This window comes from Protomyctophum parallelum, assembly GCF_964188405.1.
Source record: "Protomyctophum parallelum genome assembly, chromosome: 14".
NCBI lineage: Eukaryota > Metazoa > Chordata > Actinopteri > Myctophiformes > Myctophidae > Protomyctophum > Protomyctophum parallelum.
In genome coordinates, this window is record NC_139709.1 from 30,024,397 (window position 1) to 30,143,699 (window position 119,303).

Sequence of the window (119,303 nt, forward strand, 5' to 3'; positions counted from 1 at the left end):
ATAATTGCTATTAGGTGATTATTTAATTATTGTGACGGGCCTAATTGTGAAGCAGTGTGTGGATTCATTGTATGACAGTTTAATCAGTCCATATTACTGGAAACGACACAGGTATTGAATATCTATCTGTCCGCAACAGCTTTGTTTATCTATAGAGGTCATTCCTACGCAGTATGCATTGCCCGCAGGCCTATCTTTCTTTCTGATATTTTTGAGGATAGTACAGATAGACAGTAAACAGGGAGAGAGGCACGGAGTGCATTAGAGCCTACTTGTGGTACAGTATGTTGCACCTTAACCACTAGGCCATCAGCACCCCGGTTATTGATCCCGGAGAGCAACTAAATTCTCATTTGGGTCTGAGGCTGAAAACTCTTTATGGCTTTTGGTACACAGAAGGATGAGCATTGAGTGGATCAATGGAGGATGAGTGGGGAAGGAGGGAGAGAGAGAGAGAGAGAGAGAGAGAGAGAGAGAGAGAGAGAGAGAGAGAGAGAGAGAGAGAGAGAGATTGGAACTATAGAAAAGTATGTACGGTAATTGTTGACCGGTGTCCCCTATAGGGCAAAGGGGTCCTTGAGTGAGTTCCCGGGTGTCTGCACCTAAATGATAATTAGGATTTAGGAACCAAATGGACCCTTATGGGTCTGTAACTCAGAGGGTGTACAAATGGAACCAAACAGACCCTCTGTTTGGTTCCATGTGTACACTCTCAGAGTTAAATCAACATTAATTTTACAATATAAATTGGGATAAAATGCCATTAAATGAGGGGTCCGTAGCCTAATGCATGCAAAACTGGGGATGCTTGAAATGAAAATGGTTGAGAATCACTGCTACAACCGTAATAGAAATCTTCCCTGGCATATATTTTGGGGGTCCGCAGGCTAATAAATGTCGATTTAGGGGTCCTTGACATGAAAATGTTTGAGAACCACTGCCCTATAGGGCTCAGTACTTTCACCCGTCTATTTTCTGTGCGATATCATGAACCATCCAGACGGTGACCTCTCAGGTCATCTGAGAAAGGTCTTCTTAGAAGCCCTGTTCAGTTTTTATGTAGCATCTGGAACAATCTACCAGAAAACTGTAGGTCTGCTGCAACTCGCAGTTCTTTTATTTTATTTAAAATATTGTTCTTCACTGTGATCCACCTCTAGTGCGGAAAATGTCACATCACACTATCTATTCATTTGGTAAGGCTGCATTCATACAGGACGCTTAATCGCCACACAATATTTGCATTCTGTGTGGATGTGCTCCAGTCCTGACACAAACAACTTGCTCCTGGTATGTAAGGACCGTTAGTCATCATCATCATCATCATCATCATCATCATCATCATCATCATCATCATCATTCAAGTGCCCTTGAGATCTGCACCGGTTCAGTTATTTTTCCCGCCTAATATTGAACCAGTTCAGAGTGTTTCCACTAAAAATGAATTGGTTTAGAAACCTAAAAGTTGGTTTAGAACTGGAACAAACAAATGACTGCCGGTTCCGTGAAAGCGCCATGGTTCCAAGAACCTAAAATGGAACCATGCAGTTCTGGAACCAAGTTCTTTTGGTGGAAAAGGCGCCTCAGAGAGTTATAGAATAAAGTGAAATAACCTGTCTTCAGAACACCTTTTATTAAGGCAACGTTTCAGTTGCCTGAAGAAGGTCCATGAATGAAACAGTGTGCAGGTTATTTAATTTGATTCTACACATCTGATCCCTACATATGCACCTGTCATGCACACTGTTGACTGTCTCGACTGACACCTCTTCTTTGGGTGTTCTTTTTGGTTGTTTGAGGCTAAAATAAAAACGTGCCACTAATACACGAAGTGGTTTAGTCACGCTGCACAACAAGCATGCAGTGTCCACCTCCTCTTTAGCTAGGATGACCTTATAGCTAAAGGTCATTAATTGCACTAGTTTTGCATAAGGCATGGCAAGTTTATTTGTATCTTTAATCCTTTAATCTTTAAACCTTGAAATAGGGTAACACTATAACCCTTAAGATTATAGTAGGCTGGCTTTGTAATTTACTAATTACCACGGTTGTTGCAATACCTACACAGATATTTTAGATATCAGAGAGAGAGAGAGAGAGAGAGAGAGAGAGAGAGAGAGAGAGAGAGAGAGAGAGAGAGAGAGAGAGAGAGAGAGAGAGAGAGAGAGGAGAGACAAAGTTGACATACATGTAGAACAAACTGAAGGAAAAATATAACTTGTGGGATCTTTCCAAAAGGCCAGATACTCTCTGTTTTATACTGGGTATATTAATTAATTTGGGGTTCCAGGGGATGGCAATCGCCACCCATTGTTCCTTTTATTCATATTTTCTCCACTTCTGAATTTATTTTGCAGATTAATCAGATTTTGGCTTGATTCTTAGGCCTACAAACAAATGTTTTCTTCCTGCAACCATCACTTCAAAACTGGCCTCCCAATTTTGGGCATGGACATTACAAATGTAAAGGAAGTGTTTAGTTTTTTTATTGTATTTTTTATTTATTATTGAATGACAAACAGCAGAGCGAGGACTGTGGACTGTCACATTCTCATCTCGTCATTTGTGTATGTTCAGGTTCTGTACTGTTCTGTATTGGCCTTTTCACTCCAGCGCTACCACTGCGCCATCTAGCGGCGATGTAAAAAAGTAAGGACCGTCTCTTTCTTTTGGTTTCCATACTATTTGCTTGATTCCAGTCCACCGCAGGCAGTTTAATTTCAGACAAAACAATGGCGGAACAGGTAAAGCTACCGATTCCAGCACTGCCAGTGCCGAGCAGATACGCCAAGAAAATGAAGATGGTCCAAGAAAAGAAAGCTGCCAGTCAACAAAGGAAACGCGAGACATGCAAGACCCGAATTTATATCGGCGTGGCCTTCGATCGGTGGCAAACCCTGAAGCTTTCGAAGCGTTTGAAAAGTGATGCCGAGTTAGCCGTACTGCTTCTGGACTGGTAAGATATATTTATTTAATAGATTTAGTTCGTGACCTGTCCTGGTTTGTCGGTGTGGTTTTTGTTTTACTATGTTAGCTAACGTTAGTTTACGACTGCCTTTGGTGTTTGAATACTTGACATATTTATTTTTTGGTGGACCACGTCAGATTGGTGCAGTGGCGTAACAAATTAATCCAACAACAACACTGTCGTCCATCATGTCATAAAACATGTGGTGATGTCATGTCTGGCGAACGGTAGAAGTATTTTGAAATATCATGATCTGGTTGCAAGTCTGTCTGGCTGGTGGCAATGAAATGCACTGACTATGGGAGCTGGGAGGATCATACCGCTTTTCCAGGTTGATTTGCAGGTTGCTGATCCTGTCAGGGTCTAGCATAGAGAAAGGGAAAGTGTATGTTTCTAGCATAGTGTGTGTGTTAGCCTAAGATTTAGACTCTTGTAGATAAAATACACTACGAGAGTACTGGCTGTGTGCGTGCGTGTTAGCCGCAATTTGCAACTCTAGATTTTTTTACAATCTGTTGAATCTAGAGTTGCAATACCCTCCATCCACTTCCTATTCATGATTTTCGGTTTCTGATCTGCTGGTCTTAAATGACGTTAAACTCACCAACATTGCAGCTGTAGTCCAAGCTTGAATTATCCTCTTTCAATCTGCCGAGCTTGTTTTTCATAAAAATCCCCCGTAGACATGTTATGAGTTACTTTCTGTCCAAAATATTCCAAGAGTTCACAATCCGAGCCGCCATATTGTATTTTTGCAACGCCGTAAAACAAGATGTGAGGGGGAGCGCTTGTTTAATAGAATCTTACCTGCGCAGGTAAGACACCCAAAGAAGAGGCAGACGCAGTGTGACGCCCCATCACGCACAGCCTTCTATTAAACAAGCGCTCCCCCTCACATCTTGTTTTACGGCACGTTGCAAAAATACAATATGGCGGCTCGGATTGTGAACTCTTGGAATATTTTGGACAGAAAGTAACTCATAACATGTCTACGGGGGATTTTTATGAAAAACAAGCTCGGCAGATTGAAAGAGGATAATTCAAGCTTGGACTACAGCTGCAATGTTGGTGAGTTTAACGTCATTTAAGACCAGCAGATCAGAAACCGAAAATCATGAATAGGAAGTGGATGGAGGGTATTGCAACTCTAGATTCAACAGATTGTAAAAAAATCTAGAGTTGCAAATTGCGGCTACGTGCGTGTTAGCCTAAGGTCAAGCTTTCCACAGCCCACAGGTATCCAACCCAAATTTGAACATGTTGCACAAAATCATTGATGTGATATAAAAATAAATGCAACCTGTAATTTTACATTTTCACAGATAGTGATCTACAAGATCATGAAGATGATACGCATTGTGGCTATTTGGTCATGTCTGAAGTGTTTGTGTGTGTGTGTGTGTGTGTGTGTGCACTTGGAGACCAGACTATGACATCAGTAGATTAAAGATTTAAGACATTGTGCACTGTGCATGTTTGTCTATGTTCGGTATAAAGCGTTGCCCAAGTTATATCATTAACTGGCCTTGAACTACCACAATATAACCTAGTGGGCAACGCTTCGTATTATCTAACTGCAACATTCAGGCATGTGTGATTTGGACCCAATAATCCGGGCACACAAACAACACCCACAGACAGACAGACAACTTCAACTTTACATAAGTGACACATTAATAAGCTTGTGGAAATGTCTACTGTCTGTACCCATCGTGAGAGTACCTAGAAGCCAGTGTATGTATGGGGTCTTCTGTTGTCAGCATTTTGTGTGTATGTCTGTCGGCACCCAGCATTGCCCAAGTTTATTACGCAACAGTTAAGTCATTAATCATTAATCATTACTTAATCATTAAGTAATGATGTTCATCTGTTCTTTATAGTTATGAGAGGAATGACCTTCAGTCAACACCCTTAACAGCAAGTGCCACTACTTTGATAATGCAAGAGGTAAGCTGACCACTAAAGACATATAACGTAACTGTTTTTAACATGTTAGCTGATCTATTCTCTTATGACATGCATAGAACAGGGATGCTAGGATCCATGTGGTTTCTGGGGATTCTTATTCTGTTTATGTCTACTAGTTTCTAAAGTGCTGTAAAGGTTATTATTATTAAATATTTGTGCACATGAATGATATGATCTTCTCTATCTTTTACAGGTTGTTCCTTCAAGTGCCACTCGCAGCTGCACCAGTGATCCAGACACCTCTGCTCCCGATATTACTGAAGTTATTGGTTATACTGATGAAAGTGACTCCTCAGACGAAGAAGAAAATACTATGGTGTCTGATCATAGTTCAGACAGTGATTGGAAGGCTGGCCTAAAACTCCGCCAACTCTGTCCTGAATGTGGAAAACGTTTCAACATTCAGAAGACGCACACATGTGAATCCAAATTAAAGCCCTTTTCTTGTACTGTGTGTGGCAAGAGATTTGTCACTGAGCATCACCTAAAAATTCACAGCAAGATCCACAATGAAGGCTGTGAGCATGTGTGCAAGTTCTGCTTCTCAACCTTCAAAACAAAGCTTGACAAAATTGTGCACGAGCAGAGCCATCCCCGTGTAAAGAAGCCCTTTCAATGTCCTGACTGTCCAGAGGTGTTTGCCAAGCGCAAAGAGCGCAACAACCACATGATGGGTCACAGAGGCCCCAAAAAGTACATTTGTCACATATGTAACATGGAGTTTCCACATACCAGTGCTCTGGAGAGGCATGTTGTTGTGCACACAGGAGAAAAGCAGTTTGTATGTGAGGTGTGTCAGCGCTCATTCAGCCAGACAGGCCATCTCAAATCCCACATGCGTGTCCACACAGGAGAGAGACCCTATCAGTGTCCGCACTGTGATCAGAGCTTTAATCACAATGTTAGCCTGAAGAGTCACATCCAGCGTTATCATGGACAAGTCCCTGATCCTGGGATGAAAGTGCAGCTGGAGAAGCCAAGAAGGAATGAGTCTGAGGTGGATACGGATGAGACAAATGAAATGGAGAACAATGCTGCTTTGTTCATCTGCCACATATGTAACATGGAGTTTCCATATAGTGGCGTATTGGAGAGACACGTGGTTGTGCAGACCGGAGAAAAGCAGTTTGTATGTGAGGCATGCCAGTGTTCATTCAGCCAATCGGGCCACCTCGTATCCCACATGCAAGTCCCTCACTCAGGGACCAAAAGGAAAGAGGCTGAAGCTGAATTAGATGAGATGAATAACAGAACAGGAGTGGAGAACAATGCTGCTGATGCTGAACGGGCTGAGTCAAGAAAGAGGGACACGTGCATTCCTGAGGAGGAGGATGTTGACGATGAGGGGGAGAAGGAAGTAGATGAAAATGGGCAAACAAAGAAAGGGAATAAAAGGCACAAATGTAGACCCAAAGGAAGGCCAAAACGAAATGCAGTCATTAGTTGTTCAGATGTCACAGACAAATTGCAGAGGAAGTTCAAGTCATGTGTTGGTGATGACAATGACGAAGGTCAGGGCAACAGTGATTTAGCCTCAACGGTTGAAGAAGAGCAAGAGGAGAAGGTAGAAGATATGAAAACCCAACCCTAACTGCAAGCAGGACGCATGTCGGGAGCGACGGGTGATTTCAGCATGTTTGGTGTGTCGGATAAGCGTGTGCACCCCACAAGCCTATAGACGAGGGGTGTCAATCTCATTTTGGGATGGGGCCACATTGGTCAAAAGAGAAACATACTGAGTCTAGTATAAACCAGTGGTTCCCACACATTTTAGCCTGTGACCCAAAAGAGTAATTTGATGTCTCCCCCGGGACCCAAACTAGAACAGATCTACAAGCTCACAATGTGTCGCTTTGCGACACAAGGGGACCCATAACAATGTGTCCGTGACCCACAAATGGGTCCCGACCCTGTGTTTGGGAAGCAGTGGTATAGACAGTGAGTCCTATACAGGTCAAAATGAAGTGAACTGGAGAACAGTGCTCTTGATGCTGAGGAGGCTATGTGAAATGATAACGTATTGTGCAAGCTGGAGGAGACGGGTGGGGCCAAAATGATGTACTTAACTTATCCTATGTTTGTGGTAAATGGTAAATGGTGCATTTATATAGCGCCTTTATCCAAGGCGCTTTACAGAGATTGTGCATTACATTCACCGGAAACCATGCAAGGCACCAACTAGCACATCGGGAGCAATTAGGGGTTCAGTGTCTTGCTCAAGGACACTTCGACAGTAACTCTGGGGGAGCCCGGGTTCGAACTGGCAACCTTACGGTTACCATCCAGGCACTCTACCCCTGAGCCACCGCCGCCCCAATAATGTAAAATGTAAAACCATATTGAATGTTCAAAGAAGAAGGGCATGACTGTTGTACCTCTTACTCTATCCATAGCCTTCAGTCTCGCAGGAGAACATTGAAAAGAAGGTCACAAGTGCCAACTCTAGAGTAGTGGTTCTCAAAGTGGGGTGCCAGTGGGGAACCCTCTGGGTTCATTGATGGAGTTCCAAAGGGACCCTTACCGCTCATACTTCTTGAGTTCTTGAGTTTAAATCAAAACATTTGAGAACCACTATTCTAGAGAAACTACAGAAGATGAGACTAGACAGTTGTGTGATTCTGAAATTTATCAGAAATGGATGCCCAGTAATACCTGGTGCTTATAGACTATTATTTGTCTCTGAAACAAGAGTGCATACTAAAATATACTGTTGTGTTTAGTGTGGAATAGTCTCAAGTAAACGTATTGATGAGAAACTGTCTGCTTTCTTTAATTTTCAATGTAAGAATAAGCCAACATGTTATGTTTTCAATGCAAACAATTGAGAGAACAGGAAACGGGAGCAAGTTTTTTTTATTAGGCTCTAATAATTTTAATGTGCATACATTTCTCCCCGGGTTGTTATAGTTTAATATAGGCTATGCTGATTTGATTAATGTTATAAAAAGTACATAAAGTATGTTTTCATTATTCCCATTATACTGTAATAAGATAATTGCTGATCATTTGAACTGTATGCTTGGCTGGTGGTGATGGTATGTCTTCTCACCTTTGAGTGAACGTTATGCAATGTGTTTATTTTGTTAAACAGGAATAATTGTCTCATTTGTTTTAGCCGAATGCAAACGAAAATAAAAGCCTGGGTATTGAGGCTAAATGACAGTAGATAATGCAGGACAAGAGTTCTTTAAAAGTTCTATACTTTTGAATCAGTAAAGATCAATGTGGAAGGAGGTAAGAAGGTGGCAAACTTTAAAGAGGATCCAAGGCATCTCTGTGCAGTTGAGGTAGAAAAATCCTTTATTTAATTCTATAAAATGATTAAAATCTATAATATATGGGTCCCAAGCTTGTGCAATACCAAAAATGGACACGTGGGGGCAGTCATACAATTAGATAAGCCTACTCTGAAATTAAATAGAAGAGGACTTCCGTGAAAAGCTTCAATCACATCCATGGCAAGAACTCATCACCCGTGCCTTAACATTTTATCTGAGTTTTATACTCTAAGGTTTTAACGTGTCATTTTTAATAGTTGTAGGGGTAGAAATGGTGGCTTGGTGTGTAGTGCCAAACTGTAAGGGCGCTAAATCGGCGGCGAGTGGAGTAGTAAGTTTTCACCATTTCCCAACAAACGATGCTGACCGTTGCAGGGAATGGCTCAGGCGCATAAATCATCTCAAGTATGACGAGTACACTCCACCAAGTAGGCTGAAAAACCTGCGGGTCTGCGGCTTGCACTTCAGAGAGGAAGACTTCTGTAAAAGCATGAGGGCCAGGATAATGGGAACAGCAGAGAAAAAAACATTACAAACGGATGCAAATCCCTCAATATTCCCTCAATATAGGAGTGCTGGTGAATATGAAACGAGTGAAGTTCCTGGACCACTCGAAGAACCTAGCTGGACAGATGAGGTGAAGTAGACAAATATTCACCAAATGATAGTACAAAGATCATGTGATTTACTGTAACTAAGTGCTAATGGACTACTGTTTTCTTGATCAGAACGCTACTGCACCAGTCTCTGAAACTGTGTTAACAGCAAGTACAAGCACCACTGCATTCCTGCTAGAGACTGTTTCAGAGGTAAGTTGACCACTATGACATACAGAGCATAACATTGTTATTACCATATGGTAATAACAATGTTATGCTCTGATTAGTTTATATTAGATCTGCTACATATGTAGCAGATCTAATATAAACTAATCAATCCTGAGTGTTAATGTATCTCAGAGATAGGAGAATACAAGGTAAATAAAATGACCCATTTTATTATGTTTATCCCCATAGCCCACCAAATAAGGTGTTTTATAATGCAACATACATTACTGTTAAATTTACTTTCATCATTGCTTAAGTTGACATATGTGAAAGTAGAATCTCAATGGCCATATAAGTCATTAAAAGGTCGCTGTTATAGAATGTGTCATCCTATAATACATGCAACAGATCATCTTGCCATCTTGGTCCCCCATGGAGTGCACTGGGGGGGGGGGGGGGGGGTCATACATGAGGGGACAAGTGCTGATAAGAAACTTAAAATAGATGAAATCATATTTTCTCTATCTTTCACAGGTAGTGTCCTCGGGTGATACTCACAGCTGTAACAATGGTCCAGAGAGTCCTGCTGCTGCTGAAGTTGTTGGTTTTACTGATGAAAGTGATTTCTCAGATGAGGAAGAAAATAGTATGGCGTCTGAGAACAATTCAGACAGTGATTGGGATCCGGCAAAGGAACGCAGTGTAGAAAACGAGATTACAGACAGTGATTCGGGTACAAATGAGATTGATGAAGAGGATGGAACAGCAGTTGGCCTAAAACTCCGGCAACTCTGTCCTGAATGCGGAAAGCTTTTCAACATTCAGAAAACTCACACTTGTGAGTACAAATTCAAGCACCATTCTTGTAATGTTTGTGGCAAGAGATTTGTCACTGAGCACCATCTTACATCTCACAGCAAGATCCACAAGGACGGTTACAAACACAAGTGCATGTTCTGCCTCAAAACCTTCGAAACGAGGCCAGACAAACTTGAACACGAGCAGAGCCATCCCCGTGTAAAGAAGCCCTACGGATGTCCCGACTGTCCAGAGGTGTTTGCCAAAAGGAGAGACCGCAACAAGCACCTGCTGGCTCACAGAGACCCCCTAAAGTATATCTGTCACACATGCAACATGGAGTTTCCACATAACGCTGCATTGGAGAGACATGTGTTGGTGCACACAGGAGCAAAGCAGTTTGTATGTGAGGTATGTCAGCGGTCATTCAGCCAGGCAAGCCATCTCAAATCCCACATGCGCGTCCACACGGGAGAGAAACCCTATCAGTGTCCGCACTGTGATAAGAGCTTTAATCACAATGTTAGCCTGAAGAGTCACATCCAGCGTTACCATGGACAAGTCCCTGACCCTGGGATAAAAGTGCAGCTGGAGAAGCCAAGAAGGAATGAGTCTGAGGCTGAACTAGATGAGACAAATGAAATGGAGAACAATGCTGCTTTGTTCATCTGTCACATATGTAACATGGAGTTTCCATATAGCGGTGTACTGGAGAGACATGTGGTTGTGCAGACTGGAGAAAAGCAGTTTGTATGTGAGGCGTGCCAACATTCATTCAAATGGGATGATGATGATGAGCAAAAGAAGGATGAAGAGAAGAAGGGGCGTACAAAGAAAGGGCATAAATGGTACACTGGTAGGCCCAAAGGAAGGCCTAAAAGAAATGCAGTGATTCCCTCAGATGTCACGTACAAATTGAAGAGAAAGTCATGTGATGGCGATTCAGCCTCAGAATCGGCAGATGAGGAAAAGGAGAAGAGGGGAGGCAAAAAAATGAAAAAGACCACCAGGAGATCTAAAGGAAGAACACAGATCTATGGGGGTGAAGAGCAAAGCAGTGACTCTGATTTTGATCCAGCAGGTGGGAGAACCAAAAGAAATGTGCTCAAAACTGTAATGACAGAAGGTGATGATGAGGAAGGTAGCTGTTGCTGAAGAAGTCATAAACACATATTTGAATATGTGTGTCTCTGTTCCAGCAGTCTGAGATAGGAACAAAAAGAGTATTAAAACAAAACCGAAGAGAGAGAGAAAAAGCTTCAAAGAAGTGCATAAGATTGTTTGGGGGATTTACTTGGAATATACCAGATATGGTGTTCAATAATACCATGTAAGACTCATTTATTTTGTCTCCATATTAATGATAGCAAAATACTATATACTATTTTTTTTTGTGCAAACGATTTCTCTGTTAAACATGTTGATAACTGAGAAACTTGTATGTTTTCTTTTTGTTGAGATTGACTTTTAAAATAATAAGAATACAATCAAAATGTATTGATATATTTTCAATGTAATCAGCAAAGAAAACAGGAGCAAGTGCTAGAGAACCCGCTGTTTTTTATATATCCTACCGCATATAACTTTGACTATTTTTTATGTGCATGCACTTACATTTTAAATGATTACAATACAAATGTACATTGTATTATATGTTTTCATTAGTCCACAGCAAAACGAATGTGGCGCTTCAGACGTGTTATTGTATTTTGGCACAATAGTACTTGCCGTAGGCGGCTGGGGCTGCAGTGCATTGTGGGAATGGGAAACCCGGATGTAATTGAGTAAAGAGATTGTAGCATTTGCTTCAGCAATAAGAATAAACCACACTAAACTAAAGCTCCGTGTTCCGGGTATTTAAGGGTTATATACTTATACTGACGCAGTAAAAGTGTCATCGGTATATATAACACGACGTATTTCACATTGTGTATTATTGCGACGTTACTGTAGATCTGTACAGACTGCAAGAGGAAAGAACCAACGTGGGCTTTCCTTTGCCTTTCCAGTCAAGAATGCAGAGCGCTGCAAGAAGTGGATTTTGGCAATGTAGAATCTGAAATTGAACGAGAACACACCGCTGCCCTGCAGAAGCTACGAACGCAGATTGTGTACTGTTTGTGAAAACGGAGGAGATTCTACGCGGCCGCGGCAGCTCATGGGGGGAAAATTACCGCTGTTCTAGTCTCCAACTTGGACGAAGAAACCGAAGAGGCGTAAACCTTAAAATGTCCCGTTTCACTAGTTATGTCTAAAAGGTATTAAAACAATATTTTGAAAATAGCAGATATACCGGTACATCTACAATCAGAGAATTCGCGACATTACTGCAATCATGCCATTGCAAGTGTGCCGTTGTGCAGTACCACATTGTACAGTTTGGAAGAGGAGGAATCATCCTGGTGGTGTTAGTTCGTTCTGCTTTCCAGTCAAGGACCCAGAGCGTTGTAAAAAGTGGGTCAGAGCAATAAAGAACCCGAAGTACAATGAAAACACAGCGATCGGGGAGCTACAGAAGGAGCTACAGAATGAGAGGGTGTGTAGTTTGCACTTCAAACCGGATGAGTTTGAACGCGACGAGATGAAGCACCGTCTCATGGGAGGTAGAGGCAGAAAGCCTGCAGCATACCTGCAGAATACCTCCGTTCCTAATATCAACTTGGACGAAGCCGAGTCAGCGGAACCTCCGCCACCGCCAGCGAAAAGGAGTCGAACACAGGTAGGCTACTCATACATGTATGAGTAACAAAGAACTCTGTACTTGGACAGTCTTCACTGTTATATCATGGTCCTGGACATGGACTTATGACTTCTTACACTGATATGTTAAACCTAAAAGAAATTCGGTGCCAAGTGAGACTATGACTATCAGATGGCTATGCCTATGACTTCATCATTCTTATGATGAATACCGGTAGATTCATCTTTTTGAACATCAAGGTTCAAAATGACCCTTCACAGTCATTAGTACAGTCCCACAGCTGGAAATGGTATCAAATGGGAATATGTCTGAAAAAGTTGAATTACTGTTTAATAATGAAATTAAATACATTTCTCATGAATGCCTTCAAGTTCAGTTCAGCTCAGTTCAGTTCAGCTGTTATAGCTCTTCAAAAGCTCCTCGACTTCCCGGATTCCAAAGTACTCTCCCGTTGGGCCGTTGTAGATGGAAATCTGGATCTGATTTAGTTTATTACGCAGACCATATACAGTATAGGTTATAGTGACTTACTTGTGAAGTTGGCAGCAGCAATATTTATTTACTTAACTCATGAGTCAAGGCACCAAAAATCTGCCCCGATGCGTTGGTTGCTGCTCCTCATCTGCTCAAGAAGCTGCTGTTGCCCGCATGGCTTCCTCCTCGTCCCTGTGCTGGAGCTGTTCCTTGTGTATATTCAGTTTCAAATAAATAGACCTGCTGTATTTCTGACTCTTAACGTGCAAATAGTCGTCTTCCTCCATGGAATGCAGAGTGCAGACTGGTGTGATTGCAGATTGCCATGATACAAATCTGATGGCAGTGATGGGGTGGAGTCTGGTTCAAGGTTGAACAAAATCTTGGGGACACCCCTCTGAACTGTCTTTGGGGCTTATCTGACTGAGACAACATGTAGTTCGGAAAGAAAGTTAGACCAGTGCATTATGACGAGATTGTCGTCATCCGCAAGTTTCAAATGACTAAAATATGTAAAAATACAGATTGAAAAAACAACAAAAACATATCTTTTTGTGTTTCTTGATTTCAGTTATTTCCGTCGTTCCAGTGAAGGACGCAGATCGGTGAAGTGGATCACAGTTATATTTAAAAAACACTTTTGGATACCAATCCGTGCCTGCAAAGAATAAATCTAGTAGAGATAATAGTAGAGGTAATAAACTCGATCTAGTGATTAATTAGTTGATTAGCAAGCTAAAGCAAACCTAATGTAGAAGGGTTGCTAATGGCCCAGGCCGTAGCGTAACGGTCTGGGCACCGGACTGGTAATCCAGTCGCAGTGTGCCGCGGGTTCGACTCCCGGACCCGACACGGCCTTTACGGCATGTCATCCCCCCATCTCTCTCCCGTTTCCTGTCAGCCTACTGTCTGTCCCTTCAAAAATCAATAAAAAGGCGTAAGCCGCAAAAAATATCTTTAAAAAAAAAGAAGGGTTGCTAATTAAAGGACAAATGTTAGCCTGGCCTGTAACTAAACCTTTGTTTACATCTCACTAGGCTACGCTCCCAGAAGTGGATAGTATGAACATGACAGAGGTTTCATCCACAAGTCTGGAACCGGAGGTGAGCTGATTCATCCGTCACTAAAAAGCAAGGGGGAGTGTTTGAAGGCTACAGTGTTTATTGGTTGTCTGTGCCATGTGTTATATAGTTGCTCTCTAACAGCTAGTTGGCCATTGCCATGGCCTGCTATACACTAAAGTAGCTACTTTGCCTTGTGTGCTAGAAATCAGAGTAAATGGTTAGAAATAACACAATTTTTGTGTTGTTTCCAAGTTCTGGTTACATTAACATTTAATTTGTTTTGTTTTTACAGGTCGATGTTGTACCAGATTGCTCCCCCGATGTGCCTCGGACATTGACAGCAGCCCATGAAGCAAACAAGTATGAAGCAAACATTCTGTCCCTCTTCAAGAGGTGCCAAATCTGTGGCTGTCCTATTTACAGCACAGATGTTCACTACGTTCGTGGAAAGATGCATGTCAAGTGGGACTGCTTCGGTGGCCATGCAGGAACGTGGAAGTCCATGATGAGTTTCACATCAGTGTTGAAGGTCAGCCTGCCCTAAAAGCTGTGGTGGAACCATGGGCCATGACACTAAATTTGCTTTACAAATAAATACTATTATTGCACAATGCACATGTTGATACTGACAATATCTCCTTCAGTCTTAGGGCCGATTCATACTCCTATTTTAGAGCCGAATAAAAGTCGGTTCGGCTCTCTAGAGCCTACAATGTGACGTCATTTGAGGTTCGGGGGGGGGGGGGGGGGGGGGGGGGGTACCGTCCTAAAGTCGGCTCTTCGGTGCTACTGAAAATCTCTGACGAGCCTACAGCACTACAGCGCCGAAACAGCTGTAAAATAGGAGTATGAATCGGCCCTTAGTGTAGGGGAGAGAAGAGCATTTCACTGCTGGAATAATATACTGTCACTAAAAGTGAGCTCTATTTGTAGTGGGAAAGTGTATTAATTAAACTTGTAGAACTATGTTGTGCTTTCATTTTCTGCCTCCAATTGATGTCAATCACCTTGTTAGTTACCTTGTCAGGCTGTATCAAGTGGTCAGGGAAGAGAGAGATAGATATGTGTTTGGAGGGTTCTTTTTTGTCTTCAGTTCATTAAGCATTTGATTTAACCTGTATTATGCAAATAATAAATAGTCTTGTATTGGGTCTGTAAATATTACAGCATTTTCTGAAGTTATTGTGGGAGTGTCACTGTGAAGATGCTGGACTAGTAGAGGCTGAATTAAATGTCTCGAACTACAGGAAACAGAAATGTGCTATACTGTATATTATCTGGAGAGCGCACAGAAAATCCCCAGACACTAATGTCTATGAAATCTTCTCTTGCTCTGCGGAAAACCAGAGACCAGTGCTTGATGAGAGTCATGATGAGAAACCTGAACCCAATTTGAGATTAATCTATTTCTTCTATATTTTACAGGCAGAGAATCCTGAAGACTTACCAGATGAAGATGTGATGGTGCCTATGGACAGTTCAGACAGCAACTGGGATCCCCTGGAGAATGGTACAGACAGCATGTTTACAGACAGTGATTCAGGTACAGATGAGATTGATGCAGAGGATGATGCACCTCGCCAACTCTGTCCTCAATGTGGAAAGTTGATACAGAAAAACATGAAGAAAGCTCACACATGTGAAAACAAAATAAAGCACTATGCTTGTAATGTGTGTGGCAAGAGATTTGTCACTGAGCATCACCTAAAAGTTCATGGCAGGGTCCACACGGAAAGCTATAAGCATGTGTGCAAGTTCTGCCTCAAAACCTTCAAAACAAGGCCACGTAAACTTGCACACGAGAAGAGCCATCCTCGTGTAAAAAGGCCCTATCAATGTCCGGACTGCCCGGAGGTGTTTGCCAAGATCCAAGCCCGTCGTGACCACCTGCGGAATCACAGAGGACCCCAACAGTACATCTGTCACATCTGTGACATGGAGTTTGCATATAGCAATGCATTGGAGAGACATGTTGTTGTGCACACAGGAGAAAAGCAGTTTGTATGTGAGGTTTGTCAGCGATCATTCAGCCAGGCAGGCCACCTCAAATCCCACATGCGCACCCACACAGGAGAGAGACCCTATCAGTGTCTGCATTGTGATAAGAAGTTTAATCACAATAATAGTCTGAAGAATCACATCCAGTTGTATCATGAACAAGTCCCGGAGAAGACGACTATGAGTCAGTCGGCTGAAAAGAATGAGATGAATGAAATGGAGAACAATGCTGTTGATGTACAAGAGAAGCATGGTGTATCTCTGATGAAGAGGGGAAAGAAGAAAAGGAGATTGCATGCAACAGTGAACAGAAAGAAGAGGTTAACAGGTATACCTAAAGGAAGGCCGCAAATTAATGCATTGATTACCTCAGATGTCTCAGACAAATTGAAGATAAAGTCATGCGATGGTGATGAGAATGATGAAAGTTGGAGCAACAGAGATTTAGCCTCTGACTCAGCAGACTAAAGAAGATACCACTTGGAGATATAACAGAATACCAAAGAACTCTGCGGTGGTGTAGACTGTAGAGCATATCGGTGACAGATTTTGAGTTGACCCAACAGGGAAAAGGACAGCAAGTGGGGCTCAAACCTGTAAGGACAGAGGGAGACGTAGCAGAAAGCAAAACAACATAGCTGTCCTGCAAAGTGTACATTACTTTGAATGTTGCTGAATTAGTCGCATATGTTTGAACATTTTATTTGTCTTTTCCAGCAAAGGAGATTGGCACAACAAGGGTATAATACAAACAAAAGGTTAATAAAATCAAAAGAAGGGTCAAAGGAGGGACTGTTTGTCTGTCTGTCTACCTCCACAGCCTTAACCCATTTAGGACGCAAACCCCTTTTGGTGTTTTTACCCTTCAAGATAACCTTGTTATGTACAATATATAGTAGCATAACATTTTTGTATTTTTTTTGAATAAATGTTTTTCAGAAAACTTACGTCAGGATATAGAAGGCATTTTTAGAATCGGCCTCAGTCTTAAATGGAGTCCCAGGAGAACATTGAACAGGTGTCTCCTGGTGCCAACTCTAAAGACAAGACTAGAAAGTTCTGTGGTGCTGAAATATACGGATGACCAATAACAGCTGATGCATTGAGTATTTGTTTTCGTCTTTCTTTATAATCCTTGAAATAAGAGTAAATAATATACTTTTGTACAAAACATTTCTCATTAAATTGTCTGTTTCTTAAAGGTGCTGTAACTGATGTGTTTTGGTTAAAACAGAAAGCATTTTGTTAAACGAAAAAGTTAAAGCTCTATACTTTTAGTAAACATTGCTGTATATAGATTATTTTGTTCAGTAAAAGGTCTCCCCATCTCTCAAGCTCTTTAGTAAAATACACTTTTAGGTGGGTCACCAATAGAGGGTATGCACATGACATACCCTGAAGTTACACCTACTGACTACTGAGTGTCAAAAAACTACTTTCTGGCTTTGACAGCCCATAGATCCAAACAGAAAAGTCCCATCTGATTGCATTAAACGACGTTAAACTCATTTTGCCACTTGCACGTGCATACCCTCACTTTGATAGTGTTCTGTTGCAATTTTGTGTAGAGAAGATTAATATATCAAGTGTTTCAGGTGCACAATAATGGGAGTTGAAGTGATCACCTAAAATGATAATTAGTGCAGCAGAGGATGATGTGGGGAGAGGGCAGTCAGGGATCATCGCCATGTTGGCTTGTGGTGGACATTTTTGTCAACATTCCATTTTTGCCACAGACATACAAAATGGGTGGACAATAATATTACCAGAAACGAATAATATCCCTTAATAACCATAACAGGTCTGTAACTCTGAGAGTGTTCAAATCGAACCAAATGGACCCGTTCCATTCGAACACTCAGAGTTAAGGGGGTCTTTGCAATTAAAACATTTGAGAATCACTAGTACTAGCCTACTAGTAGAGTCCGACTCCTAATGTGCCATAGAGTCTGAAGAAAACCTGTAGAGTGCAGACTTGACATTCAGTAATTGGGTCTTATGGAAACTGGTTTGTGGGATAGATTGTAAGTAAAGATGCTGGCCTGGGATATACAGAAGGGGGTGGTAATGCAGCTATTATAGACAGGGCAAAAGCTATAACAATAACAACCTGAGGTGTGCCAAACTTTTCTCAGTTGTTCCTAATATGATTTTTGTCGAATCTAATTCTATTTGGACATTTTTGTATTGTGTAGGCTATAGTTAATGAGATAATTTGCATATTTGAAGAAATAGGAAGTAGAGGTCAGCCAACTTGTGTCTTGTTGGTTTTCTGCTAAGTGAATGAAAATGTTATCTCCTCACATCTACTTCATATTTGATCAAATATATCTGTTTGCTAATCCATTGTGCAAACAGGCATTATATTTAAGTGTAATGTGGTCACACAGGCTCCCTGGAGAACCACTGGTTTAAACAACATTACACAATGCAAGATTTCAGGCACTCACTGGAATTATTGAGATGTACAGTGGAACTTTATCTCTTAATGTCAAACACAGAATTTGAGAGATTATGTACTGATCTGATGTCCAGCAACAGTGGTACAGAATCCAAAAATGATCATTGAATATCTGATAAGATATATATCATGAATCCGTTCTGTACAAGACAAACGCATTGAGAAACACAAGCTACCTCAACGGTTTGCATTTGAACATATCAATTATGCAAGATACCTTACCTACCAACATGTGACACAAATTTGCACCAGACAAATCCTGCAGGATGGAACTTAGAGAATGGATTTCGAGGGAGTCGAGATCTTGGAGAGGGTGATCCATCTCCGCATCGGACGAGTAGTGGAGCCACAACTCCCACGGGAACAGGCTGGTTTCCGCTGCGGGCAGTCAACGGTTTGCTCACTCAAGATATTGAGGACAGATTTCAGCAAAAAGAAATAGCTATGGTCCTGGCTATAATAGTGTTTCTGTTTGTATCTCTACAGTTACAAAACTTACAAACATATGTTACCACTCAAATTAAAGCACAAATTTCTTACATGTGTGTGCAAAATACTGAATTAAAAGGCCATTTAAGCATTATATAGAAGTTTTGTGGAAGTAAAATAACTATTCCAATCAATTCCCCATATTTGAATTATGCAGAAAAGTGGTTTCATTGGTCTCTGCACAAAGTAAGGTTAAAAAGTTGATCATATACTTTTGTTGTCACAATGTGTGTGTGACAATATAGGGGTGCATGTATTCAATGCATGATAACTACCACAAAAATGTGAAGTAGAGATGTACAGCTAGTCAAAAATTCAAACAAGAATTTGCCCACCCATTTCGTAATTAACGCGCAAATTAGGGGCCATGGACTACAGGGGCCAGTTTCGAATTGCAGCTGCCTGTAAGTGCTCTTTGAGAGAGTGTGAATCTATGGATTCACATTTCTTAATGGCTGTTGGTAGGGCGTTCCACACAAAAATATATTGAACTAATGAGTAGGGCTTAGGACAAAACCTCAACTCCATTGGGCCCTCAAACTGTCTGCTATAAAGCAGCTAACTCCACATCTCTCCGGACTCCGGCTCTCCCGCTCTCATGCAAGTAATTACAATATACAGTATAAAGTCACAAACCAACTTTGATGAGGCAGTATTGCTTTGTTTTTTTTCTGAAAAATGAACATTTTGGAGTCAGCCTGGACTGGTGGTTTCTTCCCGACAGCATAGATATGGATATATAATTTGTGAATAAGTATTTTAAGTTTTCTGAGAATTTAGCCTTAGGCGCGATTCAAAAGTCGGTTGGGCTCTGTAGAGCCTACAATGTGACGTCATTTGAGGTTTGGGGGGGCCGGTCGACGAGCCGAAATTTCGGCACTATCTGAATAAACATCATGGAACTTCATCTCGTCTGTTTGCCGTGCACATTTCTCTCCTGTATGGTATAAAATATACTTCACAGTCACGGTGAAAAATGTTCTGGAGCATTCCTTTGAATTGACCGGCAGAAATGCATTGGATCCAGGCAACAGCCCAGCTTTAATGATCTTAAATCCCTTTATCTTAGATTGTTTTGTAGTAATCGTACAACATAAACATTACAGAGACTTTAGTTGTTACTGTACAATACTTTGAAACAGTTGGCATGTTGCACAGACTCATGCCTAAAATTGCTCTTATTTGTGCCGCCCGCCCTCGTTGAAAACAATTCAAACTCCTGCTTGTCCCCGTGTCCCGCTCCAGGCTGCATGGACAGCGTTCGAGCGCTCGGTTTCTGCCCCCTCAATGTCGTAACTTTATGGGAGTGTGTTCCCTTCCGGAAGCAGTCGTATGATCTCGCCGGTTGCCGGCGGAATGTTTTAGTGACGGACAACAACCAGAAATAATCAAAGAAACGAAACCTGAAACAAAAACCCGAGTCCGAGGCTACAGGCAACTTCTCATGTTACCGACATATTTACCCTTCACTGTTGTACTCATTTGATTCATTTTGAAGGGCGAGCCTTTGTGGTAAAGATGGGAGTGCCGAAATTTTACCGTTGGATTTCGGAGCGATACCCTTGTCTCAGTGAAGTTGTCAAGGAACACCAGGTAAGAAGACATGGATGCTAACTGTTTAGCCGTATTGCTATGCAGCTCTTTAGCCGGTTTAGCCTAGCTGCTAACCAAGCTAAATATAGCGGGCCGAGGACTTGTGTTCCACGTAACAGATACACAGCCTGGACTGGTCACTGGTCCCTTCAAAACATACAGAACTGAGCTCTGTTTTCATGCTGCATATTATTCACAGTTGCCTGTATTTAAATATGTAATGTTGTGTTGCTGTGGCAGTGACGCTGCGGTAACGTTAGTTTTATGTCAACATCTCAACAATAACGTGTTGTGTTCTGTACCAAAACAAATCCCCGGCAAGAACCTAAAAATAAAGTGTTTCGTGGTTCTCAGTTATCATTGTTTCTTCTTGGCATTGGTTTGTTTGAGCTTTGTTGGACAGGAACATTCTGAACAACAATCAATTCAAACCAATGCAGTTTGCCTGTTTAGTGCTCAGTCTGTTTTGAATAGATCATTGACATTCACATTCAACTGTTTAATGAGGATTTATACTTTAACTGACTTTTGATTGATTGACTGAAAAGGATCATACATCACCCGTGTGGTGAACTGCAGCGACCTGGAGGACAAGGTTGCAGTTAGAATTAAAGGAAGAGCAGTTGATGTTACATCAGTAGATGTCACTACATTCACTTGGTGTTGCATCAGTAGTCTCTGTTAGATCTGTAGATGTCACTCCATACAGCTGATGTTACATAGATGTCTCGACATTCAGTTACTGTTTGATTCAGATTGATTAAAATATGTATTAACAGTTTGCAGAATTACAGTACATTTCAAGCACAAACTCAATACAAAGACTGTTAACTGTGAGTGGACGACCCAATTAAGCATTACACTTGTTTACAAGAGGGTCCACCATGTTCAATTCATCAAAACATTTAGAGACGTACAAATAGACACTTCTATATAGTCAAAGAACAGAACAGGATTCCATCGTAAGTAGATGTCTCTACATTCAGTTGCTAGATCTGTACATGTCAGTCCATTCTGTTGTTTCAAAGATGTCACATCAGTAGATGTCACTAGGGCTGGAGCGGTATGGATTATTTTGTTAATAAATCACTGTTTACCGGCGGTATTGAGCGATACCTCAAAAAGGTTGTTTTGAATGAATACATAATTAAGTAATAAAATATAAGGGGCATGGTGGCACAGTAAGCGACCTGCTCACTCCTCATGCATTGGAGGAAACATGAGCTCAGTTCAGGGCTCTCCCCAGGTTTCCAGAGGGAGAGTAACGCCCAGGATTACAGTTTAGGCAGTTGGCACCGTTGGAAAATGGGTTACAATATCGTGGGATAAAAGATTAAATCATGTCACTCCACTCAGTAGACTTCGTATCAGATGTTGCTCGGTTGGTGATGCTTCCACGTTGCCTCTGTTATGTGATGATACTGTACAGTGTACATTGTAGCCCTGGTTTGTAAAGTCCCATGTTTTTATTTCTAATTACACCCCATTGTATCCGTTCAACTATCGACACTATTTTTCTCTTTGAGTCAATGAGAATGTTTTTTTTTTTCTAAGTCAAGTGTGACATTGCTTAAGATTTGTCATCCAAAGGGTAGATCGATTATTTGTTATGTAGTGGGCGGCGTGCATTTAGATCACAGTCTGTTACTTCATTTCTCATTGTCCTGACACTCTTTTTTTTTTTTTTAACTTAAAATTTTATTAATTTTACAGGACAGACAAAAAACACACAGTATACAACAACACCACAAACATACAAAGAAAGAAACAAAACAAAAAAGGACAAAAAAAAAGAAAAAGACATCGACATTGCATTTCAAAATGGTTACATAAGTGTATCTAGGCATTTACTATTGACTCTCATTCCCCCATACTCTTAAATACTGTCCATTTATACCATTTGTCCTCCATTTTTTCTTCCTGTAGTCTCAGACGGTGTGTCAGTTTCTCCATGAAATGTATCTCCTGAATCAAGTCCTCCCATTGTCCCTGTGTTGGAGGCTCCATCTGTCCCCATTTTCTTGTGATAGCTTTCTTTCCTGCCGCCAACAAAATGTTTACCAAGTATCTATCCTCTCCTCGAATCTTACCCCCCGTCAAGTTTCCTAAATACAGAACCTCACACTTCATAGGCACCTCATATTCCAATATTTTTTGTATCTGATCATGTATCATCTTCCAAAAATCATCCATTTTGGGACATTTCCAAAACACGTGTGAGTGATCCACATTTACATCCCCACAACCTCTCCAACATTGTATCTGTTGCTTCAACTGTTTACTCTTGATTTTTGGTGTTATAAAAAATCTGCATAGATTTTTCCAAGAGAATTCCCTCCATATCCGTGAATTGGTAGTTGATTGGTGCATACTCCACATATGTGTCCAATCTTTTTCTGTAATTTCTATGTTTAGTTCTGCTTCCCATTTCTTTTTAATGTATTCCGTTGAATGACTGCCACTCATCAGCGTTGTATATATTGCTGATATAATTCGAATCTTATTCCCCTTGTATATATTTTTTATGATTTGGACAATACCATTCACTTCTATGGAGGGCCTCCCTTTGACTTCCTTATTGTAATAATCCCTTAGTTGCAAATATCTGAAGAAATCATGTTTATCCAACATGTATTTAACACTCAAATCTGTGAAACTCTCCAATGTACCATTTTTCTCCAAAACACACCATGCTGTCATTCCTCTATTACTCCATATTTTAAATTCCTTATCATACCCTGCAGGTTTAAATAAACTATCAAATGCCATCCATTTTAAAATCTTTATATCCTCTTCTAACTTATAATTTTTTACTATTTTAAACCAGATCTCCAGTGTAAATAGGGTGATTGGATCTATACTGTGTTTTATTTTCTTAAACTTCTCCTTGTCTCCTATAATATTCTGAATGGGATGTTTGTTGAATTCTTTTTCCATATCTTTCCATTTTGCTATATAATCTGGTTTACACCAACATCCTACATACCGTAACTGGGCCGCATGATAGTACATTTTTAGATTGGGAAGACTCATACCCCCTCTTTCCTTTGGGAGTTGAAGGGTTTGAAATCTGACCCTTGGCCTCTGTCCGGCCCACACAAACCTAGAGATCATTCTGTCCCATGTAATAAATTGCCCTTGTGGGACCTCTACAGGCAAGGACTGGAATAGAAAGAGCAATCTGGATAATATATTTATTTTAACTGCCTCCAACCTTGAGTTCAGGTCTAGTGGCAAAGTAGCCCATCTATCAATGTCTTTTTTTATCTCCTGATTTAATTTTTCGTAATTGGCTTTATATAGTGTGGACAGATTTTTTGTTATGTTTATACCCAAATATTTAATACTTTTTTGTTCCCAATTAAAGTTGAAGGCTCCCCTTATAGCTGGATTTGGAGCATAGTTTAAAGCCAAAATCTGTGTTTTGGCTATGTTGATCTTGTATCCTGACAAACGACCAAATTCTTCTAATACATTGCTTAAAATGGGGAGTGAGTCGTTTGGTTTCTGGAGGAAGGCAATTACATCATCGGCAAAAAGTCCTATCTTGTGTTCGTTACCGTTTACTGTCACCCCTTGTATACCTTCATTATCTCTCACGGCTTGTGCTAAGGGTTCGATAAAAAACGCGAACAACGTAGGCGAAAGACAGCATCCTTGCCTAGTCGATCGTTGTAGGTTGAATTTCCCAGACAAGCTCCCATTCACTTTAATTCTAGCCGTAGGTTGTTGGTATAATGTTTTTACACATTGTAATGCTTTCTTATTGAACCCAAATCTTGTCAATACAGCGTAAAGGAACCTCCAATTGACCCTATCATAGGCAGCCTCTGCATCAACACTCACTAATAGAGTGCTTGTTTTAGTCCTCTGTGCTTGATCTACAACATGTATAGTTCTCCTTACATTGTCATGAGTTTGACGACTGATTATGAAGCCTGTCTGGTCCTCGTCCAAAAGCTCGTTGGCTATGTTCGCTAACCTTCTAGATATAATCTTGGTGTAAATTTTATAGTCCACATTCAAAATGGATATGGGTCTATAGCTCCCACATTGCTCTTTATCCCTTCCCGGCTTTGGTATCACTGAGATTATTGCTTCGGACCAAGATGGTGGTATTTTATGTTTGTTTAGGGTCCAATTAAAGGATGCTACCAGCATAGGTATCAACTCTTCTCTGAACATTTTGTACCACTCCACTGGGAACCCATCACTTCCTGGTGATTTATTATTTTTAAAGGAACTAATTGCCTCCATAATGTCGTCTGCCGTAATATTAGCTGTTATTTTGCGGTTCTGCATTGCCCCTATATTTGGCAGGTCCAGCTGATCTAAATATGTTTTCATTTCTTCTTCCTCTGCCTGTTCGGGCTGTGTATAGAGCTCCTCATAATATTGTTTAAAAACTCTCTCTATTTCCTCTGGTTCAGTTGCTAATTTCTTGGTTTTAGGATCTCTGATTTTGCTAATATTGCTCAATGTCTGTTGCTTACGCATACGTTTAGCCAATAATTTAGTGGCCCTTGCCCCGGCCTCATAATAGTTTTGTTTTACATATTTACTTTTCCTTTCAATTTCGTCTAATTGGGCCTCCTTTATTTTAATTTTCAAGTCTTTAATATTTTTATATATTTCCTCATTTTTTGTCATCTGGTATTCCTGTTCCAATGCCCTTAAATCTTCATTATTTTTCTTATAAGTTATTAGTTTAGCCTTCTTCATTAATGCAGTCTCCACTATCAATTTACCTCTCATGACAGCTTTCATAGCGTCCCATACTATAGTCGGATCCACTTCCCCATTGTTATTTTCCTCAAGATATGTACTCAAATCTGTCCTGACTTTCTCTTTTCTCACTTCACTGTTCAACATACCCATATTAAGTCTCCATGCTGTCTGCCTCTTCCTATTATTTAAACCAATTTTCAAAAACAGTGGATTGTGGTCCGATAGATCTGCCCCTCCTATCTCACATTCCTTAACTCTGTAACTATCACCCTTATTCACAAAAAATTGGTCGATCCTAGAGTGGACTCTATGTGCAGCAGAGTAATGGGTGAAGTCCATATCTGTCGGGTGGAGTCTTCTCCATATATCTACCAGTCCCATCTCACTCAGTGATGCGTTTACAAACTTAGCTAAATGTGTCTTGCTTCTTTTCTTACTTGTTGTATCTTTTTTATCCGATAAAACCACATTTGTGTCCCCTCCTGCAATCAAAATACCCTTTGTTTCCACAGCTATAACGTCAAACATGTCTTTAAAAAACTTCTTGTCACTTTCTGGCGGTGCATATATGTTTACTAAAGTTACCGGTTCGTTATCTATTCTCCCTTTCACAATAATGTACCTCCCTTCTTTATCTTTAATCTCCTTTTCAAAATCAAAGTTGACTGTATTAGCTATTAGTATTATAACTCCTCTTCTTTTCCCGTTTTTGTATGAACTATAATATGAGTTCCTATAACCAAACCTTTTTAGTTTATCATGCTCCGTTTTGTTTAGATGAGTTTCTTGTAGAAAAAAGACTTGCATTTTTTCTTTTTTCAATTTTGTCATGACCCTTTTTCTCTTAACTGGCGAATTCAACCCATTTACATTCAGCGACATTATCCCCAACTCATTAGACATTGTTATTCCTTATGGTTCCCTTCATATTTGATTCCTGCCTAGTTACATTACAGTATTTGCATCCGCTTGTCGATAAAACAAAAACATAGAACACTAAACACACACATAGCTTCCAAACACGATGTAAAACATCCGTGACCCTTAAACCCTCATAAAGGGGTGAGGGGACATTCCCCGTCTTGCACGAGGGCCCCTCCCTAGACATACTAGTACTAATCTCAACCTGTGAGTTTCCCCAGTGCCTAGCCATTCCCTACCTAATTAAGCAAACCCCTCCAGTTGGTACATTTAAATATTAATGAAGCCCAAGATAACATATTCCCTACAAAGCGTTGGTTATGTACAAATAAAACAATATATATGGGGTTTCAATCTTACTTAGAAATAAACCAAATTGTTATATATATGGTACCCTCTGTATATCCATTTATCTTTCTTTTCCTTCCTTTCTTTCTTTCTTAAAAAATAAAACCAAACAGAAAAAGTCCTTCGCCTATTTACCCCCCCTCGCTCATTCAACCCAACTCTATGTTACCTCTTTTCCCAGCCTATTTCCTCATAAACATTCGTAGGTTGTCCTTAGCTCTCCACGCCGCTCCTCGCCTCTTTTCCACCTTCCTCCACTCCGGCTCCCACCGTTGTCCCCCTTCAGCTCGTCGCCGCTCTCTCTCCACCCCCGCGACTCCCGAGCCCTCCGCCGATGCGCCGGGTCCCGCTGTCGAGTCGCGGTTGGGTTCTCCTTCCATATAGCCTCTCTCCTCCATGGCCTGGGCAACGTCCTCCGCACTTCTGTACGTCTTCTCACCGTCAGGCCACTGTATCCTCATCTTCGTGAACGGCGTCTGGAACCGGATTCCTTTTGCTTTCAACCTTCTTTTGAACGGAATATAGTCCTTTCTCTTCTTCACAACTTCGGGTGGGTAATCGTGATCGAAACCGAGCTGTTTGTCTCCTACTTGTATTTTCGCCTCCCAGGCTTTTCTCAGCACCAATTCCTTCGTCTCGAATTGAAGAAAGTTTGCCACAATGGATCGTGGTGTTGCAGACGGGTGAGTAGGTTTCTGAGACAGTGCACGGTGCGCCCTCTGTAGCTGGAACTGAGTCCCTGCTGGTAAATCAAGTTCTGTGTGAAACAGCTGTTCCAAATATTGAATTACAGTGGTCCCTTGTTCACTGTTTTCTGGACAATTGAATACACGGATATTATTCCGTCTTGCTCTGGCGTCGGCATTCAATTGTCTCTCTTGTAGTTGTTCAATCTGGTCCACCAGTGTCATCATGGCCTCGGTCGCTCCCGTCCTCCAGTCCTCCACCTCTGATATCCGCGTCTGCGCCTCGGCCATGTTCGTCTTCTGCTCCGTCACCTCCTCGTCTTGTCGTTGTAGCTCCCGGTCCACTATTACACGATAGTTTGTGAATTCTTCCTTCATTTCTCTCTTCATTTCTTCTTTAAACTTAGCCAGCTCCTGTTGTATGCCTTCTTTAAAAGTCTTTAGCTCTTTGGTGATTTCAGCGAGCCCGGCTCGTATGACTTCGGCGCAGTCCTCCGCCATGCTGTCGGTGTTTTCTTTCACTCCACTCCCGTCGTCGTTTTCTTTAGTTTGTTTATCTGCTCTATAACTTCGAGTTATCCTACGGCTTCCTTGTTGTTCAACACTCATTTCGTGTCATACCTTTTCCATTTTGAATCTGTTTTTCCGTGGTTATTTTAACTTATCATGCCCAACTTTGGGGAGCTCACTAATCAAGCAGCTCCTTCCTCCGCCATCCTACCGGAAGTCTGTCCTGACACTCTTGAATCCTGATGTAGTTGGCAAAAGAGCTTAAAGGATTTCTGCGTTTCCCTGCATGATTAATTACACTGTGACCACAAACAGAATTCAAGCCATTAATATGCATTTAATTTATTATAGTTTTTTTTAACCCTAATCCACCCCATCACTTATTGTTACTTTTCTTTTATATCCTCTCCTGTGTGTCTCCCTTTTCAGATTCCTGAGTTTGACAACCTATATCTGGACATGAATGGAATCATCCACCAGTGTTCCCACCCTAATGATGAGGATGTGCACTTCCGCATCTCTGAGGAGAAAATCTTTGCAGACATTTTCCACTACCTGGAAGTGCTCTTCAGGATTATTAAGCCCCGCAAGGTCTTCTTCATGGCTGTGGATGGGGTGGCACCAAGGGCAAAGATGAACCAGCAAAGAGGAAGGAGATTCAGGTATGGAGCGATGATGTCACATTTTGAATAATTCCTTTGATCTGTGATCATTGATAATAATAGTCATTAAAAGTAAATTCGTCCTATTTCCAGGTTTATGAACACGTTTCCTTTTCACCTTTAATCAAAGCGTATTAGACTACAATATCTACCTCAAAGTGAAAGCATAAACCAATATTTAATTATATGACTAATTTAAATTAAACAGCGTAACCAACCTGGCTTAGATAATTAATACATTTCCCTTCATTCTTTCAGTTTTCTTCATTTTAAAAACAGACTAAGCTTGAAGGACTTGGACCAATAATAGTGTAATAATCAATGAAAGACATTTTTGTCGGTGTGACCGGGGTTTATAAATATTGAAAAAGGTCAAAGTATTAACAAGAACTTGTGACCAAACAACCACAAGATTTGATGCATTTTCTAAAATGTAACAGTTTTGGACATAAAACGTTTCCACTCGATAGCGATGATAATGATAACGTAAATATTGTGATAATAATGGAAGGACCACAGCACTGTATGCTAGGAAATGCAATCTTAGTGAATTGGAAATGAGGGTGGAGAAAGGGACATTCTTCGTGACTGTGATTGCGAGATGTGAATGACGGCTCCCATAATATTTGTGTGTTTAGGTCGGCCAAAGAAGCGGAGGATAAAATCAAGGAAGCCCTAAAGAAAGGGGAGGTGCTCCCCACAGAGGCTCGCTTCGACTCCAATTGCATCACTCCTGGTATGGTCAAATCTGTTCCTTACACGTCCCTTTTGCATCACTCCTGGTATGGTCAGATATCTTCCATGCTTCCTTCACTCAGGAATGAGAGATACAAGTGTGATACAACTACAACGTTTCACCCCAGTATTATACAAATTAAGTTATTCTCCAGAAGTGTGCTGACGTTATAGTGGCTAGAAGTTATACAAAGTCTGACATGTCTCGACTTCAAAGGTACGGACTTCATGGCAAGACTCCAGGACCAGCTGAAATACTTTGTCCACAACAAGATCTCCACTGACAGAACATGGCAGGGAGTCAGAGTCTTCCTGTCTGGTCATGAGGTGTGTATCGCTCTGTGTTGTACATACAGTACATGTAGGCCATGTGGAATGCTATTCCCTAACAACGGATGTTTTTACAGTGAGGAACTTCATCGTGGCACCATTATGAAGGGTGACGCTGGATCTAGGGGCGCATCGAACTATTAATCACTATGAAAAGAAAGTTCAAGTTTTTATACATTTTCAGTAGCAAACGTTTTAAAGAAAATAGCAGATTTCTTGAAAACGTTTGCCCTCTGAATTTAAATTAGGGGGAAAAATATATAAAGCAGATTTACAAGCTCAGTGTTAGCTCACAATACATCATGTCACTCACCGTTGTGAACTTGTAGATCGGCTATATTCATGTGACATTGTTGTATAACAAAGTAGCCTATAACATAGGGCTTAAAGGACAACTTTAGTTTTTTTCAACCAAGGTTCATGTTTTAGGTTGTTATTAGAGAAAGTAAAAGATGATTGTTATTTTCATTTGCTGCTTTCTTTCGTTTTAGGGATTGTAGCTGTTTTTGACAGGGGGGCGGGGGAATTCGAGCATGGGGCTAAATATGTATTATTTTACAAAACTTTCTAGCAATTTTTTATTTTATTTAATATAGTCCTATATCCCAAGAAATTAGATCTGGCCACAAAAGATCACGAGATCTAGTACTGAATGTGTCAAACTGAAATATTGAGCCTATGACGCACAGTGCGGCTTCTCACCAGTAGGCTACCTTCACATTCAGTAGATCCAGTAGGACTATAGTAAATAATAAACAGCTAAAATCCCTAAATGAAAAAAAAAGAAGAACACTCATCTTTTACTTTCTCTAATAACAACCTAAAACATGAACCTTGGTTGAAAACCACTCGATAGTTGCACTTGTAGCCCTAATGGGTCCAGTGTTGGATGATGCATCATCTTAATGTGTTTTTGTTTCCCCCTGTAGACGCCCGGTGAGGGGGAACACAAGATCATGGAGTTTATTCGCTCAGAGAACGGCAAACCGAATCACGACCCCAACACACGCCACTGCCTCTATGGGCTGGATGCTGACCTGGTAGGAAATACTCCGTGTGGTGATGGCACGCTGTGCAGTATGTGTCTGCTGGTTGTGTGTACATGTCCACCTGTTTAACTTTAAGTATTTGTTTAAAACTGGCTTTGAAACATGTTCATGTCAAGGACCCCCAAATTGATATGTATTTTGCTGTGTACCCCTATTTGAAAAGATGATGTGCCATTGAGATAGATTTAAGAGTAGATTTGTCTAAATGTTTCTAAAATATACAAATAAAGAGTAGATTTGTCAAAATGTTTCTAAAATATACAAATAATAAAGTGTGAGTGTTTAAACATTCCCTCGTTTTTCGGTGGAGCCCCTGGAACTGCACACCTATTTTAATTCATTCTGTGCTATCTACGAATATAATCGTACCCCCTGGGCTAAGGTACGGCATCAGCCATCTACGAACATGTTAGTACTCCCTGTATACTCCATATAGCGGCGGCCGTCAATTTACCTTTTAGCATTGCTCCGGTTGCTATGCGCCTCCGTCCCCACCAGCTATGGGACTTTTTCCATCCAGCTCCATTGAGCCTCCATTATAACATGATTTTAAAAGCCCTGTATCTCTAAAGCTTCGAGCACTGTCCATGTTTAGCCGTCGTGCATCCCGACGATTGTAAATCATTTGTGACTTTGTCTCGCATCGTGCCGGCCATGCAACCGTTTCTTCTGACGAGAGCTAAGGGGTTTGAGCTAATATTACTGATCACTGTGCTCACAACAACAGCCCCCACCTCACTGATAACCCGGAAATGAAACAGAGGAGCATAGAGTGAGAGTGGACGGATGGCACAGGTTAGGTGTGCTTATGCTACCACCTAGCGGCCATCCAAATAATTAAGATCCTGTGGACCAAGGACTGTGCTACATTTCTCTTTTTGTAGATCATGTTAGGTCTGACCAGCCATGAGCCTCACTTCTCCCTGCTTAGAGAAGAGGTCCGCTTTGGAGGTGGAAAGAAATCACAGAAGAGGTCAGTGTTGTTGTTGTCAGTCATAGCTTTTATGCTTTTATTTTCTTAGTTTTCTCATGAGGATGTTCAACATCATTGTCTCTGCTCATATTCTCTTCTACATTGCTCTGGTTTCTTCTCCACGCTCTCCAATCTCTTGTAGGATAACAGCTCCAGAGGAGACTACCTTCCACTTGCTGCACCTGTCTCTGATGAGGGAATACATAGACTACGAGTTCTCAGACCTCAGGGTGAGAGTCATCCACATGCTACTCAAGTGGACTTCCCTGCGAACTGTACAGAAACATTGTTGAAGAAGAACCACGTGTGGACAGATTTCGTGTTTTGAATCTCTGTCCATGTATGCTTGACGAAGGCCTACGACCGAAAACACATTTTTGACCCTAAATCCCATTGTATCTCCTCAAAATGTGGAAATGTCCTTTGACTTCATTGTAATCTCAATATGCACAAGGTATCTTTCTGCCACAATTTATGATCTCCTCGTATCAGAACTAGGGATGGATCAGATTAATCGATTATCGTTAATAGGACCCGAAATCGATTATGAAAATCAATAATCGATCATTGTTTTTTTCTTTTTTTTTAAAATGAAAATCTGTTGGAAAGGCAATATTGTCATCCAAACAGGACAGGGCTATAGGCCTACCAAAGTGTGCCTGGGATGTGTCTGTGTAGCTCATAGAGTATTAAAAGGATAGAGACTGATCTGGCACAAAAAGTTGTTAATCATCTACATCAGGGGTTCCCAAACTTTTTTGACTTAGGTACCCCTTGGGGGAATTTTTATTTTATTTGTAGGGTTCATAAAAAAAAAAAAGATTAATCGATTAATCGTTAATATTGAATTATACAAATCGATTTTCATTTGATACATTTACACATCCCGATTTAGGCTCCAAATTAGCAAAGTGTTCCGTTCAAGTTTTTGAAAGTTATGGCACCCCCTGATTTCTGGCCAAACATACAGCACAAAATTTCTGTTTTATGGACAACAAAACCTGTTAAAATGTACTAAATTTCACACAACTTTCACACAATTTACAAGTTCTGGAATAGATTTGAAAATACATTTCCATGATTGCGTTTCAGGACATATTACTCAAATACCATTGCGCCACAATGCATAATGTTCTGATTGTATCTTCCTATGTTTTCCAGAATGAGATTAACTTTGAGTATGATCTGGAGAGGATCATAGACGACTGGATTCTGATGGGATTTCTGGTCGGAAACGACTTCATCCCCCACCTTCCTCACCTCCACATCAGCCACGACGCACTGCCTATGCTGTACAAGACCTACATCAGTGTACTGCCCTCAGTGGGGGGTGAGTTATACACATAGTACAGTAAAACATATTTGACTAAATCCATACCACATCTATATATCGCTGCATATCTACATTCCCTGCTCCGTCCAAACCTGACTGTGTGATCATGGAACCGTATAAGCTTCACCTACAAATGTTTTTCTTCCCCTGTTGTGATGCAGGCTACCTGAATGAAAATGGCCACCTGAACATGCGTAACTTTGAGAAGTACTTGGAGAAGTTGGCTGAGGTGAGGCTGGTGGTTACAATCCAATTACTTGAAACGGGAAGGGAAATTGATGTTAATTGGGGAGAGCGGCTAAATATATTAATAAAGGTATCTGTTTTTTTCTCCATTTCCTTTGGAGCTGAAAGGAAATGATACGTCATTTTCATTGCTCTTCCCTTTTTCCCAGTTTGATCGAGAACATTTCAACGAGGTGTTTGTCGACCTGAAGTGGTTTGAGAGCAAGGTTGGCAACAAGTACCTTAACGAGGCGGCTGGGCTGGCTGCTGAGGAGGAAGCCAGTGTCAAGAGCAACAAGAAGAGAGAGGTAGGCTACACACACGCACCGCCTATGGCACCGCACGCACGCACACAGTCCTGCCCTGCAGACATTTAGATACATTTACATTTAATTTAAGAACACTCACGGAAAAGCTCATTCTGCACCAGTGTTTCATTTATTTAGAATCAGAATCATCTTTCACTTCACAGTTTTAACATGCCAAAAAAGTGGGTGAAATTATCTTTTGTGCATAGTTCCCATCGTGTTATTTTTCCAAGAAACAACGAGAAGAAGCGAAGGCAAGAAAGAATATTTTAGAAGCTTTGTTCCACACACAGACTCGTAGGGTCTCTCGTTGCTATTTTACAAACGGCACAGCTCTAGGGTCTCTCTTATCTTATTTACAGTACAAACAAGTAAGGGTGTGTGTGTGTGTGTGTGTTGTGCAGGACACAGCCCTCTGTCTTGCAGCGCTGGCGGCGTCAGACGGGGAGGAGACGGCCGGAGGAGGCAAAAGGGGAAGAGGGGCTGTGATGGAGGAGGATGAGGGGGAAGACGATCTATTTGAGACGGAGTTCCGTCAGCACAAACGCACCTACTACATGACCAAGATGGAAGTGGATGTGGTTTCCGAGTGAGTCCGCACACACAAGCGTACACGCACGCTAAAGATAAAGTTTCCCCAAACACTGGGTCGGGACCACTTTTTTGAGTCCCTTTATTTTTTTGTTTCCTACATTTTTGTTTTTAATTATAATTTCCAAACATTTTCAAAAATCATTCCCAAAAAAAGCTAAATAATTCATGAATTAATAACAAAATCCAATGATTTCTTTCAGTAATGTCCTGAAGAAATGAAAGAAAAATCTAAGAAAATTCCATAAATTAGAGCAATTATTTGAGAAGTAGTGAAATTAGCCGATCTTCAAGCTCACAATGTGTCGCTTTGTGTCATGTTGTGAGCTTGTAGATCTGCTATTTTCACTAGTTGGGTCCCGGGCCAATATCTAATTTCTGTTTTTGGGTCACTGGCTGAAAGGTTTGCTAACCACTGCACTAAAGGAAAGTGTTCACTCATGTTAACTGAGGAAGTGTTTTACCTGCTGGCATACAAGTAGGTTGTCACTCCAACATCAATGTCCAACTGTTATGAATATGTTTACAATGACTCTCAAAACTGACTAGTGGTGTCACTGGATCTAAATATGTTTTCACTGTCCTGTGTGAAGCGAGTTCCTAGCCAACCAGGCCAAGTGTTACGTGGAAGGAATCCAGTGGATTCTCCACTACTATTACCATGGAGTTCAGTCCTGGAGCTGGTAAGAACAACAACTCTTCAGTCATTTTCACACTTTGCTCTTGGTGAATTTGTTTTCAACCCAACTGCGCATTATTATTGCTTCAAAGCGATTATTTGGTCAACTATTGCTAGGTAATATGCCTGTATGCTCGACCCACATAGACAATCAGTGCTAATTAACGGCAGCTGTAAACACTGTCTTTGATGTATTGTATGCGTTTGTCCCTCTCATTATTAACTCCTGGACCCAAGTTTCCCGACTTAATTGATTAAGACCTCTTTCCCTGCTGACCCAGAGTTTCCCGCGTTACGTTTTATTTGTTTTATTGGGCGATTTTGATAACTTTTGACATATGAGGTTTTCCGCGGGCACATTGTTATACATACTGTACGTCACACGTTTGGATCACGTGACCGGAAGAAAGCAACTGACGCTCGCTTCTGAGGGATGCTGGGTGACCGAGTCTCCAATGCAATGCTATGGACAATGATGGCAGCTTGCGAGCAGAGCTTCTTGTCACTGGCGATTGTGGAATATCTTCTGACATTAGGACAAGGGGTCGCACTATTTTAAGGCGTAAATTGTACCATCTTAGAGTTAAATTAACAATGAGGATTGATTTGACTGTGTAATGATCACGTAGTGATTACAGCATACATGCATCTATCTAAAATGTCCCCCTCCGTGTCTCCAGGTACTACCCCTTCCACTATGCTCCGTTCCTGTCTGACATCAGGAACATCTCTGGCTTAAAGCTGACCTTTGACCTGGCGAAACCCTTCATGCCCTTTGAACAGCTGCTGGGTGTCCTTCCTGCAGCTAGCAAGGACCTGCTACCAGAGAGCTACAGGGTAAGACGCATGTGTTTGGTCCGAGTCCTACAGTCATGAGTCCGACACCCTACCCAAAACCCAACCCTAAATCTAACCTAACCTCACAGGAAGCCACGAGTTAGTCTTAACCTGCCACTGGTTAGTTGTAAACAGCCACGCGTGTCGGGAGTCACAGGTTAGTTTTAACCTGCCACAGGTTAATTTTAACCCGCTGCACGGGTTAGTTGAAACCGGCAGCTCATGTCGGGAGTAAAGGTGTTGTTGAACTAATGCTTGTCGGACTGTTAGTAACACACACACACACACACACACACACACACACACACACACACACACACACACACACACACACACACACACACACACACACACACACTGTTTTCACTGTATATTGGCACATAATGTGATATTCCTGCTGCATTTACCCATCAAAACTAGCAGGAGCAGGGTGTGCAGCTGAGTGCTAAGTGTTTTGCTCATGGCCCCCATCCATCAATTACCCAATATCTGTGTAACTGATGGATGAGTGAACTTCTATGAATCTTTCATGCTTTCCACTGTATCTTTAGTGGTTTGATTTCATTATACGTTTAAAAAAATGACATGTTCTTTTCAGCACCTGATGACCAGTGAAAGCTCGCCCATTATTGAGAACTACCCTCTGGACTTTAAAACGGACCTCAATGGCAAACAGCAGGAATGGGAGGCTGTGGTGCTCATTCCCTTTATAGACGAGGTATGCACAAAATCAATCATCATTTATTTTACAAGGAAAGGACGAACAGAGCTTCAGACATGTTCCACTTAATGCCTGATTTATACTCAAAGATCCCAAAGTATCACACTGTGACACGGGGTGATACTTTTTGTCTGCTACTTTTGTTGTGCGACACTGGCCCGGAACTATTTAATTGTTGTTGTTTTTTTTCAAGATCTTATCTCTTAAGAAACTAATGCTGTGTTAGTAGTTCAGTAATAATGTAATTTGACCTCAAACTAATTGCAAAAGAGTTTGTTTCTTTTGCAATTAGTTTGAGGTTGATCCTGTGTTTTCCATATATTTCCTGTACTATAGAGACAGTTCATATGCAGGTCACACAACACAAAAGAATAGTAGCCTACAAAATAAAAGAAACACAAACAGGGAATTCTCCCTCTTCTCAATTGTTTTTTAATGATGTCATAGACTGCCACTGGTCACATGAAATCATAGATCAACATGTAGCTATGCCGTTACCAGACCCCATCTGGTCTAATGCTGTGTTCACACGGGCAGATGCAAAGCTACGGTCTACCATTCATTGTCAATGGAAGCCAGCGACGTGAAGATGCAAAGATGCATCCGACGTTTTGTAGCTTAAGCTACAACAGCTACAAATACACTGTGTAGCTTTGCATCTTTGTATCTTTTGCATCTGCCCGTGTGAACGCAGCATAAGACATCTCTCGATTGACGTCCCTTCATAGTTAGTAAGACAAACGACAATGTGTGCTGTGCGTGCGTATGTGTTCAGAGATGCCTGCTGGCAGCTATGGAGCCCTTCAATGACAAGATGACGAGAGCAGAAAAGGCCAGGAACCATCATACCGAGTGTGCCGTCTACACGCACGACCCCGATATGGACTTCACGTACACCTCCACCCTGCCCGAGCTGTTCCCCAACATCACACACTGTCATGTCAGGTACACACACAGGAATAAGGATACTTCCTACTTAACCCATTCTGACCTGAGATCAGATTCTAAAAATGTCTTCCACATCCTGACAGTTTTCTGAAAAAGCTATGTTTCTATGTCAGTCGTTCTTCGATTTTTCAAAAATAGCAGACCTACAAGCTCGTAGCGCGCCACTCGGTGGCGCGCTATGAGCTTGTAGATCTGCTATTTTTAAATAACTAAAGCATAACGTAATGCTAACACCAAAATGGGTTCCCGCCCAATGGTCAAACGGATTAGTGCCGATTTTGACAGCAAATTTAGATTTCAGTTTAGTCATGGACTTTGGAATTTGGATTTAGTAATATTTTAGTCATCTGAAAGGTTTTAGTGTCTAATTTTAGTCGACTAAAATGTATTTTGGTGGTCCTTGATGGCGTTGTAATGGCTGAAAATTGTCGGTCTACAAGCTCACAATGCGTTGCGCTGTGAGCATGTGATATGTTGTGAGCTTGTAGATTTATTTTCAGCTTTCAAACAAGCATAAAATGACTTGTCCTTTAGTTCTACTGGACCTCTTCTCCACTACTCCCTCCCTAACATTTTTAGTCTAGTTTTAATTTGTTGACGAAATTGTCAGTATATTTAGTTTTAGTCATCATAGCTTAGTTCTTATTTATTTTGTTTTGTTATTTAGTATTTAACTGCTGCATTGTGGATTATTTGTCTGTGTGCTAACAGGCAAACTCCTGTCCCCATGGACGCCTGGTACGTGTCATTAGACCACGTGGGTCGTCGCATTGACCGCTCTGCTCTGTACTTCTGTGGTTTCCCTACCCTGCAACACATCAAACACAAGGTACATGTGTGTGTGTTCTGTCTGCATGCGTGTGTGTTCTATCTGCATGCATGTGTGTGTGTTCTGTCTGCATGCGTGTGTGTTCTGTCTGCATGCGTGTGTGTTCTGTCTGCATGCGTGTGTGTTCTGTCTGCATGCGTGTGTGTTCTGTCTGCATGCGTGTGTGTGTTCTTTCTGCGTGCGTGTGTGTGTGTTCTTTCTGCGTGCGTGCGTGTGTGTGTGTGCACGTGCTAGCTAGAGCGCTGTTTCCCAAACAGTGGGTTGGGACCCATTTGTGGGTCGCAGACACATTCTTTTTTCTCGTTTCCTTTTATGAATTCAAAACAAATTTATTAGAAATTAGAAAACGAATGTTTAAGAAGTAGTGAAAATAGCCGATCTACAAGCTCACAATGCAGTGCGACGCGTTGTTGGGTCCCGGGAGAATGTATAATATCTCTTTTCGGGTCACAGGCTAAAACGTTTGGGAACCAGCGTGATAGAGGCAGCAGGTTGGCAATAGTGAGTTTCCTTTCCTTTCATTCTCGTCTTTGTGTCTCTATAGTGGTACAAAAAGAAGAATGGAGTGATGGTGTTCCAACACAGCAGCAGAGGAGAGAACATGATGCTCGAGATCCTCAACAGATTAGAGGCGGAGCCAGTGAGTGTGTGTGTGTGTGTGTGTGTGTGTGTGTGTGTGTGAGTTTGCACGAGCGTGCGTGTGCACGCAAGCATGCTCACTAGAGCTAGAGTTATGTTATAACTCTTATTGATCCTTTAATAAAAGCTGATCTATTATTTTATTCAAATTGGCCTGAAAAGAACAAACAACCGCACACTAAAGTTTTTTTCATTGCATTTGAAGACAGTGTGCGGGTATTTTTCATTACGTTGGGCACCTAACCCACTCCTATGCACCTGTCGCCTGTAGGTGTGTGCAAAAGCCTTGCTTTTTATTAAAATTGGCCTGAAAAATATATTAGAATTTTTAAAAGTTTGGGACATCGTGGAGGGCCATTCATTTCTAGAGGGACATTACTTGGAAACATTCTCATTGAACAAATAGTTGTTGATTGGATAGATTTTTAGCAAGAGTATGGACAAGATATTATGCACCCGCTCCATGCTAACAAGTAGGGCAGAAAAGACAACGGGCTTTGATCATCATCACCTTTATTTATACAGTTGAATACCGTTGAGGGCAAGCCCTCATTTTCAATGTAGCCGAGGTTACAATACACAAAATACAGTCAAAAACAATACACCCAACACAGCATTATAAATCAGGATAAATTACAAAGGAACTTTATGCAGAACAACCATCAGTAAAATAAATCAATTGAAGCAGGAGCAATCACGGTGAAAATACTGACCGAAGGATGACAGGGAGCTCAGTTTTAACAGTTTTGGAGTTCATTCCATGAAGTTGGGCCAATGACAGAAAAAGCTGTCTTGCCAAGTTGCCCAACTCTGTCTGAGTCTGAGGAACCTTGAGCCTTAAGAAATCACTAGAGCGGGTCTAATAGGTGCTATTGTTCAGTTCCAAAATGGAACAAATATAGTCAGGGAGAATCCCAACAATGGCTTTATATAAAAAGAGGTGCCAATGCTTAGGTGCCAATGCCTATGCAGGCTTTTGATGATGTGTTTTTCTTTCTATAATATCTCTCTCTTTCATTCTAATCTCACCTCTTCACTTTCTGATCCTCCTCCTTGTCTTCGTTCCCCCTCTCTCTCTAGGTGTGTGAAGATGTAGCAGAACTTGTATTGGGGAAGTCTGTGTTTGTCAACTGGCCCCACCTAGAGGAAGCTCGCATCATTGCAGTGTCTGATGGAGAGGCTAAGTAAGCACCGCATCCTGATATGGCACTGTTTCCCCAAACAGTGGGTCAGACTCTGAACCTGTTTGTGGCTCGCGGACACATTGACATTTTTTTTTCTTTTTGTCATGTCATGTCATGTGAAAGCAGGGAATCAAAATTCAAATTGACATATTGGTTGTTCAGTTTGACCCACCAGTTTTGGAGATATGGCTTATAGAGTAATGTCTTGCGGAGAAACAGCAAGTTGAGAAAACATGCTTGAAATGTTCACATCTGTGGACTCATTACACCTAGCTACATGTTTAAGCATTTATTTCATATCTATGTCTATATGTCTATTTCAGCTCTGACATTTTATTTCAGACATGCTCTAGTATGTGAAGAGTCTGCCTGACTGTGCTATTAACTCATTTTAACTCATTTTTCTCCTCTCCTGAACAGTTAGTCTTGCCTCTGTATCAAATCGAGTCACATTTGGTTTTAAATTATTGATTCAAAAGATTTTCAAAAAAACATTCCCCCAAAAAGCGAAACTTTTCATGAATTAATAACAAAATCCAATGTTGTTTTGTTCAGTAATGTCATGAAGAAATGAAAGAAATCTACAAACTTCCATAAATTAGAACAAATATTTAAGAAGTAGTGAAAATATTTGTTCAGATATTTTTACAAATATTATTTTGTACCGCTTCGTGCCACGTTGGGAGCTTGTAGATCTGCTATTTTCACTAGTTTGGGTCCTGGGCGAATATCTAATTTCTGTTTTGGGTCACGGGCTGAAAAGTGTAGGAACCACTGATATTGGCAACACAAGCCTCAACTATTAGAATAAGAGTGAGAACTAAAGGAGAACTAAATGGTGCGGACTCTTCCTATAATCCCCCCCCCCCCCCATCTATTTTTCCATACTGTACGTTTTCCCCTTTTCTACTTTAACTGTACATATGATTTCCTTTCATTTTTATAGAAGTGTGTAATTGTACATCTTTAAATGTTCTGATGAATTGAAGACGGAGGACCCTGTCTTAGCGCTTTTCTGGTTTCATCCTCGTAGCAGTTTTTGTATTGACTTGAGCTTTCGTTTGAAATGTATACCCATTCTACAAACTGAACACAATTTTCAATCAATGAATCTGAATGTTTTTGTTTTTTCCAGAATTTCCCTGAACGAGCCCCCCGGTGTCCAGAAGCTGTATCACAGGTCCTCCACTCCTCCCCCTACCAAGGTGTTCTACCTTTCTGACAAGGAGCAGAAGGACTGGCTCAAAGACGTCCAGGGAATCACAGAACAGTAAGGACGGGCAAGAGGGTCGCTCTTCTACTCCTCTACTCACTTGGATATGGCTTTATGCACACAGAATAACTCTTCCTACTGCCGGGCCACTTCCCTACTTCCTTCACCAATGGTATTAATTAAGGCTCTGTTCCATTTAGTGTACAGTGGTTTTCAAATATTTTAATTTCAAGGACCCCCATGAGTATACACACTCAAGGACACTTTGAGACCCACTGGTGTAGCAGAGTGTTTCCAGTGAGCCATCATGCACAGTAGAGAATACCGGCTGAGAAAGCAATATTATCTTTCCATAACCAAAAATTCACTGCAAAGGTTTGGTTCTCCAATCTGATGTTGTTGTCATTGCCCCTATTGCTACTAGAGAAAAAGCTATAAAGGAAACACTGGGTTATCATTTGAAGTTTGATAACAGAAGTATTTGTAGATTATCACTGCATATAATGTGCTCTTGTTATGTTCCATCGTAGTAAATTCATGTCATCTCGTCTCTTGTCAGCTACGGGAAAAGGAAAGGGATCATCGTCAACGAGACAGCTGTGGTTCTGTATGGTCAGCTGTTGACTGGACGGAAGTATGTGCCCCGAGCCAACGGAGTGGTGGAGCTAGAGAAGCAGTGGGCCAAACAGGTCCTGTGTTTCGCCTACCAGGTCGTGGTTAAGGTACGTGTGTGGGTTGACTTGGCAGTGATGGGGGGGGGGAGTACTCAAAACTTTTTTTTTTACTTGAGTAAAGGTATCAATACCGTAATATAGAACTATTCCGTTAGAAGTAAAAGTCTGGAATTCAAAATGTACTTGAGTAAAAGTACAAATGTATTGGTATCAAAATTTACTTTAAAGTGCTAAAAGTATTGTGAGATCAGCTAGATGAGCTATTTTCAAATGACCAAAATGTATATAGTGCTCAATAATAATAATAATAATAAAACTTTTATTTGTATAGCACCTTTCATGACATGAAATGCAGCTCAAAGTGCTTTACAGAGCAATGGAGAAAAAAAGAAGAAAAGCAAGGCAACGACATTAAAAAACAAGCAGTAATGCAATACAGTGAGGACAAAAATAAAAGATCAATTAAAAGCAATGTTGTAGAAGTGGGTCTTGAGCTGTGCTTTAAAAATGTCTACAGAGGCTGCCTGACGAAGGTACAGTGGGAGCTTGTTCCATGCCGACGGCCCGTATAAGCAAAAAGCTGCTTCCCCGTATTTTTTAGTTGCCATTTTTTTAGGCAAAGCGAGCAGGCCAGCAGTGGAAGACCTTAGGGGGGCGGTTTGGGACATATTTAGGCAGGCAGTCATGTAGGTAGGAAGGTGCGAGACCATTGAGAGCTTTATACACAAGTAAAATAATTTCAAAATCAATCCTAAAAACAACCGGAAGCCAGTGCAGTGAAGCCAAAACTGGAGTAATATGTTCTCTCATCTTAGTTCTAGTTAAAACTGGCTGTTGCATTTTGGACAAGTTGTAATCTGTCTGTTTTCTTAGGCAGTCCTGAAAAAAGTGCATTGCAGTAATCAAGCCGAGAAAAAACAAAGGCGTGGATTAGCGTTTTTGCATCGTCCAAAGACAAATAGGCTCTGATTCGTGCAATATTTCTAAGGTGAAAAAAGGCAATCTTGGTAACATGATTAATGTGTGAATTAAAATTCAATTCAGAATCAATAATGACCCCCAGGTTCTTTACTGTACTGTTACTTTCTACAGTCAGGTTGCCAAGTCTGCTTATTATTGATTCTTTCTGCTCACAAGAGGTTAATATGTTTTGTAATACCGGTAATCAAAATCTACAAAGTGACAAACTAGTGACTAAAAGTTTCAAATAAATGTAGTGGTCTAGTGGAGTACAATATTTGCCCTCTGAAATGTAGTGGAGTAGAAGTAAAAGTATTGAAAATTGGAAATACTCTAGTAAAGTAAAAAGTACCTCAAAATTGTACTTAAGTACAGTACTTAAGTAATGGGTAAAGTGGGATTGTCCAGTCCTTCCATATGCATACTACTGAAATCAAAGTAAATGGACATACACACCCCTTCTCTTGATTTCTTTTTGATGGGCTTAATACTCTAGTCCAACAGATAGATATGATTCAAACAGTGGCATTGAAATTAACCAAGGGATGGTCAGGGTTGGGTACCGAATAGTCTCGCGTAGCCAGACAACTATTCCACAATCTCCGAATGCTACATAGAGTCTGGAACGTCACCTCCCGCAATCCGAGTAATGAAGCTTCCATTTCCGTTCACAAAAATACATTTAAAAGAAATCTTTCCTTTTTTATTTTTTTATTTCCATTTCTGCTAAGCACCAAGCTATATTTGCTTAGATGATTTCTATTTATATTAAGATAAATGTACGCAACTGTAAGGACGAAACGGAAGTGGGGGACTAGTCTCCACTTCCTTTATTGCTTACTCATGATAGAGCTTCCGTTGCTCCAGACTGTATGACACATTGACGCATTTTATTATTTGATAATTACGAGAGGCAACAGTCTGGCAACACGAGTCTAGGTATCGAGCCCGGTGTCTGCCTCTGATGTATTTCAAGCTATTCATTTCCCTCATAATGCTACATTGTAATCAAGAAATATGTGCTTGTTTAAAGAAAATGTGGAGACATTTATATATATATACAGTATATACTAGACCTTGTCTTCTTGTTCTCACTAGCTTCCTCTGTCGCCATGACTTTTATATTTTGGCTTCTCCTCCTCTTTTAACCATATATCTATTCTCTCTGGCACTTCTCTCTCCGTGCATCATTCAGGACCTCAAGGCCTTTGACTCATCGTTGAGTCGCTTCAGGACCTTGGAAGAGCTGTTCCCCCCTACCACCACTGTCTTCATGGTGGGCAACCCCTACTACGGTGCCATAGGAGAGGTAACGTCTTCCTTTCCACTTCCATGTGTAACGGGACTAAGACGGATAGACGGCTGGTCCCAACCTTTGTTTATTTATTTAATGTTGCCTTTTTTTCTTCAAAAGAGACAATAAATGCTCAGTATAACACTGCAACTGCACTCAACTGCACAGCAGCATGCGTTTCATAATTGAACAAACTCTCACAGTTGAAATGACATGAGAGTTCAGTTTACATGAGACTTGATGCACTCACAAACTCTGTTCCCCTGGTGATACCTCGCCACCTACTGGTGATATACTGGTACTTTTACACTTCTGCAATAATTAACTTCATCACAAATAAAACATAGAAAACCTTCAGTCACACCCACAACATGTTTGCAAAATCACACTTTTAAATTGTCAGCAACGTATCTGGTTGCGCCACACATGCTCCTCAGTGTAATAATGATATTACAATTATTTTTGCCTTCATTCTTTTTTTTGGTGTTGTACAGAACTTATTGGCCCAAAAAGCATCATCAGCATCGTCAACAATGTAGGCTTGTTATTTGTACTACAACCGCACCTGCACCTAAATGGCTCATCACTCTGTGTGTTTGGTGGAAACAGGTCCAAGAGTCCAGTGATGTCATCAAAGAAGGCCGGGTACGGGTGGTCTTCAGCGCGCCGTACGAGCCACAGCTTGAAAGCTTGATGCAGAACCAGCATGTAAGAGACACGCTTCGTGTGTGTGTGCGTGTGTGTGTGTGTGTGTGTGTGTGTGTTTGTGTGAGAAACATTTTACTGACATCCACACTTAACTTTTAATCTCAATCAGAACACTGTTTAAATTGTAGGGATGCACTGATAGGAAAATCTTTGGCCGATTAAAATACAAAAACAAATGCGTCAAATAAGTAAATGTTCAGAATCTACAGCTTGGTAGGCTGCAGATAACCAGCACACCAACATAGCCAACACAAAATGTATGATCATCAATAACAGATAAACATCAGTTTTATTTGCGGATGCCGATCATCGGCAAATACCGATGTGTGACCGATACGTCGATGCTGATCCCTATTAAAATGTAATGTATACAGTATGTCTGTATCTAGTCTTTCCACCCATCTCTGTACAAGACCAGCTTGAAGTGCACCATTGTTATTTGTTCTACAGAAATGCAGTGTGAAGTAGTCCTGAACTGCAGTGTGCTAGCGGTGCTCGGGTGGCACAGTGGTAAAGTCCCTGCCCACCACAGCAGAGGTTGTGGGTTCGAATTTGCCGTGGAGCAACCAGCTTTGTCGGGCGTCAGTCTGCACAAAGACAATTCTCCCGTGCTCCCAAGGGGTCGGGCAGGGAGGGTGATAATTGGCATTGCATGTACTCCAGAGGGCTAGGGGGAGGCAGCTGTCAACGGGGAGGAGTAGCACGAAGGCTCTATATAATCTACAAAATAGAAAAGAAGTCTTAACCCATTTTGGGCAGGAACCCCTTTTGGTGTTAGCATTATGTCATGCTTTAGCTATTGAAAAATAGCAGATCTACAAGCTCATAGCGCGCCACCGAGTGGCGCGCTACGAGCTTGTAAAGCTTGAAAGATCGAAGAACCACTGACATAGAAACATAGCTTTTTCAGAAAACTGTCAGGATGTAGAAGACATTTTTAGAATCTGATCTCAGGTCAAAAAGTCTTAAGTGCAGTCCTCCGAGTCCTGACTGTGTTAGTGTGCGTCCTACAGAAATACAGTGTGAAGTACAGTCCTGGCTACGTCCTGGCGTCTCGTCTCGGCATCACCAGCTACCTCGTCTCCCGCTTCTCCGGGAGCATCTTCATTGGCCGGGGCTGCAAGAAGAAGTGAGTGTTCGATCGATCCGTCTGCAGGAAAAATGATTCCCGGTCAATGAGTTGTTTCTTCTCCCACATGTTTTACACACTGATAAAAAAAAGAACATAACATTTTCCTTTTTCCTTTCTGCACTCCCACACATTTATATGTTCATTGCCTCGGTGCTCGTCACTCATATCTGTAACTGCTGCTTCAAACGGTGCCCCTCCTCTAGTTTAATTGTTTGTCGCCGTCGCTCTCATTTTGTCTTCTTCCTCCCTGTTGTTTTGCAGTCCCTGCGGGGAGCAGAAGGTCAACGTCGGTTTGAATATGAAGTTTAATAAGAAGAACGAGGAGGTTCCTGGCTACACCAAGAGGACGGAGAAGGAGTGGCTATACTCTTCTGCTGTGGAAGAACTACTGGCTGAATACCTGGACAGGTGTGTGTGTGTGGTGTAAGACTTAACCACTTGAACCTGTTTGTTTAACCCATTTAGGCCTGACCTCAAACATTTCAAAAAATATTCTAAATCCTCCAGTTTTCTGAAATAAATATTTTCACGATTTAAAAAAAATAGCAGACCTACAAGCTCGTAGATGAGCTTGTAGATCGGATGTAGACCGGATTCATACAGTATTGGTTTTCCAGTATTTGGTATTATCAGGGAGTTCACCGCCAGGATCTCCACCATCATCATGTGTTGTGTTCCTGTCCTGCAGGTTCTCCGAGGTGTTTGATGCCGTGTCCAGAAACAGCCAGGACGACGTGTTTTATGAAGATGACATCTGGCCCGGCGAGGATCAGAACAGGTATCAGAAATGCATACTTTTCATTTTTGTCAAGTCTTTACATATCGTCACCTTCTTAACCTCATTTTTTGAGGATTATTTTGGGGCCACCTCCTAATTTTAAAGGATCATGTTGATCCCACCCCTTCTAGTAAAATGGGTGTGGCTTAGGCCAAAATAATTGGCCTAAGTCAATGGTTTTGTGACGTCATCAGGAGTAAATCAGTTAGTAAATTGGCCTAAGTCTAAGGTTTAATCCTATTTAATTCAATGTAATTTTATTATATGTTACATAACTGACAGACAGTGTTGTTTATTAATAGACATAAATTGTTATAAACGTTTTTATTTTATTTAATTATTGACTTTGGGCTTAGGCCATTAGTTTACGATATTATTTTTTCTATGCTTGGAAATAATTTGTTCAGTTGAAGACCATGGCCTCCTAGATTATGACGAGTACGCCACTCCTTTCCCCACGCAGTGCAGAGAAGGTTATGGAGGTCTCCTCCTGGTTGAAGAGTCTCCCAGCCAGCTCCATCAGCCGTGCGTCCTGTTCCCTCCAGGTGCTGGACTTTGCCATTGTGGAGAAAATAGAGGAAGAGGTGGAGAGAGTCAAGGTATAAGACACACCATGTTTGTTAACTCCTGTCTACTGTCACTGGAATCGTTCTGTTTATTAAGGTAGGGTACGTGATATCTTCTGGTTAAAACAAAAAGTTTTTTGTTAAAAGTTTAAATCACTATATTCTGATAGTAATCAATACTAATCATTGCTATCTAGTGTATTTGTTCAGTATCGGGGGTCTCCCTGTCTCTCCAGCTCTTTAATAAACAGAAAATACATTTTCAGGTCTGACAAAATGTCAGCCATTCAGGAGCCAGTAGCTATTTATGAGCTTAATTTTTATAGTGTTCCAGTTCCAATTTTGTCTGCTCATTTCCTTGTGTCACCACTTGTTTAGTCTGTATCCTGACTGCGTTCTCTATCCTCAGTTTCTGCATTTTCTGTTTAATAAAAAGCTGGAGAGACATGGCGACTCCTGTTACCGAACAAACACACTGACTATAGCAATGAGTACTATCACAATATACAGCTTTTTAAAACGTTTGTTAACCAACGAAAATCACTTACACTACCTTAATTGTTCTTTCAAGTCTGTTGACCATTCTGTAATTTCACTCATTTCTTTCTCTCTCTCTCTCAGGTGAAGAAGAGCTGTAAGAAAGTGCGGGTGACAGTCAAGCCTCATCTCCTGTTCAGGGTGAGTCTTACTATGCTAGTTTGAACTATTCTGTTTCCCATCGCACTATTTCTACAGTGGGACATTTGGAAGGGATGTGTTCAAATCCAATCTTGCTATTTGCTGCTGTGACCTTTTGGTTACACTTGAGTCGATGGTGCGATCATCACTAAAGTGAATTTATCTGGAGAACTGAGCCATTCAAAAAGGTATGCGGCATACGACTGATTTCAGTCATTTGGATTCCATAGAAGCCAAGCGTGTCTTCTGTGAAAGCATGCTGCTCTCTTCCAGAAACAAGAATTGTCTCGGAAATGTCACGATTTCTACAGCTGGTCGGCCTAAATCATCATCATTACATTCTCAGTCTTAACCCATTTATACGATTCTACAAATGTCTTCTAAATCCTGACAGTTTTTCTGAAAAACCTCATGTTTCTATGTTAGTGGTTCCTAAACATTTTCATGTCAAGGACCCCCAAAAAATATATGTAATTGGCCGCCGACCCCCATCTGAAAATATGTTGTTTCAGGGACCCCTCAGATTTGAGTTAAAACGTTTGCTCCGAAAGAATATATATTCAAAGATTTGCGATTTACGATTTTTCAAAAATCTAGTATAACATAATGCTTACAACACCAAAAGGGGTTCCCGCCCCAAAATGGGTTAAGAGATTTTATTTTAGCGTTATTCCGTGAGTATCTATCCGCGTGTGTGTGTGTGTGTAGCCCTTAGAGCAGCAGCACGGCGTGGTGGCCGATGCAGAGGCGGACTACCACCTGTTTGACCGTGTGGTGAACATCAGGGAGAGCTTCACCGTCCCACTGGGTCTCAGAGGAAGCGTCATCGGCATCCAAGGAGGTGAGACACCAGACAGTGGCCTTGTGGTTAGACTAGTGTCCGCCCTGAAACTGGGAGGTCGGGGGTTCGATCCCCCAGCCGGGGCATACCAAAGACACTCGGCACTCAGCAACTTAGGCATCAATGGGTTCGATTGGGGGGGGGGTCAACTCAACTAATCAAATGTCATGCAAACGTTGTGAGATTTTATTTTGCTTTAATCCGTGTAACTGTGTGTGTGTGTGTGTGTTCAGCGGAGCGTGAGGCAGAGATTCTCTATGAGGTGGTGTTTGATGAAGAGTTTGTAGGAGGTCTTACCATCAGGTACGGCTATGTTTATATATACAGTATTCAAAGATTTGTGCCACATTTTCACGATTTTTCAAAAATAGCAGACCTACAAGCTCGTAGCATGCCTGTCTGCTATTTTTCAATAGCTAAATTATAACAATGTTTAAAACACCAAAAGGGGTTCCCGCCCAAAATGGGTTCCAACACTCCATTCCAACACTGCTCATATAATACCAGTATTAAAGATCTACTTGTGTGTGTGTGTGTGTGTGTGTGTGTGTGTCTTCCCAAGGTGTACTCCAAGCCGTGGTTACCGGCTGCCTGCCTGCGCTCTCATCAACCTGTCGCACGGCACCCGGGTGGAGCAGGGCTCCCACAAGCTCACCGCCATCGTCAAGCCGCAGCCCGCCACCACCCCCACCTCACACCGACAGCTGGCCGGACTCAACCACTCGCCACGGTCGCCCTTCATACCCACACATGTAAGAGGAGAGAGAGGAGTGTTAGTTGACCCATTTAGACCCGAGACCAGATTCTACAAAATGTCTTTCAAATCCTTGATTCCTGGTTTTCTGAAAAAACGTATCGGTGGTGCCCACTGGTGCTCAAACCTTTTCATGTCAAGAACCCTCAGAATGATCTGTATTTGGCCCCCATCTGAAAATATGGAACAACATATTGTTGTTCCAGGGAACAACAATATGTTGGAAGCTAAAGTTTGAGTTACAAATGATCACTGTGAAAAAATATCAAAGATTAGCATCTATTTTTCAACCGCTAAAGATTAAAATAATCAAGCTATGAGGTGACACAGATGCGTCCTCAGGTCTAAATGGGTTAATACATGCATGCCCGAGGGCAGACATACACACAAACGCATGTGTACAGTGTACACGGACACACACACACACACACACACACACACACACACACACACACACACACACACACAGGATCCAATTGTTCCAGCTTCTTCCGTTTCGATGTTTACCATGAGTGACAATCAAAAAAGCCTTTTAGCCTTTTAACCCCCCACTTTCTTTCATTAATTTATCGTTTGCACTTTTGTGTCTTCAGCAGAACAGCAAGCAGGTGGTGATGAAATCGGACTCTCAGGCCAACAGAAGTTCTCCTCCTAAGGCTCTCAACCATAAACAACAGGGAAAGGTAGGGACACTTCCCACCTTGGCCAGCTGGCTCCACCAAGCACTCGTTATGCTTTCCCCCCCAACAGTTAAACCCTAACGTTCCTATCCCAAATTCGTCCTAAATTGCCTACAGTATGTACAAGGTAGATCGGCTACAAGGTAGAAATGGAATAATTAAAAACACCAACCTCTGCAGCCCAAATACCTTAATAATACTCGGTCATTCAATTGAGTGAATTGTTCATTCATGCTTTCACCTCAACTTTTCCTCATGATGTGATAATGATGCTTTTGTTTGTCTCCCTCCTGCCTCCCTCTCTCTCCAGCCCTCAGAAGAGGAGTATAGTAATGTGTGGCAGTCCCTGCAGAACTCTGGCCCTCCACACAAGCCTCCTACGCACTGGCACAACAATGTAAGTGTGCACTGACGCACAAAGACACCAGGCATTAGTGTTGTTTTTGACAGCAGATTTTGTTTTAGTCATAGTCTTTTTAGTCACATTTTAGTCACCTGGAATGTTTTAGTGTTAGTCCAGTTTTAGTCACCTAAATATCATAAGATTTTAGTCGACTAAATCAACTGTAGATTTAGATTAAAATGTATTCTGGCAAGCCTTGACAGTGTCGTAATGGCTGATTTTACACTTGCTGTATTTGCTTTCTGTATTTTATACACGCTGCGACGCGTTGTGGCCTTGTAGATCTGCTATTTTCAGCATGCAACCAAGCATAAAATGACTTGTTCTACTTGATCTCTTCTCCACTAGTCCCTCACTAACATTTTAGTCTACTTTTTATTTGTTGATGAAATTGTCAATATAGTTTAGTCATCATGGCTTAGTTTTTTTTGGGGGGGGGGGGGGGGGGGGGGGGGTTTCAGTGTAAAACGGTAGTCGACAAACATTTTTCGTCATAGTTTTAGTTAACGAAATCAACAGTATGGCAGGCATGTCTATTGTCTAATATCAGCCATGGTTGGATCGGCTCGCTTTCTGACCTTTTCTTATTGTTTTTTCTTTCCCAACAGGGCAAGAACCAACACGTAACCCCCAACAAATCTGTGAGTGTGAGTACACACACACACACACACACACACACACACACACACACACACACACACACACACACACACACACACACAGTTTTCCTCCCCAAGAGTGCAATTCCAAGGTTTCCAGCTTCTAATTAAATAGTTCACAGGTATATAGATGAAGTCACCTAAATGTGAAACGATTTACCCCTCAACATGAAGGTAGAGTGAGCTAAACAGCATGTGCTTTTAACATGCTGTGTTTCTGTTGACAAGCGCTTCTAACTCTGTGCTATTCAATGGTAGCAAACAATGTACATATAGTCTTGCTAAAAGCACAATTGAACCCTAAAACAAAGTTGCCAATATCATTAATCTTAGTTGGCTTGTTGTGAGCTGACGTAAAATGATTGTGGTAGTCGGGCACAAGAATATCATCTCGTATCAATATTGTATCACCCTGCATCAATTCATTTCTTTTAATGTTGGGTAACATTTAATATTTGAAGAATCGATATGATATGGTATTATTTTATTGAAGTTTTTGATTTGTTGTGTTTACAAAGTACAGGTCCTTGCAGACTGTATGCGTTTTTCAGAAAAACACAGCCAAAAATCCTAAAAACGCAGCAGTGTGCAGACAGCTTCAGTCCAGTATCTAGAGAACTTTGGTGAACACTAAATAGATTTTGTGAAATTAACTTGGGTACCGTACACACTTAATCATGATCACAATTATAGATCTGCTATCTTTGGTGTGCAACACCAGCGCACAACTAAGTATGAATCTGTAGGCTTATGTGTAAGTAGGTGTGTGTGTGTTTTTCTTTTTTTTTGCGTGTTATGTGTGTAGTTAGAAGCAAATCTGTGCTATCTTTCAGGTCCCATCCAGCGGCATCAGGCTGTTGAAAAGAAGCGATGACGTATCCTCCATTTTCCCTTCCCAAAACACACCCAACAAGGTAGGTACACGCGCACACATGCACACACACACACCACACTGCAAACTCTTTTGCTTCTGCATTTACCATCAGGCTCAACTTTATTGCTGCATCACAGGTTTACAGCTGCAAAATGTGTGTAATTATGTTTGGTGAAAGCTTGATTGTTCATAGTTTTCAGGAATGGAGGTGGTGGCGGGGTACAGAGAGAGAGGAAGAGCAAAGAGACAAAACACAAGAAAAAAACGGTTCAAAATAAACGGGAACCTCTTGAGCCCCATTGCCCCCGCCGGCAGGTGGCTGTCCACCTCTGAACAGCGCTCAGCGGGTCAATGGAGACCCAATTGGTCTCCGGTTCCAACTCTGATGTTGCGGATTTTCCCCCTGGACCCCCCTGGGGTTTAAGAAAAATCAATGATTATGAAATATCAGAACTGCAGTGCCAACGAGGCACTGCTCCATGATAGTGTTGCTGGGATTTTCCCAGCAGCGTATTTTATTGTGTATTACTATTATTAGATTTTTATTATATTGAATACTTTATTAACACAGGAAAGTACAGTTCAACACAAGGCTCTGATTAGAGGATTTAAAGGGCCACTTCACACCTTTTGCATCCATATCTTAATGTTTGGGAGACACTAAACACTTTCCTGGGGCTTTTATGTGGGTAATATGTGTTTTTAGATATTTTAGTATTTCAAAGTGCCTGTGATGTCATAGACACTGGTCTCACTTCCTTCCTGGACTACAGTAAGACAGCCCTCCCCCTATCCACAAGGTGGGGCGAGTGCAGCAAAGCATTATGGTCATTGTAGTAATCCAGCACTTAGACCAGTGTCCATGACACCACAGACACTTTTGAAATACTAAAATATCTAAAAACACATATTACCCCCAGGAAAGTGTTTCTTGTCTCCCAAACATCATTGAAATGAGCTCTGGCTGCAAAAGGGGTGAAGTGGCCCAAGAAAGTCTGACTTGTTTCCATTGGCGTCCTTCATATTCAATTCATGGGGATGGGTGGGGAAGAGGTTGGTGTGGCGGCTGGTGGCCAGCCAGCCTAATCCCATTTTGGGCGTGAACCCCTTTTGGTGTTTTAAACATTATGTTATAATTTAGCTATTGAAAAATAGCAGATCTACAAGCTCATAGCGCGCCACCGAGTGGCGCGCTACGAGCTTGTAGGTCTGCTATTTTTGAAAAATCGTGAAAATATTTATTTCAGAAAACTGGAGGATTTCGAATATCTTTTTTTTTTTAATTTTGAGGTCAGGCCTAAATGGGTTAACGCAGACATTCTGTGTGAACAGTGGAAGATCTGCTTTTTCCACTCTGCTTTTCCATCACCTTTTTTCTTCTTTCTTCTCATTCCCCCAGCCTTCTTCTTCTTCCTCTGAGTTTGACGTGCTCATCGCCAGTCTCAACATCTCCAAGGACAGCCAGCAGAGCCCAGCCCCTCCCCCTCCCCCTTCTCCACAGGAGTCAACTAGTCAAGATGGCCCGCTGTCTCCACAGTCCTTTGCAATGGTGAGCAGAGTGACCAAGTTAGCAGCCATGTTCCAGCGACCAGTGCACGAGTCAGCGATTTTAGTAGCCATTTTTGTTGTTTGAAAGTTTGTAATGATGCATGTTAAACGGGTATGACATAGTAGTGTAACTGTGAATTGTTGTTCCCCCCTGCCACAGAAAGGGACCATGGTGTTGAAGGAGATGTTAAAGATCGACAGCTCTGGGACGGGAAGTCCTTCCTTCCAGGACCCAGCCGTTGTCAGCGTCTCTGGAGGCCAACAGAACAGGAGAAGATCTGCTAAGAAATTAGGTAAGTAGTAATGCCTGATTTATTCTTGGAGCTCCAAAGCGTTGTACACTGAACAAATGGCAGATCTGCAAGCTTTCAGTTATTTTCGGTGTAGCAACACCAGTACACAACTGGTTCTTTTTTCCTTTTCCTGAAAAGTAAAGGTTTTGGGTCATGCAAGGTTTCCACCTGACGCGGGGATGATGGAGCTATTGGTTTCTATTTTCAGATGGGAAAACCAAAATGGCAGTAGAAACAACAGTACTACTAATGAATACTCCAGTGGTTTCATTGGCTGTCTTGTCTTCCAGCTTGTCACTTGTGTTCATTTGTATTCCCAGGTCTAGGTTGCTACTTGCTAGACCTCATTTATTTGATTGATTTGGGGTTTCTTGTCTGACTCTTGCGTCCTAAATAAAATCACACCCGTGTGAAGTGAGGGCTGCTCTTATCATCATACATTATCTCATTCCGGCCTGCTTGCCACTCACAAAAAATGGCCTTTCATTTTCAGTGGCATTTAATGTTTGTGTGTACACACCCTCAAAGCTGGACATAGGAGGGGCTAGTGCCGCACTTGCGGCCACTTTCTTGTTTTTTCAAGATTACCTCTTCACCCGTGGACCTAGCCTGGCTCCAGCCCTGAATCTCTAGCCACGCCCATTAAGAAAATATGTTCTGGCGATTCAGGTCTGGAGTCTCTCCCGACGACGGTGTCAGCGACATTCGGAAATCCGAACGTAGCCAAGTAGTAAGCTGATTTACACGAGAGGTTTTATAAACATCATCATCCGACATATTTTACCGCTTTTGTTTACATACTAGTAGCGCTCGTTGGCTGTGTTTGTTTGGTTAGCAAACAGGTTAGACTGCCGCTTTGACGACACCCATCCCATAGACTGCTGCCGTGGGGAGGGCTTTCAGTCTATAATGGAAGTGAAACGAAATTAAAATTCAGACTAGTGTCAGGCTTTTTCACTTAATTTGTATTGATGAAAAGACAGACAGACAACAAAAAAAGACAATACGAAAAAAGAAAAAGGAGAAAAACAAAAACAAGGCTGCATTATTCATATTACAAGACACATTCATTGAAATCCTCATACATTATCGCTTTTTATAGAACTTATCCTCTTGTAGTCTAAGTATGAATGTTAGTTTTTCCATAACGTACAGTTCCTCAGTAATGTCCATCCAATGTTCTTTCGTTGGTGGGTCCTGTTGGTACCAGGGTCGTGTGATCGCTTTCTTACTTGTTGCTAAGAGGATCTTGATTAAATATTTATCATGTATTAGAAACTCTTCAGGGATATATCCCAGCAATAAAAAGGAACAAGTCCGAGGTATCTTAAAACACAGAATGGTCTCCAAGGTGGAGTGGATATCCTGCCAGTATTTATGAACATTTCCAACATTTAGGCGCATGGTCCTTGATTTAAACCAGCGATATTCCCCCGACCCCCCCCCCCCACTACCGTAGCATAGAACTGCTTTCCCTTTTAAAGACTAATATACCGCTGCTATTTCTCGGTGTACTCAAAACACTTGATGTTTTGTTTGTTTTCCTCTGTGCAGCGGCGAAGATGAACTCTCCGCAGGGCGAGCAGGTGGTGTTGCCCCCTCCTCCGCAAGCGGTGGCCCCTGTGAACCCCCCCGTTAACCCCATGATGCCCAGTGTGTCGTCGGAGCTGGCGCGCATCTGTGTAGGGCTGGGCATGGCCCCGCCCGACTTCACCTACCTACACAACGGCAGACAGGTAAACACGCCAGTGGTGGAAAATGGACTCAACAGAGATGGTGGCACCTTTTGTTCAACTTTGAACCTTGTGCACAGGTGTTTCATTATTGCCCTAACACATTATCAAGGCATGCAGCATTCATTCATTATTGCAACTTTTTGTGTGTGTTTTCGAGGCATATCCAGCACTTCATGGCTTACATGGGGTGCTGGATTTCTCTCAGGGAAGGTCTTTGTTACTATCTCTCCCCAATGAAAGTTATGAGCCCAAGTTTAAAACTTGTCCTGCCTCTCTCTACAGGGACTGGTTATATGCCAGGTTAAGCTGTCCAGCGGTCTGATGGTCCATGGTCCACAGTGCCCATCAGAAAATGATGCCAAGGAGAAAGCTGCTCTCTTTGCCCTCCAAAGACTGGTACTGTGTGTGTGTGTGTGTGTGTGTGTGTGTGTGTGTGTGTGTGCGTGTGCGTCTGAGACAGTAACATAGTATACATGTATATTCCAGTACATATTTAGTGGTGGAGATTCCCTCCCACTGCTCTATTCTGTCCAACTGTTTGATGGTTCTAACCACATAACCTGCTGTGTGTGTAGAACTCGGTGGGGTCAGGCTTCTCCCTCCCTCCTCCTCTCTTCCCTGGCATGGGACAGATAAGGCCACCCCACATGGGGCCGATGCCCCCCGTCTTCAACCAATCAGGTGCGTTTGTCATGTATATAACGGGGCGCATACGTTTGTTAGACATACCAACAGTCCCAACAGTTCATGAGTCCGACAACACCGTCGCTCCCGACATGCACTGCCGGTTACAAATCACCCGTGGCCGGTTACAAATCACCCATGGCTTCAGCATGGAGTTAGGGTTAGGTTAGGGTTTGGGGTAGGGTGTCGGACTCGTGACTGTAGGACTGTTGGTATGTATAAAACTCTCACATGGGCCAATAGTACTGCAGGTATGCCTACCCTTATTCTGATGTCATGTCGTGCCCCCTCTCTTCCCCCCAGGAGGACTGTTGCTGCCTCCTCAGAGTTACGGCCCTGGCCCTCTGTGGGGCATGGCGCTGCCCCCTCACCACCAGGGCCAGCCATACTATGGAGGAGGGGTGGGCACCTTCCCTGGCGCTGCCCGCTCCCAAGCGCCGACGCCGACGTTGCCCATTGGCTCACACAACCAGTTTGTTCCCTTACAGGTAATGACGGGGCAGACATACATTTTAGTTAGATTTCCCACTAGAATTGCATTGGCGATACCTTTAGTGGAAAAAGTACTCAATTGTTTTACTTACATTAAAAGTATCAATACTGCAACGTAGAACTACTCCGGAATTCAAAATGTACTTAAAGTACCAAAAGTAGAAAGTACTCATTATGCAGAATGTCTCATTTCAAGTTTTCAAATGTATAAAAAAATCTTTTGAAAGTAGCAGATCTCCAAGATCACAATGCGAGGCGATGCGGCGCATTGTGAGCTTGTAGATGGGCTATTTTCAAATGGCCTAAATTATAGGGATGATGTGGTTACTGTAAGTATTCCAAATCTTCAAAGTAACTAGTAAATAAAGTTTTCAAATAAATGTAGTCGAGTAAAAGTACAATATTTGCCTCTGAGATGTAGTGGAGTAGAAGTAAAAGCACTGGAATTTGGTAATACTCAAGTAAAGTACGAATACCTCAAAATTGTACTTAAGGTGACCAAGAAGAGGGTGTCGGCAGCCAAGAAGACCCAGGAAACCAGAGAGTTCTACAGCGCTGCCCACACCGTGGCCAGGAACCAGTCGCACCAATACACCCAGAACCAGCACCCCGGCCAATCGCACGCTCAGAGTCAACAGCTTGGCCAACCACAGAGCAGCAATTTCGATCAGCCCCTTCCGTCCAAACCCAGTCCTTCTGAGCCCGTCGCCACGACAACTAATCCTCAAACCCCTCCCCCGCGACAGAACACCCCAGGAACAGGCCACACCCCTAGCTCCGCCTCCAAAAGGAAGCACAGAAAGTTGGCGGTCAACTTTGAGGCAGCTAAAGTCACCGAGTGACGAGCCATCTCGCGTTGAGGGAATATTTATATGCTCGTTTGGTAGTTTGGGAAGTTTTTAACGTGTGCCACTCCCGAGTTTCACACTCTGCGACTTTATCACTGTCAAACGGTATGCATCGTTGCTGTCTGTCTTTTTCTTTAAGAATGTCCCAGTATACATGGACGTTCATTATACAGCGTCGGAAGCATCAAAGTGCTTTTGACAGCCATAAACTTACTGATCTCTTCTTCTGGTAAGTTGCCTTCATGAGCCCATCTGCCTTCACTTGGTCATGACGATGCATTGTGAGCTTGTAGATCCGATATTTTCCGTGTGCGACACCAGCACGCAGCTAACCATATAAATCAGGATTTAGCAGCCTGTTCCGGACCTCATCCTCAGCATTTCTTTGCACCCTCTCGTTGCAGTGTGGTGGATGGATTCCCCCTAATTATTAGCTCTCATGAAGAACAGGATCTCTCGTTTATGCTTTAACATTTACACGATTACGCATGCTTACTACTTTGTTTCTAAAACAACGTTCATCCAGCTCCAATCTCCATAATGTCCAGTGACGAGGGGAAGTTAAAAATAAATGGTCAGCCGAGTAGATTTCCCACGGGGCAGTTATTTTCAAAGGTTGTCTTAAAGTGCATAAAGCCTTCTCCGTTCACTATGCATTTTAATGAGCATTATTTGTAATTTACCAAATGGCTGAAGAGAGGTTAACAACCATATTTATACAGGGACATGGATCTAAATGATTTGCATTCGGCTTCTTTTCATCGTCAGTCCTTCATGGAAAGTCTGATCTATTTTCTGTTCCTGTGTCAATGCAACATGTCCTTGGGCAAATGATTTATGTGGGCAATTTAGAAAGATGACCTGATCAAAGTTTTTCAATGAGCAGTTTTTTTTTTTTTTCCCCTTACAGCATTTATGACGGTCCCAACACTGCACATTTATTAGCTAGTTTTGAATTGTCCTGTTAATCAGCTCAGTGATAGACTGAGACCGCAGTTGTTCCTTACAGCGCCATGAAGGGTTGTCATGGCAACACAGACCCTGTCTGTTGATGGTCTTCCAATCTTGCATTAGCCAGGGATGTCATGAAGCAAAAATTAAACCCTTGCCTGGGGGGGGGGGAGGGGGGGGAAGAGATTGTATACTTTTTTTCTTTCTTTTGACAACCGCTCAAATATGGTTCTCAGGGATGTCTAGTAGTAGCTGTGGTAGAAATTGACCCATCATAGTATCGTAACACTGATACTGCATACTTGCACTGCATAGTGCATACGTAAACAAAAAGAGAGAGAGAGAGACAGAAAAACCTATTTAACAAATATTTGACAGAATTAATTAAGATTTTAACATCTTAACAGCTTAAACATTTGGTTGCCTTCATTTTGGAAGCCACAATATGTTTTTTATACTTTTTTTTTTAATGGGCATAGCAAGAAAATGTTTATTTTACACAAATCCAAAGTTTGGAAGCAGATCACAAAAATGATTGCACCAGGCAAGACACCCAAGGCAAGCACACAGCCGATGTCCACCAGTATGTGACCAGGATGCTATATTACGTTAACACAAGCCATAGCAGAAGGGTCAACTTCTGATTTTCTATTATCAGTTTGGGTTTGATCCAGATAAAAATGCTCATACTGCTAGAATGTGGACCCCCCCCCCCCTAAAAAAAAAGATGTACAGATCTTGCATTAGTTAATTATTTTATGTAAGCCAGGTGGATGAATTTGGTAATTGCAGCAGGTGTGCTCTATTGACTCAGTGGTAAAAGTTTCAACAATTCGGTACACGAAAAGTGATAAACGTATAAAGACACAAAGAAAAGGCCAGCCAATAATAAACCAACTAAAGGTATATGTAGAAAATCTGTTTCACTGGGCAACAAAACACAAAACATTCTGTACATCTAGACATTCTCTTGGCACGCATGCATTCAAGACCTGATTTAAATTGTAGAATATTTTAACCCCTGCCCCCCCATTCTTGCTGCTGGTGGTGGTGATAATCCAGTGATGTAAGCAGTTGTAGAGACCCAACTGCATCCACTGTGCCCTCAGATTGAGGGGGTTTTGTTTTATGTGTGGGGGGAGGGGGCATGGTGTCTCGGCCCACCACCGACCCTGGGACTGGAGTCTATAAGGGGTTCTGGTGCAATAAGGGGAAGTTTTAACTTGTGATTTAAAGCACACCTGTTGTACCTGTTGTATTTTTGAAACATTTAAGGCATTAAATCGAAACATCATGGCTGATTCCCTGTTTTGATGCAGCAATGGGCTGTACATATACATTTAATAAAATTAATCTTTTGTTATCACATGTTGACATTATGGATGTTTTGTTTTTGTCAACTCTCCAGTCGTGATATATGTCCCCACTAGAGCGAGAACTGTTTCCGTTTGCCAACTTTGCTTTAGTTTTTATTCTGACATTCTTGTATTTTTGCCATTTTAATGTGAAGCTCTTTGGGCTGCATTTTTATGTATGAAAGGTGCTATGCAAATAGTTATTCAAATGTATCCTGACTTGCCAAAATTAAAATGTGTTTCATAACTGTCTTACTGTAAATGTTCTTATGCATCCTAATAACTTTCTGAAATACAGGTGGACTAGTCTATACATGTATGGGTCTACTTTTCAAGCTAGACAACTGAACTGAATGCTACGTTAAATGTAGAATGTATGGCAGAAGCATTTGAAAGCTGTGAGCCAAGAGTGACTCCGAGCTGTACAGAAACAGACAGACAGGCTGGTAGTTCTACACCTGCCAAGATAATGATAAAAAGGTGAGTATGTGAATACCGATGATAGGCCTACAAATTATATTTCAGGACATTGTTTAGTAAATTACATTGTTTCGGTACTTTGGTGTTTACACTTAAGCTACTTCATCTAGTGTAAACTCTAAACAACTATCCTCTCTCTCTCAAGTCAATGCAATTTAAATAAAGGTGAAGTCAAACGAATGCGAGTCGGAAAACGGGAGAGTTCTCCGGTTAACCTGCCATGCTGCCAAACGGGTGTTTCAATTTGTCTGAACCATGGTCTGAAGTTGAACAGTCTGTGACTGTCATAGAACTAATTCATTTGTCTGCAACACCTGTTTGGTCCTATGTAGGACTACATTTGAAACTCATGTGGAAGGAGAAATGTGTTCTCCTCAACCAGTTATATGGCCACCAGATGGCAGCACAGCATCATTACTGATAAGCTTGGACTGACTTGACTTCTCCAACTTGTTTGTGGATGGAGGAGCATGTGAATGATCATGTGTGTCTTGGAGAGGAGCTTGAACTGAAAAGACCAACAGACATTCAAGTCCGGTATGTATTCATATACAATAAAACAAGGACACCGTTTTGCCCCTTTGAAAGCAAATTTTACCGAACTGTCTTTTAAACTAGTTCGCAAGTCGCTAACTTGAAAGAATTGCATGATGAAATCACGTGAAACTATTATTTTATTCCATCTATGGGCAATGTAAGTGAGTTCGTCGTGAGCTACTGAATTGATCTTGGCTATGAAGTGTAGCATTAATAATTGGACCAAGACCGATGTCTTTTATCGAGTCTAATGACATTTTGTAGGCTATCTCTTGTTAGAATCGATAAAGAAGTGTATCAATCTTGGTCCTTCTACTGTACCCTTTCTATTTGCACGCAGGAGCACTGCACTATCAGATAAGACTAATACACTATAGCCTTGGGATCAAGTCTGTATGACTGTATCATGGTCTATATTTTATAATCTGACTTTTACTTTCGTATATGTCATAGAATAGTCTGAGGGTGAGGGCAATATAAGAGTCAAAGTAACACAAAAAGCTGTTTAGATTTAATTTGATTATTTTAAAGCAGACTACGACTAATTTATATCATTCTGATCTTGATCTGATTTTCAATTAATTATTCATTTTGAATTTCAATACGTTTACATGTTGAAGAAAGTTTTGTACAGAATTATAGTGTCTTTGTTGTCAATGTTTCCATTACAGACTGTATATCTATTGTTTTCATCCATTGTCAATTCAAGGCTCAGTTATGTCCCTGGTGTTGTGTGTATTTCCTTTGATGTCATATACTGCACTGAGGGGGATGTGGGTGTGTGCTTTAGTTTTACAGTAAAACGTGGTTCTCATTTGTCTTTAACATCCAATGTGTCCTTAACAGATTTTTTCCCCTGTGTTTGTGTGTGTGTGTGTGTGTGTGTGTGTGTGTGTGTGTGTGTGACTGTGTCCTGTGATGCCTTCCCATGCTATGAACACCTCAACACTACCCATAATGCAGTGTGGGAAAGGAAACACCCTTTTGTTTACCTGAACAAGAACAGACGGAAACTGCTAGGCTGATGTCAGTCAGGAGGGAGGTGTAACTAGCAGCACAAGAGACTCTGGAAGGAAAGTGTTAATTTTTTGTTTATTTTATTTGTATTTTTGTCTAATTGTAGTGTTTAAATCTTGGTTATCGTTTCCGTTTCAACCAAGGTAGGGCTTTGATGAGTTCCTTCGTAGGTACACAGCAGTTTAACAAGGTTTGCTCCCTATACCTTTTGTGCATTTAGGTACTGTACACAAGGTAGGTGAAAGTGAGAAGGGCGGTCTTAGAGGAAGGAGTAGGAGGGGTTCCAGAGCACTCCTTTTTAGGGAAGCTCATTAGTCCTTATATGGTAGTTACAGGGTCACATGGAACAAGAGTTGTAGCAGGGCCCAGAGGTAGGCGAAAGTAGGGCGAGAGACACGATGAGACAAGAGACAGAGAGAGAGAGAACACAAGGCAAGGACAATATATACCCTGGACTTTGGACTGCCTTTTGAGTGGAAGGAGAGGAGTCGGTTCAACCTGCGTTTAGAGCCTTAAGAGAGAACTTTGGAGCACACCTTTTTTGTGCACACACAGATAGACACTGAATGGACTGAATATGTGTCATTTACCCATGTTTTCAAAGTGGCTGCGAGAGTGAGTCTGAGCACTGTGCTCACTCACTCGGGTCATAGGCGGCCGAGCCTGGCCCCCCATGTGACTGGACCCCTGTCTCTGGACACTCTTGTTTCCTGTGGAACTGAGGGCTCGACAGGGCTGGTCACATTTTGTCTCCAGGGAGCTCGTCAACAGTGACTTGCCATATAGCGGCTCTTGTGAGAAAAGAGACACACTTCAAGATGCCCACCAACTTCACTGTGGTGCCCGTGGAAGATGGCGCGGCCGCCGGCAGCTCCGGGAGGGCCAGTCTGGGTAGTGTCTTCAGGGACGTGGAAGAGGAGGAGCCATCACCTGTCTCTGGTAGGAATCCCTGCTGAATTAAATATCCCCTCTTTGTTTGTTGACATGTTTGCATGCTCCACTTGAATATATTACATTATACAAACATTTAGAGCAAGCATTGCTTCAGACAGACTGAGGCATGTTATAGCAGGTGCCTGCATAACAATGTGTGTCATTCCAACCAGCTACAACTTGCATGACCGCTTGAATTATTGTGTTGTGACTCCTCGGAGGAGGGACTGAGTGTGCCGTCTGTTGTCTTTCGCTTTTTCTCACATTAGTGAGTTCTGGAGAGAGTTTCTATCTGCCCTATATGGCTGATGGTTAGGTTATTGATTGATTGATTGATTGATAATTGTATTCACTTCACAGTTTGTAGAATGGGTAACGGTTCAAAAGAAAAGAACAGGGCAATACAGAAACTGCTACTGTGAGGATATAACCAGGAAAATACTTGTTTACATCAGGGTCCTTCATTTTCAATTCAGAACATTTAAAGACGTACAAATATACACTTCTATGAAAAAAAGGAAATCATCGTATATATAGTTAAAGACCCCCAGGAACGCATGCGCCCAGGGGGCCGGCCGGCCCGATTTCAGCGAGCCTTCCCGTGTCCCATATGGTCGAGAAGTGACAGAGTTACCGTGTTGCAGCTTTCCGTGCTCGGACAGACAGACACAGGGAAACCGGGACAGACATAGGGACACACATAGCTGTGTAATGGAGCAGAGGCACCGCTGAAAAAGGGGGGGAAAACGTGTACATTATGGAAAAATAGGGGGGGCTTTAACTTTTTTACAGGTGCCAGTTCCGAATTGCACCCGCCCGTAAGTGCCCGTAAGGGTTTTGAAGGAGTCTAGGAATTCACATGTCTTAATGGCTGTTGGTAGGGCGTTCCACATTTAGTAGCATAGGCAAAATAATTAATTTAACCCCTTGTTTGAGCCGAATCTGGGTTGCTCATGGTTTGTTGAACTCCCTCATATACAATCATAAGATACAAGTTGTGTTATCAACCTGGGTCAGCCTACTGCTGCTTAGAGTATTGTCATAGTTAAAAATGCACGCCTCTGGTTAAAAATATGTATTGATTTGTTTAAGAAAAGCAATTATTATAGGGGGCACGGTGGCACAGTCGGTAGTGCTGTCGCCTCACAGCTAGAAGGTCCTGGGGTGCTGGTGGCGTGTTCTCTCCTCCGTGTCATCAGGGCCCATAGCCCATACCCGAGGCGGGGTTGGCGAAAGGGCCTTTCTGTGTCGAGTTTGCATGTTCTCCCCGTGTCCCCTAGGGTAGGTACCCTGACCCTCACAAAAAACATGCAGTAATCCTGGTCTCTAAACTGCCTGATGGAGGGGAAAGGAACTGGTTGGAATAACGTGTTCCTTCCACGTGCTACGTCCAACCAGGGAAACTCCCCCCTGTCAGGTGTAAAGGAGCAACTTGGACTCCTCATGCATGAAGGAAACATTAGTTCAAGTCCGTTGCTCTCCCCTTGTCCCCCATATATGGGGACCAGGTTGGCGGAGGGTGTGTAGAGCCCAGGATCACATTCGATAATTTACACAGGGGTGACAAAAGGGTTACAAAATCGTGGGATAAAAAATGAAAGAAGAAAAACGATTATTTGTCATTATTTTGAAAGGGAAATTGATAAAGTGTGTAATGTATATGAAAAGAAAATACTTGAGAAAACAAGCCAGCTTCCTGTGTTCCTGAAAAGCGGATGAATGAGATAGACTTGAGGGGTTTCCACCAGGATGCTGTAATTCATCGGTTTTTTGCCTTAATGACAAATACATCTTTAAAAAAAGAAAGTGATTGATATGATATGATGTAGTACTTTATTGTCAGTTCACATTGAAATTTGTCTTGCGACCCAGCAGCCATGTATGGACAAACACATTTGACACGGCACAAAGAACAGAACAATATGACATACATTAAGACATTGAGACAAGAGCAATGTTCACCACTCAGCTGAGCTTACCCCTGGCTACAACTCCTGATTAAGCCTCAAAGTCGATTGGTGGGCAAAGGACCTCTTTAGTCGAAGACTAGAGTCACTGAAGTTGAAGAATGCCAAATATCCAACGTTGATATTTGAGGCATAAGGACAGTGAATACATCCTGCCTGTAATGAGTTATAGGCCTATAATTTGTGGTTGGTTGTCTTGGTCCGCGTTCATCTGCGTGTCCATGTGGCTGATGGGTATATGAGGCGGCAGGTGACACAATATGAGTGATCTTTTGGTTTCTGCCGATCTACGACAATGATGTAGAGACCACTGTTTCCCAAGCAGTGGGTCGGGACCCATTTGTGGGTCGCTGATATATATTTGTGGGTCCCTTAGTTTTTTCCCCCCTACCTTTTTAGTTTTTTAATTATTATTATTAGCAATGAGATTTTGTAAAAACTGTTGTGTTTATGCTAGTTGTTTTCCTTCTGGTCCCAGTCAGAAAAATCTACAAGCTTACAGAGCTTGTAGATCTGCTATTTTCACTAAGTTGGGTCCTGGGGGAATGTCTAATTTCTCTTTTGGGTCACGGGCTAAAAGGTTTGGGAAGCACTGATGTAGACAACACCACTTCCTGCCCCCACTACCACACACACCACACACCACGCACGCACACACACACCTCAGGACAGGAAGCATTTTATGTTGGGTTGTGTTCTTTTGTGCTCTGATTTGCACTCTGTTTGACCTGTTTCTATACAGGAGTAGCTGATTAAAAGGAATCTACCATTCTGATCAATGGACACCATTCTCTTCTCTTCTCTTCTCTTCTCTTCTCTTCTCTTCTCTTCTCTTCTCTTCTCTTCTCTTCGTCAAGTATTAACAGGCAGTAAATCAGTAGTAGATACTTATAATGTTTAGTGGTCTGTTGACACAGAAATGCATTTATAGCCTGTTGGAATGTTACAGGGCAGAATCCAGGCTCCAGCAAATGTGGAAGTATTTGCATTTAACTATTACAGCTATCTCTTGCGCCTCCCCTTATTACCCCTTATCAATAAACGTATTTGCCATTTTTGAGGGCCCCTCCTATGCCCATGCTTTCCGGGTTTGTGTAAACACAAAAGTGAGCACGGAAAAGGACGTCAGGATGTCAGACATTGCGCAATACAATACTTGGACCTCTTAAGCTACGCCGGTGGCTGTTGTATGATAATAAGACGATAAGACTGATTTTGGCTTTTTGACTCAAAGGCTTTCAGCTTTCAGGAAGATGCCGGGAATACAGCAGGAAGACATATTTGCAAATTATAATATATTATTATTATTTGCATATATAGGGCAGAAAAGTGAGGAGGCAAATTGTGATTGGCCAGAATGAGATAATGTATGATGATAAGACCCTCACTTCACACGGGTGTGATTTTCTTACTATTTTAAAACATTTGAAAAAAGTTCAAATAGCTCATCTACAAGCTCACAACGTGTCGATGTAGATTGGCTATTGGCTTTAAAATGTTTTTAAATGGTAAAAAATCACACCCGTGTGAAGTAAGTGGTGCAACTCCGTGTGGGGGTCCCCGGGGGGGGGAGTTCCAGACCCACATGAAAGCACCCAGGGTGCCGGCCCGATTCCGGCGAGCCACCCCGCGTCCGAAATGGTTGAGAAATGACAGAGTTACCGTGTGGGGGTCCCTCTACTGTACCCTCCACTGTACTGTACTGTACTGGCACACCCGAAATCACCTTATAAACAGTTAATATGTGTGTGTGTGTGTGTGTGTGTGTGTGTTTGTGTGTGTGTTAGGTTGCGCACAGGTGGTGAAAAACAACCATGCTGTTTTCGTGCTCATACCCAGCCACCCACACAGCCACCCACCCACACACACACACACATAGTCACTTAAGGAAGTGGTTGCACCACTTAAAAATGGCAATTAAGTTTAGAGATAAGGCAGAAAAGAGTGCTGACCAGAATGTAGTAGTGCTGCTGTGTCATTTTTAGTAATGTTACCACTTTAGAATGGTGACAAAACAGTAACACCATTGATGCCATAACTGGCTGTACGTTTGGCTACAACAAATAGCCTTTAATACGGTCTATGCTCATAGCCCATGGAAGAGTGATGCATTGCTGCCTTGAAGTCTCACTTGTGCTGCACCCAGTACCTATACCAAACTAATTTGGCATTACAGCTTACGGCTTACAGGTGCTTTTAAACTCCACTATACGCCTTCCCAAATGTGTGTGACCACACGCACATTTTTGGGGAAAGCGTGCCAACACGCCCATGACCACACCTCTAGGCGCAAATACTGGTGTCTGCATAATGGATAGCGGGTGAAAGAATCTGCCTAACGATGATATGAACAGGTTTCTGAACTGCCCAAGAAAATTGGTATTTTATCATCAACATTAGTGATTATATGAAGATGGGTTGAAAAGTGGTGAAGTGGTCCTTTAACTAGAATCTATTTGATAGTTACTGGGGGCTGTACAGAGTGCAAAAGTACAAGTATGTTGGACTTTCCTCAGTGCAAATTGACTGTAAAGTCTCCCTTCACACTACCACAGTGAAGAAAGACAAAAACAGTACAGTAGCTTAACAGAAACGGTCTTACTCTTATCAGTTCTTTAACTGCTGTGTGCGATTGTTACTTTAGTTGGGACCAACTCACTGCAGATAAGGTGGGGGAAGTTAGTTGCCAATGTCATTTGGGTAGTAGAACACATGCTGATATGGCAAGATGCACTGTACCAGTACAGCCGTTTTCCAAAACACCCTCTCGACTCGGGTTTCAACGTGTTTCCACCTCTACAGTTTTCTGAAAAAGCTATGTTTCTATGTCAGTCGTTCTTCGATTTTTCTAAAATAGCAGACCTACAAGCTCGTAGCGCGCCACCGAGTGGCGCGCTATGAGCTTGTAGATCTGCTATTTTTCAATGGCTAAAGCATTACATAATGCTAACACCAAAAGGGGTTCCCGCCCAGAATGGGTTTTAACTGCCCACTCATGCCGTGCTGCTTCGCACCACGTTGTGAGCTTCATGTAGATCGGCTATTTTCACGATTCCTTAAATATTTGTTCTAATTTATGGGATTTCTCAGATTTTTTATTTTTATTTCTTCATGAAATTACTAATAACTAGAAAAAGTGCCCTTCTGGGCACAGGTCTCCACCAGGATTTCTTCCTCAGCCTAGTGGGGATATGCGTGCACAGTTTCATCGCAATCGGACGCTGCGTTGAGGAGTTGTGGCGATTTGTACAAAGCGGGCTACTCCTGAAAACTGTAGGAGCCAATCGTGGCCAATCAGGATGGAATATGAGAAATCAAACAAACCTGTGTTGATCACATGACTATGGAGATCATGTGTACCGATTTGCGTGAAATTTGGATAAAATCTGAAGGAGTAATAATAGAAAATGTGTTTTACATAATGTGGGCCTCCTGGTGGCGCTATAAAGAGCAGATGTGAAAAATTCCAGACAAAGGTTTTTCCTTGGCCTCTAGGGAGTTGGCATACAAAGTGATCCACATATTCGTGCAGTTAGAGGTAAAAACACTTTTCGGCCAGTTATAGCGCCACCTTGAGGCTGAGTTGAAATTGTTCATGTGGCATTTCGTCCTCGGCCTAGTGGGAATGTGCGTGCACAATTTCAAGGAAATCACGCGATGTGTTCATGATTTGCAGCATTTTGTTTGAAACTGAGCACTCCTGTGAACTTTGGAAGCCAATGTTAACCAATCAGGATGGAGTCTGAGAAATCTGAAAGACCGGTTTCGTTGAATGGCTGTAGAGAGACTGTACCAATTTGCGTGATGTTTGGACAAAATCTGTAGGTGTACTGTGCAAAAAGTTGTTTTGCACAAAGCGGCCTCCTGGTGGCGCTATAACAGGCCGTTCTGGAAAGTTTGGGGCAGAGGTTCATCGTTGGCATCCAGGGAGTGTGTGTGCAAAATTTGGCATCGACCGGGTTAACGGTGGCCGAGATTAGCTGCTAACGGACGGACACACACACACACACACACACGGACGGACGGACGGACACACGGACGGACGGAGTGCAAAACATACTCTCCCCACATGCCTTCGGCCTGGTGGAGACAATAAAAATAAAAATAAAAATTGAAAAGAAATTGAAATGATAATTCAAAAACAAGTGGCCCCATAACAATGTAAAGACATATAATATTATATATATATATATATATATATATATATATATATATATATATATATATATATATATTAATATACTGATATTATCAGTCTTGGGGGGGGCACAGTGGAACCAGCATGATACTGGCCAAACCCTGTGTAGACACTCTCCGAGCCTCGCATCGTTGAACTGTTAACCCACACACGGCAAGCAAAACCTTGGGGAGCCACGCCAGTTTGACTATTATTCACACAGCGGCCATCTTTCTATCACGTCATCATATTTGCGGAAATTACGGGGGTGGCATTTCATTAAAGGGCAATTTCACGACTGGAAGAAACTGCAATCACTCAATGCTAATAGTATTTGTACTGTAGTAGATAACAGTAGCACAATTTTAAATTTGCATTTGAAAACGAATTAAGTCTGTGTGTTTGACTAGGGTTTGTTGAATTCCTACCTTGTGGTTGGGAGACAGACACCCCATGTGGGCTGTCTTACTGAGAAAACATGTAGTCTAGGAAGGAAGTGAGACAACATTTTCATGACAAATTTTGGTCATGAACATGGCGTCATGACTAAAATATCTAGAAACACATTATTACACACATACAAACTACTACAGCCTGGCTTAGCAGTCCAGGCACCTTAACAACACACAATCTTGTATTGGGTGACACTAAATATTTTCAGATGGGGTGGGGGTCTGCGGCCAAATGCATATTAACCCATTTTGACCTGAGATCAGATTCTAAAAATGTCTTCGAAAAATGATGATGATGATATAGGGCGTATGTGCTGGGTGAGCAACTTTGTAATTGGCCGATTATTTAAAGGATTAAAGGGACATTTCACGGCTGGAAGAAACTGCAGTCACTCAATGTTAATAGTATTTCTAAACTGGCTATCCGACGGACTTGACAGCGGGCGCTGCACTCCCTGTGGGGGTGTGGAACGCATGTGTCGAATTTGAAGTCAGTGTGGCGAACAGGTTATGTGGATTTCAGACGTACGTACACGTGTATGTAGTTGTACACACGTGCACACAGAGACTTGGTGCATTAATAGATAGATGCACAATTGAAGCTCCATCGTACAAAATACAAATACTGCAGTTAATACTTTTCTTTAACATGTTGAGGGTAAAATGGCCTCAGACTTTAGATGTTTTTTGGATACCATGTGTTTCTTCTGCATAGGGCGGCCGCCATCGTTATGTGTCATATTTTGCTTTGCAGTTGCTACTGTGCATGCCATGTGCAACTATGTGTAAGGGAAGAGAGATGCAGAGATGGCTCTATCCTCTTTAGCTTAGTTAATTTTAACACTGGAAACACTATGGTTAAGTAGAAAAACTGCCCTCTCCAGATATTGTGTAGCTCTCAGTGGTGGAAAGTAACTAAGTACTGTACTTAAGTTTGGAGGTATTTGTACCTTACTTGAGTATTTCCAATTTCCAATACTTTTACTTCTACCCAGAGGCAAATATTGTATTTTTACTCCACTACATTTATTTGAAAACTTTAGTTACTAGTTACTTTGTAGATTTGGATTATTATTACAACATATACCGTACATTAACCACTGGATGGTTTCGAACTGGGAAGCAAGGTTGCCAGTTCAAACCCGGGCTCCCCCAGAGTTAGTGTCGAAGTGTCCTTGAGCAAGACACTGAACGCCTAATTGCTCCTGATGTGCTGGTTGGTGCCTTGCATGGTTTCCGCCGCCATCGGTGTATGTGAATGGGTGAATTGATGCACAATCTATGTAAAACGCCTTGGATAAAGGCACTATATAAAAAAATGCACCAGATATACAAGCTGACGATGCGTTGCATCACGACACATAGTGAGCTTGTAGATTGGCTATTTTAATTTTATTTAAACTTGAAATGGGACATTCTGCACAATGGGTTCTTTCTACTTTTGGTACTTTGGGTACATTTTTGGTTGTAGATTTTTACTTGTAACGGAGTGTTTCTATATTGCAGTATTGATACTTTTACTTAAGTAAAACATTTGAGTACTTGTTCCACCACTGGTAGCTCCTATGGGACAAGGACCAAAGAGATATACCTGCCAGACGAGTAGGATACAAAGGCTGAAAGGCTTGCATTTACATTCCAATGGGTGATTGAGGGTCACGCTCTACCACAACGGCCAATCAGCTGTCCACTAATAGTTCTTAGGTCTTGTTTTTGTCCTCTCTCTTTTCTCATTTTATGGATTTTGGCCAGGCCAGAAATGGATTTGGGCAGGCGGACGGACGCCTGCCCTCGCCTTATTATTGTAGATACGCCTCTGGACCAATCTGCATTCTCTGTAATAGCCAAGCTGGGTAAATACAAGGTAAATGATGAATGGCTTGAGAAAAGCCTAAGTGGTCAAAACATGTACCATAACTCTGTAATGTCCTGAAGGTTGGGTCTTACATTTAATTAGGTGTAAAAAAAAGTCTTAAATTGAACTTACCTGCCGAGTGCACTAAGTGCAGACACACCCCCTAATCCTTTGCTGCCTTGCAGCAGAAATCCCACAAGGGTTTTGTCTATTGTCAAATGCTGCCTTCTCGTGGCCAACATTAGTATTGCATTAGAATGTGTCATAATAAGCTTAGCAATACCTTGAATCTCCCATACTTAACCCATTGAGACCCGGAGGTCAATTCTACAAGTGTCTTCTTAGATGTTTTCTTTGGTATTATTTAATGATGTATTTTACCAGGCTGCTTAGCTATAACAATGTTGTTTACATGATCATAGGTTTTGTCCGCTCAATAGTCCAATGTGAACCCAGGCATGTTGAGTACACCAACATTTTATGTTATAAATGTTGAGTATGGGTCCCCAGCATGTAGAAACTGATGTTATAAAATATAAATGTTTAGTATGGGTCCCCAGCATGTAGAAACTGCCGGATGCTAACTTGCATATGTTGAGCAATTTTTATAATTGGTTACGTTTTAAGCAGCATACACTACCTGTGCCAAGACTTAAAGTTGCGTTTTTTTATTTATTTTTTCAGATTAAAATAAATAAATCTGCCGGGATGCGCCCACGGTTTTTTATTCTTTCAATTGTCCCCATATCTCTGGCAACTGCACTGTGTTTCTGTTTAACAGGTGGGGGAAAAAGTTTCATCATGCTTTAAGTAGCATGTGATGTGTCAAACTAGGGGGTTTTCATGATGTGGGTTCACAATGGGGCTCTATGGCACGTAGACTACAATAGCTATAAGTGGAAACTAAACGTGAATTTGCGTATAACCGCTCAAGTGATGTTAAGTCAGAGATCAGTTGTTTCGCTATGTATCTTTTTGTATGTGTGTGCGTGTGTGCAACTTTGCATGCGTCTTTTTGGCCCTATCAGCAGTGCTGTGACATTGTCGTATATAGGGCTGAGCCTAGAGACTGGAGCTACTGTGGATTGTATTGCAGGAGAGAGAAAATATATGAGAGGGAGTGACAGTGTAAGGTAGAGACGAGGAGAGACAGACAGACAGACAGACAGGGTCAAGTGGCAGAGAGCAAACAGAGAGTCAGGTGTACTAACAGACAGACAGGCAGTCATTCAGTCAGGTAAATGGATCAGCAGAGATTTATTGTTGATGACACATCGCTCTGTTGAGTCATTCAGTCGGGGGAAGACGCGTGTCTCTGTGTGTGTGGGCGAGAAAGTTTTTGTTGCTACTGTCGACTGTCTTCATGTTGAATGAGGGTCCCACAAACCTGACCCTCCTTCCACCTGACGACATGGAGACCACCCAACCATGCTCTGGTGAGTTCAACTCTCTCACTCTCTCTCTCTCTCTCTCTCTCTCTCTCTCTCTCTCTCTCTCTCTCTCTCTCTCTCTCTCTCTCTCTCTCTCTCTCTCTCTCTCTCTCTCTCTCTCTCTCTCTCTCTCTCTCTCTCTCTCTCTCTCTCTCTCTCTCTCTCTCTCTCTCTCTCTCTCTCTCTCTCTCTCTCTCTCTCTCTCTCTCTCTCTCTCTCTCTCTCTCTCTCTCTCTCTCTGTTAAAGTTCACTGCATGCTTTGCATTCCAGAAATACATTGATGTATCTCCCATTCCCATTTTTGCAGATTTATATATGTGTGTGTGTGCCTGTGCGTGCACGCGAGCACAGCTGCACACGCACGCATCGATGGGTCAGTGTACAGTATGTAAGCTAGGTTATTATTCAGTTGTATTTTCATGCTTGTCATAGTGTGCGTGCATCCGTGCGTGCATGCATGTGTGGGTGTATGAGAGAGAGAGAGACAGAGGGGAGAGAGAGAGAGAGAGAGAGAGAGAGCGAGAGAGACACACAGAGGGAGAGAGAGAGACACACAGAGGGAGAGAGAGAGACAGGGAGAGAGAGTCAGAGAGAGAGAGAGAGAGACAGAGAGAGAGAGAGATAGAAAGTCTCTGTGTTATTAGTCGGCTTATAGAGCTGTGCAGGGGTTAATCACTTATTAATGTAGCTATAAAACCTAGTCCTCGTTGCCACACCTTAACACCCTGCCCCATGCCGTTAGAGGCTGCACAGGTTTTCACAACAACAAATACAACCAAACAAACTCTAATAACTGCCCACCCATGCACCTGTCAGCAGGGAGTGTTGGGCTAGTTTATAGTTTAGTTTAGTTTATTTGCACATGTAAAATAATATCAACAATATGGTAAAATAAAATAAAATAAAATACATAAATCAAATATTTCAAATAGGAAACAAGATTCGTTACATGCATGATGTGCTGGAAGTGCCAAAAAAACCCAAAGGGGCTTATCGAGTGGCCTTCCCATATGGAAGCTACACATTTGAGCTTAAATAATAGAAATGAAGAATAATATTGGTAAACCTAAGGATTGTAAATAATAATAATAATGAAAAAATGAAGATCAATGGATCCTCTGGTGTAATGATTGTGGATTTCGTTATTAAAATGGAATACATTTTGAAAACAGGCTGGGAGTATTTTATGAATTGATTGAAATAAAAAAATGCATATTTGAAGTTTGTTTATATCAAAAATGGGAAGAATTTTCAAAGACTGAAACAGAGGAGTGGAACTGGTGAATTTGCTAGAAAAAGTAATCATTTTGATAAAACGTTTTTGTAATAAAAAAATACAATTAAGATTAGTCATGAAATTACTAGCCCAAACCATGTTACAGTATGAAATATATGGATAAATCATTGTATAATATAAATTAATAAGGATTTTTCTAGACACAAGGTGGCGTATTCTGCGAATGACTCCAATATTCTTACTTATCTTGTTAGAAATAAGGGCTATATGATTTTTCCAGCTGAGTTTCTCATCAATTAGGACTCCAAGAAATTTGGTAACGGTGACCCTTTCTAATATATTGTTATCAATCTGGATATTGGGACGGGTGCATGTGATTGAATGATTATGAGGCATAACCATCATATATGAGCTTTTCTTTGCATTTAGGGATAATTTGTTTGCCTTGAACCAGGTGTCTATTTTGCACAGTTCCTAGTTCATTTCCAATTTTAGACTATGTTCATCTTTACCTGACAAAAAAATATTGGAGTCATCTGCGAAAAAAACAAAAAATGCTTTGGGAGAAGTCAAATATAGATCATTTATATAAATTAGGAACAGTAAGGGACCAAGTATTGATCCCTGGGGAAATCAGTTTGCTATCCGAGGAGATGTTGTTCCATGTTACAAACTGATTTCTTGCCGATAAGTAACTCTGAAACCATGACAAGGATATTCCATTTAGACCATAAAGTGAAAGTTTCTGTAGTAAGATGCTGTGATTGACCGTGTCAAGTGAGAGCCATTGAAGTGGAGTGTTTTTCTCTAAAGGGTATAAAGTAGATTGTTATCGTTAAAGTATTTGATCAAGCGGTTATAAACAAGCCTTTCCAGTACTTTGGAGAAGCAAGGGAGAATGGAAATGGGTCTATAATTGGAAAAGATGGCGGGGTCGTCTGCTTTATATAGTGGAATGACTTTAGCCAATTTAAATTGTTCCGGGAATATACCTGTCGCAAGGGAGCTGTTTAAGATGTGAAGGAGTGGTTTGTAAATATATGGAAGGCATTTCTTCAGAATTTGTGATTTGAGATCATCATAACCAGATGCACATTCTTTAAGTTTATTTATAATATCGGTTAGTTCCTTCTCTGTGATAGGATCAAGTACAAATGGATGAGGGGGACATTTTAGCCCAGAGGTAGACAACGGGGTATTAGGGAACCAATATTGACGAAGAAATTATTAAATTCATTAGCTATTACAGAGGAATCAGAAATAATAGTGTCAGCCATTTTAAATTCGGCTTGAAGATTGGACCTACTATCTTTTTTTATTTATGAGTTCATTAATGATCTTCCAAGTAGATTTCATATCATTCTCTGAATCGGAGAATCTATTATCATAGAATTTTCGTTTGGCTAACCTCAGCAGGTGATTTAATTTATTTCTATATATTGTGTATCGTTTCAGATTTAACGGAGAGGGATTAGTAAGGTAATCGTGATAGAGTTTATGTTTTGTTATTGATCGCTTGAGGCCTGTGGTTAACCAGGCATTATTCTGTTTTCTAACTTTATATGTCTTCCTTTGTAATGGGAAGGCCTCATCAAAATGTTAAAAAAATATACCATGGAAAATATTGTATGCAGTTTGTGTTTCACGTTCGTTTATGACCTCATCCCAATTTACCTTGCATAACTCATCGCTGAACTTCCCAATTCTACCACCATTGAAATTTCGTGAAAGGAATTCTTTGCGGGGGTTAGGATCAACTTTAACGGATTGTGGAACGAGATAGAACACAGGAAGGTGGTCAGATAGGTCGCAGCACAAAACGCCAGGTACCCCAAGAATACTGTCCTGGTTTGTGAAGATGTTATCAATCAATGTTTTACTGATGGGCGTAATTCTAGTAGCCTTGGTTATAAGAGGACGGAAAGATGAGGCATTAATCAATTCAATAAATTGGGATGATTGACTGCCGTGTAGATTTATATTTATGTCACCCATGATGTAACATGTCTTATTCTCATTCATAATCTTGACAAGTGTATTATAAAAACAATCAATAAAGCAATTAGTATTTGAACTTGGAGGTCTGTAGATACATCCCACTATAACCTTTTTTTTAAAGAACGGCTCAATAAGTTCTATAAAAACAGCTTCAGCTTCATCTCCAATCAAAGCTACCAGATCGTTGCGTGGAGAGAATTGAATGCCCTCTTTAATAAAGAGAGACACACCACCTCCGCCTCGCTCAGTTCTATAGCTGGCGTGGTGATTATAATTAGAAATAAAAACATTATGGACCGTGTCTTTGTCCAACCATGTTTCAGTCAATCCAACAACAATACATTTTATGGATAATATGTCAAGATAGTTATTCAGATTAGCATGATTTTTAGGATTATTTAGGCTGCGGATATTTAGATGAAACAAAGAAAAGCAGTTTTCATTGCTAATATTTTTCTCTACACAGATAGACTTTAAAGAGTCCTCTGAGTCCTCTGGCTAGAGGAGTAGGGCGAAGGCTATGCAACGTTCTCCCGGTGGGGGCTCCTCACTGGCAGGTGATTGGTGAATTGGTAGAATACAACAGCAGTGACATGCAAATGTGTGTGGAGAGGAATTAATTGGCAAAAAACTACTTCATTTGGAAGAAAGGGAGGTTTTGCAAACGTTTTTCAAGGCACCTCTAACTGTAAATCTGATTTTCTAAGTTGAGAAAAGAGGACGGGTCTTTTTAACCAAAGATGCCACACTGGTTTCACGTCATTGAGAGCATTTACTGTACACGTTTTAGTTTTGGTCTTGGAAAGCACCTTGTGTCTGTTATTGGTTGTTGCGTCATTGCTTTATGAATGATGAAAACGGCCATTTTGTGTGACATCCACTCACCACTTTGAACTGCTTTTTGTTAAGCAACCATGTCTCATCGTTCTGCTCCCCCATCACATGACTTACTGGCACGCTGTCAACCTGCATCACATTTTGTGTAACAGGGTTTGTTTAGAAATGTCAAACGCAGAACTCCCCCATTGTATCAAACTTCAGTCACAGAGCTGCCTTACTGTAGCACTGTAAGCCCCTCTTTTAAAAAGAAATTCTTAAAATTGCTAAATACAACGCACTAAGTACTAAGTCATAAGTATTGATACAATCGATTATTTGCAAAACAATACAATACAAAGTCATTGTTGCTGTTTACATTTTTCGATATACTTTATATACTATACTAAAATTTAAAAAATGTCTTCTAAATCTATGTCAGTGGTGCTCAATATTTCATGTCAAGGACCCAAGAAATTATATGTAATTGGCCGCCGACCCCCATTTGAAAATATGTTGTTCCAGGAACCTCCCAGAAGCAAAGATTTGAGTTTTAAACGCTCACTCTGAAAGTATATTCAAAGATTTGTGCCGCATTTTCATGATTAAAACCTACAAGACCTACAAGACCTCTAACATAATGCTTAAAACACCAAAAGGGGTTCCCGCCCCAAAATGGGTTCAAATCTAATTTTCACACTTTACAGCGAGTGTGTGAAAGGAAGCCCTGAATGCTAAAATCGGCAAAATAGTACTAGGATGCATGCTTGAAAAAGAAACACACATTTGATTACATCCTACCAGTGATGCCATCACACTTCAGTCATCTGCATTTTTGGTGAGAGAAATCAATCATATCTCATGTCAGATATGTGACACCATATTCAAAGGAGCACACCCAGATCCCAGATAACGTATATGGCTGACCACAGGATTCTAAAATGGGCTGGACATGTAGTAATCTGAGAGGGCTGCGAGTCAGTGCTAGAGCGCTTTCTCCTGTGCCTGGTCACCAAGGTGACAACCTGTCCTACAGTATGTGCCAATCAATCTATTAAAATACTAATAGTTGACCAGACATCCCTCCTTCTTCCCTCAACACCCTCAACTCATCATGTCTTTCCCGAAAATACCCGATCTACAAGGTCACAATGCATCACAGCGTGACACATTGTGGGCTCGTAGATCTGCCATTGTTGCTAAAATGTTTGCCCCAGATAGAGACACTGCCGGGGTTCATGTGGTAATAATCGCATAGCCAACCTTTATTTTCCCTAGGTGAGTGATAAGAGGATAGAGAGGATGATTCTTTATTCTTCATATCAGCCTCAGGGCTGATAATAACAGCAGTAGCTGTATTGACCAGTCAGAGCCAGTGTTGCCAACTCTCGTGAGAGAAATAAGCCAACCCACCTTCACAAACAAGCCAAAAACAAGACAACTCTTGAAATAAATCAAATCTCCCATTGAAAAACAAGCCCAATAATATGGCCATATAATCCTAATAAAAAAGATGCATTTATCATTATAAATACTATGTAATATATGTATGTCTATAATAATGAATGTTTTGCTCATTGCTTGCGCAAGCAGAGCGCGCAAGTAATAGTTTCGCCCAGTCTCTTTCACCGTGACAGCCAACCCGCCATTTGATGTGTATGCAAAAAAACATCTGTGCCTGTTTTGCTGGGACCAGATTACACAAATGACCATATTTCTTACGTCATCATTGAGAGCTAGTCATACGTATACTATATACATAATCAGTAAAAATAAAATAGCAAATTGTGCCTGATCTGCTGGGACCAGAGTATGTGGTGTGTATATGTATGACTAGCTCTCAATGATGACGTAAGAAATATGGTCATTTGTGTAATCTGGTCCCAGCAAACCAGGCACAGATTTGCTGTTTTTCTTGCATAAACATAAAATGGCGGGTTGGCTGTCACGTACAGATTACGGAAGTATTTTAGATCATGTATATTTTAACAAATGTGAAAGTATTATTACAGAAATTGAAGTTAGAGACACATATTACTCTGATCATGATTTAGTATTAATATCACTATAGTCCAAGATGAAATACATTTAAAACAATTGACAATTTACAATAAGTAATACAATAATTATACTGTATAATATATTTTAATTCAGTTTATATACATTCTTTTTCATCACATATCAATGTGATGAAATAGATAGAAACTTGAACCATACTTAATAATTCTAGGTGTTTACATGCATAAAGTAGATAGGTAGCAAATAGTTACACCTAATAATTAGACATTTCAAACGTTCCTTCACAGAGATATTGAGATTCCACCGTTTACTGAATAATTATACTGTATAACATATTTTAATTCAGTTTATATACCTTATTTTTTTCATCACATATCAATGATTTATTTTTCTTTAAAAAACTAAAAAGGGATCCAGAATATATCTACATCGATAAAACTGTATTTCTTATATAGATAGAAAATTGAACCATACTTAATAATACTAGGTGTTTATATGCATAAAGTAGGTAGGTAGCAAATAGTTACACCTAATGATTATACATTTCAAACGTTCCTTCACAGAGATACTGAGATTTAACAGTTTACAGCGGTCAAAAGTACTTGCGCACTCTGCTTGCGCACTAGTTGGCCATTTATGGCCTACTAGTGTGCAACAAGCAAGTATGCACTCGACAGAGTGCAGTTCTAGTTTATTATACTATTACACACTTTAGCCCTAGGGCTAAATAAGTAGAGACACCACCTGTCACCTGTCTAGGAAAGACAAACATTAATCGTTTATATAGGCTCAAAAACTTTAATACAGCGTATAAGCAAAAGTGTCACGTGCACAGCTACAATACAATCTATTGGGCTTCATGTATCTTTCTACCGCTGTAAGGTCTCAGGTTCCTAGCAGGAATACAAAAAGGACAGGCATAGAGTGACACTGATGAAGGCTGGATAGCCGAAACGTCGTCTGTCTGTGATGTAGACAATAACAAAAATAAAATAATTACCGTAGATTTCGCAACAGAAGTCAGAGCGCGTTCACAAGAGAAGTCATAGTGTGACACTGCACATTTTGACTCGTACTAGGGGTAAAATAAGTCCAATTGAAGCTCACTCCTTGTCCCCCAAGTGCTGTGGGGATCTTTAACATCGTGATTTCACTTTGTTAGAACATTATTGCGACCTACGGTCGCAGATTACTATGAAAACCTGCAAAACCTGTCAGTCCGTCCGTCGATCCCTCACGCCTCCATTTATGGTTGTAAGACCACGTCACGCCACCATATATGGTCGTCAGTCCTTCACTCCTTGCGACACGCTCCATATATGAAGAACACAACACTGACCTCATCAAACCCTGGATAGCCATACATGGAGAAGACTGGATCATCACCTAGATCTGCGTATATGGAGCCAGTCTTTTGGATTTTCCCTCTGTTTGTCTTGTTCTGTTGTCTACTACCAGTAAGACGCCCTGAGGGCGAGAAGCGACCTCGCGCTGAAACAACAGAGCTTCTTAATGCGGCACAGTTAAGAAGCAGGAGTTAAACTATTCATCTGGTATCCGTGAGGTCAGATGTAGAGTTGCTGGCCGGCTCCTCCATATATGCAGATCTAGGTTATCATCCAGTCTTCTCCATGACACGTGCCATATATGGAGTGTGTCTTGAGTGTACAGGGTTTGATGAGGTCAAATCAACATATGGAATGTCAGAACAGGTCAGCTCCATACATGGAGATCTAAGGGTTTGACGAGGTCAGATCAACATAAGGAATTCATTTCTGTACAGGGTTTGATGAGGTCAGATCAACATATGGAATTAACTCTGTTTTTGGCCATATATGGAGCGTGTCATGAATCGTGGTGGACGCGAGATGCAGGTTTTCATAGACCTATAGTCGCAATAACTCCCGTTGTTATTATCACTGTAACTATCATCAACATCTGTTGTTGTTGTCTGTCTGTCTGTCTGTCTGTCCAACTGTCCCTTTTAACAGATGAGAGCAACAGAGAGTCTAGTCCTTTCATCGACGATGACAGAGGACACTACTACGATGGCAAAAACATGGCCTTGTTTGAGGTAAGGCTCTGACTCCGTAGTATGACGGCAACGCTTGACGACGAGAGCTGAAGCCCATGGGTCGTTAACACGTCCGACGTACGCGGACAAACGTGTCTGTGGCGACGACTTGGTCTTGCCTGTGGGAAATCTTCGATTTTCTTCTTTAGAAAAAAAGCTTTCGCACACCTAAGAGATAAGGCATATGAACAACAGGCGCGTAGGCCTTCTGAAGACGGTATTTTTAGTTTCTCTAATAACAACCTAAAACATGATCCGTGGCTGGAAAAAAAAACAAAGTTGTCCTTTACACAATCATTCCCGGGATTCCTTAAAAAATAGGAGCTCTGGGGTGCCGGAAAAGAATATTCTTCTCTCGCCCAATGCATCCCTCGATTGCATTCCCTATGATGTATGTTTTTGGTGTACAAATGCATGTACATTTGTGTGTGTGTGTGTGTGTGTGTGTGTGTGTGTGTGTGTGTGTGTGTGTGTGTGTGTGTGTGTGTGTGTGTGTGAGACTGTGCGTGCGTGCGTGCATTATTGTGATGTATTTACTAATCCATCCCTCCATGCATTCTTCTTGTAGGAGGAGATTGACAGTAATCCCATGGTAGCGTCTCTTCTCAATAAGTTGGCCAACTACACCAACCTTCCCCCAAGCTTCAGGGACCGTGAGGAAGCAGACAACACTGTCAAGGTATGGTGTCATCTTTTTATTTGACTAGTGGGGACGATGATGAATGTGTGGGTTTTAACCACTTTGAATTGGCGCCCCTATTTCGGGCATGGTGAACATTCACAAATATAGTTATTTGGGACCCCCATCTATAAATATGTGCTTCTAGGGACCCCCTAGAAGCTAATATTTGAGCTAAAGTTTAAAAGAATGGTTTAAGTGGTTTAACACGCGTTAAACCACTTAAACCATTCTTTTAAACCTCAGGTCTAAATGGGGTTGAGTGGAGTCGCTAAGTTACTGCATCTGCACACCGGTCTCCTTGTTGAAGACCAGGAAGTAATTAGACATTCAGTCATTGTGTGGCCAGTGAAGAAGATATGGAGCAACACTTTTCACATGATAAACAAGTGATATATTGAGGCTGTGAGAGCTGTGCGTTATTACTTAAGTGAGGGCGAGAGGAGGCCAGAGAGAGGGAGAGAGAGAGAGAGAGAGAGATGAGAGACAGAGGGAGCTCCACAGTTCTCTTAATCGAGGAACCATGTAAGAAGAGAGAGCAAACACTGGTTGTCATCATGAGTCATAAAACGCCGAAAAAGGTAAGTAACACATGGTTCGGATCAATTGTTGTTGCTTTCTTTGAGTTTGTGTCTGAGGTTTGAGACAGGCCATTGTAACTAGAATGCTGTAGAGTGCTGCAGACCTCCACCAAGGCCATAAGAATCTCTCCGGTTTGTCCATTTGAATTTTCTATTGATTGATTGATTGATTGATTGAATACTTCATTAGTCAGAGATGTAAACGGTACAGACAAACACATTGGGCTCTATTTTCGTCCATGCTAAACCCCTTATCCCCCCCCCCCCTAAAGTTCAAAATGTACTTAAAGTACTAAAAGTAAAAGTACTCATATTGCAATATATATTTTGATTATATAGCCGATATTATAGCCGATCTACAAGTTCACAATGCGTCACATCGCAACGCATTGTGAACGTATAGATCGGCTATTTTCAAATGGCTGAAATGTATCCAGGACTGACATGTTTTCTAATCAAAATCTAAATCTACAAAGTAACTAGTAACTAAAGTTTTCAAATAAATGTAGTGGAGTAAAAGTGCAAAGTTTGCCTCTGAGATGTAGTGAAGTAAAAGTACTGGAAATTGGAAATATTCAAGTAAAGTACAAATGCCTCAAAATTATACTTAAGTACAGGACTTAAATCTACTTACATGTAGTTACTTTTCACCACTGCTCGTGGATATAAACTAGCATATCCCAGGGGCAGGTCAGAGGTCATCCAGAAGCAGGAAGAAGAGACATTATTCAGCTAAATCAGGAACAGTACCAGGAACTGCTAAACCACATAGATGCACTTTATACCTTGTACTTTGTTTCTTGTATGTTTGGTTGTATGTTTGGTTTTTATGCCTTGGCTCGTAATTTAGTTTTTATGTTTTGTGTGGGAATTGCGGTTGAAGTTTAGCATCTTTGATAATTCCGGTGTATTTATGTTGCATTTGTTTGTAATATTCATGAATATGCTTGTCCCGTACGTCGAAATGAACAGATAAAGTAAAGTAAAGTGACTCTGGTAACTCAAGCTTATCGTAACGGGAAACCAGCCTGACCAGACCTCACCCAGACTTCCAGATTACCGTTAAGCATGGTCGTGTTTTTCCGACGTGTTTCCCCGGAAACACGATATTGATATTTAGTTGATATTTAGTCGACTAAGACTAAACAATTTCAGAAGATTAAATAGGACTAAGACTAAATGTTGTGTTATTCAAAAGACTAAGACTAAGGTCACATTCCCACCTAATACTTCGGTAGACTCAATGCGAATGGTCGGAGAAATTGGGATTCTTGCATATTTAATTCGCTGCAGTTTGCCTTCACACTGCGCTGTATAACCGCAGCAATTGGAAACGCAGAAGGGACCTTCCTTATCAATGTGTTCCATTCATAAACTATAGCCTACACAGTGAAATCTATGGTGTTAAAATTATACTCATAACGTGCATGTGTCGTGCCGTCTGGGACTGGACCCCCCCCCCCCCCTCTCTCTCTCACGCTCTCACTATACGCACGCAGCCACACACTGTTCTTTAGGGCATGGAGGCACAGCGCGGAGCGCACTGAGAACAGACAGCAGCACAAAATGTTTACAAGTTTATCGAGATGAAAGTCCCTACTCCCCAGTCCCGACTCCCCACACAGTGACAGCACTCCATGTTTACGCACAGACAGACAGACTACAGAATATTCTGTAGGCTACACTGCAGTGATTTTATGTGTTTCCTTAAGCAATTGATAAATGTACTCGTCCTCATTTCGACCAGGGTTTCGGTCTCATTCAACCACATCTATCCACGGTAACGGGACATCTTTGCGCTGCGTAAAATATGCCTTCTCCGTCTCCAACTGTGTTTAGCTCCTGACCCGCCACATTGTTTGCTTAATTTCCTTCATTTGCTGCGGAATGCATTCCCACCTGCACCGAATCGTAATCAAGTGCGATTGGAAGCGAAGCGAAACCCCCGTTTTTGTTCTGAGTACAATGCGGTTCTTTGATGCGCATCAGGATTCGAATGATGCTTCACACCTGCCAAATGAAGCACACTTTCCGACAATGTGCAGCAGGATTCGTTTTAATCGCAGTAAAGCTTTCTGGTGTGAAGGTCACCTAAGTCAAACTATTCTGAAAAGATTGACACTGCAACAGAGAGAACTTCAAAGCAGAGTTCCAATTGGACCATGTTATAAATAGAAAGAAGAGTAGCCAAAAGAATGAAACTGTATCCCAACATTGTGTTCTCTCCAACCGCCCAGCTGACACTACCACTAACTAATACCTTTGAGCAGGGGTGGGAAAAAGTTAAGTAACAATACTGTAATATAGAAATACTCTGTTACAAGTAAAAGTCCAGAATTCTAAATGTGGTTGCATAAAAGTACAAAGGTATTGGCATCAAAATGTACTTAAAGTACCAAAAGTTAAAAGTAGTCATTGTGCAGAATGTCTCTTCAAGTTTTAAAATGTCTATAAATATTTTGAAAATAGACGATCTAGCTTGTAGATCGGCTATTTTCAAATGGCCGAATACTGGTTACTACTGTATGTTTTGTAATAATAATAATAATCAAAAACTCCAAAGTAACTACCACAGTAACTAAAGTTTTCAAATAACTCTAGTGGAGTAAAAGTACAATATTTGCTTCTGAGATGTAGTGGAGTAGAAGTAAAAGTACTGGAAATCGGAAATACTCGAGTAAAGTACAAATACCTCAAAGAAAGAGGAAGGAAGGCGCTGGAGCAACTCAGACAGTTTTAAGCCCTTGTTAATTCACAGGGTGCAAGTAAAAATTGACATCTTCGTCACATCTTCGTCGGGGCAAAGATGTGACCGATACGTCGAAACGTTGTCAATCTTTACTTTGCACCCTGTGAATTCAAAAGGGCTTAAACTGTCTGAGTTGCTCCAGTCAGTGCCTTCCTTCCTCTTGCTACCTGTCCTGCCTCTGAGATGCACCAGATTGGCTTGAGATACGGTGGAACTCCCTTCTACCTCAAAATTGTACTTTTTAAGTACAGCACTTAAGCAAATGTACTTTCCACCACCGCCTATGTGTGCAATGCTCTGAGACAGGGCGTGCACATTGAGAATCTCATCACATTTGTTTTCAACACAAATCAATACAATACAATATATCAATTAATTTTTCATTGACTTGTTTATGGAGCTGCTTCATGATATCATATCTGTGTGTTTCCTCTCCCCAGCGTCCCCAGATGGGTACGTTCATCGGGGTGTACCTGCCGTGCATGCAGAACATCCTGGGGGTGATCCTGTTCCTGCGTCTCCCCTGGATCGTGGGCACGGCGGGCATCATGGGCTCGCTCGCCATCGTCCTCCTGTGCTGCGCCTGCGTGAGTGCCAGTGGTGTGCACAGATTAGACACTAGGGGGTGCTAGAGCACCCCCTGCCCCTTTTCCCTCTGGACAAAATAATGTGCCCTTTTGAAAAAATAAAAATAAAAATAATAATATATATTTATTTATTTTACAGTGTACACTGTTACAGTATGCGGACCATGGTGACATTGATCAATTCTTGATAACAAGCTTCTAATATATTATTTAGGCCCCAAAATCTATACATCTCACACTATTATGGCAACCGGCCGGGTCCACGCGATGCACAAGGTGCCCTTTTTTTTCACTTGAGCACCTGCCCCTCTAAATGTCTGTGCACGACACTGAGTACCTCCTGAGCACAGACATCAGCCCTCCTACAACCCGTGGCCGTGGAAATCAAACGGAAATGACCATAATAACACCCCTACTATACATGGTGGCATGTTTTTGGGTGGCATTTTAGCTGCACCGCCACCTTCCTATACAAACCCATTATAACTTAAAACTCAATTTTAACCATGATAGATTAATTGAAAACAGAAAAAACAAGAACAATATGCCCGCACGCACGCACACACACACACACACACACACACACACACACACACACACACACACACACACACCAAACACTCTCGTTATATCCATTGTTTAATGAAATTAATGACTTTTCCTTGTGTAGACCATGTTAACGGCCATATCCATGAGCGCCATAGCAACCAATGGAGTTGTGCCAGGTATGTTTTGATTACACACTAATGCATTAATGCTAAATAGTTTTGGACTGCCAACTTCCTTTTTACCACGACCACGTTTAGTGGTCGTGGTGTTATTTATTTATTTATTTTCATTTGAAGGGGGAGGTGACAAACTGTCATATTAAGCCTACACACTAACAGTCATCTTTTACTTTCTCTAATAACAATAAAAAAAATGAACTTTGGTTGAAAAAACAAACAAAGTTTTCCTTTAAAATAAGAATTGAATACATTAAATGACAATACGAGGCAATTGAAAAACAGTTGCCTTGGTTTTTGTCCAAACAAGAAACCGCCACCAAAATTGGGGTTTTAAATGACCATCCTGGGTTTTTGGTTGTTGTAGCCCATTGACTACTAATCTTACATGGTAATTATAATACATTACATTACTGTTGAGCATTATACATTTGATTGGTTTTGGTACTTCTGGGGGGAAAAATACGTTAAAATGTGTTCATTCATCCTTTTGTAAATTACTAGTAGGATTTTACTGTGTATGATTTAATAGATGACATTCATTGAGGTGTAATGCATCTATTTGGCTGTTATTAATATATTGTCCCTGGAATCTGGACATATAGGAAAAAAACAGTTTACCTGTAAAGGATGGGGGACATGTTTACATGTCAAGGAATCCTTGCTGGAGTTTTCAAACACGGCCCATGTTCTCCCTAGCTGGTGGCTCCTACTACATGATCTCCAGATCTTTGGGTCCAGAGTTTGGAGGAGCAGTGGGTCTCTGTTTCTACCTCGGGACCACCTTCGCTGGATCCATGTACATCCTGGGCACCATAGAGATATTACTGGTATGTTAAAGGGTGAGGTCGCTTCTTGCCCTCAGGGCGTCTTACTGCTAATAATAATAATAATGATAATAGTATTTATAAAGCACTTCATCAAAACAAAGGTAGAGGGTCTCATCTCTTTAGAAAGAGTGTCAGGCTAGCTTTACATAAAACTGAAGAACAAATAAAATGATATACCGGTATTGTCTATCTATCATGTCCTTCTATAATTTCATGAAAATGTCTGCGTGTGAGTGAGTGTGTGTCCTGTGTATCTTGAGAAGCGCATGAACTATTGTCCTCAAACTACGGGTGCGTAATCACAGAGCGATATGTTCCCTCTGGTTTGTCCCGGAAGTCAGTTGGATTGGTGGTTGTCCAAGAAATATTGAAACATTTCCCCACACAGCCACTGAAGAACATGTGAAAATAAATACTAAAAGAAAAGAGTAGTTCCAATTCTTCGAAGGCTGCGAAGAGGGGCACAACCACGGGCGGGACTTGACAAATGGTGAATTCCTAATGTCAGTAATTCTTTCCGAATTTCTTTGAAAATCAGTTCTTGTCGGCAATCGACACTGTCATGCTATGGAGTATAAATTATGCTTCACTCTCTTGCGTTGGTATTAATTCTTCTTCCTCCCCTCTCTCTCTCTCTCTCTCTCTCTCTCTCTTTCTCTCTCTCTCTCTATCTCTCTCTGTCTCTCTCCGTTTCCGCTCTCCACGTAGACGTACATCGTTCCTACGGCGGCCATATTCGAGGCGGAGAAGAAGGAAGACGAGAACATGGCGATGCTCAACAACATGCGCGTCTACGGCACCTGCTGCCTGGCTCTCATGGCTCTGGTGGTGTTCATCGGGGTGAAGTGAGTACGCGCGCACATGCACCCAAGCATGTACGTACACACGCGCACATGCACACACGCACACACACACACACAGTGTCCTAATCCTTGTCCTCCTCCACAGGTATGTGAACAAGCTCGCCCTGGTGTTTCTGTCCTGCGTGGTGCTGTCCATCATGGCCATCTACGCCGGCGTCATCAAGACGGCCATCGAGCCGCCCAACTTCCCGTGAGTCCAACGACACACAGTACACAACCTGCCCGTGGTGGAAAGTACATTTACTTAAGTACTGCAGGTATTTGTACTTTACTTGAGTATTGTTCCACTACTTTTACTTCTACTCCACTACATCTCAGAGGCAAATGTTGTACTTTTACTCCACTGCATTTATTTGAAAACTTTAGTTGCTAGTTACTTTGATTGCAAGACATGCATTAACCACTTCAGTCCTATATACCGGTACATTTGAAATGTGACACATTGTGAGCTTGTAGATCTGCTATTTTTAAAAGATGTTTAAACATGTGAAAAGTTGAACTGAGACAATGAGTACGTTCTACTATTAAGTGCATTTTGATACCAATACCTTTACTCAAGTAGATTTTGAATCCCGGGCTTTTACTTGTAACGGAGTATTTCTATATTGCAGTATTGATACTTTTACTTAAGTAAAACATTTGAGTACCTTTTCCACCGCCGGCTATTATCAAACATCCGCCCTTCCTTCTTTGCAGCATCTGTCTGTTGGGGAACCGCTCTCTCAAGAACCAGGACTTTGGGAAGTGCCTCAAGGTGGAGGTCGGGGCGAACAACCAGACTCTCACCACCGACCTATGGGCTCAGTTCTGCCACGACAGGCACCTCAACAGCAGCTGTGACCCCTACTTCCAGTCCAATAACGTCAGCGAGATCCAGGGCATACCTGGCCTACTGAGTGGGGTCATTAGAGGTCTGTCTGTCTGTCTGTCTGCCTGACATTATTGATCACAATCTGCTGCTTGACAAACTTTCATGTTATGGTTTTACTTTTACCTTATCTGCACTACGTTGGATAAAAGGCTATTCATCCAGCAGATCACAGAGAGTATACTACAATGGGAGTCTCTCAGACACTAAACATGTTCACTGTGGAATTCCACAAGGAAGTTGCTTAGGTCCTTTTGTTGTTCACTTTATTTACAAATGACATATGCCACTGGTCTTAGACAGGGCCAATATAGCCATGAATTCTGACGACACTACTTTGTATATGTCTGCTACTAATGTGGAAGATCTGTCTGTAGCTCTTAACAAGGAACTACAATACATATCAGAGTGGGTGGTGAACAATAGGATGGTCCTGAACATCTCAAAGACTAAATATAATATATGTATTTAGTCTTTATAAGTATACGTATTTGGATCACAGCATATACAGTATTATGCTCAAGTCAAAACCCAAACTGAATTTGAATCTGAGAGATTTTTGCAATTGAGCAGGTAGATGAAACAAAACTACTTGGGGTTACATTAGACAGTCATCTAACATGACGGAAAAAATGGGGGGGGGGGGGGGGGTTGTCCATGATTAGGAGATGTGCTGAGTTTTTAACTCCAACATTCCTGTCCAGGTCATCCAGGCACTAGTGAAATTAAGAAAACCTTATATTTTTAAAACATCAATACAGCCTCATAAAAGTTGGTGTTGTAACTTTATATATTGTCAATTACTTCCATGAGAGGTGGAGTTAGTTGCTTTAGCAGACATTTTGAGGGTCCAATGGAGTTAAGAGGTTTTTACTACTTTCCATTGGTTCGATATTTTCGAAACAACACACAGATGTAAAGGGTGTTCAATAACACTGATTTATGCCACAAAAAAAAATCAAAACCCATAAAGGTTGAGTTATGAGGTTTCCTCCCGACATCAACGATATACAGCTTTTGACCCCACATGTCTCAATATTTGCCATTGACAATGAAAGGAGAAATTAGGTCAAATGTCCACCAAATAATGGCATCAATTTGTGGCAACAAGCATTCTGATTGGCCAGTATGAGATGATGCATGATGATGTACGATGAGATGAGAGCGCCCCTCACTACTCACTTTTTTGTTTGTTTTGATTTTTGAGTGGTACTATCCCCTAATCCCCCTTTATCTCTTTCCATGGGGCAATCTATGTTATTTTATCTGTTGCTGTTGGTTAGTCATGGCTGCCAGTTCCCACCTGACATTGTGTGCTAGTCCAGACCGTTCCAGACCGTACTGATTAACAGCTAGTTTACGTAACGTCTTCAGACTAGGACTTAAATCTAAGATGTACAGGTCATCAGGATTGCTGCCTGCTCCAAAGAGAACGATACGGTCTCCCACCATGCAGCAACACATCCTAAATGTGGAAGTCGGGCCTTCCCCCTTGGGCTCAACCTTCGTACAGGAGTTGATTTCTGGGTTGAATTTCCACAGACCACTTACATTCTTGGCAAAAATGTGGCCACCAAATATGTACAGCTCTCCATTGTAGAAAATGGCTGAATGACCAGAGTGTCTTTCAAGAATCTGTACTGAAGGCATCAGCCAGTGGTTGATCTTTGTGTCGAACACTCTGATGTCTGTTGTCGTTAATCCCCCAACTACAAACATCTTTGTCCCGATATGGTGGCAGAGTGACTTGATGAACCAGGCGGTGGTGTGCCACTGGTGTTAATTAAAGTCCAGACCATTGTGACTGTGTCCATCTTGTAGATATCAGAGGTTAATTTGTATCCGAACATTCGTGGGAACTGCCCCCCCGTGGATGTACATGACCTTCCCCAGGACACATGCTGAGTGGTCGCACCTCGCCGCTGGAACAGTACCAGAAACCTTGGGCTTGAACCATCTGTGGGTGTCGACATTAAAGGCATAAAGCACGTTGCACCACTTCGTTGTTTTGACAGCATAACCTCCCCAGATGTAGACGGTATATTCTATCAGCACAGCCGTGTACCTCCGGCGACTGGAGGGAACCTCGAGAAGACGTTCTCCTCTCGGGGACAATTTTGTCCAGCGCAAAGACACCGTGTTGAAGAGTGTCATCACTGTCGTCGCTGTCCTCTCCTCCAAAGGAGTACACCTCGTGCTCGACTGTGACAGCAGCTTGGTATCTTCTCTTCGGACCTCCGTTCAGATGTACCGTCCAACGAAACATTTCACACACCCCTTCCAGTCAACGTTTCTTAATAGTCTTCAGGGGGGTTTTGCCTCTTTGACAATGCATTTTAAAGGACAGATTACATGGTTGTGATGTCATTGTGGGATGATGTATATAAGTGGTCATGTGTTCCTTATGCTTTTGTTAATCAGCACTATGACATCACTATCATGATGTCATCTCCATATTTGGACATAGTAGGCCTCATTCACACAGCTGTTTGTACATTACCTAGTGTAGAGTTTAGTGTATTATATACACCGATAAAGTCTGACGTGCGATTGATGAACACTACTGCAGATTTGTGAATACTTCCCTCTACAGTACACCAAATCTCTTCACCGAAAATAGCTGCTGTGACGCATTGTGAGCTTTTAGATCTGCTATTTTCAGATAATCTCCCTTCAGAATATGGATGCTAGGCTAGTGGTTAATGTAAAAAAAATATTTGGTCCCTCCCTTTTCAATTTACAATGTACATATGCATTTAGCAGACGCTCTTAAAGGGACACTTTAACTCAATGTTAATAGTATTTGTTGTAGATAACAGTTGCACAATTTTAAATTTGCACCCTATGGCCAGAAAAATATTGAAGTTGTATTGTGTTTGACTATAGAGTTTGACTGGATAGCTGAATTCCTACAATGACCATAATGCTCCAATTTTGGTCATGAACATGGCGTTGTGGCTAAAATGTCAAAACAACGTGTGTCCTAAACATCATTAAAATAAGATCTGGTTGCATAAGGGGTGAAGTGGCCCTTTAACTCATAACCTAGTACCAACGCTAAAACATTTCAGGTGACTAAATGACTAAATGGAATTTCTTTATTCAAAAGACTATGACTAAAAACAAAACAAAAATGCTGTCAAAATGAACACTATGACGCATGCGATGGCGAAGAGGATTTTATCCTGTGCCAGAAACAATTTCTATCCATTTCAATACATTTCAATTTCAATAAATATCAATGTGACGTGTCTCCTGTGCAGATAACCTGTGGGGGGACTATGGTCCGGCCGGTATACTGGTGGAGAAGAAAAGTCAGCCGTCTGTGCCACCGGCCCAGGAGAACTCCCGCGACATGGACTACCCGTATGTGTTCAACGACATTGGAACCTACTTCACGCTACTGGTGGGGATATACTTCCCCTCTGTCACGGGTATAGAACTTCTAAGTCTGTTCTTGTTCCATGAAAGTGTTTGAAAGTTATTCTATTTAAAAAATGTAGACCCGAGGAACGCATCTGTGTTAGCCTGATTATTAGACTCTGAAGCTCCACTCAGAGAGTGGGCGGGGTCTATGGACTGGATCCAGGCCACATCTGTGTCGCCTCATAGCGTTGAACCATTATTTTGTGTGTGTGTGTGTGTGTGTGTGTGTGTGTGTGTGTGTGTGTGTGTGTGTGTGTGTGTGTGTGTGTGTGTGTGTGTGTGTGTGTGTGTGTGTGTGTGTGTGTGTGTGTGTGTGTGTGTGTGTGTGTGTGTGTGTGTGTGTGTGTGTGTGTGTGTGTGTGTGTGTGTGTGTGTGTGTGTGTGTGTGTGTGTGTGTGCGTGCGTGCGTGCATGCATGCATGCATGCATGCATGCGCTCGCGTGTGCCTGTGCGTGTGTGTCTCTAGGTATAATGGCTGGCTCCAACAGGTCAGGTGATCTGAGAGATGCTCAGAGGTCTATTCCTGTAGGGACTATAATGGCCATCGCCACCACCTCCTTCATCTGTATCCTCCTTCTGTGTATGCGTGCTTGTTGTATACAGCAGTGGTTGAGGCAGTTAGCCTCGCCCTATAACCCAAAACAGAATTTAGGGACCCAAATGAGTGAAAATAGCCAATCTACAAGCTCACAATGCGGCGTGAAGAATTTCTTTGATTTCTTTATTAAATTACTGAAAATAATGTTTTGAAATAATACTAATTAAAAACAAAAGGTAGGACACAAATATAAAGGGACCCATTTGTGGGTCCCTTTATATGTATGGCCTAGTGTTAGGGAACCAGTGTAGTATACACAGTATACATTTGTTTCTTAACGGTAACATCGTGTAGATATCTCCTGTGTGGTTGCTGTTCTTAACTGTAACATTGTGTAGATATCTCCTGTGTGGTGCTGTTCTTAACTGTTACATTGTGTAGATATCTCCTGTGTGGTGCTGTTCTTAACTGTAACATCGTGTAGATATCTCCTGTGTGGTGCTGTTCTTATCTGTAACATCGTCTAGATATCTCCTGTGTGGTGCTGTTCTTAACTGTAACATCGTGTAGATATCTCCTGTGTGGTGCTGTTCGGGGCTTGTATTGAAGGAGTGGTGTTAAGAGACAAGTAAGTGAGAGCTTTTAAGAAATGTTATTGCCGCTCTGTCTGTTTCAGTGCAGGTTGCTTTCACACTCGGTCAAGCGACCAAAACCACATTCTTTTGAGTCACGGGCTAAAAGGTTTGGGAACCACTGCTCTATGGCATCAATGGTCACATGGGTTTGGCTGTGGTAATATGTATGTCATTAAATAAAGTGAGACAGACAGACAGACAGACAGACAGACGCGCACACACACACACACACACACACACACACACTTCAGTGCATCCCTGAGAGACCGTAATAAGATTAACATAATTATGACCAGACAAGCTTGGTTGGATTATCCCAGGTTATGTAGAGTTCACAACATATAATTTGATTGATTCATTGATTTACAAAAATGCATATACATAAAAATGTATCTGTGATATCTATCTATCAAAAGGATAAAGCATAATCGCTGATAATTCTCAAATCGGTTTTCAGAAACATAATCATAACAGGCTTTTCTCTTTGTGAACAAAGGAATAAGAGCATCTGTCTAATATGTTCTTGTGTATTAGATCAGATAAAAGTCCGCCAAATCGTCATAATTATGAGTTTATATTTTCAGCAGTGGAGGAAAGTAACTAAGTACATTTACTTAAGTACTGTACTTAAGTGCAATTTTGAGGTAGTTACTTTACTTTTACTACACTATACATCTCAGAGGCGAATGTTGTACTTTTACTCAACTACATTAATTTGAGAACTTAATGGGACGATGCCATTGTCCTATAGTTACTTGGCACAGTTGGTAGTGCTGTCGCCTCACAGCTAGAAGGTCCTGGGTTCGATTCCCGCTGGGGACGCTGTGGGCACTGGCGGCGTGTTCCCTCCTCCGCGTCATCAGTGCCCATACCCGAGGCGGGGGTTGGCGATAGGGCCTTTCTGTGTGGAGTTTGCATGTTCTCCCTGTGTCCCCTAGGGTAGATACCCTCACAAAAACATGCCATAATCCTGGTCTCTAAAAAACTACCTCCCCCTGGCCAGGCGGGGCGCCTGATGGAGGGGAAAGGAACTGGTCGGAATAACGTGTCCCTTCCACGCGCTACGTCCGGCCGGGGAAATTCCCCTCTGTAAGGTGAAAAGAAGCAGCTTGGACTCCTCATGCATAGAAGGAGGCATGAGGTCAGTCCGCTGCCCCCCCAGGTTGGCAGAGGAAGTGTAACGCCCAGGATTACATTAGATAATTGGCACTGGGTGAAAAGAAAACTGGGTTACAAAATCGTGGGATAAAAAATTAAATAAAATAAAGAAATGGTATTCACTCCTTCAAAGATCTTTATATTGATGGGTTATTTCCGACCTTTGAACAAATACGACGCAAATTCAATTTACCCCAATCACATTTCTTTAGATTTCTACAGATACGACATTTTTTAACACAACACACTGCTTCGTTTCCAAACATACCTCCCAACTCATCAATGGAATCTATATTTCTACCTGACCCATTGCTCAAAGGAGGTGTTTCTATTATTTATAATTCTCTCTCATGTTTAGATAATAATGCCTCCTTGGAGTATTTAAAAACTGCTTGGGAAAACGACTTAGGAATATCTATCACTGACGAGCAATGGTCTACATCTCAAAAGTTTGTGCACTCTTCTTCAGTATGTGCCAGGCATGGTCTTATACAGTTTAAAATATTACACAGGTTACATTTGTCAAAGGAAAAACTCAACAGAATGTATCCAAATGTGAATCCAGCCTGCGACAGATGTGGCCAGGCGCCGGCCACTCTAGCTCATATGTTCTGGCATTGCACTAAACTAACATCATATTGGCAAAGTATATTTAAATCACTGTCAGACATTGTTGGAAGACCTTTTGACCCGGATCCACTGACAGCAGTTATGGGAGTCAGTGGGCCCGGGGTCAAACTGTCTACTTTCCAATATAACATGGTAAAATATGTGACTCTACTGGCTCGCAGACTGATACTGTTGAATTGGAAACAAGCACAGGTTCCGACTCACACTTCACTTATGAGAGATGTTATGCACTACTTACAATTGGAAAAGATTAAGTTTGAATTGAGAGGGAGTGAAGATAGATTCTACCAGACATGGCAACCCTTCATTGAATATTTCAATAGGTGCACGCTAACCCCTCCTACACAATAGATAGCACAATAGAAAATTGGAAAGAAAAAAAAAAGGAACTGAGTGTTTTTTCTTTATTTTATTTTTTATCATTTAAAAAAGAATGTCTGTAATTCACTTAATTTACAACAACATGTTGGGAAAGTTTGAGAGCAAGAGTGTCTGTCCTGTTGTCTGTTTTGTTTGTCTGTAAACTCATTGTTTAACTGTTTTTTGTTTTTTCATGTTTATCACATTTATGTCTTTTTTATTATGTATTGTATGTGGAACATTTACATTGCCTGTTATTTTTTTCATTTTATTTAACTGAACTATTCATTATCATTGTCGATAATATTCTGATGTCATACAAAAAATGCCTAATAAAAACAGTATTAAAAAAACAAAAACAAAAAAAACATTTGAGTACTTTTTCCACCACAGACTTTCAGTCTATCTTATTGTGTGTGTGTGTGTGTGTGTGTGTGTGTGTGTGTGTGTGTGTGTGTGTGTGTGTGTGTGTGTGTGTGTGTGTGTGTGTGTGTGCATTCCAGATTCGGCGACTCGGTAAAGAAGAACCTGGTGATTGGAACATTAGCCTGGCCGTCACCCTGGGTGATTGTGATTGGCTCGTTCTTCTCCTGTTGCGGGGCGGGGCTTCAGAGCCTCACTGGCGCCCCCCGACTTCTGCAGGCGATAGCACGCGATGGCATTGTCCCATTTTTGCAGGTGTGTCCCCATGTCTATGTGATGAGTGTGTAATGTGTATGTGTCATTTAATTGGTCCTCACTAATGTTCATGATAAAATAGCACAATTTTGTTTTTTCTACTCTAGTCTGTGTCTCATGGGAGGGCATGGTGGGCAGTTCAGAAACCTGTCCGCCAGTGACATCAGCGATGGGGAATCCAAGCTAATAGAAACTGCAGGCTTTCTAGTCCTGAAAATTGCAATGCGGAAATTAAAGCCATCGTTCTCACGATGATACAAATCTAAATATATATTTCGAAATCTTTAAAAACAAAAGGACAGGTTTCTGAACTGCCCACAGCCCTCCTTTGAGACACAGACCGAGTAGAGAAAAGAATGGCGGAAAAGGTCGAAATAGAACAAGCGTCTATGGTTGCGGTAGCCGACAGCAGGCCTGCCTACTACGGTCAATGAGTTAATAGCTGATAGTGTGATGTCACTATATTTCTGTTTATTTCATTGGCCCGTTTGACTGTCAAGGGTTCAGCCTCCAGGAAGAAACCCTAAATGCAAAGTTAATACATCATTGCACATAAAAACGACTCCAGGGTGTCTAATGAAGTACTGTCACCTCATAGATACATGAAAAACTGGAAAAATACAAAAATTGTGGCAATCCCTCTTTAAATCCCACCGTCCTTTCTCTCCTCGTCTCTCCCAGGTGTTTGGACATGGGAAGGCTAACGGGGAGCCAACGTGGGCTCTGCTGCTCACCACCGGGATCTGCGAGATAGGAATCCTCATCGCTTCGCTGGACGCCGTGGCGCCCATCCTTTCCATGTAAGAGATTGATTCAAATGGCAGTGGCAGGAAAAAGCACTCGCATTCTTTTTCTCCAGTAAAAGTATCAATCGTACTACTCCGTAGAACTGTGTAGAACTACTCCGTCACAAGTGAAAGTCTGTTAGTTAAATTTTTACTTGAGTAACAGACATGGAAGTATTGGTGTCAAATGTACTTGAAGTACCAAAATTAAAAGTACTCAGTACTGCAAAATGTCCCATTTCACAAGTTCAAAATGTATACAAATCTTTTGAAAATAGCCGATCTACAAGTTCACAATGTGTCGCATCGCGATGCATTGTGAGCTTGTAGATTGGCTGTTTTCAAATGAACAAAATGAAGTGGTTAATCAGCTATTTTCAAATGGACGAAATGAAGTGGTTATGTTTTGTAATAATGATGAAAATATACAAAGTAACTACCAGTTACTAATAACGTTTTCAAATAAATATAGTGGAGTTAAAGTAGTAGAAGTAAAAGTATTAGAATTTGGAAATACTAAGTACAAATAGCTCAAAATTGTACAGTACTTAAAGGGGCATACTACTAATTTTCAACATTTTACTATGGCATTAATATACCTTCGGGGGGGGGGGGGGGGGGGAGTAAACTGAGTGGTGCAACTCCCCTCTCTCTCTCTCATTAGCAGGCAACAGTGCAACACTATCTCTCTCTGTTTCTGGCACAACAGCGCCACTTTTGCCCCTACTGGTACATACGGACATACCCAGGCAGCCAGCCAGGCAGGCACTCACACACATAGTCACTTAAGGAAGTGGTTTGCACCACTTAAAAAGTCCCCCCCATTCTGTGTTTCCTAGAACTGGAGGTCTGAAAAAGATCATTAACATGGTGAATCACATCTTCACCATGTTGATGACATCTTGATGATGTCATCAAGATGTGTTTCACCATGTTTATGATTTTGTTTTCCACAACAGCGGAAACAAAACAAGTACCGTAGAGTAGGCTATGGTGGATCTAGAAGGACACACTACTCTTCAAGGGGGCGAGAAACGCATAAAATCAAATCCCACCAGTGTGATGGATGGTTTCATGGTTTGTTTTCTCTGCCTGATGAGCTGTCTATTGATCAATCTGGGCTGTGTGTGTGGCAGTCGCCATATATGGAGGAGGCGATGCTTACCATACCTGTGATCTGTATCCTGAAACACTTGCTGAGTTTTCCAAGTTTGCACATCTACTATTGTTTGTATTCAAGAAGTCCTTGTTAAATATGAACTCAAATAAAGATGTGTGTGTGTGTGTGTGTGTGTGTGTGTGTGTGTGTGTGTGTGTGTGTGTGTGTGTGTGTGTGTGTGTGTGTGTGTGTGTGTGTGTGTGTGTGTGTGTGTGTGTGTGTGTGTGTGTGTGTGCACACGTCTTCAGGTTCTTCCTTATGTGCTATCTGTTTGTTAATCTGGCCTGTGCTATTCAGACGTTGCTGCGCACACCAAACTGGAGACCTCGCTTCAAGTTCTATCACTGGTAGGTGGAGCTTTGCAACATGTTCCATCGTTCACCGTCTACAGTCCACACTGTTACTCACAATGGATATGAGTTTGAAATGATTCAAATATGATAAGGCCTTTAATGCGACGTGCAACAATTTACAATTTAGGCATTTAGCAGAGGCTCTTAATACATAGCGATTTACAGTAAGCAAGAACAAAAAACATGGCAGTACATCAAATAGATAAAAAATAGTCATCATGAATCATACGTGAGCTAAGAACCTAACAGTGGGATATCTATCTAATGAAACTATAAGTGTATACACTATAGAGTGTTATGTCTACATAAAGTTTCAACCAAGGTTCATGTTTTAGGTTGTTATTATAGAAAGTAAAAGATGAGTGGTTTTTTTTTGCTGCTTTTTTTTGTTTTAGGGATTTTAGCTGTTTTTGACAGGGGGGCGGGGGCATTCGAGCATGGGGCTAAATATGTATTTCTTTACAAAATGTTATAGCGATTTTTTTTATTATTATTTACTATAGTCCTACTAGACCCCAATAAATTACATCTGGCCACAAAAGATCACGGGATCAAGGTCAATACTTACAGTACGAGTGTGAACATTATGTTTGAATGTGTTTCAGTCAAGTTCTAGCCCTGTGAACCCTGAGGCTTTTTGAGTGGTGCAACCACTCCTACAACCAGCTTGCAATGTCCTCGTACTTGTCTGTGTGTGTGTCTGTCTCGTACTTGTTTGTGTGTCTGTGTGAGCATGAGTATGTGACTTAATAATAGCAGTAGGGGGCGCCAGAAACAGTGAGAGGGGTAGTGACTATAATGAGAGAGAGTGAGAGAGAGAGAGAGAGAGAGGGGGGGGGGGGGGGGGGGGGGAATTGCACCACTCAGTTCACACGTGTGTGATTTTTTGTTTTGCGTGTGTGTTTTTTCCGTAGGTCTTTGTCCTTCCTGGGCATGAGCCTGTGTGTCTCCCTCATGTTCGTCTCTTCTTGGTACTACGCCTTGGTTGCCATGATGATAGCGAGCTGCATCTACAAGTATATCGAGTACAGAGGGTGAGTTTTGCCTGGCATGTAAGCCTTAATGGGCTCCATGCACGCACGCCATTTTGGAAAGAACTTGGGCCCCTTCCCTACTTCCTTCACAGGTGTTACCGATGATACTAATGAAGGCTCCATGTTCCCTTCTGGTCAAACAGAGTCAGGGTGCTGCTACTGTGCATGTTGGCTCACTGGAAACACAAATGTGTACACTCTATTTGTACAGCTCTAAAATAGCTACAGACCTGATCAGCTATTTTCAGCATGCAACCAAGTTTAAAATTGGCCATTACGACACCAGCTAGGCCCGCCAAAAGGCTTTTTTGCCGACAAAATCAACTAGATTTAGTCGACTAAAATCGTATGATATTTAGCCGACAAAAACTAGACTAACACTAAAATGTGTCGGGTGACTAAAATTAAATAAAATAAAATAAAATAAATAAAAATAAAAATAAATTACATTGTATTAAAAATAATGACTGAAACTACATAAAAAACAACACTAACCTGCACCTTGTGGCTCTCTCAGGGCAGAGAAGGCGTGGGGGGACGGCATCAGAGGCCTGTCGCTCAACGCAGCGCGCTACGCCCTTATACGCCTGGAGGAGGCCCCACCGCACACCAAGAACTGGAGGTGCGTGCGTGCGTGCGTGCGTGAGTGTGTGTGTGTGTGTGTGTGTGTGTGTGTGTGTGTGTAGGCTTGTCAATATGTGTAGTATTCTTTTTTTTCCTCATCTTTTTTTTGATAATAGGTAAATAGGTTGATGAGAACATCATTATGATGTGTTGTCATTGTCTTCTGCAGTGGTGGTTTTTGGACTTCCAATACTTTTACTTCTACTCCACTACATCTCGGATCCAAACAGTGTACTTTTACAGTACTCCACTACATTTATTTGAAAACTTTGGTTACTAGTTACTTTGTAGATTTTAATACGTTTTACAAATCATACACTAACCACTTCAGCCCTATATACATTTTGGCCTTTTGAAAATAACAGATATACAAGCTAACAATGCATGGCACGAAAGTTTTTAACTCAAATCTTTGCTTCTGGGGGGTTCCCTGAAACGAAATATTTTCAGATGGGGGTCTGCGGCCAAATACATATCATTCTGGGGCCAGGCTTCTTGACATGAAATAGTGTGAAAACCACTGACACAGAAACATAGGTTTTTCAGAAAACTGTCATGATTTAGAAGACGTGTTGTAGAATCTGGTCTAAGGTCTCAATGGCTTGAGACCAAACTTTGAGTAGTGTTTTCCACTAGTCGTGTTTGGTACCCCCCATGCAGGCCCCAAATGTTGGTGCTGTGTGTAGTAGCGTTTGGTACTATGCATGTAACGATTCACTCAACTCACCATACGATTCGTATCACGATACGATTTTTCACGATATTTTAAACGAAAAATATTTTCCAGAACAATTACCGTTTTTAAAATTTTGTATAATTTTCACATTTTTTATTTAACTACATTGTAAAATAAGTAGCATTACTTTTGACAGTACAGAAACATAATTGCCTTCCTTGATGAGCATCAACGACCATCATCACCTGGGCACAGTCAGTCACAGACACACACAGCTCCCCTCTACAGTGCTCTACTGAAAGTGACTCTCATTTTTCTCCAAAAGCACTTGAATATGATGGAATATGACTAAAGCTCACATTTCACATCACACAATTTTTCGATTTTCTTATTTCAATAAATCGATTCATATCGTCGCGATTAATATCGATATATATATCGATATACGATATATCGTTACATGCCTATTTGGCACCCTCCATGCATGCAGGCCCCAGATGTTGGTGCTGTGTAAGCTGGACTCGGACATGGGCGTGAAGCACCCTCGCCTCCTCTCCTTCACCACGCAGCTCAAAGCAGGGAAGGGCCTTACCATCGTCTCCTCTGTCCTGGAGGGCACTTACATGACCAGAGGCAGCGACGCCAAGACTGGAGAACAGGTTAGTTAATAATAATAATAATACAACTTTATTTGTACAGCCCATTTCATGACATGAAATACAGCTCAAAGTGCTTTACAGTTGGATTGTTACTAGTAGTAGTCAGTGGTGGAAAAAGTACTCTACTTAATTTACTTTTTTAAAATGTGCCGCAAATCTTTGAATACATATTATTTCAGAGCGAACGTTTTGAACTCAAATCTTTGCTCCTGGGGTGGTCCCTGGAACAACATATTTTCAGATGGGTGTCCGCAGCCAAATACATATCATTTCTGGGATCCTTGACATGAAATAGTTTGAGCACCGCACTGATATAGAAACACAGGTTATTCAGAAAACTGTCATGATTTAGAGGACATTTGTAGAATCGAACTCGGGCCACCGAGTGGCGCGCTACGAGCTTGTAGGTCTGCTATTTTTTTTTTAATCGAAGAACGACTGACATACTGTAGAAACATAGCTGGTTAAGTACAGTACTCAGTACTACATGTACTTAGTTACTTTCCATCACTGCTTACGAGTTGTGTCCGTTCTGTCCGCTCCTCCGTTCCCCCCGGTCCAGAACCTGAAGTCGGCCATGGCTGCCGAACGCACCAAAGGCTTCAGCCACGTGGTGGTTTCGTCCAACCTGCGAGACGGCTTCTCTCACCTCATCCAGTCGGCGGGCCTCGGAGGGATGAAGCACAACTCTGTGCTGATGGCGTGGCCAGCGGGCTGGAGGCAGGCCCAGGACACCTACCCCTGGAAGAACTTTATAGGTTAGGACACGTATACCTTTTAAAACATATTATTTTGGCATCGTTAAAAATATGGATGGCTACTCAGGTCACTGTGCCGTATATCCGTGCTCAAGTGGACATACAGTACATGGAGACAGACATAGGGGAACCCACATTGCTGTGAATACTGTATATATTCACTTCTTTTCTCACTGCTGTGGCAGTGAAGGAAGACGTTTCAATATTATTTTAATAATATTAAATTACCGGTAATAATTTAAATAATATTTGGTTCCTTTGATTTCCGTACATTTACTTAAGTACTGTACTTAAGTGTAATTTTGAGGTATTTGTACTTTACTTGAGTAATTCCAATATCTTCTATTCTAATATCTGTTTACTTCTACTCCACTACATCTCAGAGGCAAATATTGTACTTTTAATCCACTGCAATTATTTGAAAACTTTAGTTACTAGTTGCTTTGTAGATTTGGATTATTATTACAAAACATACATTAATCACTTCAGCTCTATATCCAGTACATTTCGGCCATTTGAAAATAGCAAATCTACAAGCTCACAATGCGTCGCGATTCGACACATTGTGAGCTTGTAGATCTGCAAGATTATCATTTTGAAAACTTCAAAAGGGACATTCTGCACAATGAGCACTTTTAAGTACATTTTAATGCCATATACCTTTAGCACTTTTTACTCAAGTACATTTAGAATTCCGGACTTTTACTATGTAACGAAATAGTTCTGCATTATTAATACTTTTACCCAAGTGAAACGTTTGAGTACTTTTTCCACCACTCTCGTTCTCCAGAGACGATACGAGAGACGACGTCGGCACAGCAGGCGCTGCTGGTGGCCAAGAACATCGACCGCTTCCCCGCCAGCCAGGAGCGCCTGAGGGAGGGCACCATCGACGTGTGGTGGATCGTGCACGACGGAGGGCTGCTCATGCTGCTGCCCTTCCTGCTCTCACAACACAAGGTGTGTGCGTGAGTGTGTTAGGGGAGAGTTAACCCATTTTGAACTGAGATCAGATTCTAAAAATGTCTTCTACATCCTGACAGTTTTCTGAAAAAGCTGTGTTTCTATGTCAGTGGTTCTTCGACCTTTCAAAAATAGCCAAAGCATAACATAATGCTAACACCAAAAGGGGTTCCCGCCCAGAATGGGTTTAATCCAGAACCTTAAATCTAAGGGACGGGCTCTTGTAGAAAGGAATCTTGAGAATGAAAGATACTTAGTTTGTACTAGTTTCCGACTGCTGGATGAAGGATGGAATATAATCACTCAAAGCACACACGATAAACTGACAAAGTAGAGTTCTGACGGCAGCGTCTTAGGCATTTCGGAGGTGTGTGTGCATGCGTGCGTGTACTGTACACGCATGCGTATAATTTGGCCCTGACATGTTTGTTTTTTTACTCTGCTGTCTTTTCTAAACCCATTTATGTCATTTCCATTTATGTCAATTCTAAACCCATGCTGTCATTTCTAAACCCATTATCTGTGTCATTTTTTTATTTTAGCAGATATACAAGCTCGCAGCGCATCACTTCGTGCCACGCTGCGAGCTTGCACATCTGCTATTTTTGAACATTTTGGAAAGTATCGCGAGAGCGTCTGAACATTGTTGAATAATCTAGAACTACGAAATGGTTTGAACTATACCGGTATACGGATTTAGAAGGCATTCGTAGAATCTGCCTCAGGTCTACAATCTCAACTGGAACAAAATAAGCCTAGGTGGTTTCATCCACCTTTAACTTTTCTCTCTCTTGTCATCCCCCCCCCCCACACACACACACACACACAGGTGTGGAGGAAGTGTAAGATGCGTATCTTCACCGTGGCGCAGATGGACGACAACTCCATCCAGATGAAGAAAGACCTCCAGTTGTTCCTCTACCAGCTGCGTCTCCCAGCCGAGGTGGAGGTGGTAGAGATGGTGAGGCTCTGGCTCTGTTCGTCTGCGTGTGTGTGTGCGTGTGTGTGTGTGTGTGTGTGTGTGTGTGTGTGTGCGTGTGTGTGTGTGCACGTGTGCACGTGTTTTCCTAACCGTGCGTCACCAGACTTTCCACCTTAAGGCTTTCGTTATGATGACATTATGGGAGCGTATTCATCTCCATTTTTTTATGGAGGGACAGACAGTAGGCTGACCGGAAATGGGGAGAGAAATGGGGCGGTGACATGCAGTAAAGGCCGTCGGGATCGGGAGTCGAACCCGCGGCACACTGCCAGACTGGATTACCAGGCCAAGGTGCCTGGACCGCTGAGCCACAGCCCGGGTCAAATAATATACTATACTATACTAACATTTTGACCAATCACTATTTGTTTTCAACTGACTAGTACCGATATTTGTCGCTACCCAGTGCCTATTGGCCAGCTGAAAAAAGGAGACAAAACAAATCACGCCCCAGTGTGAGGTGAGTGGTGCCGTTGGTGAGGTGATCTGCTGCACCCACTGTCAAGTTCATGACATCGTAAGTTAGGGTTGTCCCGATCCAATGACGTGAATCGGAAATCGGGGCAGATCACATGATTTTTCCAAAAATCGGAATCGGGAGGAAAAAATGGGATTATTATTATTTTAAATTATTAATGTGATATTTTTAGCTGCACGCCCGACCTGTCTGTCTGCTGAGCATAAATCCAGCGCAGCAATAGTTCATAGAGACACGGAAGGCAGACGGTTTGATATATAATCCCCCCTTCGTTCTCTATCAGAAATTCATTCTGTTCCTTTAAATCAGCTGTCTCTCTCCATGTCAACTCCCCTCACTCTCATTTGCTGCCAGCTAAGGGCCGATTCATACTCCTATTTTAGAGCCGAATAAAAGTCGGTTCGGCTCTGTAGAGCCTACAATGTGACGTCATTTGAGGTTTGGGGGGGCGGTTACCGTCCTAAAGTCGGCTCTTCGGTGCTACTGAAAGTTTCTGACGAGCCGAAATCATTTCGGCACTACAGCGGTAAAATAGGAGTATGAATCGGCCCTTAGTCACTCATGCCCACATTCAATCAGGTGTTATTTTTAAGCAGTCACTACCCTGTCCTCAGTCTTCATGCTAGCTGACTCTGTGTCTCTGTTGATCAGATGTCAGCGTTCAAATGTCCTCCACCTCCCCGGCCTCCTCCTCTGTGGCATTAGTTCTGTAATGGGCGATTCTGTGAGTCTAGTTCTGTTATGGGTACCCGTGATTATGATGTGTTTTATGGATTGTATTATGATCATGTGACATGTTCAGTATCTGTGCGATATGGAATGCATTGAAAGTTATGCTGTTGATGTAATGTCCCGTTATGCTCTGCTCTGAGCTGTGTCTCGGTGCAGATAATCTGAGATATCCCTTCATTCATCAAAATTAAGATTTTCCCCAAAAAATAGCAGATCTACAAGCTCGTATGAGCTTGTAGATCTCCTATTTTTCAATAGCTGAAGTAGAACAGAGTGCTTAAAACACCAAAAGGGGTTCCCGCCCAGAAATGGGTTAAGAGGCACGGTATGTAATTGTTTGGCTATATGCTCTCTTTCAGCACGACAGCGACATCTCAGCCTTCACCTATGAGAAGACTCTGGTCATGGAGCAGAGGTCTCAGATGCTCAAGCAGATGCAGCTGTCTCGCAACGAGAGGGAGAGAGAGGTGAGCAGCATGACAAACAAACATTATGTATGCCAATGTACTGTACACATCACACGTAATGGTCGTATACATGGAATGACTGATTTTATTTTACCTTAGCAACCGCATATTAGACCCTACCGACCACCTATTAGACCATAGCAACCACCTGTTTTACCCTAGCAGCCACACATTATACCCTAGCAACTGTCTATTGGTCCCTAGTAATGGCTGTTTTACCCTAGTTGGTCCTCACTAATGTTTATGATAAAAACCACATTTTTGGATTTCTGGAACTGCCTCAAGGACCACTGGGGGCCCCGACTTTGGGAACCACTGTTCTATAGTTTCTATTGGCCTTATTATTGACCTTTGAACTCTGCTCCCCCACCTTGCTGCTGCGTGAATCTCGGTCGGACACTGTGCTCAGATTCAGAGCATCACGGACGAATCGCGGAGCTCCGTTAAGAGGAAGAAGTCGATGGACGTTGACACGCCCACTCGTCTCCCCCAAAACACCCTGCCGGTCCCCAGGGTGTACTTCCCGGAGGATGAGGTAGCCATGTTGGCAAACTAGACATCCCATAGTCGCTGACCATGATGCCATTGCTCCATCCCAGGGGTCATCAATATGTCCGACCGTGCACGTTCAAATGTGTCTTGTCTGTGGCAAATCTTTATGTGTTTTTGGTAATATTATTGTCCACTCATTTTGTACGTCCGTGGCAAAAATAGAATGTTGACAAAAATGTCCACCACAAGCCAACATGGTGATGACCCCTGCTCCATCCTTAATCCACCCCTTCATTCTCACTCCTCAACAGCATGGCTGCTAAGGACAGTTGTTAACTTATTGTATCTATTGTTCTTTTTGAGCACAGACGGAGGCCTCTGATAATGGCTTGACCATTATTTGACCATTATTAATGGCGTTGACCATAATACACAGCAGCAGCAGTGGCCATTTTTACTTTAAGTCCATACTCCAGGGATTTATGACGAAAAGCAAAATGGCTGCCGTGTGTGAACGTGTTTCTCAACTGAAACGGGCTTTATTTGAGAAGCCATCGGCTCACCATTAAATGGCGTATAGCCTGTGTGTTACAGACTGTTTCCCAATACGAATATCTAATTTCTGTTTCGGGTCACGGGGCTGAACCGTTTGGGAACGACTGTGTTGCAGAACTGGAAAGTGGCATTGTGATGGACACGCGTGGTAGCGAACAGGGCCGTTATGTGAAGTTGATCTGGAGAGTACAAAACACGCTCGTTCAGGCGGAATTCTAAGGTCCCTCGGTTGACGACACGGTCCTCCATCTTCTTGATAATCTGTCCAGCTTAGAGGTCAATAACTTTCCAGTTCTTGGCCCCTAGTTCAGAGTTCTTAACCTCCATTTGCTGTCTTGCCTGAATCCATTGCTCTCGTAGAGGCTGACATATTCTGACACACAGCGAATGAAAGCTGCTGCCAGAGAGAAAACGCGTACAAACTCTTCGGAAAGTACATAACATTGAAATGCACAGCCTAATAGTATTATCCCATTAATTTTGTCAATTAATTGGATTTGTGCTCATTGTGCATCTTAGTAGGGATAAGATGGCTTTGGCATCAGCTTGTACATTAAGTGAGGAATATTTGGTATTGTAGTGATGGTAGAAGTAGTAGTTGCAAGTAGTACTGTATTGTTCCGAATATAAGACCCAAATTATTGTTCCAAATAGTCTAGTCCCCAATTATAATACGACCCCATTTTTTAGGATATTTCCATTGGAAAAAAACGTCTTATATTCAGGCCAATAGGGTATTTACTGGGCACCTTAACTCCCTTTCTTACTTTACTGTGTGCGCTTGTTTGGATTTTCGAAACTACTTTGAAACACTAGCTCTGTATGGAAAGACAGTTTTCTGTCCCAGTCTGCATAGCAACGATCCCTCCATAGTCCATATCACTCCTACTGCCTTTGTTTGTCCTAAAAGCATCCACGTGATTCATTTTCCACCTTGCTTGTAGTTTTCCATCTTGACCATCTTATCATCCCTAGGGAAGCGTTTGACCCTGCTTGCCTGAGGTTGCATTTTCCTGGTCACAGAAACAAATGCTGTCACTGAAAACCTTGTTTTTTCCCCAACCGTTAGTTTGCAGAACTTGCTGTCGCTCCCGGCCCGCCCTCTCTATCCTTTATAATTCTACGGTTCCCGACAGGCCCAGCTGATCCACGACAGAAACACGGCGTCCCACTCGGCGAGCGTCAAGGCGGTGGCGGCCACTCCCGACCGCGTCCACATGACCTGGACCAAGGACAAGCTGATCAGCGAACGACACAAGAACCGGGAGAGCAACGCCATGGGAGTCAAAGACATGTTCAGCATGAAACCGTAAGTACAAGCACTTGTATAAAGGTGTTGATTTAAATCATTCTCATAGTTACAAATAGATAAATAAACAGATTTTACTGTGTAGCTAATAAACGTTGCAACGTGCAACTAATTATAGTATTGGATAGGTTTCTTTTAACGACGGCAACAAAAAAACTTCCAAGAGAAAGGCCTGTATTTGATATGTGCCCATACATTTTCTTTATAACTAGGGAACAAAATATATTTTCTGAAACTGTGTGCTTAAATTAATTACTTTAAATGTGATACAATTTCTAATTTATTTGGCACAGGATTGTACTTGCATTTCTCCATCTTGCATCAACTTCATGAAACAAAACAGCCCCTTTACCAAACAATGTGTAAACTTTAACTTGTTTCAGATTAATGCACATTTTTGCTTTGTGCAGTGTAACTTCCATAGGGCTACAGTGACCTCCCCTGGCGATTTTATGAACTGTTGTGTAAAACATTAATCTGCAGTCATTTCATTGTTGTGGTGGTATGATTACTGTATTTCTAAATGAATTGTGTAATTTGTGTTCATCAGTGTTTTGTTGTTTTTTACATTTAACCGATAAAGATAGACCCTGAACAGAAAAAACGAGAATGATAATGGGCAGTGGTGGAAAAAGTACACAATTATTTTACTATAAGTAATAGCGTCAATGCTGCATTATAGAAATACTCTGTTACAAGTAAAAGTCCGAAATTCTAAATGCACTTGAGTAAAAGTACAAAAGTATTGGCATCAAAATGTACTTAAAGTACCAAAAGTAGAAAGTACTTACTATGTAGAATATCCCATTTCACGTTTTCAAACGTATAAAGAAACTTAAAAAAATAGTTGATCTACGAACTCAGTGAGCTTGTAGATCGGCAAATAGGGCTGAAGTGGCTAATGGATGTTTTGCAATAATAATCAAAGTAACTAGTGAATAAAGTTTTCAAATAAATGTAGCCGAGTAAAAGTACAGCCTCTGAGATGTAGTGGAGTAGAAGTAAAAGTGTTGGAAATTGGAAATACTCAAGTAAAGTACAAATACCTCAACATTGTAATTAAGTACAGTACTTAAGTAGGCCTAAATGTACTTAGTTGCTTTCCACCACTGCACTAAAGAGATTTTAAATACCAGTATACCACAGAGGTGCTCCCACTTGTCGCTGATGGGCCTATAGTTATTACATCAATGGTAAGACATGTTGTGCTTTGTTCCCCCTGTCTAGAGAGTGGGAGAATCTGTAAGTCACACTTCCCTTAACCTTTGTCGTTATTTGCTTGAGCATGTCCTCTATTTGTTAATAAGCCCGATTTATACTTCAATGTACGGCGGTGTCACACTCACAAAAATAGCCAATCTATTCGGACGGTCACAACCTGTGTGATGTGTTGTGAACCATTTGGTTATAATAGATTTTTATTTTTATTGTAGTTTTCGTTAGTTTTATTTTTTTTTTCTTCTTAATTCAGTTAGTTTTAGTTCGTTTTTAGAGCGGGTTTGCTAGTTTTTATTAGTTTTTATTACGCTTAGTTTTAGTTCAGTTTTTATTTGTTTAAGTGTTAGTTTTTCGTTTTTTCAGCCGTTCACCTGACAAATAAGTCAGGTGCAGGATTGAAAAGGGCCAATATAAGTATTGTGTAATAAAAACTCAGGAAAATATAGCATTTAAAAAAAGAATATTCAGTTACAGATTATGCTTATAAATAAATTGGCAAAAATGAAAACTAAGGGCATTTTGTCTATCAATTCAGTTAGTTTTAGTTAGTTTTGTAAACACACAATACAGTTTCAGTTAGTTTTTGTTTTCTTTCATAGTTTTCTTTAGTTCAGTTAACGAAAATGTTAGTTTTAGTTAACTATAATAACCTTGTTGTGAACTTCTTACAAAGCGGCTATTTTCAGCCTGTGACACCGTCGTACAGGCGAAGAATACAATTAGCTATTAGTGTGCTCGTAGCTGTAGATGCATGCCGTGCACGTGCACATGCATGTGTGTTTGTGTGCGTCACATGTCCATGCCTCTCCTGCCTTCCCAGCGCATGCCTATGTAAAAACCCGCCATGAATGAAGTCTGCTTTATTGATTTAGCCTCTGTACCTCTGCTTGGCATATGACAGTTGAAGCTGTGTGTTTGTTTTCCAGCACCGTGTTCCAATTTGATGATCAACCCGTTGACACTGTAAAAACCCAATGTTACTCTAAAGGGGGTGTACTGTAAAGTGATATGTTCTTGTAAAACATTTGTTCAGTAACAGGGGGGTCTCTAACCTGACTCCGCCAGATTGCGGCAGTATTGAGTTCACAAGTTCCCTCCTGCCTGCACCTGGTTTCTCTCAAGCAGAAACGATGAACTGGAAGCAGCGGGACAACAATCTGATATCTCCATACTAATTTCGAGTTGTAGTCTTGTTAGGTTGTGTTTACATTTGCGCTGTGGCAGCGCTTCAATACGTCATCAGTCTCGCGTTGATCCCACCTCTAGCGGCCGCATATCGCTCCGATCAGCATTTGATCGGAGTACATGGTCTCTGCCCGAGAGGGACCAGATGGGAGCAGGAGGAGGAACTCACTGCTGCCCCCAGCTGGCGGAGTCAGGTTAGGGGGTCTCCCCATCTCTCCAGTTCTTTAGTAAACAGCAGAGCCATATAGTAAGACAGAGTTACGACATAGAGGGGGGCAGAAAACAGCCCGGTCACGTGGTTCATGTACTCCTGCGAGCACATAGACTCCAATACATTCCGTAAACTTCCGGTTGTCCCTTTTCAACAGAAGTCTATGTAGAAGAGACTGGCCCCATGAAGTGAACGGAGTTGTCGTAACTCTGTATTACTCTATGGCTCTGGTAAACAGAATGTGGGCTAAATCTTGCGCCACCCCTTAACCCTTCCCTAAACTATTTTTTAACCATTTTTTTACTATTTTAAAAAACCTTTTAAAATAGTTCAAATAGCCAAGCTCACAATGTCTCGATGTAGATCGACTAGTTGAACTATTTTCAAATGTTTTTCAAAATAGTAAAAAATGGCAAAATACGTTTAGGGATAAGGCATAAGGGTGGTGCAAGATGGAGCACCCTATGTTTTCAGGTCGCGATAACAAGTTAATTCAATGAAGAGAGAGAACACCACAAAGTTAATTTATTCACTTCAATTTTACTTTCCAGTTCCAGTTTTGTCTGCTAATTCTTTTACATTTTTCTTTCATTTTCACCTGACCTAAAAATATATCTTGTGTTTTAAAGTGCTGGTGAATATGGAGATATTAAACACTCAGTTTAACAAGAAATATCACTTAGAACCCCCTTTAACTCTGATAATCTTAGAATTACAAATGGATCGATTAACACTGAAGATTATACCTCCAAGATCGTCGAGTCTTCCCAGTCCCGCTCCTCCAGATTCCTTTCAGATTCCTTTCAGATTCTCACGTCGATATTTATCCTCTCATGTAAACCGTTCAGTATTATTCCTATTCACCGTCCTATGGATGCTGTTGGTTTCACATAGCAACCAGAGCAATGTAAGGAGGATGCACACGGCAGTCAAGCTGAATGAGGTGATAGTCAACAAGTCCCAGACGGCACAGCTGGTCCTGCTCAACATGCCGGGACCGCCAAAGAACAAGGGAGGCGACGAGAACTGTATCCTTTTTCAGTCAGTCAGTCAATCCATCAGTCACCCAAACCATCAGGCTGTGCTCCTTCAGGGTACACCTTCACACTCAGTGTACTCAGTGTACAGTACATAGATGTATGATGCTACACATGATGTGTACATACATTATGTGTATGATGAACACAATTGTGCACCTTTGGTTGTGCTGCTGATGGAAAGAGCAGTAAAGGTGTTAGGACACAGCCTGCGTTTTTCAGGCCGAATATCGGAGTGAATGTCCGAGCACAGAAAAAAAATAATCGACCTCACGTAATGTCAATCACGTTTGCACACATTGTGTTCGTATAACAGGTTTTCAGGCCGGGGTCGATTTTCTTTCCGTTTTCAAAAAAAAAACATAGCTATGAATATAAATAATACGCATCGCACTCAGTGTGCAAGGATGTTTTGCGTGACATTTTGTGTGACATTTCTTATTTAGGTTTTCGGATCGGCAATTTTTTTTATTTTGCAAATACCTTAGTGAGGCCTATGTACTTATAGATAGAGTTTTTATTAAAGTGTCCTACATCATAAGATGCCCAGCCCGCACGGGCTTACAAGACACTCACAAAATTGTACATATATAATGATACATATACACAAATAGACAGTTACTCATGGATACATAGTTCTCCAACGTAACTGCCATGCCTTCTCTATGTACTAGTTAGAGTAGTAATCAGTAGTGAGAATGTAAGAGAGCATTACACACACAAACTAAAACTGTGTGTGTGTGTGTGTGTGTGTGTGTGTGTGTGTGTGTGTGTGTGTGTGTGTGTGTGTGTGTGTGTGTGTGTGTGTGTGTGTGTGTGTGTGTGTGTGTGTGTGTGTGTGTGTGTGTGTGTGTGTGTGTGTGCGCTTGCGCGTGTGCGTCGCTGTCTGCAATCAGTAGCGAAGCCTCCCCGTCACAAACGTTAGAAGAACCATGAGATGAGAAGGTTGTGTGTTAAAACAGATTTGAATAGATAGATTAAAACAAATGTAATGCACGAGTTGGCATACAATGAACCATCCACCAACCATAATGCACTCAACTCAACCCTGGTATATTTGTGTACTGAGTGTTGATTTTGACGACTAAAACTATGACGAAACATCTTTCGTCAACTACCTTTTTTCACTGCCCAAAACTAAATAAAAAGCAAGCCATGATGACTATAAAACTATGACTAAATATGCTGACAATTTCGTCAACAAATAATCACTAGACTAAAATGTTGGGGAGGCACTAGTGGAGAAGAGATGCCCTTTGCGACGCTTTGTGAACTTCGTAAATCGGCTATTTTCAGTGTGTGACAAAGTGTAAAATCTGCCGTCAAGTCCCGCCAAAATCCATTTTAGCCGACCAAAATCGACTGTAGATTTAGTCGACCAAAATCGTATGGCATTTAGTCGACTAGAAGTAGACTGACACTAACACATTTCGGGTGATTAAAATATGACGAAAACTAAATGTAATTGCATTCAAAAGAGTGTTTTTCCTTAAGCAGAATGTCCCTCTGGCAGACATGGAGTTTCTGGAGGTTCTGATGGACGGCCTGGACCGGGTCCTGCTGGTCCGCGGTGGCGGCCGAGAGGTCATTACCATCTACTCCTAGCCGCTCCAGGAGGCTTCTGATTGGCTTGGAGGAGGGCCCAGGGAGGCAGGGGATTGGACGCGGGGGCATGCATGGCGTGCAGTCAGGACAAGGGGCAGGGGGCGGGGCTGCTCCACAGAGAAAGAGTTCCGCGTTCACGCACGCCAATTAAATTCCCAATACCCCGAATCTCGGCCACTCGCTCACTCCAGCATGGCGGCGTTGCGGTGAAATTGGTGCCCTGACGAAATATGTGACCATCGTGTGAGCATAACTTACATCTTTTAATTCGCCCTAAATAACGCTAGGCTGTTAATAAACAAACCGCAATTATTTTCGTTCGGACACTGACGTCACGATTGTGACACGATTGTCACACATTTCAGCACACTCACACTCGAGTGACCGAGTGTGAGTGAGTGAGTGAGTGGCCGAGATTTTGGGGTATTGGAATTCAGCCTAGTCCAAAGCAGCAGTCAAAGGAGACCAGACCGCCGGCTGGAAGAACTTTGATGGTGGTTGTGAAAGACAGAGCTGATGAGGCTGCTTCGCTGCGCAGCATGAGCTCAGTGCAGCGCCACCTAGGGTTAGAGTAGACTCGCTACACCCTCACCCAGCTGTGTGTTTTCCACTGCTGTCAACCCAGCCACCATATCCGGTGGGAACCCATCGGCATTCCTTTGAATTGTGGAGCTCTGAATCTGTCCTTGAGATATTTCCCAGCCACATACACACAGTGGGCCTCAAGGCCTATTCCAGTTTTAGGTGATAAAGTGACCACCGTTTGTAGCATGAATAAATAGGCCTTAAGCAGTGTCTCTGTAGGTCACATTACACCTCTGATAATGATCATAAACTGTGTTCACGTCAACACGTACACAATTTCTTCTGTTGTTCTTAGCTAGGCGATTGTCACATTGTGGGACGAGGTTTCTCAGCTACTCTAAAAGCAGCTCATTCTTTTAAAAACAAAACAAACTAGCCTTTTGTTTTATTGGGAATGCTAACATTGAAGCAGTATTTATTTTGTATTATGGCAACACCATAAAATATTATTTAATATATTCATTAGAAGGGGGGTAATGTGCTCATCACGAGTACATTACATGCTTGTGATGAAAAATAAGCCTACACAAATGGGTGGTTAAAATCCCAGAATGTTGCTGTGCTTTTTTTTTTAGCAGAGCAGAGCAGGTGCCCCTGAGATCTATCTGAGATCTATCGGTATCTAGATATTACTAGTTAAGAGTTTTCTGTTCATTGGATCTTGTGATTATTATTTTATTGTTGTTGTATCATTGTGTTTTGCAATGATACGCTACTAATTGTATGTGGGCCACTGCAATCCCAGTTATACCACTGATCACAGACAGAGTGCATTAGAGACTAGATGAGTCGACATTTATGTCATTCAACATTTATACCTTTCACAAATAACACCTTACACACAAAGCCACACACATGCAAACAGAATCTAACATTTTATTTGCTGAACAAAGATTGAATTGCGTCAGCTGTGACTGGACTATTTATTTTACTACATGCTATTTTGTAGGCATACCTGAACTCATTCCATTGCAAACCAGTGCCTTGGCAGTTGGCATCACTGTGTAGTTTAAATGTTTAGAATTTCAATTAATATACATATTAGTTCCATTGGAACACCATGAAAACACTGGTGGTTCTGGAGCCTATTAAACGAAACACTTAAATACTTAAATACTGAAATTAATGTAAAAAAGTAATTTTCTGTTATATGCCAAGCTATTTTATGTTGCCATGTTGTAGACAATCAACCATCTGTCTTATGAGCTTAAAGAATAGTTCATGTTTTCAAAAAGCCTCATTTATAATTATTTAAGTGAACACACTTCAGTATTGCAGGGATTGCATTTAGCAAAAGTCTCCTATATGTACAGTATATCCGTTCTGTGTAACTGCCTTTAAATATATGGCAGCTTTTTTAAGTCTGTGATTTTGTGAGGCTCACACACATGACAGTTTTCTGAACCCCCATCTGAAAATATGTTGTTCCAGGGACCTCCCAGAAGCAAAGATTTGAGTTAAAAACGTTCGCTCTGAAAGAATATATATTCAAAGATTTGTGCCACAATTTAGTCCATTCTAAAAAATCATTGAGAATTTAATTAAATAAATAAATCCCCGTTGGGCATATGTCATAGGAGGTGAAAAGTCAAATAAATAAATAATAATAACAATCTGAAATTAGACATTGCGACGCATTGTGAGCTCTGCTATTTTCAGTATTGTTGCACGACACTGTTGTGCCAAGAGCTATAACATAAGCTTAAGTGGTTAAGCTTATACACATAACAATACACATATTGCCTCTCAAGAATACCCTGATCACTTGTGATCTTCCAGGTGATCAGATTGAGATACTGAGGTGACCATTATTCATGTCAGACTTTATCGTACACTTAAATTATTCATATAAAAGTATGGACTTATTCTGTGTTAGGTTTCATTATTTAATCATCAACTTATTCTAGGATTAAAGCCTACAGTATAATAAGACGTAAAAGCAATGGTGTTTTTCACTGTCTGGCACTAGGTGATCCACTCCAGCTTTGGAAAACGGAGAAGTGATCGTGCCTGAAAAGGTTGCCCATGTGCTTCCGGTTCAAACACCTGCCAACCTTCCTCCACACCCACTGACACTTCATAAACACTCACAATTTGACCACTTTGCAATATGCCTATAATACACAGAATATGAGTCAATTAGCTGCCCATAATTCTTAAGCAAAGAAATCTGGCAGTTTTTGTTTGCAACACAATCCAAACGGGCAACCGCCCCTAACGTGACTTGCGACTCATAACATACACAAACACACGATACAGGAAATGTGGAATTAGGAAGCCAGTGTGCTTGGACAGGAAATGAAGCATTTTGACTGGAAATGTAGATGTTTATTTGTTCTGCTCCTTTCATCACAATGTGAATTCCCTTTGTTATCACTTGACCAGCTTTCTAATGAAAGCTGGGAAAATTACATAGAACGTTATGTAGTCTATTACAGATTACCGTTTGAAATTGGTATCTGAGACCTAAACTATCAGTGTCTTCGAATGGATTCAGATAATTCATTTTTTCTTCAGAGTTTCTTGTATCCCAATATGGCAATATCATTTGAGTATGTACAATTACCGGTATGTGCCGATATTAATAATGTATCGATCAAAGTTATTTTTCCCATCACACATAATCTAGAAAACCACACCAAGTTTTTATTGAAAGTAGCTGGTGATTTTTCTGATTACACAATAACATGAATGTAAATGTAATCAGACTCACAACATGCTGTAAAAAGAGTTATATCAAATCCATCAAAGTGTTGCAGGGCTGTTATTATTATTACATAACTGGCCCAGACTCTGTTTCCAAGAATCAATTTAGTGCTAAAATCATCTTTGTTTATGGGATTCCAAAAGGAACAAAAGATGATCTAAGGGCTAAGATGTTACTGGGAAAACTTGGCCCTGGATAAATGGCTTCCTGTTTGTCCCACGGACAGGCTAGCTGGGTCAACACGCACAGAACAACAAAGTTCTGGATGTGAATCACTGTCTGGCTGAGGCGTGCTATTCTGTCGAGTGTCCTCTCCTCTCTGCTCCCCTGTCGCACTTTCTGCTGTCCATTGGCTAGAATTTATTGATTGATTGATTTATTGAATAGTTTATTAGACAGAAATGTAAAAACACAACAGAGTACAGTCAAACACTTATTTCAAAAGGGATAGCACAACAACGGGGATACATTTCAACGTATTGCTGGGGTCATTGGGCTGACAAGACAATGCTTCCATCCATGTATTCAGGTTGGTTCCGGTACCCAGCATTGGTGGGGTTATTGCATGGGGTGAAAGTGGCTCTCCAGGCATGGGCCGTGGCTCAGCGGTCCAGGCACCATGGCTGGTAATCCAGTCTGGCAGTGTGCCGCGGGCTCGACTCCCGATCCCTACGGCCCAATACTGCATGTCACCCCCCCATCTCTCTCCCCATTTCCCGTCAGCCCACTGTCTGTCCCTCCATAAAAATATATAAAAGAAAGGCGAAAGCCAACAAAGAAAAACATTTAAAAAAAAAGAATGTGGCTCTCTGCATCTCCCACTCCCCCTCGTACTCTCTCTCTCTCTCCCTCCTGCTCTCCTATCTCTCTCTCTCTCTTTTTATCTCTCACGCTGAGTCCCTCTTGGTACATACACGTCTACCATTAATTTTCAATGGAAGCCAGCGACATGACATTGCAACGACACAATGATTGCATGTAGCTGCTCCAAAATTGACAATGAATGGTAGACTGCATTTAGTAGAGAACAAATTCCATTTAGTGGACAGGACACTTCCAAAGCCAAAACACTTGCACGCTGGCATACAGTTTTAGGAAGGTTGACCAAGGTTTCAAAGGAGTCCCTAGTTATTGCTACACTCTAATCATTGAACCATACATTAGAGAACCACAAACAAGCAAGGTAAAAACTACATGCAGTTTATTGTGTCAGGGCATGGCTGTGTTTGCAGACACGAGAAAAGGGTGTATTTTGTGTGCCATACTGCCTTGTCTTGATCTGTCTTCAGGGGCCTCTTGATATGACATAAACACAGCTCTTTTACTATAGTGTCACATCATGCACCATGCAGGAACACTGCTGTCACTTCATCTACTCAGGTCACATTTATTATACATTTAGGAAACAACAAACACACATGTATTGATTATCACTTAAACTAGTGAGAGTGAGACTCCATGTCGAAGATCACCTTCACATTTGATTAATGTAATTGGGGCCTATTTCACATTTCTCAAAGAGAAAATGGAGAATGCCTTTTAAGATGCCAAATATAACAAAAAATATTTTGCATGTCTATCGCTCTGCCCTTAATTGGTTTCCTATACATTGATCTATCTGAAAAAAATATTTTGTTTTTATAACAGAGAGAACAATTTATTTAGACAATTTAGGCATTTAGCAGACGCTCTTAATCCAGAGCGATTTACAGTAAGCAAAAACAAAAAAACATGGTAATGCATCAAAATAGTAATCATGAGAATCATACATAAGCTAAGAACCTAACAGTGGAATATCTATATAATGAAACTGCCTACATAAAATGCCATCTAAATTTGAGGAAACATATTTGTACATGAGGCACAGTATCTACGGTGTTTCATTGCGACTGAAGGTCGCATTTACTGAAATCCTGCATCTCATGTCCGTCCGTCACACCTCCATATATGGTTGCATTTGTCCGTCACACCTGCATTATGGTTGCCAATCCATCATGCCTTGTGACATCATGGAGACCCTTATCTCCATATATGGATCTGACCTTGTGATATCACGTGACATCATTGAGACCCTTAACGCCTCCATATATGGTCACGCCTCGTGACACGTCACTCCACCATATATGGCTATCTCCATATATGAAGATCACGACACTGACCTCATCTATCCTGGATAACCATACTGTGCATGGAGAAGACTGGATCATCACCTAGATAGCAGCCGGCGAAAACTAGAGTTCTCAACAGGTCCAAAATGAAGGCCCGGCCCTACCTGGGCGCTCATCAAACCCTGTACACTCAAGACACTGCCCTAAGGGTGGCAGCGGTGCCACCCTTAGATCTCCATTTATGGAGCTGACCTGTTCTGACATTCCATATGTTGATCTGACCTCATCAAGCCCTGTACATTCAAGACACGCTCCATATGGCCAATACAGAATTAATTCCATATGTTGATCTGACCCCCCATGCCAAAGCGCCAGCCCAGCAGTCTGCCGTCACCCAGGCGGAT

At 41.6% G+C, this 119,303-nt stretch overlaps 5 protein-coding genes across 9 annotated transcripts; all 5 read left to right on the top strand.

Moving 5' to 3' along the window:
* Nucleotides 1-2,740: 2,740 nt before the first annotated feature.
* Nucleotides 2,741-7,016, top strand: LOC310870167 (uncharacterized protein). Its single transcript, XM_083781250.1, has 3 exons — nucleotides 2,741-2,956; nucleotides 4,849-4,915; nucleotides 5,130-7,016. The coding sequence occupies exons 1-3, from the start codon at nucleotides 2,796-2,798 to the stop codon at nucleotides 6,525-6,527; spliced, it is 1,626 nt and encodes a 541-aa protein (XP_083637376.1). The 5' UTR covers nucleotides 2,741-2,795; the 3' UTR covers nucleotides 6,528-7,016.
* Nucleotides 7,017-8,401: 1,385 nt separating this feature from the next.
* On the top strand, nucleotides 8,402-11,202 carry LOC310871456 (uncharacterized protein). Its single transcript, XM_083782987.1, has 3 exons — nucleotides 8,402-8,851; nucleotides 8,943-9,023; nucleotides 9,516-11,202. Exons 1-3 carry the CDS (start codon nucleotides 8,486-8,488, stop codon nucleotides 10,932-10,934), a joined length of 1,866 nt encoding a protein of 621 aa, XP_083639113.1. The 5' UTR covers nucleotides 8,402-8,485; the 3' UTR covers nucleotides 10,935-11,202.
* Nucleotides 11,203-11,498: 296 nt separating this feature from the next.
* LOC310870552 (uncharacterized protein) lies at nucleotides 11,499-17,137 on the top strand. 2 transcript variants are annotated; one of them, XM_083781795.1, is made up of 4 exons: nucleotides 11,499-12,498; nucleotides 13,992-14,057; nucleotides 14,311-14,547; nucleotides 15,444-17,137. In XM_083781795.1, the coding sequence occupies exons 1-4, from the start codon at nucleotides 12,115-12,117 to the stop codon at nucleotides 16,482-16,484; spliced, it is 1,728 nt and encodes a 575-aa protein (XP_083637921.1). In that variant the 5' UTR covers nucleotides 11,499-12,114; the 3' UTR covers nucleotides 16,485-17,137. The 2 variants fall into 2 exon arrangements, with proteins under 2 accessions (XP_083637921.1, XP_083637922.1); XM_083781796.1 differs by having other exon boundaries at nucleotides 14,311-14,378.
* Nucleotides 17,138-20,355: 3,218 nt separating this feature from the next.
* On the top strand, nucleotides 20,356-58,726 carry xrn1 (5'-3' exoribonuclease 1). Of its 3 annotated transcripts, none has more exons than XM_083782176.1 (41): nucleotides 20,356-20,559; nucleotides 28,182-28,414; nucleotides 29,053-29,150; nucleotides 29,367-29,476; nucleotides 30,409-30,519; nucleotides 31,413-31,501; nucleotides 31,644-31,731; nucleotides 32,663-32,831; nucleotides 32,996-33,063; nucleotides 33,230-33,367; nucleotides 33,772-33,956; nucleotides 34,552-34,641; nucleotides 35,318-35,474; nucleotides 36,073-36,192; nucleotides 36,971-37,140; nucleotides 37,855-37,972; nucleotides 38,517-38,612; nucleotides 39,692-39,795; nucleotides 40,931-41,065; nucleotides 41,568-41,730; nucleotides 43,838-43,951; nucleotides 44,546-44,644; nucleotides 45,658-45,773; nucleotides 46,038-46,184; nucleotides 46,465-46,554; nucleotides 47,018-47,153; nucleotides 47,742-47,798; nucleotides 48,507-48,639; nucleotides 48,873-48,942; nucleotides 49,202-49,391; nucleotides 49,987-50,076; nucleotides 50,384-50,470; nucleotides 51,085-51,123; nucleotides 51,969-52,049; nucleotides 53,409-53,558; nucleotides 53,718-53,850; nucleotides 55,405-55,586; nucleotides 55,869-55,982; nucleotides 56,162-56,267; nucleotides 56,574-56,758; nucleotides 57,257-58,726. In XM_083782176.1, exons 1-41 carry the CDS (start codon nucleotides 20,485-20,487, stop codon nucleotides 57,602-57,604), a joined length of 5,184 nt encoding a protein of 1,727 aa, XP_083638302.1. In that variant the 5' UTR covers nucleotides 20,356-20,484; the 3' UTR covers nucleotides 57,605-58,726. The 3 variants fall into 3 exon arrangements, with proteins under 3 accessions (XP_083638302.1, XP_083638304.1, XP_083638303.1); XM_083782178.1 differs by having other exon boundaries at nucleotides 51,085-51,117; XM_083782177.1 differs by having other exon boundaries at nucleotides 49,990-50,076.
* Nucleotides 58,727-62,837: 4,111 nt separating this feature from the next.
* On the top strand, nucleotides 62,838-115,079 carry LOC310870929 (solute carrier family 12 member 7-like). 2 transcript variants are annotated; one of them, XM_083782307.1, is made up of 26 exons: nucleotides 62,838-62,889; nucleotides 80,827-80,909; nucleotides 81,478-81,588; nucleotides 85,359-85,505; nucleotides 86,176-86,230; nucleotides 86,930-87,060; nucleotides 87,769-87,905; nucleotides 88,009-88,113; nucleotides 88,620-88,834; nucleotides 92,055-92,225; nucleotides 92,685-92,783; nucleotides 93,327-93,384; nucleotides 96,043-96,217; nucleotides 96,899-97,017; nucleotides 98,410-98,508; nucleotides 99,429-99,548; nucleotides 100,066-100,170; nucleotides 101,339-101,507; nucleotides 102,070-102,265; nucleotides 103,056-103,225; nucleotides 104,058-104,189; nucleotides 105,780-105,887; nucleotides 108,071-108,243; nucleotides 109,471-109,485; nucleotides 111,752-111,885; nucleotides 113,408-115,079. In XM_083782307.1, the coding sequence occupies exons 2-26, from the start codon at nucleotides 80,895-80,897 to the stop codon at nucleotides 113,497-113,499; spliced, it is 3,051 nt and encodes a 1,016-aa protein (XP_083638433.1). In that variant the 5' UTR covers nucleotides 62,838-62,889; nucleotides 80,827-80,894; the 3' UTR covers nucleotides 113,500-115,079. The 2 variants fall into 2 exon arrangements, with proteins under 2 accessions (XP_083638433.1, XP_083638434.1); XM_083782308.1 differs by lacking the exon at nucleotides 109,471-109,485.
* The last annotated feature ends 4,224 nt before the right edge of the window (nucleotides 115,080-119,303 follow it).

Coding starts and splice junctions, on each gene's coding strand:
- LOC310870929 (XM_083782307.1), top strand. Junction 86,231..86,929: donor AACCAATGGAGTTGTGCCAG/GTATGTTTTGAT, acceptor TGTTCTCCCTAG/CTGGTGGCTCCTACTACATG. Junction 93,385..96,042: donor GGAGTGGTGTTAAGAGACAA/GTAAGTGAGAGC, acceptor TGTGCATTCCAG/ATTCGGCGACTCGGTAAAGA.
- LOC310870552 (XM_083781795.1), top strand. CDS start 12,115: ATGCCATTGCAAGTGTGCCGTTGTGCAGTACCACATTGTACAGTTTGG. Junction 12,499..13,991: donor CGAAAAGGAGTCGAACACAG/GTAGGCTACTCA, acceptor ACATCTCACTAG/GCTACGCTCCCAGAAGTGGA. Junction 14,058..14,310: donor CCACAAGTCTGGAACCGGAG/GTGAGCTGATTC, acceptor TTGTTTTTACAG/GTCGATGTTGTACCAGATTG.
- LOC310870167 (XM_083781250.1), top strand. CDS start 2,796: ATGAAGATGGTCCAAGAAAAGAAAGCTGCCAGTCAACAAAGGAAACGC. Junction 2,957..4,848: donor GCCGTACTGCTTCTGGACTG/GTAAGATATATT, acceptor TGTTCTTTATAG/TTATGAGAGGAATGACCTTC. Junction 4,916..5,129: donor CTACTTTGATAATGCAAGAG/GTAAGCTGACCA, acceptor TATCTTTTACAG/GTTGTTCCTTCAAGTGCCAC.
- LOC310871456 (XM_083782987.1), top strand. CDS start 8,486: ATGGTGGCTTGGTGTGTAGTGCCAAACTGTAAGGGCGCTAAATCGGCG. Junction 8,852..8,942: donor AACCTAGCTGGACAGATGAG/GTGAAGTAGACA, acceptor TTTCTTGATCAG/AACGCTACTGCACCAGTCTC. Junction 9,024..9,515: donor TGCTAGAGACTGTTTCAGAG/GTAAGTTGACCA, acceptor TATCTTTCACAG/GTAGTGTCCTCGGGTGATAC.
- xrn1 (XM_083782176.1), top strand. CDS start 20,485: ATGGGAGTGCCGAAATTTTACCGTTGGATTTCGGAGCGATACCCTTGT. Junction 20,560..28,181: donor AAGTTGTCAAGGAACACCAG/GTAAGAAGACAT, acceptor CTCCCTTTTCAG/ATTCCTGAGTTTGACAACCT. Junction 38,613..39,691: donor ACAGATTAGAGGCGGAGCCA/GTGAGTGTGTGT, acceptor CTCTCTCTCTAG/GTGTGTGAAGATGTAGCAGA.